General features: G+C 53.4%; 1 protein-coding gene and 1 long non-coding RNA gene across 4 annotated transcripts; both read right to left on the bottom strand.

Annotated features, from left to right (window-relative positions):
• Positions 1-13,763: 13,763 nt before the first annotated feature.
• On the bottom strand, positions 13,764-18,944 carry LOC123347267. Its single transcript, XR_006573092.1, has 3 exons — positions 18,819-18,944; positions 15,050-15,171; positions 13,764-14,112 (listed from the first exon to the last, which is right to left on the bottom strand). It is a non-coding gene; the product is annotated as an uncharacterized LOC123347267 (long non-coding RNA).
• A 28,216-nt stretch (positions 18,945-47,160) lies between these two features.
• LOC123347296 lies at positions 47,161-123,625 on the bottom strand. 3 transcript variants are annotated; one of them, XM_044984716.1, is made up of 5 exons: positions 123,248-123,625; positions 122,080-122,385; positions 120,069-120,410; positions 119,341-119,441; positions 111,426-111,476 (listed from the first exon to the last, which is right to left on the bottom strand). In XM_044984716.1, the coding sequence occupies exons 1-4, from the start codon at positions 123,279-123,281 to the stop codon at positions 119,347-119,349; spliced, it is 777 nt and encodes a 258-aa protein (XP_044840651.1). In that variant the 5' UTR covers positions 123,282-123,625; the 3' UTR covers positions 111,426-111,476; positions 119,341-119,346. The 3 variants fall into 3 exon arrangements, 2 of the variants coding, with proteins under 2 accessions (XP_044840651.1, XP_044840650.1); XR_006573098.1 differs by lacking the exons at positions 111,426-111,476; positions 119,341-119,441; positions 122,080-122,385; positions 123,248-123,625 and adding exons at positions 47,161-48,026; positions 48,961-49,082; positions 52,725-52,826 and having other exon boundaries at positions 120,069-120,129; XM_044984715.1 differs by lacking the exon at positions 111,426-111,476 and having other exon boundaries at positions 119,019-119,441.
• Positions 123,626-142,388: the final 18,763 nt, after the last annotated feature.

The raw sequence follows: 142,388 nt of genomic DNA, 5'->3' as shown, positions 1-142,388 counted from the left end.
AGCTGCAGCCTGCAGGGCTAAAGATTCACACTGGGTGCCGCTGAGAGTGCCCAGGCAGGGTCCCAGTGCTGTGAGCTTCCGAGCAGTAGTGCCCTGTAATTGCCCAGTCTTTGTTGATCAGCTGGCACCCTAAGCCCACTACAGAGTTGCTGAGATGTGTGGAGTGGGGCTGACCAAGAGACAGGGGGTGAAGCTGGGATGGGCTTCAGATCCCTAGAAACTCTCCCATCAAACAGCAGGAAAAACAGGGGCTCACCTGTCACTGTGATGGAGACGGCGCTGCTCTTCCTAGATGACATCTCTCGATTGGATTCCCACCTCCAGTACGCACAGATGTATGTCCCAGCACTTCCCTTCTGAGCTGTGAGCTCCAGCCAGTGTCTTGTATTTGATTGTTGGACTATGTGGGAGCCCCATTGCCTTTTTTGATAGAAGAATCTGTATCCCGAAGCCAGCTCATGCCCAGGAGCCGAGCACGTGAGGGTGACCCGCTCCCCTGGGAGATACACTGTGTACCCGGGGTCCTGAGAGAGCGTGGGGGCTGGCGGGGGATCTAGAACAGAGGCAGAGGGGTCAGTGCAGAGGGAGAGGCCACAATGGAATGAGGAGAAGGGAGAAGAGGGCAGAGATGAGTCCTGGACAGACATGATCACAAACCAGCCTCATCTCACTGCCCGGCCCCCACCCCCACGCTGGGAAATACACCACGGCTGAAATGAGGAAGCCAGGGTGGATGTGGGGAAGGGAGGGGGGAGTTTTTCCACCCACCACGTTTCCTCTCACTGCACCCCTGTATCTCACTGAGCCCCAGCCCTGCACTGTGCCCACATTGTTCCCAGCAGGAGGCAGGGACACTCTGTGTGGGATTCCCTGCCAGGGCTCGGTTGCCCAGTGCACAGCAGGGGTACGGGACGGGTGTCTCTGTCTCAGCTGTGAGCATCAGCCGGTCACTCCACTGGGACCAGGGACCTCTTCAGAGTCCAAATCCCTGCACTGAGAGAAGAATTTGCATCCTATGGTGCTTTCACCCCTGAATGCTGAGCACCCCAGAGTAGCACCTTCCCCTCTGGTACACGAAGGCAGCAGAGGATCCTGGCGTATTGGTGCCAGCAGGGGGTCAGGGTAACACGACAGTAACCAATCCCTCTCCTGATAGAAATCATGACTGAGGAATCCAGGCAGGTGCAGAGATGAAGATTCACAGTGGGTGGCCCGGACAGTGGCCAGCCAGGTCTCCAGCGCTGTGAGCTTCCCCCGAGCAGTGCCCACCTGGGAGCCCAGGGCTGGAGCTACCCCAGAGCAGTGACCTCTCAGTGCCCATTCTTTGCAGTCAGGTGGGACCCCCCTGCCCACCACAGAGTGTCTGAGATGCAGGGAATGGCCCTGACTAGAGGCATGGAGTAAAGATGAGCTGTTGGGGGTGTGACTATATGGTCATTTTCTATTAATAGGGTGCATGCCTCAGTTTCCCCTATGTGCTGCATGGCTAACGAGGTGGTGGGAAAAGATTGTTTCTTCTTTGCAGAGACCCAGATATCAGGTGTGGCTGATTCCTAGCGGCCTGGGGCCCCATGCCCATGAAGAGCCCAACAAGACAATGGACACTCCAATTTCCTGGACATTTGATGTCTAGTAGCTAATGACCATGAATGCCCCCCTGCCCTGCAGGATGGGAGTGGAGTGTGTCCAGCTGGAGAACAAAGGGTCAAGGAGAAGGGTCAGGTGACAAGGTTTCCCTGGTAACAAGAACAAAGGGCTGAGGAGGGGCCAGGTGGGGTTGCTCAGTGTGGGCTGCTGGCAGCAGAAGACGCACAGGGACTGGGACTACGGAGGGGCCAGAGGACTCTGGACTCCGGACTGACCCAGATGGACTTTGCTGTAACTTCCTGTTCTCGACAGTAACTAAGGACTTTCTAGGCTGGTTTAGAAATAGCCAATAAACCTCCTGCTGTTACCGCGCTAGCTGGGAGGCACCGCAGTGTAAGGAAGGTGGGGGTGCATTGCTACCTTTGCGTGTGCAGGTCTCTGTCTCGGGTGTGCAATGAGGTGCTGTCGCTGCGGGGAGCTCAGGACGTGACCCAGGGGTGCTGAAGGCTCCAAGGTTCAGTCCCAGGAGGCGCTGCTGACAAATGGCCCCTGGTGAGACTGTGACCCTGCGGGGCTGACACAGGGAAGGGGCCCTCCCAGGCACTGCACCAGAGCTGCTCTAGAGTACCGCACCTGAGACTCTGTCACAGGGTGGGCGTCAGATCCCTAGAAACTCTCCCATCAAACAGCAGGAAAACCAGGGGCTCACCTGTCACTGTGATGGAGATGGAGCTGCTGTTCCTAGATGAGATCACACGATTGGATTCCCGCCTCCAGTACGCACAGGTTTATCTCCCAGCATTTCCCTTCTCAGCTGTGAGCTCCAGCCGGGCGCCTTCATTCGGGTGTTGGATCACGCTGGGGTCCTGCTGTCCTTCTTGATAGAAGAATCTGTATCCCGAAGCCAGCTCAGTCACAGGAGCCGAACACATGAGGATGACCCGCTCCCCTGGGAGATACACTGTGTACCCGGGGTACTGAGAGAGCCTGGGGGCCGGCAGGGGATCTAGAACAGAGGCAGGGGGGTCAGTGCAGAGGGAGAGGCCATGAAGGGAGAAGGGCGCAGAGATGAGGCCTGGAAAAACATGATTTCAAACCAGCCTCATCTCACTGCCCGGCCCCCCCGCTCCCATAGACCACGGGAAATAAACCAGGGCTCGTCTCTGTCTCTCTATTTCTCGCTCTCTCTCGCTATGGGATCTTTTCATAGATCCCAAGGCCAGAAGGGACCATTGTGATCATGGAGTCCAACCTCCTGTCTCACCCAGGCCCTAGGACTTCCCTGAACTGATTCCTCTGTGACCTAGAGAAGATCTTTCAGACAAACATTCAGGCTTAATTCAGAAATCGCCAGCGCTGGAGAATCCACCACAACTCCTGGGGAATTGCCCCAGTATTGAGTTTCCCTCACAGTTTATATCTGCACCTTATTCCCAGTCTGCATTTGTCTAGCTCCAGCTCCCAGCTTTTGGGTCGTGTTTGATCTTTGCTTGGTCAACTGAAGAGCCATCGATTATCAAATTTCTCTTCCCCAGGTATGAACCTTCTCGTTGTTACGCTAAACAGCTCGAACTCCTGGAGTCTCTCACTCTTAGGCAGGTTTTGCAACAGTTTAGTCATATCCCTAACCCTGCCCTGCCCCCTCTCCAATTTATCACCAGCCTTGAAGGGTGGAGACCAGAACTGTATGCAGGATTCCAGCAGCAGTCGCCCCAGGGCCAAATCCAGGGGTAAGATGGCTCCTCTCATCCTGGCATCTTTCTATGCCACGGACATCTGTGCATGTGCCTTCACCCTGCCCCGAAAGGCCAGGAGGAGGAATTGTCCACATTCTAATGGGGGAAACTGAGCCCCAGAGTTCATCAGGTGCTTAAAAGTGTTAGGCCCCCAAGAAATTTCAATGGGATTTTGGCACCAAACACCCTTTGTCTCCTTGGAGATCCCCAAGGGAAGTGACTGGTCCAGGGTCAAGGGGAGAGTCTGTGGCAGGGCTGGGAACTGGACCCTCTCCAAGTCCCAGCGCACTGTCGAATTGTCATGGCCCATCTGGCTCAGGGCTTCCCATAATGTCTGCCCTGGCACCACCTAGCAGTATAAATTGGACCCCAACACACTGAGACCCAGTTCAGTGTCCAAACCACACAGTCAATCTGCCACCGCTGGGGTTTCTGGGTTGCCGATCGCTGCGGTGTCTGGGTGGGTGACCAGCTCCCGGCTACTCTAAGAAATAAATCGTGGTGGAGATTTTGCCAGGGAGAAGTGGCCGAGGATCAGGGATGGGGAGAGCGTTTGATGGTCTTTGTACTGCCACCATGATCTCCACATTCTCTCTCCAGCTGTAACTGGGCAGAAGGTGGAAAGCTGAGGCTGGGGGCTGGCAGGGAGTCTGGAATAGAGGCAGGGGAGAGACCCCCATGGAGTGAGGGTGTAGTGGGGTGGTCACCCAGCTCCAGACTTGAAGGGGTTGAAGCAGCCCTGGAAAGGGCAGTGGCTGGAAGAAGCTGGGCTAATTGGAGAAGCAGCCACAGCTGAGGCCACGCCCCAAACAGGCCACAGCTGGCCGTATAAGAAGGCTGAGGGCCAGAGGCTGTAGGAGAGACTCTCTCTAGAGGGAGAAGGACCTGGCTGCCTGGGAGCTCAGCAGGGTACCTAGTAGCAGGGGCGGCTCTAGACATTTTGCTGCCCCAAGCACGGTGGAATGCCGCGGGGGGCGCTCTGCCGGTTACCGGTCCCGCAGCTCTCGTGGACCTCCCACAGGCGTGACAGGCAACCGGCAGAGCGCCCCCCGCGGCATGCTGCCCCAAGCACGCGCTTGGCGTGCTGGGGCCTGGAGCCGCCCCTGGTACCTAGGCTGGATCAGTGCTGGGGAAGTGCAGAGGCAGCTGGGGAGCTCCAGCCTAGCTAAGCCCCAGGCTGCAGGCTGAGTTAAGGGCCCACAACAAGGGTACTGGAGCTGCAGAGGAGCAGCCCAGGAATAGGCAAAGGCAGCAGGTCCCACCCCCTTGCCGATGAGGAGTGGTTAACAGCCCGTCGTCTACCCCAGTGAGCGGGGGCTAGATGGAGACTGGCAGTAGCCACTGAGGCAAGGTGGGGATAGGGGGTTTGGGGTTCCCCTGTGATGGGAGTTTGTGGGTTGCTGCTGGAGGCAGAACCCTGATGTAAAGGACACTGGGGTCCGGGAGGGACGTGGGGGCCAGAGGCAGGCGAGACACCGGCCGGCAGAGGGTGCTCCAGAAGCTGAAAGAGCTCATTCCTGAGCTGACCACCAAGAGGTGCCGCAGGGCTGAATCTCACTTTGCTACAGAGAGGATGAGCAGGTGGGGGAACAAGGCCCCAGCACAGGGCCTCACCCTAGTGCCACTTGCTTATCTTGTGCCCCCGTGCCTGTGACAGACTTGATGGCAGATACACATGGGGGAGCTCTCCAGTACACTTGTGGGAACAGCCCCCCCCTCCCCAGTACCTGCTGGGCCCAGCACAGTATGGCTGGATCCTCTCCCACTGTCTGAGCTCCAACCCCCACCCACCTGGAGGGAAGGGGGAAATTGGGATGGGATCCCACCAAGGAATGAGCAGCCTCTGTTCCTTGCTAGACTCTCCCCTCCTGCCCGGTGGGTGTTGGAGTCTCAGCCAGTAACATACTCACCCCAGGGAGTTGTGGGGCTGGGCTCTCCCTACCCCACACTCTCCATGCTGGGGAAGTGAGGTGCAGAAAGAGCGTTGGGGGGGGCGGGGAGGGTTGCTGATGCAAATGGTTCAACACCAAGAGCCCCATTCCCATCAGGGTATTCACCCCACATTTTCCATGCTGGGGGCAAAGGCAGGAGAGGGGGGAGAACCCGTCAGCCGACCATGAGACCAGCCTAGCAGTAGCTAGAAAGTACTGCACGGAAATGAGGAAGCCAGGGTGGATGTGGGGAAGGGAGGGGGGAGTTTTTCCATCCACCGCGTTTCCTCTCACTGCTTCCCTGTATCTCACTGAGCCCCAACCCTGCACAGTGCCCACATGGTTCCCAGCAGGAGGCAGGGACACTCTGTGTGGGATCCCCTGGCAAGGCTGGGTTACTCAGTGAGATACAGGGGGAGATACCCTCAGCCACAAATGCCGAGCACCTCAGTGTCGCACCTTCCCCTCTGATACACGAAGGCAGCAGAGGATCCTGGCGTATTGGTGCCAGCAGGGGGTCAGGGTAACACGACAGTAACCAATCCCTCTCCTGATAGAAATCATGACTGAGGAATCCAGGCAGCTGCAGGGATGAAGATTCACAGTGGGTGGCCCGGACAGTGCCCAGCCAGGTCTCCAGCGCTGTGAGCTTCCCCCGAGCAGTGCCCACCTGGGACCCCAGGGCTGGAGCTACCCCACAGCGGTGCCCTCTCAGTGCCCATTCTTTGCAGTCAGGTGGGACCCCCCTGCCCACCACAGAGTGTCTGAGATGGGGGGAGTGGCCCTGACTAGAGGCAGGGAGTAAAGCTGAGGTGTTGGGGTGTGTCACCATATGGCAATTCTCTATTAACAGGGTGCATGCCTCAGTTTCCCCTATGTGCTGCATGGCTAACGAGGTGGTGGGAAAAGATTATTTATTCTTTGCAGAGACCCAGATATTGGGTGTTTCAGATGCCTTGTGGCCTGGTCCCCCATGCCCATGAAGAGCCCAAGAAGAAAACAGCCACTCCAATTCCCCGGACATTTGATGCCGAGCAACTAGCAACCACAGGTCTATGATCCGGTGTGTTTCTGCGTTACATAGCTCAGGGTGTGCGTGTCACTGTTACCGGAGGAAAGAATCTCTCCCGCAGCTGTGGAGAACTGGAATCCTGTAACAGTGTCATCACTGGAGGAGCCAAACACGTAAACATAACAGGCTCCCCGGAGAGGTACAGCTGAGGCATGGGGCTGCAGGGGTGTCTAGAAAAGACAACACTTCAAATATCACTGTAGGAGAAGGGGATCAGAGAGCCGGGAGGAGGAGATGCCGGGGAGAAGGTTGTTACTGGCTAACTGGAGCGAGGGGGGGATCCCACAGGAGGAATAGATGCCCTCGGCAATTCCACTGCACCCCAGTAAGACCCTGCACCACAATCTAGAATAACACCACACCCCAGTATTACACTGATATAGCACCGCCCTGCACCCCAGGATCTCACTGGAACCCAATAGGAGAGGAAGTTGCAGCCCTAGATACCTCCACACTGCATCCAGTGCAGCATTGACCTGCAACCCAATGTACCGTGTGACTTGTGTGGGATGTAGGAGATCAGGTAGGTCGGCCCCAGGGCTAAACACAGAGAGAAAGAGGCCTCAGCCAGCGCTGATATTGAGAGAGGGTCACTCTGCATGGATATGGCTTCTGCTGGAGCCTGGCGTATTGTGAGGTCACAGGAGTAGGGCCCTGGCTTGGTCTCGATTTCTACCTTGTCCCAGTGCCGGTGAAACCTGGATTTCATCCCTCGGGCAGGCCGGGGAGCCAAGCTGATGAGCATCAACCCACAGAGATACACGGTGTGTGGGGGGGCACAGAGATAGCGTGGGGGCCGGCAAGGCATGTGGAAGAGACAGTGGGGAAACCCTTAGGGAGTGAGGGGAAGAGCAGATGGGGGAACAAGGCACAGACACAGGGCTTCGACCCAGCCCCACCGTCCTACCTCCTGCCCCATGACTGTGAAATAACCCACGGCAGCTATACGTGGGGGAGCTCTCCAGTAAACCAGTGGGAACAGCGCCCCCTCCCCAGTACCTGCTGGGCCCAACACAGCATGGCTGGATCCTCTCCCAGTGGCTGAGCTCCAATCCCCACCCACCTGAACGGGAGAGGGGCCGGGGACAGCTGGGTTTGGATACCACCAAGAAATGAGCAGCCTCCGGTCCCTGCTGGACTCTCCCCTCCTTCCCGAGGGGTGTTGGTGTCTCAACCAGTAACACACTAGGGAGCCGTGGGGCTGGGTTCTCACTGCCACACATTCTCCACACTGGGGGAAGTGGGGTGCAGAGAGGGGATTGACTGGAGAAGAGTTGTTGATGGAAATGATTGAACCCGAAGACCCTCATTCCCATCAGGGTATTCACCCCACATTCTCCATCTGGGGGAACGAAGTGTGAGATGGGGGAGAACCCATCGGCCAACCTTCAGAGCTGCCTAGCAGTAGCTAGAAGGCGTGAAAGAGAAATGAGGAAGCTCAGGCGGATGTGGGGAAGGGAGGGGGGAGTTTTCAACCCACCGCGTTTCTTCTGGGGTCTCTGCAGAACCTGCTTTTAATGTCCCACTGGGCGGTGCTGGGTCTGTGCCCCCTGGCCCTGAGTCCTGTGTGGGAGCCCAGAGCTGGAGTAGAGAGAGCTCCCCCCCCACACACACAGCCCTATCCCGATAGACCCCTGTCTGGGGGGGACTCAGTGTAATGGGGAGGTGGGTGCTCTGTCTCCATGGCCCGTCCAGCCCTCACTCTCTCTGCCGAGGCTGCCAATGAGGGGCTGGGTAGCTCCCATGGGCATGGGGGCATCTTCTCCCCTATGGCCTGGGCTGGGACCCTCAAGGAGGCATCAGCTGGGGTCTCTCTTACACCTCCATGGACGTGGCTCAGGTTCCACAGGAGATGCCTGTGAATGGGGCGGCCTGACCACCCAGCCAATGACACGGGTGCACCCAGGGATCCCCCCTTCCTTTGCATTCTGCACATCACAGTGTGGAAGGAGCAGGATCCCACCCCCCACTGTCTGAGACCTCCCCACTGTGAGCATCTCAGCAAGAACAGGAGACGTCGTTACCTGCAGGCGTCACCGGCCTGGGAAGAATCAGGAGAGAGGCTGGAAGAGAAGAGAACAGAGGGGCTGAGAGCTCTGGAGAGGGGATGGGGGGTGTATGAGGGTGGAGGGACATGGGTTGGGGTATCACTGGACAGACACACAGAGGGATGGCGGCTGAGGGAGGTCACTTACCCTGCAGAGGCAGAAGGAGAGTTAGCGCCATGCTGAGCTGGTCGCTCGGGGCTGGAAACTGGGTTCTCAGCTCAGCCACCGGCTTCGTCTGGGTGCAAGCAAGGGGATGGGCCCCTCCTCTCTGATGAAGGCAGAGGAAGTCAAAGCCTCAGGCGTGGTCACTGCTCAGCTCAGGGACTGGAGAGACACTGGCACCTGGTGCATAGAGCATGCATAGGGGAGGTGGCCATTTATCAGGGCTGACAACTGGTGTGGGGGTGGAGCAGCAGCCCCAGGTTACTGACACCTCCAGGGGTGAGCCAGGGATTCAGCTCGTACAAAGAAACCTCAGATGAGTTTCACTGGCTCACACCCGCTGGGGTCTGGCCTTAGTGACTCCCACGGAGCTACGGCCCATTGACCCCAGCTGGGATCTGGCCTTATTCACTCAGTGCAGCTACGGCCCATTGACCCCAGCTGGGATCTGGCCCCATTCACTCAGTGGAGCTATGGCCCATTGACCCCAGCTGGGGATCTCGCTCATTCATAGCAAAGACTCGGAAACCAGCCCTCTGGTCCTGCTGTGGCCTTGGGGTGTGTTTTAATCTAACATTTGGAGGTGCTGCTGCAGCACAGGGAGCTTAGCACACACGGGGAGTGACGGGCTGGGGAGGGTTTCCAGTCCCCAAACCCTGACCCCGTGTGTTTGGCATTGACCCCGCACAGTCACTAAGAGGGGGAACAGGAGCTGGAGGATGGGCCCAGCCTAGCTGGAGATGGTGCCCGGCTGGGAAGTGAGCAGAAAGGGAGGCAGCCCAGACGGGATGAGGGCTGTGGGGAGAAGTTCTACCACCTCTCTGGTCACCAAGGGCGGCTCTAGCAATTTCGCTGCCCCAAGCACGGCGGCACACCGCGGGGGGCGCTCTGCCGGTTGCCGGTCCCGCGGCTCCGGTGGACCTCCTGCAGACGTGCCTGTGGATGCTCCACCCGAGCCGTGGGACCAGAGGACCCTCTGCAGGGATGCCTGCAGGAGGTCCACCAGAGCCGCCTGCCACCCTCCCGGCGACTGGCAGAGCGCCGCCACGCGGCATGCCGCCCCAAGCCCGCGCTTGGGGTGTTGGGGCCTGGAGCCGTCCCTGCTGGTCACTGAAGGCTGGAGGAAGGTCTGGAGAGAAGCAGCCGTGCAGACAGCCCAGGGAGGGGCTGGGAAAAGGGCCAGGAGGGTTTGGTACATTTGCATTCTCGGTTGGCTTGGTCCCCTCACCTTAGATGCAAATGTACTTCCCTGGTCGTATGCTTGGACTCAAGCTGCCACACTGTCCGTAGAGGCTGAGCACCATGGGTCCCTGCCTCAGGGCAGGCTGTCAAACAGGGCCGGCTCTACAGTTTTTGCCGCCCCAAGCAGCGCACCGAATTGCCGCTGGACGGTGGGGGCAGTCCCTGTGCCCTTAGGGCGGCAGGTGCATTTCCGCAGTGGCGGAAATTCGGCGGCAGCTTCTATGTATAGCTGAAGCCGCCACAGACAGCTATTCAGCACGCTGCTTGGGGGCAAAACAACAGGGACTGCTGCCCCTTGCAGATTGTCGCCCAAAGCACCAGCTTGGAATGCTGGTGCCTGGAGCCGGCCCTGCTGTCAAAACAGGGCAGATACTCTGCAGTGGGTTAGGGGTGGTCCCTCCCCCTCTGGGTCGGTGGGAAGCCACTCCGCCTCGCTGTGTCAGTGGGCACCGCCCACAGCCAGGGAGTTAGCAGGGTTTGGTGTGGGACTCCGGGGTGGAGAGGGCTCAGAGTCTTCAGCAGGTCCGAGGTTCAGGGCAGGCAGGATACAAGCAGCAAAGGCTCAGGGCTCAGGCCCTTGGGCAGGGGCTCAGCACCACACAGTCTCGGGCTCAGCCCTGACACCGGGGGGCACCGAGCACTCTAAGAACTTAGCCCTCGGGCTGGGCAGAGCAGTGACGGTTCGGGGCTCAGGCCTGGATCAGTCTGGGAGGCTCAGGCCTGGGGCAGGGCAGAGCAGTGGATTGTCTAACGTCCCGGCTCAGGCGGACGGGAGGCTAACACAGGCCTCATGGGCTACGGTGGGGAGGCTGCCCCCTCAGGGGAGGGGTTGGCAGCAGGGCATAGAGAAACCGGGGCCCACCTGACTCCACCATGTCCCAGCCTGGGCCCTAAAGGTGGTGGGGTGCACTGCCGCTGGGTCAGCGGGGAATCCAGCCCACACGCTGACTGCGCGCATGCAGCAATACAGCCAGACGGGAGTCGCTATCCCTGGGCCACTTCCTCCTCTCCCCTCGGGGTGTCCCTGGGTGACCTCTGTCTCCTCGGGGCCGGGGACGTAGCCAGCAGCAGTCGCAGCCACTTCTCAGTGTGTAACGCAGCAGGCGGCTCCAGCAGCTCTGGCCAGTCCCCAGCTCGGCGAGGCTCCTCTTCGGTCTCCAGGCTCAGGAGTGGGCAGGAGGCGTCTGTCTCCTCTGGGGGCTGCAGATCAACTGAGCTCCACGACCCGCCCTTTATACTTCCCCTTTTCCCCCCTACCTTCCCTTGCTCCCCCCAGCTCAGCCCCTCTGACCTTTGCACCCATGCGCGTGTGCCCCCTTTCAGGTGTCCCCCCCACTGTTCACAGCCCTGAAGATATTGTAGTTTCTCCCCTTCCCAGTGCAGCTGGACAAGCCAGTGTCCCTATCCCATAACTGTGCCCCCGTTATTGCCCCTGAGTCCCCCACCGCTGGCGCCTTCCTGCCCTGCTTGCAGCCTAGCAGGGAGGAGAGGTTGTTTCTTCCCTTTCCCCCGGTGCCCCCTGTAGGCCCTGGCCCATTGGCATCCTCCTTCCCTGAACACAGCCTAGAAGAGAGGAGTGGTTAACCCCACTCCCCCATCCCCTCCCACTGCCCCTGCCCAGGCTCCAGAGGACGGCCCTGGAGTCTTTCTGGCCAGGACTGCACTGGGTCTCTGCGGGGGTTCTGCATCTTCCCCTGGAGGAGGGAGGGCAGGGCCTGAAGGGCCTTCGCAGCCAGGTCCATGTCTTCCGCCTCCAAGCCCTGCAGAGACTCCTTTACGGTGCGGGTAGTCCGGGGTGGAGCAGGCTGGCACAGGCCTTCCTCCGCCGCCTCCGAGGGCACCGATATAACCAGCAGCTCTTTTTTCTCCACCCAAGAAGTCTCCATGAGACCTCTCCGAGCTGCCGGTCTTCTACCAGGACCTCCTCCAGACCTGGAAGCTCTTTTCAGTGACAAAGTTCGTTGTGACCACCGAGGGGGCTGATCTCCTCGCGGAGCCGCTGCTACACAACCCCGATGTACGTGTGCAGGTGGCGGAGTCTCCCTCGGTGAGCTCAGGCCCCGCCGAGGCCACGCTGCACCGCTGTTCAGGGATGCTCCTGGATGTGCTGAGGCTCCAGGAGAGGGGTGGAGGCGGGGTTGGGGTGGGAGCCTCACCCATTCTTTTGGGGGCCCCTGCGGAGCCCGGGGTCTGGGGCAAATTGCCCCACTTGCCCCCCCATCTGGGCGGCCCTCCTGGTGATTGGTCCTATAATTAGATTTCACCAACCCAGTAACAAATGCGGACTCCTGGATCACTAGACCAGCCTTATCATGTAGTCACAGGACAGCCCCCTTAGGGGCTCCAGTCTGTCTTGCCAGAGAGACAAACTGGAATTAATTGTAATGGTCACTTACACCAAAAATCACATCACATTCAGGTTGCTTCCAGGTTCAAGAGACCAGTCACTTACCCCAGATCAACGGGTACCTTAGATCCCACACCAAAGACAACCCCTGTAGCCAATCCTGTGCTAAACTAGCTAAAGCTTTATTAACTAGGGGGAAAAAAGAGTTATCAGCAGATTAAAGTAAGAAAACATTTACACGCCAATAAATTACCATCTAAATTGGAAGGGTGACAGATTCGTAGTGATCTGTCAATTCAAAGGGTCTTTCAGGACAGACCTAGGAGGCAGCCCCTGGGGATCTCTGGCTTCAGTTCAGAGTCTCTGGTCCCTCTGAGTTCAAAAAGCTGAAAAGATGCAATTTCTTCTCATCAGGGATTTTTATTCTCTTCCTCCAGATGTGAAGAGGACGGGACGAGTTCCCATCCACGTTTCCTCTTCATGTGTGAGGGGACACAATCAACAAAGAGCTTCATCCTCTGATGCTCCACAATGGTCTGTCAGGTCTCGATGGGCCTCCTTTAGCTGGGCAGGAAATAACCCCTCCTGTGGCAAAGTCGTATTTCACACTTGGTCGTGCTTCTCTCCACACTGTGTGGGCGTTTACCGTTACAGAGCAAACAACTATCGCCTTATACATGGGATATTGACATTATCAGTGAGATTAATGCAGCCAGCAACATACAAGCGTTTCATAGAGTCTAAACACGAAAGACATTGATAGAAGACTGTTACCTATTTAGAGCAATATGAACATACAGGTGATCTGGTCTGTCTCCAGCTACAAGGCTGTCAGTTCTTAGCTAATGCCGGCAGCCTGGCAAGAGCGGAGATCAGACTTCCCAGCATCACACAAGCCATCCTGTTTTTCTTATCTGCCAGTTTGCTTGATGCATGGAGACTCACAAGTCCACATTCCTTTGTCTAGGGCTACCTCGTTTATCAAGTATCAGAGTGGTATCTCATGCTCCAATATGTCTGTTAGTCTATAAGGTGCCACAGGACTCCTTGTTGCTTGCTTAGCAACTACACCCACAACATATTTCCAGCATAGATATGTAACTCTTTCTACACAGCCCATACATACATCATACAGTGATATTCCTGGGCAGTGGGTCCAGAGGTGAAAGTAACTTACAGGACTTACCGGTACTGCTGGAGTCCTGAGGGGGCGTGGCCTCATCCGGAAGAGGCGTGACCTCTCAAGATTTAAAGGCCCTGGGGCACCAGCTGTGACTGGGAGACCCAGGGCCTTTAAATCAACCAGGGGCTCCCAGCTGAAGAGGTGGCTGGGAGCCTCCTGGGGCTCAGGGGCAAATTAAAGGGCCCAGGGCTCCAGCCGCCATGGGGGAACCCTGAGCTTTGCAGGGCTGGGGCAGGGATTTAAAGGGCCCAGAGCTCCTGCCACTGAGGGAAGCCCCGAGCCCTTTAAATCCTGGCCCCAGCCCTGCTGCCAGAAGCGCGGCCGGAATTCAAAGGGCTCTGGGCTGCCCGCAGCCACGGGGAGCTCTGAGCCCTTTCAATCCCCGCCGTGGAAATGGGTGCGGTCTAGCACGGTGTACTGGCTCTTGCCGGTACACCGGACTGGACCGGACCGGCTTACTTTCACCTCTGAGTGGGTCACAAGTTTTTATATGATACCCAACAAGCTGCTGGTTGGCTAAATAGTCTGACAACAGTGTGTTAGGCGTGCTCTTTGCCAAGTGGCAGAAAAGGGTTCTTGAGATATAAAGGGTTAAGGATACGGATGCCTGGAGGAGGTGGAGAAGATGCAGAGAGACATAGAGGGGGTTCTTCCTCCTTATTTAGCTGCCTTCCGAGTGTGTGTTGTCACCACCTCGCTATACAGCACATGCTCAGCTTCAGCAGGCTTGGCTTTGTTTTTCGGCTGGGATGCCTGGGCCTCCAAGGCCGGGAATTCCATGAGCGCGTAGGTGACTTCAGAGTCCTGGTGGGGGAGGAAGGAGAAAGGGTGAGAGGGAGGGGTGCACGGACTGGTTGCACTGCTTGCAAGGATATTGGAGGACAGGATGAAAGTGCGCTCAAAAAATTGGACAATCGTCCTAAAATCTGTAAAATGAAATTGAGGGAATTACAAAGTACTCCAGTGAGGAAGGAAAACTGAGAGGCAGCAGTAGAAAATGGGGTGTAACCGATGTGACGGGAGTATTGCAGGAGAGATGTCCTAGTGGAGCACAAAATCCATATGAAGCAACAGCACGATGCTGCTGACAAACGGCTACCCCATGTGTAAGACATGGGAGGTAACCGTCCTGCTCTACTCAGCACTGGGGAGGTCTGATCTGGCGCGCTGTGTCCAGGTCTGGGCATCACACTTTAAGAAAGGTGGATGAACTGGAAAGAGTCCATAGAAAAGCAACAAAAATTATAAGACATTTAGAAAATACGGCCTATGCGGAAAGGGTGAAAGAATTGGGCGTCTTTAGTCTAGAGATGAGAAAGCTGAGGGGGGACATGAAAACTGTCTTCTAACATGACATTCTAAAGAGGACAGTGATCAATTGTTGTCCATGTCCACTGATGGTAGGACAAGATGTAATGGGTTTTATCTGCAGCAAGGGAGATTTAGGTTGGATATTAAGAGAAAATTTCTAATGAGATGACTCCTTGTGGTCCCTTCCCAGCACTACATTTCAGTGACTCAGGGGAGGTTTGGGGTGATGGTGAAAGGGGTGACAAATTCCCAGCTCTGCCTCCTGGATGAACAAACCCTGTGCAGCATCTTTTTGTGGCTGTTCTCTGTCTGCCCCACCCCAGACAGGCAGCTCTATCTCAGGACTGCAGGAAAGACCCAGGCTGTGCAATTTTAAGGCAGTTGGACTGTGCCTGGGTTTGAAGCTTAGCTTATAAATCCATTTTGTTACCTGTTCCACCTGCTCTGCACCAGGAACCCTGGCTTTAGATCCCTGATTATCATGAGCAGGACGCAGGTTTCTGGCACATACTCTAGGTTCAGATCCCTCGGTGCTTTTCTGAGGCTTTGAAACTAAAACAGAACCAGATAAAAATGGAGATGAAGTTTGGAGCACCATAAGGAAATGACTTGCTATAATGTGCAATCTGGAGAAAGAGGTTGCACTCATCTTTTTACCTGTTGATTTCTGTACATGTGTGATTCTGCAGCTTCTACCAGGGCACAGGGTGAAAATGAGGACAACAATTTATCTCTGTTTGTTTACGTATATAATTCCCATCCCGGAGGCATGAAAATATTTCTAAGTTTGAAATTATTTTACCCCTCACTTAACCATAATCACAACTGATGATCTTCATGCTCACATCAAACCTTAGAGCTATTGCTTAGCCACAACCCAGCCCCCTCACCACAACCGTAACAACTGACACTAACAACCTGAGAAGAAGTTTGGATATATCTCAGTGCTCTTGCCTTGGCTATGGGGAAACCAAGTTCGGACTGTCTGCTCTGCCACCCACTTCCTGTGTAATCTTGGACACCATGGGAGTTGGGCACCTCAATACCTTTAAAATTCTGGCCCATGGTGTCTCATTGTTCCGCATGTGAAATGAGGATAATTGTCTTTCTCTGTCTTTCAGCAGTATTGGGAGGATAAAGAGCTTAAAGACTGTGACATGCTCAGACACTTTGGTAATGGTGGTGATGTAAATACCTTAAAAATGAAATATGTAGCCCTTAGCCCAAACTCAGCTAATTAGTGACAGGGTTTCTTAGAATGGAAATAGAAGCCCAAATCCTGATTAAATTAATTAAGGACTGAATGTCTAATGACTCTTTGCCTCCTTTGAGAGTCACAACCTACACTTAAGATGAACCTCAGAAACCCAAAATTCAATTTGAACCCAAACCCTGAAGTATCACTGTAATGTTGACCCTAATTCTAAATCCTATTTTATGTGTGCCCTTGATCTAGGCTCTAAGGTCTGTGTTGTTGTTATGAAGACACCGACAGCTTGCATCCAACAGGGGAACTCTCTGATATTCAAACACAATAGCCAGAGTTTGCTGTTTGTAACAGTCTGTAGATTTCTGGTCTACCAGCATCGCTCACCTCCGCCTTGCAAGAGGAAGGTTGATCTTTGATCTCTGTTGCCACATCCCACTTTCTTACACAACAATGGCAGCTATTCATCCTCAGCCCCTAGCTCAAAGCAGCTGGGACCTTGGGTGTTTTTCCCCTTCCTCTGCAGCAGGGGGAACACATCACCTGCTGGGATCTTCTGAGCATGTCTCTCCCAGTCAATCCCCTGCCCTTTCAAGTGTGTCTAAGCATTGGTGGGACCTTGGTCCCTCCTGTTTTCTGCAGGTGGGCTCAGTATAGGGGTGCCTGGGTGACATTAATAGCCTGTGATATACAGGAGGGGAGCGTAGATGATCTAATGGTTCCATCTGGCCTTGAATTCTATGAATCCCTTAATTCCTAGATTTAAATTATGCCCCAGTGTGACACAGAGCCAGAAAAGGTTACACAACTTGCAGGCTAATTGATCACATTCAAACTTTATAGACAAATTAGTAGATAATGATTGTGTTTTTTTGTGTTTACATATATATTGTTAGAGGTTGACAATGTAACCAAGCAGTTCCTGTCTGTGGCTGTATTCAGTTAGTTCAGAGATCAAAAAGCGATGTTAACACTTAGATGAACTGCGAATGTAGTAATATCAGCCTTCTTATTTCTCTTTGAAGTTTGTAGTAAGCTACCCATAAATGGCTGAAGATGTGTAATTATCTTGTGCTAATCAATGTAGCTAATTACCGGTGATGCTTAGGAAATAAGAGGCCTACTTCAAAGAGACAATGCTTTGCCTGTTCACCCAAGGACTGTATGCGGTCGAGAGGCTGCAAGAGAATTACAGGATAAAAGGAACTCTTGGGTCCTGATCCTGTTATCTCAGATCTGCTTAAGCTTCATCAGGGGACATTTGAGTTCCAAGACTGAGGTCTCCAGTTCCACTCTGGATCGCCTGGACATTAGACCGTAACCTATGGAACTTATTCTGAAAGGACTTTTTGCAACTCTAAAGCTCACCAGCTCTATTATGAAACTGACCTAAGAACTCTATTCATACCTGTACGTACAATGATCTTTTAACCTATGCTCTCATTTTCTTTTTAATACACCTTAGTGAGGTCAATAAGAATTGGCTGGAAGTGTGTATTTGGGTAAGATATTCATTAACTTGGTGGGTAAGTGTCCAATCCTTGGGGATTGGTAGAGCATTTTATATGATGAACAAGTTTTTCATTCATATTTGACTTGGCTGTCTGGGTGGGAGCCCAAGGCTGGGTTGCTTTAAGGGAACAGTGTTTTCACTTCTGCATAACCAGTAAGATATAGTGGAAGCTGTTTCGTTGCTAGCTTGGTAAATCTAAGTATTAGAATAACCATCCGTTTGGGGGATCATCTGCCCCGTTCTTTGCCGTTTGCCCTGATTGAGCAATCTCAGTGTGGCCCCTCTGGAGCCCCAGTCACAACTAGTTCTATACTTTACTCTCTCCTTAACCCTAACCCTAACCCTAACCCTAACCACTAAACTAATCCCTCAGTCCCCAGCACAAAACCTGTTAATGATTTTCAACTATTTTAAATGCACTGAAAATCTGCTGATTGAAAACACAGATTACTGCCTCTCAAAAGCCTGTTTCTTTACCTGTTCATCTATGTTACTATTGGTAGTAAATATTAATCTTTTATGGTTCTCTTTTGTATATACAACTCTTGTTATTCCTAGGCCCAAAAGCTCAGAATGCTTTTAGCTAAACTCTACAACCAAAGAGTGTTTTGTTTAGACTAATGAATGTCTATAATCATAATCGACCTGTACTCAGACTGTTATCCACTCTACTTTTACCCTGACCTTTTTGTCCTACCCAGATATCCAGAAAGCAACTGCTAGTACATGACGTGTCATTGCAATAGACTAACTGGTGTAGTTTATAAGGGATGTTTAGAAATGCTCACTGTGGTTAATAAAATAGTAGTAGTTACCAACATTTACAGGGAATATTTGTAACAACACATATATTCTATAATCAGTATAACTGCAAACCATTACATAATGTATTGATTAATGTCCAAGTCATTAACAGCTAATTGTCATGATAGACAGTCCCAGTAGTGATAAACTAGTCACAGGTGTCACTGGCTTATTAATTAAAAAAAAATCAAAACACAAGAAAGGATTTTCTTTGTTTTAAACCAGTATGTAAGGTGTGAATTTGGGGGAGTGAGTTAGAAGTGAAGTAAGCTGCCAGCACTTCTCCAGACGCAGAGGGTTTGTTCATTTTCCTTTCTTTTCTCCATATGGTTCTGTATTAAGGATTGAATGACTGTCTTAAATCAAGCTTCAGCCGAGTTGGTTATTTGACAACATGTGTTATTAAAATAAATATGTACCAAGATACATTTCAAAATCCATACATATTTTTTACACCTCTATCTTCTTTTTAAACACGGCCTTATCATTGAAAGGTACGTACCTCATTTGCCAGGCATATTTTAGATTTGGTTTCCATGCCTGCACCATGGCACGCTGCTTTGTGGTTGTTAATGGTTTAAAACTATTTACGCTGATCACTGCAGAATAGTTATTGGCTACGCCATATCAAGGGAGTGGATGGGCGATCACGGTGCATCTCCCCCTTTCACTCACCTCTTTTCTTCCTCCTGCAGTAACAGATGAGAGCAGCAATGGCTCCAACCAGAAACAAGATGCCACCTGTTGTCAGCAGAACATCACGGGTATAGTGTGAGGCTGTTCACGCAGCAGAATAAAAAAAAGAGAGGGAAGGGGCATGAGCACAGCCAGACAGCCCTGAGAAAAGTTCTGAAACCCACAAAGGAATCAGATTTAGGTGCAAGGGCTTTCTGACACTGTTCACTGTGTCCCTTTCAGTCTGTGATAGCCTCGTTCCAAAGAGGGGAAGGATGGTTCAGTGGTTATGGGGTTGGTGTTGGGTATTGGATATTGGGGTTCAATTCCCTGTTCTCCCGCAGGCCCCTGTGGGACTTACCCTCTCCTTGTCTCCATTCCCCGTCTCTAAAATGGGCACCAAAGGGCTAATTCAGGGTGGGGAAAGTTTTTGGTCTGAGGGCCGCATCGGGTTTCAGAAATTGTATGGAGGGCTGGTTAGGGGAGGGGGTTGTGGCCCAGCCCCCACCCCCTATCATCCCCCCCCCAGGACCCCTGCCCCATTCACCCCCCGTCCCCTGACTGCACCTGGAACCCCTGCCCCTGACTGCCCCCCGCTGCCCCATCCAACCCCCCTCCTTCCTGACTGCCCCCCAGGACTCCTCCCCCTTCAATCCCTGTTCCCCACCCTCTGACTGCCCCGACCTCTATCCACACCCCTGCCCCCTGACCACTCCCCTGACCTCCCCTGCCCTCTATCCAACCCCCCCCCATCGCTCCCTGCCCTCTGACCGCGCAGCACAGAGTCTGGGTCAGGCCCCAGGTCCTCAGCTGCACTGCCCCAGGAACTCACAGCCCCACTGCCCAGATCATTGTGCTGGTGGCAAAGCGAGCTGAGGCTGTGGGGAAGGGGGGACAGCAGAGAAGGGGCCGGGGGTAGCCTCCCGGGGCAGGAGCTCAGGGACCGGGCAGGAGGGTCCCACGAGCCGTAGATTGCCCACCTCTGGGCTAAATCTATTAACAACATTGTGAGGGGCTCAGATAGTTGGGCCATGGAAGTGTCATAGATAGAAAGGACCTGGAGGGAGAAGGGAGATTTTCATCTCTACTTTGTTTTCTATTCCCATGTGACATCTGTCACCTCATCCAACCTCCCTTTCCCAGGAGAGCTCGTGGGGACGGTTCTCCTCCAATGGGAGCAAAACAGGAAGGTGAATTAAGAAATTAGGGAAGTCTCACCTGTCCCGGTGACATTGACAGTGACATTCACAGCCCGGCTCCTGGAGGATGGGATCCACCTCCCACCCACGTTCTCCTCGTACCCGCAGGTGAATTCCCCAGTGTTGTTGGGACCCGCCTGTGGGATGCTGAGCACAGAGACATTCGTTGAGCCGGTGCCAGGCTCTGTGGTGCTGATCTCATACCCCATGTCCCCAGGGATGATCTCGACTCTGTCCTTGTAGAAGTGAAATCTCCACTCTCTGGTGGCATCTCTGGAGACTGCGCAGATGATGAGCAGGGGGAGCCCTTCACTCACCGCTCCAGAAGGGGGATCCAGCTCCAGCACTGGCTGGGGAGGGGAATCTGTGGGGAGCAGCAAAAGGGAGGGGTCAGCTGGGACGTGGCAGTGGGGGAAGTGGAGATGGTGCCCAGAATTCAATTTATTCAGAGCTGACCTGTGTCCTCTGTCCAGAGCCTCTTGCTTCACTTCAGGATCCTGAGGGGCTCCCCACGGAAATAAGTGAGAGCTGGGCTATGGGGTGGAGATGGCCTCCTTCAGATACAATATGGGGCTGGGATGTGGGGGTCAGAAGGTGGCCAGGATGTGACTCCTTTCCTGTCACTTCTCCATTACTAATGTCCCAGCCCCTTGCATTTATGGAGCCCTTGGCAGATAGGGAGGGCTCAGGTTGTCTGGAGATCCCGCCCCCTCCGGGCAGACTGAGGGCTGGGTGGCCCTGCTGGGATTCTACCGTCCCAGAGGGTAGAGGTGCAAGGCGGCCATGTTGGATACCCAGGCCTGTGTCCAGGCTGGTGGAGAGGGGCTGGCTCTTCCCAGCTGGGATCTCCTGGCCGGATGGGCCTATCTGGTGCAGACAGGTGCATGGCCCAGAGCCCCTGGCTCTGTGATGCTCTAGGGGTGAATGAAGCTGCCCCTGGATGAGCCCCCAGCTGAGATGCTCCATCTGCCCACCATGTCGAACTGGATCTTGCAGTTTAGTGAACACCAGGGGCAGCCCAGTATGTGAGGGGAACAGGGTCTCCGGGGAGTTATTTGATGAGCTCAGGGCTCAGGGAGAGGGATGGGGCCACACTGGTGTCTGGAAAACAGGAGTCAGCTTTAGATACCGAAGAAGGGTCACACCTGGCAGGGATCACTGGAAGGCCTGGGAGGTGAGGGGCAGATGTTACCAGGTTATATTCATCTCAGGAATAAGGGGGGAGGGAAACTTCTCCATGGGAAACTCCCTGCACCCCTGTACCTCACTGATCCCCAACGCTGCACTGTGCCCATATGGAACACAGCAGGAGGCAGAGCCTTTCTGTGTGGGATCCCCTGGCTGGACTGCTTTAAGGGACAGGTGGTCTCTGTCTCAGCTGTGAGCATCAGCCAGTCACTCCATTGGGGACCAGAGATCTTTTTAGAGACCAAATCCCTACTTTGAGAGAAGACTTTGTATTGATGGCACTTTCCCCCTGGGTGCTGAGCACCTGTGGGTAGCACCTTCTCCTCCCATACACATGGGCAGGAGGGGATCCTGAGGGCATTGGTGCTGCCAGGGAGTTGGAGTAACATCAGTAACTGCTCCCGCTTGTGATAATAATCATGAATAAAGAGGCGGGGCTGGGACCTTAGAATTGGTTGCCTTGTCAGCTGGGACGACAGTGCAGTGAGCTCCTCCACAGCAGTGCCCTCTCAGTGCCGAACTTTACTGATCAGCGGGGAGCCTCTCCCTACTGCTGGGGTGCCCGACCTCCCCACAGCGTGTCTGACACCAGGGCTTGACCCTGCCACAGATGGGGGAGATTTGCGGTTTGTTTCCTTAAACATCCCCAAGTTTTCAAAACCCAAAGTCTCATCAACACTCCCCACAAAACCCACCAGAAGAACCAGAGAACCAGTGGGTGGCATGGCTCTGTCTGGAGCTGAGGGACCGGGATGTCTCTCACCCTGTGCAAGGAAGAGAGATACCCCACCAGGGGGCCATCAACAGCAGGACACAGGGGGTCTCACCTGTCAGTGCTATGGAGATGGGCTGGCTCCTCACTGATGGGATCTCTCGCCCAGACTCCCACCTCCAGTATTCACAGCTGTACGCTCCAGCGTCCAACATAACCACCCCCGACCGCCGAATCGAGTCACTGTAACTGTACCAGGGTGAGGGGGGTTCCTTGGAGTGGATTTTCTGGCCGTCCCTGAAGAACCAGACCCTGGACACAGTGGACGCCCTGGCAGCTGAGCACGTCAGGGTCACAGCTTCTCCAGTTACGTACACAGGCGGCTGCGGGTACACAGTGAGCTTGGGAGCTGGGTCGGGGTCTGGAAAAGACAAGGAGGTTGGGGGAGGCGACGGTTCCTACTTTAAAGGCTGGTGACAGAGAAGCAGAGGAAGGGCCAGTGAAGAGCAGAGGAGGGAGGGATCCTGGACACAGACCCCAGGCAGCCCCAGCTCAGTTCCCAGGGACCACGTCCCCACTGGGCCTTGCAAACACTGAGCAGCAGAGATCTCACTGCTGGGGAATCCAGTGGGACCCGCGTCCCCTCCTTGGTACCTGAGGGGGCAGCTCCTGCCCAGGGCCAGCTCAGCCTGCAGGGGCTGGGAGGGGAGGGCTTGTGCAGCTGAGGCCGGGGGTGTCGGGGAGCTGCCCCCAGCAGGCACAGACCAGGCTTCCCTGCACTAAATGCTGGTGGTAGCGACGTGCCTCACAGCCATTAGTACCCCACCCCCAGGAGCATTACAGATGCCAGCTGGAGTCTGCCCCATTGACTCCAGTGGAACTACGGCCCAGTGACCCCAGCTGAATATGCCCCATTGACTCCATGGGCAGTAGGAATTCTGCCGAACTGGTGCTGGCAGGAGGCTGGGTTATGTGATAGTAACCAATCCTTCTCCCGACAGAAATCATGACAGAGGAGTCCAGGCAGCTGCAGCCTGCAGGGCTAAAGATTCACAGTGGGTGCCGCTGAGAGTGCCCAGACAGGGTCCCAGTGCTGTGAGCTTCCATGCAGCAGTGCGCTGTAATTGCCCAGTCTTTGCTGATCAGCTGGCACCCTAAGCCCACTACAGAGTTGCTGAGATGTGTGGAGTGGGGCTGACCAGAGACAGGGGGTGAAGCTGGGATGGGCTTCAGATCCCTAGAAGCTCTCCCATCAAACAGCAGGAAAAACAGGGGCTCACCTTTCACTGTGATGGAGACGGCGCTGCTCTTCCTAGATGAGATCTCTCGATTGGATTCCCGCCTCCAGTACGCACAGGTGTACCTCCAAGCATTTCCCTTCTGAGCTGTGAGCTCCAGCCAGTGTCTTTTATTTGATTGTTGGACTATGTCGGAGCCCCATTGCCTTTTTTGATAGAAGAATCTGTATCCCGAAACCAGCTCATGCCCAGGAGCCGAGCACGTGAGGGTGACCCGCTCCCCTGGGAGATACACTGAGTACCCGGGGTTCCGAGAGAGCCTGGGGGCCGGTGGGGGATCTAGAACAGAGGCAGAGGGGTCAGTGCAGAGGGAGAGGCCATGATGGAATGAGGAGAAGGGAGAAGGGGGCAGAGATGAGTCCTGAACAGACATGATCACAAACCAGCCTCATCTCACTGGCCGGCCCCCACCCCCACGCTGGGAAATAAACCAGGGCCCGTCTCTGTCTCTCTCTTTCTCACTCTCTCTCCCTGTGGCCCGTTTCTCTCTTTCCTCACTCCGAGATCTTTTCATAGATCCCAAGGGATGGGGGAGAGGAGCTTGCAGCCCTAGATACCTCCAGACTTCACCCCAGTGCAGCATTGACCTGCCACCCAATGTACCGTGTGACTTGTGTGTGATGTAGGAGATCAGGCAGGTCGGGCCCAGGGCTAAACACAGAGAGAAAGAGGCCTCACTCAGCACGGATATTGAGAGAGGGTCACTCCGCATGGATATGGCTCTCCTGGAGCCTGGTGTATTGTGAGGTTACAGGAGTAGGGCCCCGGCTCAGCCTTGATTTCCATCTGGCCCCGGTTATTGGGGTTGGGGATTTCACCCAAGTGCTGGTAGAATCTGAATTTCATCCCTCAAACAGCCCCAGGAGCTGAGCAGATGAACGTGAGCGGCTCCCCTGGAGATACATTAGGGTGACCAGATGTCCCGATTTTATAGGGACAGTCCGATTTTTGGATCATTTTCTTATATAGGCTCCTATTACCCCCCACCGCATCCCGATTTTTCATATTTGCTGTCAAGTCACCCTAAGATACATGGTGTGTGTGGAGGTGGGAGGCACGGCACAGAGAGAGCCTGGGAGGCCGGCAGGGAGTCTAGAACAGAGGCAGGGAAGAGACCCCCAGGGAGTGAGGGGAAGAGCAGACAGGGGAACAAGGCCCCAACACAGGGACTCAGCCTAGTCCCACCACCCTGATCTCCAGTAAACCAGTGGGAACAGCGCCCCCTCCCCAGTACCTGCTGGGCCCAGCACAGTATGGCTGGATCCTCTTCCAATGTCTGAGCTCCAACCCCCACCCACCTAGAAGGAAGGGGGACAATTGGGATGGGATCCCACCAAGAAATGAGCAGCCTCCGGTCCCTGCTGGACTCTCCCCTCCTGCCCGGTGGGTGTTAGAGTCTCAGCCAGTAACAGACTCACCCCAGGGAGTTGTGGGGCTGGGCTCTCCCTACCCCGCACTCTCCATGCTGGGGAAGTGGGGTGGAGAAAGAGCGTTGGGGGTGGGGAAGGGTTGTTGATGCAAATGGTTCAACCCCAAGACCCCCATTCCCATCAGGGTATTCACCCCACATTCTCCATTCTGGGGGCAGAGGCAGGAGAGGGGGGAGAACCCATCAGCGACTATCAGACCAGCCTAGCAGGAGCTAGAAAGTACTGCACAGAAATGAGGAAGCCAGGGTGGATGTGGGGAAGTGAGGGGGAGTTTTTCCTCTCACTGCTCCCCTGTATCCCACTTAGCCCCAACCCTGCACTGTGCCCACATGGTTCCCAGCAGGAGGCAGGGACACTCTGTGTGGGATCCGCTGGCTGCACTGGGTTGCCCAGTGCACAGCAGTGGTAAGGGACGGGTGTCTCTGTCTCAGCCTTGCAAATCAGCCAGTCACTGAAATGGGACCAGGGACCTCTTCAGAGACCAAATCCCTGCTCTGAGAGAAGAATTTGCATCCTATGGTGCTTTCACCCCGAATGCCAAGCACCCCAGGGTAGCACCTTCCCCTCTGATACCCGAAGGCAGCAGAGGATCCTGGCGTATTGGTGCCAGCAGGGGGTCAGGGTAACACAACAGTAACCACTCCCTCTCCTGATAGAAATCATGACTGAGGAATCCAGGCAGCTGCAGGTATGAAGATTCACAGTGGGTGGCCCTGACAGTGCCCAGCCAGGTCTCCAGCGGTGTGAGCTTCCCCCGAGCAGTGCCCACCTGGGACACCAGGGCCGGAGCTACCCCAGAGCGGTGCCCTCTCAGTGCCCATTCTTTGCAGTCAGGTGGGACCCCCCTGCCCACCACAGAGTGTCTAAGGTGTACAGAGGCAGGGAGTAAAGCTGAGCTGTTGGGGGGTGACCATATGGCAATTCTCTATTAACAGGGTGCATGCCTCAGTTTCCCCTATGTGCTGACTGGCTAACGAGGTGGTGGGAAAAGGTTGTTTCCTCTTTGCAGAGACCCAGATAACGGGTGTGGCTGATGTCTAACGGCATGGAGCCCCATGCCCATGAAGAGTCCAAGAACACAATGGCCACTCCAATTTCCTGGACATTTGATGTCCAGCCACTAACGACCATGGATGCCCCCACCCCTGCAGGATGGCAGTGGGGTGTGACCAGCTGGAGAACAAAGGGCCAAGGAGAAGGGTCAGGTGACAACATTTCCCACTAACAAAAACAAAGGGCTGAGGAGGGGCCAGGTGGGGTTGCTCAGTGTGGGCTGCTGGCAGCAGAATACGCTCAGGGACTGGGACTAGGGAGGGGTCAGAGGACTCTGGACTCCGGACTGACCCAGATGGACTTTGCTGAACCTTCGTGTTCTCAATGGTAACTAAGGACTTTCTAGGCTGGTTTCGAAATAGCCAATAAACCCCCTGCTGTTACCGCGCTAGCTGGGAGTCACTGCAGTGTAAGGCAGGTGGGGGCGCGTTGCTCCCTTTGCGTGTGCAGGTTTCTGTCTCAGGTGTGCAATGAGGTGGTGTCGCTGCAGGGAGCTTGGGGCATGACCCAGGGGTGCTGAAGGCTCCACGGTTCAGTCCCAGGAGGTGCTGCGGCCAAATGGCCCCTAGTGAGACTGTGACCCTACGGGGCTGACACAGGGAAGGGGCCCTCCCAGGCACTGCACCAGAGCGGCTCTAGAGAACCGCACCTGAGGCTCTGTCACAGGGTGGGCATCAGATCCCTAGAGACTCTCCCATTAAACAGCAGGAAAACCAGGGGCTCACCTGTCACTCTGATAGAGATGGAGTCGCTGTTCATAGATGAGATCTCTCGATTGGATTCCCACCTCCAGTACGCACAGGTGTATGTCCCAGCATTTCCCTTCTGAGCTGTGAGCTCCAGCCGGGCGCCTTCACTCGGGTGTTGGACCACGCTGGGGTCCTGCTGCCCTTCTTGATAGAAGAACCTGTATCCCGAAGCCAGCTCACGCCCAGGAGCCGAGCACGTGAGGGTGACCTGCTCCCCTGGGAGATACACTGTGTACCTGGGGTCCTGAGAGAGCGTGGGGGCCGGCGGGGGAGCTAGAACAGAGGCAGAGGGGTCAGTGCCAGGGGAGAGGCCATGATGGAATGAGGAGAAGGTTGAGGGGGCAGAGATGAGTCCTGGACAGACATGATCATGAACCAGCCTCATCTCACTGCCTGGCCCCCACCCGCCACCCTGGGAAATATACCACAGCTGAAATGAGGAAGCCAGGGTGGATGTGGGGAAGGGAGGGGGGAGTTTTTCCACCCACCACGTTTCCTCTTACTGCTCCCTTGTATCTCACTGAGCCCCAGCCCTGCACAGTGCCCACATGGTTCCCAGCAGGAGGCAGGGACACTCTGTGTGGGATCTGCTTGCTGGACTGGGTTGCCCAGTGCACAGCAGAGGTACGGGACGGGTGTCTCTATCTCAGCTCTGAGCATCAGCCGGTCACTCCACTGGGACCAGGGACCTCTTCAGAGTCCAAATCCCTGCTTTGAGAAAATAATTTGTACCCTATGGTGCTTCCCGCCCACTGCCGAGCCCCCCAGGGTAACACTTTCCCCTCTGATACACGAAGGCAGCAGAGGATCCTGGCATATTGGTGCCGGCAGGGGGTCAGGGTAACACGACAATGACCAATCCCTCTCCTGATAGAAATCATCACAGGGATGAAGATTCACAGTGGGTGGCCCGGACAGTGTCCAGCCGGGTCTCCAGCGGTGTGAGCTTCCTCCGAGCAGTGCCCACCTGGGACCCCAGGGCTGGAGCTACCCCATAGCAGTGACTTCTCAGTGCCCATTCTTTGCTGATCAGGTGGGACCCCCCTGCCCACCACAGAGTGTCTGAGATGGGGGGAGTGGCCCTGACTAGAGGCAGGGAGTAAAGCTGAGCTCTTGGGGGGCTGACCATATGGCAATATTCAATTAATAGGATGCATGCCTCAGTTTCCCCTATGTGCTGCATGACTAACGAAGTGTTGGGAAAAGATTGTTTCCTCTTTGCAGCGACCCAGATATCGAGTGTGGCTGATGTCTAGCGGCCTGGAGCCCCATGCCCATGAAGAGCCCAAAAAGACAATGGCCACTCAGTTTCCCAGACATTTGATGTCTAGCAGCTAACGACCATGGATGCCCCCCTCTGCAGGACAGCAGTGGGGTGTGACCAGCTGGAGAACAAAGGGCTAAGGAGAAGGGTCACGTGACAAGGTTTCCCGGTAACAAGAACAAAGGCCTGAGGAGGGGCCAGGTGGGGTTGCTCAGTGTGGGCTGCAGCAGCAGAAGACGCTCAGGGATTGGGACTATGGAGGGGCCAAGGGACTCTGGACTCCGGTCTGACCCAGATGGACTTTGCTGTAACTTCCTGTTCTCGACGGTAACTAAGGACTTTCTAGGCTGGTTCCAAAATAGCCAATAAACCTCCTGCTGTTACCGCGCTAGCTGGGAGTCACTGCAGTGTAAGGAAGGTGGGGGCGCGTTGCTCCCTTGGCGTGTGCAGGTCTCTGTCTCAGGTGTGCAATGAGGTGGTGGTGCTGTGGGGAGCTCGGGGAGTGACCCAGGGGTGCTGAAGGCTCCAAGGTTCAGTCCCAGGAGGTGCTCCTGCCAAATGGCCCCTGCTGAGACTGTGACCCTACGGGGGTGACACAGAAAAGGGGCCCTGCCAGGCATTGCTCCAGAGCGACTCTAGAGAACCGCACCTGAGGCTCTGTCACAGGGTGGGCGTCAGATCCCTAGAGACTCTCCCATCAAACAGCAGGAAAACCAGGGGCTCACCTGTCACTCTGATAGAGATGGAGTTGCTGTTCCTAGACGAGATCTCTGGATTGGATTCCCGCCTCCAGTACGCACAGGTGTATGTCCCAGCATTTCCCTTCTGAGCTGTGAGCTCCAGCCGGGCGCCTTCACTCGGGTGTCGGACCACTCTGGGATCCTGCTGTCCTTTTTTATAGAAGAATCTATAACTCCAATCCAGCTCACGCTCAGGAGCCAAGCACGTGAGGGTGACCCGCTCCCCTGGGAGATACACTGGGTACCCGGGGTCCTGAGAGAGCCTGGGGGCCGGTGGGGGATCTAGAACAGAGGCAGAGGGGTCAGTGCAGAGGGAGAGGCCATGATGGAATGAGGAGAAGGGTGAAGGGGGCAGAGATGAGTCCTGGACAGACATGATCACAAACCAGCCTCATCTCACTGCCCCGCCCCCACCCCCCACGCTGGGAAATACACCACACCTGAAATGAGGAAGCCAGGGTGGATGTGGGGAAGGGAGGGGGGAGTTTTTCCACCCACTGCATTTCCTCTCACTGCTCCCCTGTATCTCACTGAGCCCCAGCCCTGCACAGTGCCCACATAGTTCCCAACAGGAGACAAGGCCTCTCTGTGTGGGATCCGCTGGCTGGACTGGGTTGCCCAGTACACAGCAGGGGTACGGGATGGGTGGTCTCAGTCTCAGCTGTGAGCATCAGCCGGTCACTCCACTGGGACCAGGGACCTCTTCAGAAACCAATTCCCTGCTTTGAGAAAATAATTTGTATCCTATGGTGCTTTCTCTCCCACTGCCGAGCCCCCCAGGGTAACACTTTCTCCTCTGATACCTGAAGGCAGCAGAGGATTCTGGCGTATTGGTGCCAGCAGGGGGTCAGGGTAACATGACAGTAACCAATCCCTCTCCTGATAGACTGAGGAATCCAGGCAGCTGCAGGGATGAAGATTCACAGTGGGTGGCCCGGACAGTGCCCAGCCAGGTCTCCAGCGGTGTGAGCTTCCCCCGAGCAGTGCCCACCTGGGACCCCAGGGCTGGAGCTACCCCACAGTGGTGCCCTCTCAGTGCCCATTCTTTGCAGTCAGGTGGGACCCCCCTGCCCACCACAGCGTGTGTGAGATGTGGGGAGTGGCCCTGAGTAGAGGCAGGGAGTAAAGCTGAGGTTTACTCAGCTGTAACTAGGCAGAAGGTGGAAAGCTGAGGCTGGGAGGATCATTAATGCAACCCTGACAGCCCCATTCCCATTGCCCTCGTTACCCCGCGCTGTCCATCTGGGGATGTTGGGGAAATCAGCTCAGCTGGAGGTGGGGGAAGGGGTTTGGGGGACTGGCATTCAGCAGAGAGCCGTGTGTGTGTGTGTCTCTTTCCCTGCTGTCCCCTGCTCTGTGTGTGCGACATGCACCTCAATGGCTGCAGGTCCTGGATTCCCCAAAGGAAATGGGGTGTCTCAAGAATGTAAAGACTCCAAGAGAAGCCGGGGACAGCTCAGAGCTCACAGGTCACATTGATGGAAACAGTGGGAGTCCACAGATTTCATCCTGCGACCTGACGGCTCTACCCAGTACACACAGGTGCATGATCCAGTGTGTTTCTGCGTTACATAGCTCAGGGTGTGCGTGTCACTGTTACCGGAGGAGATAATCTCTCCAGCAGCTCTGGAGAACTGGAATCCTGTAACAGCGTGATCACTGGGGGAGCCGAACACATGAATGTAACAGACTCCCTGGTGAGGTACAGCTGGTGTGGGGGGCTCAGGGAGAGTGTGCGGGGTGCTAGGGTGTCTGGAAAAGACAACAGGTGTGATTTCACTGCAGGAGAAGGGGCTCAGAGAGCCATGAGGGGGAGATGCGGGGGAGAAGGTTGTTACTGGCTAACTGGAGTGAGTGGGAGATACCCACAGGAGGAATAATTGCCCTCGGCAATTCCACTGCACCTCAAAATGACCCTGCACCCCAATCTAGCATCACACCACACCCCAATACTACACTGCACCTCGACATAGCAACGCACCACACCCCAGGATCTTACTGCAACCCAATAGGAGAGGAGGTTGCAGCCCTGAAAACCTCCACACTGCACCCAGTGCAGCACTGACCTGCAACCCAAAGTACCGTGTGACTTGTGTGTGATGTAGGAGATCAGGTATGTCAGCCTCAAGACTAAATGGAAAAAAAAAGAGGCCTTATTCTGCACTGATATTCAGAGAGAGTCCCTCACCATGCATATGGCCTCTGCTGGAGCCTGGCGTATTGTGTAGTCACAGGAGTAGGGCCCTGGCTCAGCCTTGATTTCCATCTGGTCATGGTTATTGGGGTTGGGGATTTCACCCAAGTGCCGGTAGAACCTGGATTTCATCCCTCGGACAGGCCTGGGAGCTGAGCAGATGAGAGTGAGCGGTTCCCCTAGGAGATACATGGTGTGTGTGGGTCGGGGGAGGGGGGCACAGAGACAGCTGGCAGGGAGTGTGGAACAGAGGCAGGGGAGAGACCCCCAGGGAGTGAGGGAAAGAGCAGACAGGGGAACAAGGCCCCAACACAGGGCCTCACCCTAGTCCCACCTCCCTTGTCCCGTACCCTAATGCCTGTGACATACTTGATAGCAGAGAGACCATGGGGGAGCTCTCTAGTAAACTTTTGGGAACAGCGGCCCCTCCCCAGTACCTGCTGGGCCCAGCACAGCATGGCTGGATCTTCTCCCACTGTCCGAGCTCCAACCCACACCCACCTGGATGGGAGAGGGGAGGGGGACAATTGGGATGGGATCCCACCAAGGGATAAGCAGCCTTCGGTCCCCGCTGGACTCTCCCCTCCTGCCCGGTGGGTGTTGGAGTCTCAGCCAGTAACACACTCACCCCAGGGAGTTGTGTGGCTGGGTTCTCCCTACCCCACAGTCTCCATGCTGGGGAAGTGAGGTGGAGAAAGAGCATGGTGGGGGGAGGAGAGTTGCTGATGCAAATGGTTCAACCCCAAGAGCCCCATTCCTACAAGGGTATTCACACCATGTTCTCCATGCTGGGGGCAGAGGCAGGAGAGGGGAGAGAACCCATCAGCTGACCATGAGACCTGCCTAGCAGGTGCTAGAAAGTACTGCACAGAAATGAGGAAGCCAGGGTGGAACTGGGGAAGGGAGCGGGAAGATTTTCCACCCACTGTGTTTCCTCTCACTGCTCCCCTGTATATCACTGAACCCCGACCCTGCACAGTGCCCACATGGTTCCCAGCAGGAGGCCGGGACACTCCGTGTAGGATCCGCTGGCTGGACTGGGTTGCCCAGTGCACAGCAGGGGTAAGGGACAGGTGATCTCTGTCTCAGCTGTGAGCAGCAGCTGGTCAATCCACTGGGACCAGGGACCTCTTCAGAGTCCAAATCCCTGCTCTGAGAGAAGAATTTGCATCCTATGGTGCTTTCACCCCCGACTGCCGAACACCTCAGGGTAGCACCTTCCCCTCTGGTACAGGAAGGTAGCAGAGGATCCTGGCATATTGGTGCCAGCAGGGGGTCAAGGCAACATGACAGTAAACGATCCCCCACCTGATAGAAATCATGACTGAGGAATCCAGGCAGCTGCAGGGATGAAGATTCACAGTGAGTGGCCCCAACAGTGCCCAGCCAGGTCTCCAGCGGTGTGAGCTTCCCCCGAGCAGTGCCCACCTGGAACCCCAGGGCTGGAGCTATCCCACAGCGGTGCCCTCTCAGTGCCCATTATTTGCAGTCAGGTGGGACCCCCCTGCTCACCACAGAGTGTCTGAGATGCAGGGAGTGGCCCTGACTAGAGGCAGGGAGTAAAGCTGAACTCTTGGGGGACTCTCCCATCAAACAGCAGGAAAACCAGGGGCTCACCTGTCACTGTGATGGAGACGGAGCTGCTGTTCCTAGACAAGATCTCTCGATTGGTTTCCCACCTCCAGTACGCACAGGTGTATGTCCCAGCATTTCCCTTCCCAGCTGTGAGCTCCAGCCGGGCGCCTTCATTCGGGTGTTGGACCACGCTGGGGTCCTGCTGCTCTTCTTGATAGAAGAATATGTATCCCGAAGCCAGCTCACGCCCAGGAGCCGAGCACGTGAGGGTGACCCGCTCCCCTGGGAGATACACTGTGTACCTGGGGTCCTGAGAGAGCCTGGGGGCCGGCGGGCGAGCTAGAACAGAGGCAGAGGGGTCAGTGCATAGGGAGAGGCCATGATGGAATGAGGAGAAGGGAGAAGGGGGAAGAGATGAGGCCTGGAGAGACATGATCACAAACCAGCCTCATCTCACTGCCCGCCCCCCACCCTCATACACCACGGGAAATAAACCAGGGCCCGTCTCTGTCTCTCTCTTTCTCACTCTCTCTCCCTGTGGTATCTTTTCATAGATCCCAAGGCCAGAAGGGACCATTGTGATCATGGAGTCCTACCCCCTGTGTCTCCCAGGCCCTAGGACTTCCCTGAACTGATTCCTCTGTGACCCAGAGCAGATCTCTGAGAGAAACATTCAGGCTTGATTCAGAAATCGACAGCGATGGAGATTCTACCACGACCCCTGGGGAATTGTCCCAGAATTGAGTTTCCCTCACAGTTAATATCTGAACCTTATTGGCAGTCTGCATTTGTCTAGCTCCAGCTCCCAGCCTTTGGGTCGTGTTTGATCTTTGTCTGTTCAATTGAAGAGCCGTAGATTATCAAACTTCTGTTCCCCAGATAAGAACCTTCCCGTTGTTACGCTAATCTGCTCGAGCTCCTGGAGTCTCTCACTCTTAGGCGGGTTTTGCAACTGTTTAATCATAACCCTAACCCTGCCCTGTCCCCTATCCAATTCATCTCCATCCTTGAATGGTGGAGACCAGAACTGGACACAGGATTCCAGCAGCGGTCACCCCAAGGCCAAAACCAGGTGTAAGATGGCTCCTCTCACCCTGGCATCTTTGTATGCCATGGACATCCATGCATGTGCCATCACCCCGCCCCGAGAGGCCAGGAGGAGGAATTATCCCCATTCTAATGGGGGAAACTGAGGCCCAGAGTTCATCAGGCGCTTAAAAGTATTAGGCCCCCAAGAAATTTCAATGGGATTTTGGCTCCAAACACCCTTTGTCTCCTTGGAGATCCCCAAGGGCAGTGACTTTTCCAAGGTCATAGGGAGAGTCTGTGGCAGGACTGGGAACTGGACCATCCCCAAGTCCCAGAGCACTGTCGAATTGTCAAGGCACATCTGGCTCAGGGGTTCCCATAATGTCTGCCATGGCACTACCTAGCAGTATAAATACCCCAACCCACTGAGACCCAGTTCAGTGTCCAAACCACACATATAATCTGCCACCGCTGGGGTTTCTGGGTTGCCAATCGCTGTGGTGTCTGGGTGGGTGACCAGCTCCCGGCTGCTCTAGGAAATAAACCCTGGTGTAGATTTTTCCAGGGAGAAGTGGCCAAGGATCAGGGATGGGGAGAGCGTTTGATGGTCCTTGTACAGCCACCAAGATCTCCACATTCTCTCTCCAGCTGTAACTGGGCAGAAGGTGGAAAGCTGAGGCTGGGGGCTGGCAGGGAGTCTGGAATAGAGGCAGGGGAGAGAACCCCATGGAGTGAGGGTGTAGTGGGGAGGTCACCCCGCTCCAGCCTTGAAGGGGTTAAAGCAGCCCTGGAGAGGGCTGTGGGTGGAAGAAGCTGGGCTGATTGGAGAAGCAGCCACAGCTGAGGCCATGCCCCTACCAGGCCACAGCTGGACCTATAAGAGGGCTGAGGGGCCAGAGGCTGCAGGAGAGACTCTCTCTAGAGGGAGAAGGACCTGGCTGCCTGGGAGCTGAGCAGGGTACCTAGTAGCAGAGGCGGCTCTAGACATTTCGCCACCACAAGCACGGCGGAATGTCGCGGGGGGCGCTCTGCTGGTCACCGGTCCCACGGCTCTGATGGACCTCCCGCAGGCATGCCTGCGGAGGGTCCGCTGGTCCACCGGAGCCGTGGGACAGGCAACCGGCAGAGCGCCCCACGCAGCATGCCGCCCCAAGCACGCACTTGGTGTGCACGGGCCTGGAGCCGCCCCTGGTACTTAGGCTGGATCAGTGCTGGGGAAGGGCAGAGGCTGCTGGGGAGCTCCAGCCTAGCTAAGCGCCAGGCTGCAGGCCGAGTTAAGGGCCCACAACAAGGTTACTGGGGCTGCAGAGGGGCAGCCCAGGAATAGGCAGAGGCAGTGGGTCCCACCCCCGTTGCCGATGAGGAGTGGTTAACAGCCCGTCATCTGCCCCAGTGAGCGGGGGCTAGATGGAGACTGGCAGTAGCCACTGAGGCAAGGTGGGGATAGGGGGTTGGGGGTTCCCCTGGGAGGGGAGTTTGTGGATTGCTGCTGGGGGCAGAACCCTGATGTAAAGGACACCAGCATCTGGGAGGGACGTGGGGGCCAGAGGCAGGCGAGACACCACCCAGCAGAGGGTGCTCCAGAGGCTGGAAGAGCTAATTCCTAAGCTGACCACCAAGAGGTGCCGCAGGGCTGAGTCTCACTTTGCTATATAGGGTAAGAGCACATGGGGGAACAAGGCCCCAACACAGGGCCTCACCCTAGTCTCACTTGCTTATCTTGTGCCCCAGGGCCTGTGACAGACTTGATGGCAGATACACATGGGGGAGCTCTCCAGTAAACTTGTGGGAACAGCCCCCCCCTCCCCAGTACCTGCTGGGCCCAGCACAGCATGGCTGGTGTTATATCCTTGGGGCAGCCGGTGTAGGAAGCAATCACTTGAGGCCAGAGAGCAGGCAGCTAACCAAAACCTCCATTTTATTTACATATCTACAGAGAGCTTCTCAGCCGGTTGAAACCGGTTGAGCTAACCCATAATAATCTAACTCAGTTGCCATAGCAACAAAACCATGACAACCAAATACACAACATATTCCTCCCCCCCTAATAAGAACATCCCCTAAATAAAACACACACTAGACTAGAGAAGGAGGGTAGACTGCCTCCATTCCCGGCTAAACCCTGGGGATTATTTTGCCCCATAACCGTGGGTTCGCCCTAGCTAAAGATCCAGCCGATGAGGAGGCCTTCTGTCTCTAGGTGGATTACGGCGAACGACTGGTGTTATTGCACCCGAAAGCACTAGGGGCTCAGGGTCCGAAGCATGAACAGGTGAGGAGGTGGTATCAGCTCGTGCTGGGCAAAGAGGTATCTCAGCCGCCGGCAGTAATGGAGGAGAACAGTCAGAAACAGGTGACTCGTGATTCGATCCCTCACCAGAAGAGGTGAAGTCAGACCCCTCAACTGCAGATGGGTCCTGAGGACTGGCATAACCTGGCAACAGCTGATCTACATGTCGCCGCCAGGTAAGATTCTCTGCAGTCCGGACTGTGTAGGAAACAGGTCCTGTTTGAGTGATGACTGTGGCCGGAACCCATTTAGCTCTGGAAGTATAATTCCGAGCCAAAACTGGCTGTCCCGGGCTAAAGGTTCGGTCTTTTGCTCTGGGTGCCCGTCTGATGACTTGATATTGCTGCTGATGTTGCACAATTTGTCGGGGTTCAGAAGGTTTCAGCAGATCAAAGCAAGTGCGCAGCTGTCGTCCCATCATTAGAAAGGCCGGAGATGCATGGGTCGTAGCATGAGGTGTGTTTCTGTAGGAAAGTAAAAAGGTATCCAGACGCTTTTGAATGGAGTGTTGTCCCCTTGCTGATTTCAAAGCGTTTTTCATTGTCTGCACAAATCTTTCAGCTAATCCGTTGGTGGACGGATGATACGGTGCTGACGTGATGTGGTGTATCCCATTTGCTTTCATAAAATTTTGAAACTCCTGAGAAACGAACTGCGGTCCGTTGTCGTTCACAAGTTGTTCTGGCAGACCAAAACGACTAAAGAGTCCTCGTAGTTTTTGGATAGTACTCTCTGCAGAAGTGGACTGCATTATAGAGACTTCTGGCCATTTAGAATGGGCATCTATTGCCACCAAGAACATGCTTCCTTCAAGGGGGCCAGCAAAGTCAACGTGAATACGTTGCCACGGGTTTTCAGGCCAGTCCCATGGGTGTAGGGGTGCCCACTGGGGTGCATTCCTCACACCCTGACATGACATACAAGCTTTTGCCTTCTCTTCAATAGCGCTGTCCAGTCCAGGCCACCAAAAATAGCTTCGTGCAATTTCCTTCATGCGCACTATTCCACAGTGACCGGAATGTAGCTGTTCTAACATCTGTGATCTCAGTGGTGGTGGAATAATGACACGTCTCCCCCACAACAAACAACCAGATTGGACCGATAACTCCGTCCACTTGGACATGTAGGGAACAAGGTCGGATGAGACCGGAGAGGTTTGTCGAGATGTTCCATGCATCACCGGGTCCATAACGTGGGACAATACTGGGTCAACGCGAGTTGCGTTCTTTATCTGAGTAGCAGTGATGGGTGTATTCTCTACCTGTTCAAAGTAGAAGATTTCCTTGTGGGCACTATCTTGGTGTTTGACCGGCAAAGGCAACCTTGAGAGGCCATCTGCATTGCCGTGTAGAGTGGATTTCCGATATTTGATTTCATATGTGTGTGCTGAAAGTAACAATGCCCAACGTTGCATACGACTAGCAGCTAATGGGGGAATGCCTGTGTAAGGTCCAAAAATTGATGTCAGAGGTCGATGGTCTGTGAGAAGAGTAAATTTTCGCCCAAACAGGTACTGATGAAACTTCCGAATTCCAAAAACAATTCCTAATGCCTCACGTTCGATTTGGGCGTAGTTAGTTTCTGCTTTGCTTAGAGTGCGTGAAGCAAAAGCAATAGGTCTCTCTTCTCCTGAAGGCATAATATGTGACACGACTGCTCCCACTCCATAAGGGGAGGCATCGCAGGCCAATTGCAGTGGTAAGGATGGATCAAAGTGCGTTAGAACTTCAGAATTTAGCAATGCATCCTTAGCTTTGTTAAACGCAACATCACAGGCTTCAGTCCACTTCCAGGCCTTGTTCTGCCCAAGAAGCTCATGAAGTGGTTTTAGCAGTGTGGCTAACTGTGAGATGAACTTTCCATAATAGTTCAGGAGTCCTAGAAACGAGCGCAGCTGGCTTACATTTCGAGGTGGGGGAGCCTCCACAATAGCTTTAACTTTTGCAGGGGCCTTATGAAGACCTGCAGAATCAATGATGTGACCCAAATATTCAACAGAGGGCTTGAAGAATTCACACTTGTCTTTGCGAACTCGTAGGCCATACTCTTCCAGTCTTTGTAGGGTAGCCTCTAAATTCTTTAAGTGATCCTCTTCATTTCTTCCAGTGACCAGGATATCATCCAGATAGCACTGAACTCCTGACAAGCCACACAAGATCTGGTCCATAGCCCTCTGGAACAGGGCGGGAGCAGATGTTATTCCGAAGGGTAGATGACAGTATTGATAAAGCCCCTTATGGGTCACAATAGTCAACAGCTCTTGGGACTTTTCATCGACGTGCATCTGTAAATATGCTTGACTCAGATCAATCTTACTGAACTTTTGTCCCCCAGCCAGGCCCGCGAAGAGGTCATCGATGCGGGGAAGCGGGTATTGCTCTGCACACAACACTGGGTTGACAGTGACTTTAAAATCACCGCAAATCCGGAGAGAGCCATCTTTCTTCACGATTGGAACGATAGGAGTGGCCCATGAGCTATGGGTAACTGGTATTAGGACTCCATTGGTGACCAGGCGCTCCAGGTCTGCTTCAACTTTTGGCCTGATGGCATATGGCACAGTTCGGGCTTTCAGATATTTTGGTGGACTGCCAGGTTTAATGTTCAATGTCACAGTGATTCCCTTCATACTTCCCAAATCATCTCCAAAAACAGCAGCATGTTTCCTTAGTATAGGGGTTAGACTGGTTTCTTCCTTAGTCAACCGGTGCACTTCTGCCCAGTTCAGTTGAATCTTCCCAAGCCAAGACCTACCCATTAAAGCTGGGTAGTTACCTCTCACCACAAACAGTGGCAATTTAGCCAACTGTCCATTGAGCTCCACCTTAACATCAATAGTGCCCAGCATAGGCACAGCTTCTCCCGTATACGTCTTCAGAACAGTTTTTGTTGCCTTAAGCGGAAGATGCTGTAGCTTTTCTTTATACACAGTCTCGGAGATCAGTGAGACGGCTGCACCGGTGTCCAGTTCCATGCGTATACGTTTGCCATCCAATAACGGGGTTACCCAGTATTCATGTGAGCCCATTGCCAAAGACAAAACATGCAGTGGCACTTCCTCTTGCGATGAGGTGTCACCTTGATCATCCTGGGTCTGCTCTAGGGTATGCAGGGTTCCTCTTTTTGTCGGCCAGACCACAGGCCTCTTTTTCTTTTGTTTACAGGCACACTCAATGTGTCCCTTTTTGCCACAGTGTCGACACACCAGGTCCTTACACCAGCATTCTGATGCCTGGTGACCCGGCTTACCACAGCGGTAACATTCTTGAATCTGCACAGTTTTGTGGGTCGGTTCTTGTGACACTTTTTGCACCCTAGGGGGTGCACCGATGTATTGTGCCTCCCTTGTAGCCAGTTCCATGGAGACAGCAATATCAACAGCCTTCTGTAAGGTAAGCTGAGCCTCTGTCAGTAGGCGCTTCCGTATAGCTTCACTGTACAGGCCACACACTAACCTGTCACGCAGGGCATCATGTAACTTTTCTTTAAATTCACAGTGTTCTGCTAGCTTTTTTAAAATGGCTACAAATTGTACAACTGTTTCATCTTCTTTTTGGTCTCTTTTGTGGAACCTATATCTTTCAGCAATTACCAGTGGTTTTGGGGAGAAATGAGACCCCAGGATTTCCACAATGTCACTGTAAGATTTAGTTGCTGGCTTAACAGGGTGTAATAAGCTGTGTAGCAGGGAGTAGGTTTTAGCCCCTACAACACTTAAGAATATTGGCACCTTCTTCGCTTCTGTAATGTCATTTGCAATAAAAAAAAGCTCAAAACGCTCAGTATACACATGCCACTGCTCTGTATTCTCATCAAAAGGCTCCAGGGGCCTGGTCAGAGTAGCCATGATTTTTAGTTTCACTTTCACAGTCAGTGCAAAGAAGCAGCTTTTTTTCTTTGTTTGGTCTTTACCTTGACTTCTACTTCCTTCTGTTACTGAAGCAGCACCAGGATCCCATCCTCGTCGCCAGTGTTATATTCTTGGGGCAGACGGTGTAGGAAGCAATCACTTGAGGCCAGAGAGCAGGCAGCTAACCAAAACCTCCATTTTATTTACATATCTACAGAGAGCTTCTCAGCCGGTTGAAACCGGTTGAGCTAACCCATAATAATCTAACTCAGTTGCCATAGCAACAAAACCATGACAACCAAATACACAACAGCTGGATCCTTTCCCACTGTCTGAGCTCCAACCCCCAACCACCCGGAGGGAAGGGGGACAAGTGGGATGGGATTCCACCAAGGGATAAGCAGCCTCTGGTCCTTGCTGGACTCTCCCCTCCTGCCTGGTGGGTGTTGGAGTCTCAGCCAGTAACACGCTCACCCCAAGGAGTTGTGGGGCTGGGCTCTCCCTACCCCAAACTCTCCATGCTGGGGAAGTGGGGTGCAGAAAGAGTGTTTGGGGGGGAGGGTTGCTGATGCAAATGGTTCAACCCCAAGAGCCCCATTCCCATCAGAGTATTCACACCATGTTCTCCATTCTGGGGGCAGAGGCAGGAGAGGGGGGAGAACCCATCAGCCAATCATCAGACCTGCCTAGCAGTAGCTAGAAAGTACTGCACAGAAATGAGGAAGCCAGGGTGGATGTGGGGAAGGGAGGGGGTAGTTTTTCCATCCACTGCATTTCCTCTCACAGCTCCCCTGTATCTCACTGAGCCCCAACCCTGCACTGTGCCCACATGGTTCCCAGCAGGAGGCAGGGACACTCTGTGTGGGATCCACTGGCTGGACAGGGTTACTCAGTGAGATACAGGGGGAGATACCCTCAGTGTGAGATTCAGCCACGAATGCCAAGCACCTCAGTGTCGCACCTACCCCTCTGATAGCCGAAGGCAGCAGAGGATCCTGTTGTATTGGTGCCAGCAGGGGGTCAGGGTAACATGACAGTAACCAATCCCTCTCCTGATAGAAATCATGACTGAGGAATCCCGGCAGCTCCAGAGATGAAGATTCACAGTGGGTGGCTCTGACAGTGCCCAGCAAGGTCTCCAGTGGTGTGAGCTTCCCCCGAGCACTGCCCGCCTGGGACCCCAGGGCTGGAGCTACCCCACAGCGGTGCCCTCTCAGTGCCCATTCTTTGCAGTCAGGTGGGACCCCGCTGCCTACCACAAAGTGTGTGAGATGCAGGGAGTGGCCCTGAGTAGAGGCAGGGAGTAAAGCTGAGGTGTTGTGGGGGTGACCATATGGCAATTTTCTATTACTAGGGTGCATGCCTTAGTTTCCCCTATGTGCTGCATAGCTAATGAGGTGGTGGGAAAAGATTATTTATTCTTTGCAGAGACCCAGATATTGGGTGTGTCAGATGCCTTTTGGCCTGGTGCCCCATGCCCATGAAGAGCCCAGGAAGAAAACGGGCGCTCCAGTTCCCCAGACATTTGATGCCAAGCAACTAGCAACCACAGGTGTATGATCCGGTGTCTGTCTGCGTTACATAGATCAGGGTGTGCGTGTCGCTGTTACCGGAGGAGATAATCTCTCCCGCAGCTCTGGTGAACTGGAATCCTGTAACAGTGTGATCACTGGGGGAGCCGAACACCTGAACATAACAGGCTCCACGGAGAGTTACAGCTGAGGCATGGGGCTGCAGGGGTGTCTAGAAAAGACAACGGGTGAAATATCACTGCAGGAGAAGGGGCTCAGAGAGCTGGGAGGAGGAGATGCTGGGGAGAAGGTTATTACTGGCTAACTGGAGCGAGGGGGGGACACCCACAAGAGGAATAGATGCCCTCGGCAATTCCACTGCACCCCAATCTGACCCTGCACCCCAATCTAGCATCACACCACACCCCAGTATTACACTGATATAGCTCTGCCCTGCACCCCAGGATCTTACTGCAACCCAATAGAAGAGGAGCTTGCAGCCCTAGATACCTCCACGCTGCACCCAGTGCAGTATTGACCTGCAACCCAATGTACCGTGTGACTTGTGTGTGATGTAGGAGATCAGGCAGGTCGGGCCCAGCGCTAAACACAAAGAGAAAGAGGCCTCACCCAGCGCTGATATTGAGAGAGGGTCGCTCCGCATGGATATGGCTCTGCTGGAGCCTGGCGTATTGTGAGGTTACAGGAGTAGGGCCCTGGCTTGGTCTCGATTTCTACGTCGTCCCAGTGCTGGTACAACCTGGATTTCGTTCCTCAGACAGGCCGGGGAACCAAGCTGATGAGCAGCTCCCCACAGAGATATACAGTGTGGGGGGGCACAGAGAGAGCGTGGGGGCTGACAGGGAGTGTGGAAGAGAGAGAGCGAGGAGACCCCTAGGGAGTGAGGGGAAGAGCAGATGGGGGAACAAGGCACAGACACAGGGCTTCAACCGAGCCCCACCGTCCTGCCTCCTGCCCCATGACTGTGAAATCACCCACGGCAGCTATACGTGGGGGAGCTCTCCAGTAAACCAGTGGGAACAGCACCCCCTCCCCAGTACCTGCTGGGCCCAGCACAGCATGGCTGGATCCTCTTCCAATGTCTGAGCTCCAATCCCCACCCACCTAGAAGGAATGGGGACAATTGGGATGGGATCTCACCAAGAAATGAGCAGCCTCCGGTCCCTGCTGGACTCTCCCTTCCTTCCCGAGGGGTCTTGGTGTCTCAACCAGTAACACGCTAGGGAGCCATGGGGCTGGGTTCTCACTGCCACACATTCTCCACACTGGGGGAAGTGGGGTGCAGAGAGGGGATTGAATGGGGCAGGGTTGTTGATGGAAATGGTTCAACCCGAAGACCCTCATTCCCACCCCATGTTCTCCATCTGGGGGAACGAAGTGCAAGGGGGGGAGAACCCATAAGCCGACCTTCAGACCTGCCTAGCAATAGCTAGAAGGCGTGAAAGAGAAATGAGGAAGCTCAAGGCGGATGTGGGGAAGGGAGGGTGGAGTTTTACACCCACCGTGTTTCTTCTGTGGTCTCTGCAGAACCTGCTTTTAATGTCCCACTGGGCGGTGCTGGGTCTGTGCCCCCTGGCACCGAGTCCACAGTGGGAGCCCAGAGCTGGGGTAGAGAGAGCTTCCCCCCCCACACACACACACAGCCCTATACCGATAGACCCCCTGTCTGGGGGGGACTCAGTGTAACTGGTAGGTGGGTGCCTAGTCTCCATGGCCCGTCCAGCCCTCGCTCTCTCTGCCGAGGCTGCCAATGAGGGGCTGAGTAGCTCCCATGGGGATGGGGGCATCTTCTCCCCTATGGTTTGGCCTGGGACCCAGCAAAGGGACCCTCAGGGAGGCATCAGCTGGGGTCTCTCTTCCATCCCCATGGACATAGCTCCTGACTGGGGTTGCTGCTGCTGGGACAGGTTCCATAGGAGATGCCTGTGAATGGGGCGGCCTGACCACCCAGAGAATGACATGGGCGCACCCAGGGCACCCCCCTTCCTTTGAATTCTGCATATCACAGTGTGGAAGGAGCAGGATCCCCCCTCCACTGTCTGAGACCTCCCCACTGTGAGCATCTCAGCAAGAACAGGAGATGTCATTACCTGCAGGGGTCACCGGCCTGGGGAGAATCAGGAGAGAGGCTGGAAGAGAAGAGAACAGAGGGGCTGAAAGCTCTGGAGAGGGGATGGGGGTGTAGGAGGATGGAGGGACATGGGTTGGGTTATCACTGAACAGACACACAAAGGGATGGGGGCTGAGGGAGGTAACTTACCCATCAGAGGCAGAAGGAGAGTTAGCGCCATGCTGAGCTGGTCGCTCTGGGCTCGGTTCTCAGCTCAGCCACTGACCCCGTCTGGGTGCAAGGAGGGTGATGGGCCCCTCCTCTCTGACGAAGGCAGAGGAAGTCAAAGCCTCAGGTGTGGTCACTGCTCAGCTCAGGGACTGGAGAGACACTGGCGCCTGGTGCATAAAGCATGCATAGGGGAGGTGGCCATTTATCAGGGCTGACAATTGGTGTGGGGGTGGGGCAGCAGCCCCAGGTTGCTGACACCCCCAGGGGTGAGCCAAGGATTCAGCTGGTGCAAAAGAGCCTCAGATGAGTTTCACTGGCTCACACCCGCTGGGGTCTGGCCTTAGTGACTCCCACGGAGCTACGGCCCGTTGACCCCAGCTGGGATCTGGCCCCATTCACTCAGTGCAGCTACGGCCCATTGACCCCAGCTGGGATCTGGCCCCATTCACTCAGTGCAGCTACGGCCCATTGACCCCAGCTGGGATCTGGCCCCATTCACTCAGTACAGCTATGGCCCATTGACCCCAGCTGGGGATCACCGCCCACAGCCAGGGAGTTAGCAGGGTTTGGTGTGGGACTCCGGGGTGGAGAGGGCTCAAAGTCATCAGCAGGTCCGAGGTTCAGGGCAGGCAGGATACAAGCAGCAAAGGCTCAGGCCCTTGGGCAGGGGCTCAGCACCACACAGTCTCGGGCTCAGCCCTGAGGCCGGGGGGCACCGAGCACTCTAAGAACTCAGCCCTCGAGCTGGGCAGAGCAGTGACAGTTCAGGGCTCAGGCCTGGATCAGTCTGGGAGGCTCAGGCCTTGGGCAGGGCAGAGCAGTGGATTGTCTAACGTCCCGGCTCCGGCGGACGGGAGCCTAAAACAGGCCTCCTGGGCTACGGTGGGGAGGCTGCCCCCTCAGGGGAGAGTTTGGCAGCAGGGCATAGAGGAACCGGGGCCCATCTGACTCCACCGTGTCCCAGCCTGGGCCCTAAAGGTGGTGGGGTGCACTGCCGCTGGGTCAGCGGGGAATCCAGCCCACACGCTGACTGCGCGCATGCAGCAATACAGCCAGCCGGGAGTCGCTATCCCTGGGCCACTTCCTCCTCTCCCCTCGGGGTGTCCCTGGGTGACCTCTGTCTCCTCGGGGACGGGGACGTAGCCAGCAGCAGTTGCAGCCACTTCTCAGTGTGTAACGCAGCAGGCGGCTCCAGCAGCTCTGGCCAGTCCCCAGCTCGGCGAGGCTCCTCTTCGGTCTCCAGGCTCAGGAGTGGGCAGGAGGCGTCTGTCTCCTGCAGGGTCTGCAGATCAACTGAGCTCCATGACCCGCCCTTTATACTTCCCCTTTTCCCCCCTACCTTCCCTTGCTCCCCCCAGCTCAGCCCCTCTTACCTTTGCACCCATGCGCGTGTGCCCCCTTTCAGGTGTCCCCCACACTGCTCACAGCCCTGAAGATATTGTAGTTTCTCCCCTTCCCAGTGCAGCTGGACAAGCCAGTGTTGCTACCCCGTAACTGTGCCCCCGTTTTTACCCCTGAGTTCCCCACCGCTGGCGCCCTCCTGCCCTGCTTGCAGCCTAGCAGGGAGGAGAGGTTGTTTCTTCCCTTTCCCCCGGTGCCCCCTGTAGTCCCTGGCCCATTGGCATCCTCCTTCCCTGAACACAGCCTAGAAGGGAGGAGTGGTTAACCCCAGTCCCTCTCCCCCATCCCCTCCCACTGCCCCTGCCCAGGCTCCAGAGGACGGCCCTGGAGTTTTTCTGGCCAGGACTGCACTGGGTCTCTGCGGGGGTTCTGCATCTTCCCCTGGAGAAGGGAGGGCAGGGCCTGAAGGGCCTTCGCAGCAAGGTCCATGTCTTCCGCCTCCAGGCCCTGCAGAGACTCCTTTACGGTGCGGGTAGTCTGGCATGGAGCACGTTGGCGGAGACCTTCCTCCAGCGCCTCCGAGGGCTCCGATATGACCAGCAGCTCTTTTTTCTCCACCCAAGAAGTCTCCATGAGACCTCTCCGAGCTGCCGGTCTTCTACCAGGACCTCTCCAGACCTGGAAGCTCTTTTCAGCGACAAGGTTCGTTGTGGCCACCGAGGGGGCGGATCTCCTCGCGGAGCCACTGCTACACAACCCCCATGTACGTGTGCAGGTGGCGGAGTCTCCCTCAGTGCGCAGGAGGTTGGTCCTGGCAGAAACCACCAGGGTTGTTGACCTCCTAGACTACGACAGGGGGGATTGGATGGATCCTCAGGTGCTCGGTCAGCGCATGGAGCTTTCCACCCTTCCGACCCCCCTGCGCGTACTCCAGGAAACGGGGCTGGCTTGTCACCCCTTTCTCTCGTCTTCCTGCGGCGAGCCCTGCGAGAAGGTGCTCCTCACCCACCCCTCACCACAGGCCCTAGGACATTTTTATCAGGACCCTGTTCTGGGAGCCCCCCAGCTTCCCCACCCCCACACTTCAAACCGGCTGCGCACCCTGTAGCCAGTTCACTTCCGAACTGCACCTAGAGACCAACTGTACACGCTTGTGCGCCACATGTTGCATTTCCTCACCCTCGTGTCCCACCCCGACACAAAATGGTGGGACTTTTTACCACCTGTGGAGGGTGAGGAGCCTTGGTGGGTCTGTGTCTATTCCGCCCTGGTCCCACGGCCCACCGGGGATATCGATTGGCGGCTCCTTCACAGAGCCATGAGCACAGGCTTCTATCTGGCATGGTTCATCCCCATTCCCAAGGCCTGCACCTTCTGTGGTGTGAGGGAGAACCTGGCGCATGCCTACCTTGAATGCGCCAGGTTGCAGCCCCTATTTCTGGTTCTGGCTGCACTTTTCCCCACACTTGTTTATTTTTGCACACCTTATCCTTGGCCCCACAAAATTGCGAGACCTCCTTGTCAACCTTCTCCTGGCCCTGGCCAAAGTCACCATCTATAACAGCAGGAGGAGGATGCCAACGAGGGGGTGCTCTGCGACTGTGGGGCCTATTTCCATTCCTCCCTGGTCTCACATCTCTGGGCAGAGTTCCACTGGGCAGCCTCTGCTGGCTCCCTTGACAGCTTTGAGGAGCAGTGAGCGCTGTCTGGTGTCCTCTGCTCGGTGTCTCCATCCGGTACCCTCGTTTTGAACCTCTGACCACCACTCCTGACCCTGTTTTCTCATTAGCTGTCCCAAGTAATCAGTTGGAATCAGTTCTAAAGGCTTGGGGGAGGGGCCTTTAGAAGTGCGCGGGCTTGTGCCTGCTCACATTCCAGGCTTTCCAATAAGCCTCACTACAAACTCCAACTGCTGATTGGTTCTATAATTAGATTTCACCAAGCCAGTAACAAATGCGGACTCCTGGATCACTAGACCAGCCTTATCATGGAGTCACAGGGCAGCCCCCTTAGGGTCTCCAGTCTATCTTGCCAGCCAGACAAACTGGAATTAGTTGTAATGGTCACTTACACCAAAAATCACAGCACATTCAGGTTGCTTCCAGGTTCAAGAGGCCAGTCACTTACCCCAGATCAACGGGTACCTTAGATCCTACACCAAAGACAACCCCTGTAGCCAATCCTGTGCTAAACTATTTAAAGCTTTATTAACTAGGGAAAAAAATAAGCGTTATCAGCAGATTAAAGTAAGAAAACATTTACACGCCAATAAATTACCATCTAAATTCAAAGAGTGACAGATTCGTAGTGATCTGTCAGTTCAAAGGGTCTTTCAGGACAGACCTAGGAGGCAGCCCCTGGGGATCTCTGGCTTCAGTTCAGAATCTCTGGCCCCTCTGAGTTCAAAAAGCCGAAAAGACGCAATTCTTCTCGTCAGGGATTTTTATTCTCTTCCCCCAGATGTGAAGAGAACGGGACAAGTTCCCATCCACGTTTCCTCTTCATGTGTGAGGGGACACAATCAACAAAGAGTTTCATCCTCTGATGCTCCACAGTGGTCTGTCAGGTCTCTATGGGCCTCCTTTTGCTGGGCAGGAAATAACCCCTCCAGTGGCAAAGTCGTATTTCACACTTGGTCGTGCTTCTCTCCAGACTGTGTGGGCGTTTACAGTTACAGAGCAAACAAATATCACCTTATAACACGGGATATTGACATTATCAGTGAGATTAATGCAGCCAGCAACATACAAGCATTTTATAGAGTCTAAACACTAAAGACATTCATAGAAGACTGTTACCTATTTAGACCAAAACGAACATACAGGTGACCTGCTCTGATCTCCAGCTATGAGGTTGTCAGTTCTTAGCTAATGCCGGCAGCCCGGCAAGGGCAGAGATCAGATTTCCCAGCATCACACAAGCCATCCTGTTTTTCTTATCTGCCAGTTTGCTTGATGCATGGAGACTCATAAGTCCACATTCCTTTGTCTAGGGCCAACTTGTTTATCAAGTATCAGAGTGGTAGCTTATGCTCCAATACATCTGTAAGGTGCCGCAGGACTCTGTCACTTGTTTAGCAACTACACCCAGCATAGATATGTAACTCTTTCTGCACAGCCCGTACATACATCATACAGTGATATTCCTGGGCAGTGGGTCACAAGTTTTTATATGATACCTGACAAGCTGCTGGTTGGCTAAATAGTCTGACAAGAGTGTGTTGGGTGTGCTCTTTGCCAAGGGGTATGAAAGGGATCTTGAGATATAAAGGGCTAAGGATACAGATGCCTGGAGGAGGTGGAGATGCAGAGAGACCGCAGAGAGGGTTTCCCCTCCTTATTTAGCTGCCTTTCAGGTGTGCATTGTCACCGCCTCGCTATACAGCACATGCTCAGCTTCAGCAGGCTTGGCTTTGTTTTTCGGCTGGGTTGCCTGGGCCTCCAAGGCCGGGAATTCCATGAGCGCGTAGGTGACTTCAGAGTTCTGGTTGGGGAGGAAGGAGAAAGGGTGAGAGGGAGGGGTGCACGGAGTGGTTGCACAGCTTGCAAGGATATTGGAGGACAGGATGAAAGGTAGCTCAAAAAATTGGAGAATTGTCCTAAAATCTGTAAAATGAAATTGAGGGAATTACAAAGTACTCCAGTGAGGAAGGAAAACTGAGAGGCAGCAGTACAAAATGGGCTATAACTGATGTGATGGGAGAATTGCAGGAGAGGTGTCCTAGTGGAGCACAAAATCCATATGAAGCAACAGCACGATGCTGCTGACAAACGGCTACCCCATGTGTAAGACGTGGAAGGTAACCATCCTGCTCTACTCAGCACTGGGGAGGTCTGATCTGGCGCGCTGTGTCCAGGTCTGGGCATCACACTTTAAGAAAGATGTGGATGAACTGGAAAGAGTCCAGAGAAAAGCAACAAAAAATATAAGACATTTAGAAAATATGGCCTATGTGGAAAGGGTGAAAGAATCGGGCGTCTTTAGTCTAGAGATGAGAAAGCTGAGGGGGAACATGATAACTTCTAACATGACATTCTAAAGGGGACAGTGATCAATTGTTGTCCATGTCCACTGATGGTAGGACAAGATGTAATGGATTTTATCTGCAGCAAGGGAGATTTAGGTTGGATATTAAGAGAAAATTTCTAATGAGATGACTCCTTGTGGTCCCTTCCCAGCCCTACATTTCAGTGATTCAGGGAGGTTTGGGGTGATGGTGAAAGGGGTGACAAATTCCCAGCCCTGCCTCCTGGATGAACAAACCCTGTGCAGCATCTTTTTGTGGCTGTTCTCTGTCTGCCCCACCCCAGACAGGCAGCTCTATCTCAGGACTGCAGGAAAGACCCAGGCTGTGCAATTTTAAGGCATTTGGACTGTGCCTGGGTTTGAAGCTTAGCTGATAAATCCATTTTGTTACCTGTTCCACCTGCTCTGCACCAGGAACCCTGGCTTTAGATCCCTGATTATCATGAGCAGGATGCAGGTTTCTGGCACATACTCTAGGTTCAGATCCTTCGGTGCTTTTCTGAGGCTTTGGAACTAAAACAGAACCAGATAAAAATGGAGATGAAGTTTGGAGCACCATGAGGAAATGACTTGCTATAATGTGCAATCTGGGGAAAGAGGTTGCACTCATCTTTTTACCTGTTGATTTCTGTACGTGTGTGATTCTGCAGCTTCTACCAGGGCACAGGGTGAAAATGGAGACAACAATTTATCTCTGTTTGTTTACGTATATAATTCCCATCCCGGAGGCATGAAAATATTTCTGTTTGAAATTATTTTACCCCTCACTTAACCATAACCACAACTGATGATCTTCATGCTCACATCTAACCTTAGAGCTATTGCTTAGCCACAACCCAGCCCCCTCACCACAACCATAACAACTGACACTAACAACCTGAGGAGAAGTTTGGACATATCTCAATGCTCTTGCCTTGGCTATGGGGAAACCAAGTTCGGACTGTCTGCTCTGCCACCCACTTCCTGTGTAATCTTGGACACCATGGGAGTTGGGCACCTCAATACCTTTAAAATTCTGGCCCATGGTGTCTCATTGTTCCGCATGTGAAATGAGGATAATTGTCTTTCTCTGTCTTTCAGCACTGTTGGGAGGATAAAGAGCTTAAAGATTGTGACGTGCTCAGACACTTTGGTAATGGTGGTGATGTAAATACCTTAAAAATGAAATATGTAGCCCTAAGCCCAAACTCAGCTAATTAGTGACAGGGTTTCTTAGAATGGAAATAGAAGCCCAAATCCTGATGAAATTAATTAAGAACTGAACGTCTAATGACTCTTTGTCTCCTTTGAGAGTCACAACCTACACTTAAGATGAACCTCAGAAGCCCAAACTTCAATTTGAACCCAAACCCTGAAGTATCACTGTAATGTTGACCCTAATTCTAAATCCTATTTTATGTGTACCCTTGATCTAGATTCTAGGCTCTAAGGTCTGTGTTGTTGTTATGAAGACACTGACAGCTTGCATCCAACAGGGGAACTCTCTGATATTCAAACACAATAGCCAGAGTTTGCTTTTTGTAACAGTCTGTAGATTTCTGGTCTACCTGCATGGCTCACCTCCGCCTTGCAAGAGGAAGGTTGATCTTTGATCTCTGTTGCCACATCCCACTTTCTTACACAACAATGGCAGCTATTCATCCTCAGCCCCTAGCTCAAAGCAGCTGGGACCTTGGGTGTTTTTCCCCGTCCTCTGCAGTGCAGGGAACACATCACCTGCTGGGATCTTCTGAGCATGTCTCTCCCAGTCAATCCCCTGCCCTTTCAAGTGTGTCCAGGCATTGGTGGGACCTTGGTCCCTCCTGTTTCTGCTGGTGGGCTCAGTATAGGGGTGCCTGGGTGACATTAATAGCCTGTGATATACAGGCGGGGAGCGTAGAGCATCTAATGGTTCCATCTGGCTTTGAATTCTATGAATCCCCTAATTCCTAGATTTAAATTATGCCCCAGTGTGACACAGGGCCAGAAAAGGTTACACAACTTGCAGGCTAATTGACCCAGATTCAACCTTTACAGACAGATTAGCAGATAATGATTGTGTTTTTGTGTGTTTACATATATATTGTTAGATGTTGACAATGTAACTGTTCCTGTCTGTGGCTGTATTCAGTTAGTTCAGAGATCAAAGAGAGATGCTAACACTTAGATGAACTGCGAATGTAGTAATATCATCCTTCTTATTTCTCTTTGAAGTTTGTAATAAACTACCCATTAATGGCTGAAGATGGGTAATTACCCTATGTTAATCAATGTAGCTAATTACCAGTGATGCCTAGAAAATAAGAGGCCTACTTCAAAGGGACAATGCTTTGCCTGTTGCTCACCCAAGGACTGTATGCGGTCGAGAGGCTGCAAGAGAATTACAGGATAAAAGGAACTCTTGGGTGCTGATCCTGTTATCTTCGATCTGCTTGAGCTTTATAAGGGGACATTTGAGTTGCAAGACTGAGGTCTCCAGTTCCACTCTGGATCGCCTGGAATTGGACTGTAACCTATGGAACTTATTCGGAAAGGACTTTTTGCAACTCTAAAGCTCACCATCTCTATAATGAAACTGACCTAAGATCTCCATTCATACCTGTACGTATAATGATCTTTTAACCTATGCTCTCATTTTCTTTTTAATACGCCTTAGTGAGGTTAATAAGAATTGGCTGGAAGCGCATATTTGGGTAAGTTATTCATTAACTTGGTGGGTAAGTGTCCAATCCTTGGAGACTGGTAGAGCATTTTATATGATGAACAAAATTTTCGTTAATATTTGACTTGGCTGTCTGGGTGGGAGCCCAAGGCTGGGTTGCTTTAAGGGAACACACCGTTTCACTTCTGGGTAACCAGTCAGGTATCGTGGAAGCTGTTTCGTTGCTAGCTTGGTAAATCTAAGTATTAGAATAACCATCAGTTTGGGGGATCATCTGCCCCGTTGTTTGCCGTTTGCCCTGATTGAGCAATCTCAGTGTGGCCCCTCTGGAGCCCCAGTCACAACTAGTTCTATACTTTACCCTCTCCTTAACCTTAACCCTAACCCTAACCCTAACCACTAAACAAATCCCTCAGTCCCCAGCACAAAACCTGTTAATGGTTTTCAACTATTTTGAATGCACTGAAAATCTGCTGATTGAAAACACAGATTACTGCCTCCCAAAAGCCTGTTTCTTTACCTGTTTCTTTATGTTACTATTAGTATTAATCTTTTATGGTTCTCTTTTGTATATACAACTCTTGTTATTCCTAGGCCCAAAAGCTTGGAATCCTTTTAGCTAAACTCTACTACCAAAGAGTGTTTTGTTTTAGACTAAAGAATGTCTATAATTTAGTCAGTCTGTACTCAGACTGTTATCCACTCTACTTTTCCCCTAACCTTTTTGACCTACCCAGATATCCAGAAAGCAACTGCTAGTAAATGACATGTCATTGCAATAGACTAACTGGTGTAGTTTATAAGGGATGCTTAGAAATGCTCACTGTGGTTAATAAAACAGTAGTAGTTACCAACATTTACAGGGAATATTTGTGACAACACATGTATTCTATAATCAGTATAACTGCAAACCATTAAATAATGTATTGATTACTGTCCAAGTCATTAATAGCTAATTGTGGTGATAGACAGTCCCAGTAGTGATAAACTAGTCACAGGTGTCACTGGCTTATTAATTAAAACGAAATCAAAACACAAGAAAGGATTTTCTTTGTTTTAAACCGGTATGTAAGGTGTGAATTTGGGGGAGTGAGTTAGAAGTGAAGTAAGCTGCCAACACTTCTCCAGGCTCAGAGGGTTTGTTCGTTTTCCTTTCTTTTCTCTATAGAGCGCTGTATTAAGGATTGATTGACTGTCTTAAATCAAGCTTCAGCCGAGTTGGTTATTTGACAACATGTGTTATTAAAATAAATACGTACTAAGATACATTTGAAAACCCATAAATATTTTTACATCTCTATCTTCTTTTTAAACACGGCCTTCTCATTGAAAGGTTCGTACCTCATTTGCCAGGCATATTTTAGATTTGGTTTCCATGCCCGCACCATGGCACGCTGCTTTGTGGTTGTTAATGGTTTAAAACTATTTACCCTGATCACTGCAGAATAGTTATTGTCTAGACCATATCAAGCGAGCAGATGGGCGATCACGGTGCATCTCCCCCTTTCACTCACCTCTTTTCTTCCTCCTGCAGTAACAGATGAGAGCAGCAATGGCTCCAACCAGAAACAAGATGCCACCTGTTGTCAGCAGAACATCACGGGTATAGTGTGAGGCTGTTCACGCAGCAGAATAAAAAAAGAGAGGGAAGGGGCATGAGCACAGCCAGACAGCCCTGAGAAAAGTTCTGAAACCCACAGAGGAATCAGATTTTGGTGCAAGGGCTTTCTGACACTGTTCACTGTGTCCCGTTCAGTCGGTGATAGCCTCATTCCAAAGAGGGGAAGGATGGTTCAGTGGTTATGGGGTTAGCGTTGGGTATTGGATATTGGGGTTCAATTCCCTGTTCTCCAGCAGGACCCTTGTGGGACTTACCCTCTCCTTGCCTCCATTCCCCGTCTCTAAAATGGGCACCGAAGGGCTAAATCAGGGGCAGGCAAACCTTTTGGCCTGAGGGCCGCATCAGGTTTCAGAAATTTTATGGAGGGCTGGTTAGGGGTGGGGGTCATGGCCCAGCCCCCACCCCCTATCCGTCCCCTGGGACTCCTGCCTCATCCAACCCCCCTGTTCCCTGACAGCCCTCCCAGGACCTCTGCCCCATCCACCCCCCCATCCCCTGACCACCCCCAGAACCCCTGCCCCTGACTGCCCCCCACCACCCCCTCCAACCCCTCCTCTCATTCTTGATGCCCCCCCAGGACTCCTTCCCCATCCAACCACCCCTTCTCCCTGTCCCCTGACCAACCCCGGAACCCCTTCCCCTGACTGCCCCCTGCCACCCCATTCAACCTCCTCTCTTTCCTGACTGCCCCCCCCAGGACCTCTGCCCCATTCAACCCCCTGTTCCCCACCCTCTGACTGCCCCGACCCCTATCCACACCCCTTTCCCCTGACCACTCCCCCAAACTCCCCTGCCCTCTATCCAACCCCTCCTGTTCCCTGCCCCCTGCCCCCTTACCGCAGAGCACAGAGACCGGGTCAGGCTGGCTCTGCAGCTGCGCTGCCCCAGGAGCTCACAGCCCCACCACCAAGAGCATTGCGCCGGCAAGTGAGCTGAGGCTGCTGGGGAGGGGGAACAGCAGGGGAGGGGCTTGGGGTAGCCTCCCAGGCCAGGAGCTCAGGGGCCAGACAGGAGGGTCCCGTGGGCCCACTATAGTTTGCCCGCCTCTGGGCTAAATCTATTAACAACATTGTGAGGGGCTCAGATACTTGGGCCATGGAAGATAGAAAGGACCTGGGGGGAGAAGGAGGATTTTCATCTCTCCTTTATTTTCTATCCCCATGTGACATCTGTCACCGCATCCGACCTCCCTTTCTTAGGAGAGCTCCTGGGGATGGTTCTCCTCGAACAGGAGCAACACAGGGAGGTGAATTAAGAAATTAGGGAAGTCTCACCTGTCCCGGTGACATTGACAGTGACGTTCACAGCCCGGCTCCTGGGGGATGGGATCCACCTCCCGCTCACGTTCTTCTCGTACCCACAGGTGAATTCCCCGGTGTTGTTGGGACCGGCCTGTGGGATGCTGAGCACAGAGACATTCATTGAGCCGGTGCCAGGCTCTGTGGTGCTGATCTCAGACCCCATGTCCCCAGGGACGATCTTGACTCCATCCTTGTAGAAGTGAAATCTCCCCTCGCTGGCATCTCTGGAGACTGCACAGGTGATGAGCAGGGAGAGTCCTTCACTCACCACTCCAGAAGGGGGATCCAGCTCCAGCACTGGCTGTGGAGGGGGATCTGTGGGGAGCAGCAAAAGGGAGGGGTCAGCTGGGACATGGCAGTGAGGAATGTGAAGATGGTGCCCAGAATTCAATTTATTCAGAGCTGACCTGTGTCCTCTGTCCAGAGCCTCTTGCTTCACCTCAGGATCCTGAGGTGCTCCCCACTGAAATAAGTGAGAGCTGGGCTATGGGGTGGGGACGGCTTCCTTCAGATACAATATGGGGCTGGGATGTGGGGATCAGAAGGTGGCCAGGATGTGACTCCTTTCCTGTCACTTCTCCATTACTAATGTCTCAGCCCCTTGCATTTATGGAGCCCTTGGCAGATAGGGAGGGCTCAGGTTGTCTGGAGATCCCGCCCCCTCCGGGCAGACTGAGAGCTGGGTGGCCCTGCTGGGATTCTACCGTCCCAGAGGGTAGAGGTATAAGGCGGCCATGTTGGATACCCAGGCCTGTGTCCAGGCTGGTGTAGAGGGGCTGGCACTTCCCAGCTGGGATCTCCCGGCCGGATGGGCCTATCTGGTGCAGACAGGTGCATGGCCCAGAGCCCCTGGCTCTGTGATGCTCTAGGGGTGAATGAAGCTGCCCCTGGATGAGCCCCCAGCTGAGATGCTCCATCTGCCCACCATGTCGAACTGGATCCTGCAATTTAGTGGACACCAGGGGCAGCCCAGCATGTGACGGGAACAGGGTCTCCGGGGAGTTATTTGGTGTGCTCAGGGCTCAGGGAGAGGGATGGAGCCACACCAGGGTCTGGAAAACAGGAGTCAGCTTTAGATATCGAAGAAGGTCACACCTGGCAGGGATCACTGGAAGGCCTGGGAGGTGAGGGACAGATGTTACCAGGTTATATTCATCTCAGGAATAAGGGGGGAGGGAAACTTCTCCATGGGAAACTCCCTGCACCCCTGTACCTCACTGATCCCCAACGCTGCACTGTGCCCGTATGGAACACAGCAGGAGACAGGGCCTTTCTGTGTGGGATCCCCTGGTGGGACTGCTTTAAGGGACAGGTGGTCTCTGTCTCAGCTGTGAGCATGAGCCAGTCACTCCACTGGGGACCAGAGATCTTTTTAGAGACCCAATCCCTACTTTGAGAGAAGACTTTGTATTGATGGCACTTTCCCCCTGGGTGCTGAGCACCTGTGGGTAGCACCTTCTCCTCCCATACACATGGGCAGCAGGGGATCCTGAGGGCATTGGCGCTGCCAGGGAGTTGGGGTAACATCAGTAACTGCTCCCGCTTGTGATAATAATCATGAATAAAGAGGAAAGGCTGGGACCTTAGAACTGGTTGCCTTGTCAGCTGGGACGACAGTGCAGCGAGCTCCTCCACAGCAGTGCCCTCTCAGTGCCGAACTTTACTGATCAGCGGGGAGCCTCTCCCTACTGCTGGGGCGCCCGACCTCCCCACAGCCTGTCTGACACCAGGGCCTGACCCCTGCCACAGATGGGGTGAGATTTGGGGTTTGTTTCCTTAAACATCCCCAAGTTTTCAAAACCCAAATTTGCACCAACAGTCCCCCAAAACCCACCAGAAGAGCCAGAGAACCAGGGAGTGACATTGACCCAGTGGGTGGCATGGCTCTGTCTGGAGCTGAGGGACTGGGATGTGTCTCACCCTGTGCAAGGAAGAGAGATACCCCACCAGGGGGCCATTAACAGCAGGACACAGGGGGTCTCACCTGTCAGTGCTATGGAGATGGGTGGTAGCGACGTGCCTCACAGCCATGGATACCCCACCGCCAGGAGCATCACACCCGCCAGTTGGAGTCTGCTCCATTGACTCCAGTGGAACTAGGGCCCAGTGACCCCAGCTGGGAATATGCCCCATTGACTCCATGGGCAGTAGGGAATTCTGCCGTACTGGTGCTGGCAGGAGACTGGGGTTATGTAATAGTAACCAATCCTTCTCCCGACAGAAATCATGACAGAGGAGTCCAGGCAGCTGCAGCCTGCAGGACTAAAGATTCACAATGGGTGCCGCTGAGAGTGCCCAGGCAGGGTCCCAGTGCTGTGAGCTTCCGTGCAGTAGTGCCCTGTAATTGCCCAGGCTTTGCTGATCAGCTGGCACCCTAAGCCCACTACAGAGTTGCTGAGATGTGTGGAGTGGGGCTGACCAGAGACAGGGGGTGAAGCTGGGATGGGCGTCAGATCCCTAGAAACTCTCCCATCAAACAGCAGGAAAAGCAGGAGCTCACTTGTCATTGTGATGGAGACGGAGTCGCTGTTCCTAGATGAGATCTCTCGATTGGATTCCCACCTCCAGTACGCACAGGTGTATGTCCCAGCATTTCCCTTCCCAGCTGTGAGCTCCAGCCAGTGTCTTGTATTTGATTGTTGGACTATGTCGGAGCCCCATTGCCATTTTTGATAGAAGAATCTGTATCCCGAAGCCAGCTCACGCCCAGGAGCCGAGCACGTGAGGTTAACCCGCTCCCCTGGGAGATACACTGTGTACCCGGGGTCCTGAGAGAGCCTGGGGGCCGGCGGGGGATCTAGAACAGAGGCACAGGGGTCAGTGCAGAGGGAGAGGCCATGATGGAATGAGGAGAAGGGAGAAGGGGGCAGAGATGAGTCCTGGACAGACATGATCACAAACCAGCCTCATCTCACTGCCCGGCCCCCACCCTCCACCCTGGGAAATAAACCACGGCCCGTTTCTCTCTTCCCCCACTTTGAGATCCTTTTATAGATCCCAAGGCCAGAAGGGACCATTGTGATCATGGAGTCCGACCTCCTGTCTCACCCAGGCCCTAGGACTTCCCTGAACTGATTCCTCTGTGACCCAGAGCAGATCTCTGAGAGAAACATTCAGGCTTGGTTCAGAAATCACCAGCAACGGAGAATCCACCATGACTCCTGGGGAATTGTCCCAGTGGTGAATTCCCCTCACTGTTAATAGCTGAGCCTCATTGCCAGTCTGCGTTTGTCTAGCTCCAGGTCCCAGCCTTTGGGTTGTGTTTGATCTTTGTCTGTTCAATTGAAGAGCCGTTGATTATCAAATTTCTGTTCCCCAGATAAGAACCTTTTCGTTGTTACACCAATCAGCTCGAGCTCCTGGAGTATCTCACTCTTAGGCAGGTTTTGCAGCTGTTTAATCATATCCCTAACCCTGCCCTGCCCCCTCTCCAATTCATCTCCATCCCTGAATGGTGGAGACCAGAACTGGACACAGGATTCCAGCAGCGGTCACCCCAGGACCAAATCCAGAGGTAAGATGGTTCCTCTCACCCTGGCATCTTTGTATGCCATGGACATCCAGGCATGTGCCATCACCCCACCCCTGAAAGGCCAGGAGGAGGAATTATCCCCATTCTAATGGGGGAAACTGAGGCCCAGATTTCATCAGGAGCTTAAAGGAGTTAGGCCGCCATCAAATTCCAGTGGGATTTTGGCACCAAACACCCTTAATCTAATTGGAGATCCCCAAGGGAAGTGAGTGGTCCAAGGTCACGGGGAGAGTCTGTGGCAGGGCTGGGAACTGGACCCTCTCCAAGTCCCAGCACACTGTCGAATTGTCAAGGCACATCTGGCTCAGGGCTTCCCATAATGTCTGTCCTGGCACTACCTAGCAGTATAAATCGGACCCAGAGCCGCTGAGACCCAGTTCAGTGTCTAAACCACACATCCAGTCTGCCACCGCTGGGGTTTCTGGGATGCCGATCGCTGCGGTGTCTGGGTGGGTGACCAGCTCCCGGCTGCTCTAGGAAATAACCCTGGTGTAGATTTTGCCAGGGAGAAGTGGCTGAGGAGCAGGGATGGGGAGGGCCTATGATTGTCTTTGTGCATCCATCAAGATCTCCACATTCTCTCTCCAGATGGAACTGGGCAGAAGGTGGAAAGCTGAGGCTGGGGGGATCATTGATGTAAGCCCGACAGCCCCACTCCCATCGTCTGTGTCACCCCATGCTGTCCATCCGGGGATGTTGTGGAAGGGAGCTCAGCTGGTGGGGGGAGGGGGGATGGAGTTTGTGGGGACTGGGATTCAGCAAAGAGCTGTGTGTGTGTGTGTGTGTGTGTGTGTGTGTGTGTGTGTGTGTGTGTGGGTAGGGGTGGGTGCTCCCTGCTTCTCCCTGCTGCAGGGAATGAGTCCTGCTCTGTGTGTGCAACATTCATCACATCGGCCACAAGTCCTGGATTCTGCAAAGGAAATGGGGTGTCTCCAAAATGCAGATACTCCAAGGGAAGCCGAGACAGCCCAGAACTCACCTGTCACAGAGATGGAGACAGTGGGACTCTCCGCAGATTTCATCCTGCGACCTGACAGCTCTACCCAGTACACACAGGTGTATGATCCTGTGTCTGTCTGCGTTACATAGCTCAGGGTGTGCCTGTCACTGTTACTGGAGGAGATAATCTTTCCAGCAGCTCTGGAGAACTGGAATCCTGTAGCAGTGTGATCACTGGGGGAGCCAAACACGTGAGCCGAACAGACTCCCTGGTGAGGTACAGCTGGTGTGGGGGGCTCAGGGAGAGTGTGGGGGGCGCTGGGGTGTCTGGAAAAGACAACAGGTGAGATTTCACTGCAGGATGAGGGGCTCAGAGAGCCAGGAGGGGGAGATGCCGGGGAGAAGGTTGTTACTGGCTAACTGGAGCGAGGGGGGGATCCCACAGGAGGAATAGTTGTCCCCGGCAATTCCACTGCACCCCAGTCTTACTCTGAATCCCAATCTAGCATCAAACCTTTCCACAGTATAACACTGCACCCTGACATAGCACCACACCGCACCCCAGGATCTTACTGCAACCCAATAGGAGAGGAGCTTGCAGCCCTAGATACCTCCACACTGCACCCAGTGCAGCATTGACCTGCCACCCAATGTACCGTGTGACTTGTGTGTGATGTAGGAGATCAGGCAGGTCGGGCCCAGGGCTAAACACAGAGAGAAAGAGGCCTCACTCAGCACGGATATTGAGAGAGGGTCACTCCGCATGGATATGGCTCTGCTGGAGCCTGGTGTATTGTGAGGTTACAGGAGTAGGGCCCTGGCTCAGCCTTGATTTCCATCTGGTCCCGGTTATTGGGGTTGGGGATTTCACCCAAGTGCTGGTAGAACCTGAATTTCATCCCTCAAACAGCACCGGGAGCTGAGCAGATGAACGTGCGGTTCCCCTGGAGATACATTAGGGTGACCAGATGTCCCGATTTCATAGGGACAGTCCTGTTTTTTCGGTCTTTTTCTTATATAGGCTCCTATTACTCCCCGCCCTGTCCCGATTGTTCATATTTGCTGTCGTGACCCTAAGATACATAGTGTGTGTGGAGGGGGACGGCACGGCACAGAGCGAGCCTGGGGGCCGGCAGGGAGTCTGGAACAGAGGCAGGGTAGAGACTTCCAGGGAGTGAGGGGAAGAGCAGACAGGGGAAACAGGCCCCAACACAGGGTCTCACCCTAGTCCCACCACCCTGTCTCGTGCCCCAGTGTCTGTGACAGACTTGATGGCAAATATACATAAGATCTCCAGTAAACCAGTGGGAACAGCGCCCCCTCCCCAGTACCTGCTGGGCCCAGCACAGCATGGCGGGATCCTCTCCCACTGTCTAGCTCCAACCCCCACCCACCTAGACGGAAGCGGGAAGGGGGCAATTGGGATGGGATCCCACCAAGAAATGAGCAGCCTCTGGTCCCTGCTGGACTCTCCACTCCTGCCCAGTGGGTGTTGGAGTCTCAGCCAATAACACGCTCACCCCAGAGAGTTGTGGGGCTGGGCTCTCCCTACCCCACACTCTCCATGCTGGGGAAGTGGGGTGCAGAAACAGCGTTGGAGGGGGGAAGTGTTGCTGATGCAAATGGTCCAACCCCAAGACCCCCCATTCCCATCAGGGTATTCACCCCACGTTCTCCATTTTAGGGGCAGAGGCAGGAAAGCGACCATCAGACCTGCCAAGCAGTAGCTAGAAAGTACTGCACAGAAATGAGGAAGCCAGGGTGGGTGTGGGGAAGGGAGGGGGGAGTTTTTCCTCTCAATGCTCCCCTGTATCCCACTGAGCCCCAACCCTGCACTGTGCCCACATGGTTCCCAGCAGGAGGCAGGGACACTCTGTGTGGGATCCGCTGGCAGGGCTGGGTTGGCTAGTGCACAGCAGGGGTACAGGACGGGTGTCTCTATCTTAGCCTTGCAAATCAGCCAGTCACTCCACTAGGACCAGGGACCTCTTCAGCGACCAAATCCCTGCTTTGAGAGAAAAAATTGCATCCTATGGTGCTTTCACCCCCGAATGCTGAGCACCCCAGGGTAGCACCTTCCTCTGATACACGAAGGCAGTAGAGGATCCTGGCGTATTGGTGCCAGCAGGGGGTCAGGGTAACACGACAGTAACCAATCCCTCTCCTGATAGAAATCATCCCTGAGGAATCCAGGCAGCTGCAGGAATGAAGATTCACAGTGGGTGGCCCGGACAGTGCCCAGTCAGGTCTCCAGCGGTGTGAGCTGCCCCCGAGCAGTGCCCACCTGGGACCCCAGGGCTGGAGCTACCCCAGAGCGGTGCCCTCTCAGTGCCCATTCTTTGCAGTCAGGTGGGACCCCCCCTGCCCACCACAGAGTGTCTAAGGTGTGGGGAGTGGCCCTGACTAGAGGCAGGGAGTAAAGTTGAGCTGTTGGGGGTGTGACCATATGTCAATTTTCTATTAACAGGGTTCATGCCTCAGTTTCCCCTATGTGCTGACTGGCTAACAAGGTGGTGGGGAAAGATTGTTTCCTCTTTGCAGAGACCCAGATATCGGGTGTGGCTGATGCCTAGTGGCTGGGGGCCTGAGGCCCATGCCCATGAAGAGTCCAGGAAGACAATGGCCACTCCAATTTCCCGGACATTTGATGCCTAGCAGCTAATGACCATGGATGCCCCCACCCCTGAAGGATGGCAGTGGAGTGTGACCAGCTGGAGAACAAAGGGCTAAGGAGAAGGGTCAGGTGACAAGGTTTCCCCGGTAACAAGAACAAAGTGCTGAGGAGGGGCCAGGTGGGGTTGCTCAGTGTGGGCTGCTGGCAGCAGAAGACGCTCAGGGACTAGGACTCCGGAGGGGCCAGAGGACTCTGGAGTCCGGACTGAGCCAGATGGACTTTGCTGTAACTTCCTGTTCTCGACGGTTTCTAAGGACTTTCTAGGTTGGTTCCGAAATAGCCAATAAACCTCCTGCTGTTACTGCGCTAGCTGAGAGTCACTGCAGTGTAAGGAAGGTGGGGGCGCGATGCTCCCTTTGCGTGTGCAGGTCTCTGTCTCAGGTGTGCAATGGGGTGCTGTCGCTGCAGGGAGCTTGAGGCGTGACCCAGGGGTGGTGAAGGCTCCAAGGTTCAGTCCCAGGAGGCGCTGCTGACAAATGGCCCCTGGTGAGACTGTGACCCTACGGGGGTGACACAGGGAAGGGGCCCTCCCAGGCACTGCTCCAGAGCGGCTCTTGAGAATCGCACCTGAGGCTCTGTCACAGGGTGGGTGTCAGATCCCTAGAGACTCTTCCATCAAACAGCAGGAAAACCAGGGGCTCACCTGTCACTGTGATGAAGACAGAGCTGCTGTTTATAGAAGAGATCTCTCGATGGGATTCCCGCCTCCAGTACGCACAGGTGTATGTCCCAGCATTTCCCTTCCCAGCTGTGAGCTCCAGCTGGGCACCTTCATTCAGGGGTTGGACTTCGCTGGGGTCCTGCTGCCCTTGATAGAAGAATCTGTATCCTGAAACCTTCTCACTCCCAGGAGCCGAGCACGTGAGGGTGACCCGCTCCACTGGGAGATACACTGTGTACCTGGGGTCCTGAGAGAGCCTTGGGGCCGGCGAGGGAGCTAGAACAGAGGCAGAGGGGTCAGTGCGGAGGGAGAGGCCACGATGGAATGAGGAGAAGGGGGCAGACATGAGTCCTGGACAGACTGTTTTTCCTTTCACTGCTCCCTTGTATCTCACTGATCCCCAGCCCTGCACTGTGCCCACATGGTTCCCAGCAGGAGGAAGGGACACTCTGGGTGGGATCCCCTGGCTGGACTGGGATGCCCAGTGCACAGCAGGGGCACAGGATGGGTGTCTCTGTCGCAGCTGTGAGCATCAGCCGGTCACTCCACTGGGACCAGGGACCTCTTCAGAGACCAATTCCCTGCTTTGACAAAATAATTTGTATCCTCTGGTGCTTTCACCCCCGAATGCCGAGCACCCCAGTGTCGCACCTTCCCCTCTGATACACGAAGGCAGCAGAGGATCCTGGTGTACTGGTGCCAGCAGAGGATCAGGGTAATATGATCATAACCAATCCCTCTCCTCATCACTGAGGAATCCAGGCAGCTGCAGGGATGAAGATTCACAGTGGGTGGCCCTGACAGTGCCCAGCCAGGTCTCCAGCGGTGTGAGCTTCCCCCGAGCAGTGCCCACCTGGGACCCCAGGGCTGGAGCTACCCCACAGCGGTGCCCTCTCAGTGCCCATTCTTTGCAGTCAGGTGGGAACCCCGTGCCCACCACAGAGTGTGTGAGATGGGGGGAGTGGCCCTGACTAGAGGCAGGGAGTAAAGCTGAAGTATTGGGATATGTGACCATATGGCAATTTTCTATTAACAGGGTGCATGCCTCAGTTTCCCCTATGTGCTGCATGGCTAACGAGCTGGTGGGAAAAGATTGTTTCCCCTTTGCAGAGACCCAGATATCGAGTGTGGCTGATGTCTAGTGGCCTAGAGCCCCATGCCCATGAAAAGCCCAAGAAGGCAATGGCCACTCCAATTTCCCGGACATTGGATGCCCAGCCACTAATGATCATGGATGCCCCCTGCCCTGCAGGACGGGAGTGGGGTGTGTCCAGCTGGAGAACAAAGGGCTAAGGTGACGGGTCAGGTGACAAGGTTTCCCCAGTAACAAGAACAAAGGGCTGAGTAGGGGCCAAGTGGGGTTGCTCAGTGTGGGCTGCTGGCAGCAGAAGATGCTCAGGGACTGGGTTTACAGAGGGGCCAGAGGACTCTGGACTCTGGACTGACCCAGATGGACTTTGCTCTAACTTCCTGTTCTCTACGGTAACTAAGGACTTTCTAGGCTGGTTCTGAAATAGCCAATAAACCTCTTGCTGTTACCGCACTAGCTGAGAGTCACTGCAGTGTAAGGCAGGTGGGGGCGCGTTGCTCCCTTTGCGTGTGCAGGTCTCTGTGGTGTGCAATGAGGTGGTGGTGCTGCGGGGAGCTCGGGGCGTGACCAAGGGGTGGTGAAGGCTCCAAGGTTCAGTCCCAGGAGCTGTTGCAGCCAAATGGCCCCTGGTGAGACTGTGACCCTACGGGGCTGACACAGGGAAGGGGCCCTCCCAGGCACTGCTCCAGAGCGGCTCTAGAGAACCGTACCTGAGGCTCTGTCACCAGGTGGGCATCAGATCCCTAGAGACTCTCCCATTAAACAGCAGGAAAACCAGGGGCTCACCTGTCACTGTGATGGAGACGGAGTTGCTGTTCTTGGATGAGATAACACGATTGGATTCCCGCCTCCAGTACACACAGGTGTATGTCCCAGACTTTCCCTTCTTTGCTGTGAGCTCCAGCTGGGCACCTTCATTCGGGGGTTGGACTATGCTGGGGTCCTGCTGTCCTTCTTGATAGAAGAATCTGTATCCCGAAGCCAGCTCAGTCCCAGGAGCCGAGCACGTGAGGGTGACCCGCTCCCCTGGGAGATACACTGTGTACCCGGGGTCCTGAGAGAGCGTGGGGGCCGGCGGGGGAGCTAGAACAGAGGCAGAGGGGTCAGTGTGGACGGAGAGGCCACGATGGAATGAGGAGAAGGGAGAAAAGGGCAGAGATGAGTCCTGGAGAGACATAATCACAAACCAGCTCATCTCACTGCCTGGCTCCCACCCCCCACGCTGGGAAATACACCACAGCTGAAATGAGGAGGCCAGGGTGGACCTGGGGAAGGGAGGGGGGAGTTTTTCCACCCACTGCATTTCCTCTCACTGCTCCCCTGTATCTCACTGAGCCCCAGCCCTGCACAGTGCCCACATGGTTCCCAGCAGGAGGCAGGGACACTCTGTGTAGGATCCACTGGCTGCACTGGGTTGCCCAGTGCACAGCAGGGGTATGGGACGGGTGGTCTCTGTCTGAGCTGTGAGCATCAGCCGGTCCCTCCACTGGGACCAGGGACCTCTTCAGAGACCAAATCCCTGCTCTGAGAGAAGAATTTGTATCCTATGGTGCTTTCACCCCCGAAGGCCGAGCACTTTCCCCTCTGATACTCGAAGGCAGCAGAGGATCCTGGCGTATTGGTGCCAGCAGGGGGTCAGGGTAACACGACAGTAACCAATCCCTCTCCTGATAGACTGAGGAATCCAGGCAGCTGGGAAGGGATGAAGATTCACAGTGGGTGGCTCGGACAGTGTCCAGCCAGGTCTCCAGCGGTGTGAGCTTCCCCCGAGCAGTGCCCACCTGGGACCCCAGGGCTGGAGCTCTGGTGCCCTCTCAGTGCCCATTCTTTGCTGATCAGGTGGGACCCTCCTGCCCACCACAGAGTGTCTGAGATGTGGGGAGTGGCCCTGACTAGAGGCAGGGAGTAAAGCTGAGGTTTACTCACTGTAACTAGGCAGAAGGTGGAAAGCTGAGGCTGGGAGAATCTTTGATGCAACCCTGACAGCCCCATTCCCATTGGCCTCGTTACCCCGGGCTGTCCATCTGGGGATGTTGGGTAAATCAGCTCAGCTGGAGGTGGGGGAAGGGGTTTGGGGACTGGCATTCAGCAGAGAGGTAGGTGTGTGTGTGTGTGTGTGTGTGTCTGCTGTCGCCCTGCTCTGTGTATGCAACATTCATCTTACTGGCTGCAGGTCCTGGATTCCCCAAAGGAGATAGGGGGGGCTCAAGAATGTACAAACTCCAAGAGAAGCCGGGGATAGCTCAGAGCTCACAGGTCACATTGATGGAAACAGTGGGAGTCCACAGATTTCATCCTGTGACATGCTGGCCCTACCTAGTAGGCACAGGTGTATGATCCGGTGTCTGTCTGCGTTACATAGCTCAGGGTGTGCATGTCACTGTTACGAGAGGAGATACTCTCCCCAGCAGTTCTGGAGAACTGGAATCCTGTAACAGTGTGATCAGTGGGGGGGAAATGAACACGTGAATGTAACAGGCTCCCCGGTGAGGTACAGCTGGTGATAGGAGCTCAGGGAGAGGGTGGGGACCACAGGGGTGTCTGGAAAAGACAAGGGGTGAGATTTCACTGCAGGAGAAGGGGCTCAGAGAGCCAGGAAGTGGAGATGCCGGGGAGAAGGTTGTTACTGGCTAACTGGAGCGAGGGGGGGATCCCACAGGAGGAATAGTTGCCCCCGGCAATTCCACTGCACCCCAAGCTGACCCTGCACCCCAACTTAGCATCGCACCTCACCCCAATACTACACTGCACCCCAACATAGCACCGCCCTGCACACCAGGATCTTACTGCAACCCAATAGGAGAGGAGGTTGCAGCCCTTGATACCTCCACACTGCACCCAGTGCAGCATTGACCTGCAACCCAATATACCAAGTGACTTGTGTGTGATGTAGAAGATCAGGTACGTCAGCCCCAGGACTAAATGGAAAAAGAAAGAGGCCTTATTCTGCACTGATATTGGGAGAGGGTCCCTCAGCATGGATTTGGCCTCTGCTGGAGCCTGGCGTATTGTGTAATCACAGGAGCAGGGCCCTGGCTCAGCCTTGATTTCCATCTGGTCCAAGTTATTGGGGATGGGGATTTCACCCAAGTGCCAGTAGAACCTGGATTTCATCCCTCAGACAGGCCCCGGGAGATGAGCATATGAGAGTGAGCAGTTCCCCTAGGAGATACATGGTGTGTGTGTGCCAGGGGTGGGGGGAAGGCAGAGAGAGCTGGCAGGGAGTCTGGAACAGAGGCAGGGAAGAGACTTCCAGGGAGTGAGGGAAAGAGCAGATGGGGGAACAAGGCCCCAACACAGGGTCTCACCCTAGTCCCACCTCGTGCCCCAGTGCCTGTGACAGACTTGATGGCAGATATACATGGGGGAGCTCTCCAGTAAACTTGTGGGACCGCAAGGACAGCAGTGGGGTGTGTCCAGCTGGAGAACAAAGGGCTAAGCAGAAGGGCCAGGTGACAAGGTTTCCCCAGTAACAAGAACAAAGGACTGAGGAGGGGCCAGATAGGGTTGCTCAGTGTGGGCTGCAGCAGCAGAAGACGCTTAGGGACTGAGGCTACAGAGGGGCCAGAGGACTCTGGACTCCGGACTGAGCCAGATGGACTTTGCTGTAACTTCCTGTTCTCAATGGTAACTAAGGACTTTGTAGGTTGGTTCCAAAATAGTCAATAAACCCCCTGCTGTTACCGCGCTAGCTGAGAGTCACTGCAGTGTAAGGCAGGTGGGGGCGCGTTGCTCCCTTTGCGTGTGCAGGTCTCTGTCTCAGGTGTGCAATGAGGTGCTGGCGCTGCGGGGAGCTCGGGGCGTGACCCAGGGGTGCTGAAGGCTCCAAGGTTCAGTCCCAGGAGGTGCTGCACCCAAATGGCCCTTGGTGAGACTGTGACCCTACGGGGCTGACACAGGGAAGGGGCCCTCCCAGGCACTGCTCCAGAGCGGCTCTAGAGAACCGCACCTGAGGCTCTGTCACATGGTGGGCGTTAGATCCCCAGAGACTCTCCCATCAAACAGCAGGAAAACCAGGGGCTCACCTGTCACTGTGATGGAGACGGTGTCGCTGTTCATAGATGAGATCTCTCGATTGGATTCCCACCTCCAGTACGCACAGGTGTATGTCCCATTATTTCCCTTCCCAGCTGTGAGCTCCAGCCGGGCGCCTTCGCTCGGATGCTGGACTTCGCTGGGGTCCTGCTGCCCTTCTTGATAGAAGAATCTGTATCCCGAAGCCAGCTCATGCCCAGGAGCTGAGCACGTGAGGTTAACCCGCTCCCCTGGGAGATACACTGTGTACCCAGGGTCCTGAGAGAGTGTGGGGGCCAGCAGGGGAGCTAGAACAGAGGCAGAGGGGTCAGTGCAGAGGGAGAGGCTACGATGGAATGAGGAGAAGGGAGAAGGGGGCAGAGATGAGTCCTGGAGAGACATGATCACAAACCAGCCTCATCTCACTGCCCGGCCCCCACCCTCACATTGGGAAATACACCACGGGAAATAAACCACGGCCCGTCTCTCTCTCTCTCTCTCTCTCTCTCTCTCTCTCTGGGATCTTTTCATAGATCCCAAGGCCAGAAGGTACCATTGCGATCATGGAGTCCGATCTCCTGTGTCACTCAGGCCCTAGGACTTCCCTGAACTGATTCCTCTGTGACCCAGAGCAGATCTCTGAGAGAAACATTCAGGCTTGGTTCAGAAATCACCAGCAACGGAGAATCCACCATGACTCCTGGGGAATTGAATTCCCCTCACAGTTAATATCTCAGCCTCATTGCCAGTCTGAATTTGTCTAGCTTCAGCTCCCAGCCTTTGGGTTGTGTTTGATCTTTGTCTGTGCAATTGATGAGCCGTCGATTATGAAATTTCTGTTCCCCAGGTAGGAACCTTCTCGTTGTTACGCTAAACAGCTCGAGCTCCTGTAGTCTCTCACTCTTAGGCAGGTTTTGCAACTGTTTAATCAGAACCCTAACCCTGCCCTGCCCCCTCTCCAATTCATCTCCATCCCTGAATGGTGGAGACCAGAACTGGATGCAAGATTCCAGCAGCGGTCGCCCCAGGGCCAAATCCAGGGGTAAGATGGCTCCTCTCACCCTGGCATCTTTTTATGCCATGGACATCCAGGCATGTGCCATCACCCCACCCCGAAAGGCCAGGAGGAGGAATTGTCCACATTGTAATGGAGGAAACTAGGGCCGAGAGTTCATCAGGTGCTTAAAGGAGTTAGGCCGCCATCAAATTCCAGTGGGATTTTGGCACCAAACACCCTTTGTCTCCTTGGAGATCCCCAAGGGAAGTGACTGGTCCAAGGTGATGGGGAGAGTCTGTGGCAGGGCTGGGAACTGGACCCTCTCCAAGTCCCAGCGCACTGTTGAATTGTCAAGGCCCATCTGGCTCAGGGCTTCCCATAATGTCTGCCCTGGCACTACCTAGCAGTATAAATTGGACCCTGATCCACTGAGACCCAGTTCAGTGTCCAAACCACACAGTCAATCTGCCAATCGCTGTGGTGTCTGGGTTGCCGATCGCTGTGGTGTCTAGGTGGGTGATCAGCTCCCAGCTACTCTAGGAAATAAACCCTGGTGGAGATTTTGCCAGGGAGAAGTGGCTGAGGATCAAGGATGGGGAGAGCGTTTGATGGTCCTTGTACAGCCACCAAGATCTCCACATTCTCTCTCCAGCTATAACTGGGCAGAAGGTGGAAAGCTGAGGCTGGGGGCCGGCAGGGAGTCTGGACTAGAGGCAGGGGAGAGACCCCCATGGAGTGAGGGTGTAGTGGGGTGGTCACCCCGCTCCAGACTTGAAGGGGTTAAAGCAGCCCTGGAGAGGGCTGTGGCTGGAAAAAGCTGGGCTGATTGGAGAAGCAGCCACAGCTGAGGCCACGCCCCAACCAGGCCACAGCTGGACCTACAGGAGGGCTGAGGGGCCAGAGGCTGCAGGAGAGACTCTCTCTAGAGAGAAGGACATGGCTGCCTGGAGCTGAGGCGGGTACCTAGGCTGGAGCAGTGCTGGGGAAGGGAGAAGGAGCAGGGGAGCTCCAGCAGAGGCAGCAGGTCCTACCCCCTTGCCGATGAGGAGTGGTTAACAGCCTGCCGTCTGCCCCAGTGAGTGGGGGCTAAATGGAGACTGGCAGTAGCCACTGAGGCAAGGTGGGGATAGGGGGTTGGGGTTCCCCTGGGTGGGGAGTTTGTGGGTTGCTGCTGGGGGCAGAACCCTGATGTAAAGGACACCGGGGTCTGGCAGAGACAGGGGGGCCAGAGGCAGGTGAGACACCAGCCGGCAGAGGGTGCTCCAAAGGCTGAAAGTGCTAATTCCTGAGCTGACCACCAAGAGGTGCCGCAGGGCTGAGTCTCACTTTGCTACAGAGAGGAAGAGCAGGTGGGGGAACAAGGCCCCAGCACAGGGCCTCACCCTAGTGCCACCTCATGCCCCAGTGCCTGTGACAGACTTGATGGCAGATACACATGGGGGAGCTCTCCAGTACACTTGTGGGAACAACGTCCCCTCCCCAGTACCTGCTGGGCCCAGGAGAGCATGGCTAGATCCTCTCCCAGTATCTGAGATCCAACCCCCACTCACCTGGAGGGAAGGGGGACAATTGGGATGGGATCCCACCAAGGAATGAGCAGCCTCTGTTCCTTGCTGGACTCTCCCCTACTGCCTGGTGGGTGCTGGAGTCTCAGCCAGTAACACGCTCACCCCAGGGAGTTGTGGGGCTGGGCTCTCCCTACCCCACACTCTCCATGCTGGGGAAGTGGGATGCAGAAGGAATGTTGGGGGGGGAGGGTTGCTGATGCAAATGGCTCAACCCCAAGAGCCCCATTCCCATCAGGGTATTCACCCCACGTTCTCCATGCTGGGGGCAGAGGCAGAAGCATGGGGAGAACCCGTCAGCGACCATCAGACCTGCCTAGCAGGAGCTAGAAAGTGCTGCACAGAAATGAGGAAGCCAGGGTGGATGTGGGGAAGGGAGGGGGTAGTTTTTCCATCCGCCGCGTTTCCTCTCACTGCTCCCCTGTATCTCACTGAGCCCCAGCCCTGCACTGTGCCCACATGGTTCCCAGCAGGAGGCAGGGACACTCTGTGTGGGATCCGCTGGCAGGGCTGAGTTGCTCAGTGAGATACAGGGGGAGATACCCACAGTGTGAGCATCAGCCACGAATGCCGAGCACCCCAGTGTCGCACCTTCCCCTCTGATACACGAAGGCAGCAGAGGGTCCTGGCGTATTGGTGCCAGCAGGGGGTCAGGGCAACATGACAGTAAACAATCCCCCTCCTGATAGAAATCATGACTGAGGAATCCAGGCAGCTGCAGGGATGAAGATTCACAGTGGGTGGCCCTGACAGTGCCCAGCCAGGTCTCCAGCGCTGTGAGCTTCCCCCGAGCAGTGCCCACCTGGGATCACCGGGCTGGAGCTACCCCACAGCGGTGCCCTCTCAGTGCCCATTCTTTGCAGTCAGGTGGGACCCCCCTGCCCACCACAGAGTGTGTGAGATGTGGGGAGTGGCCCTGACTAGAGACAGGGAGTAAAGCTGAGCTGTTGGGGGGGTGACCACATGGCAATTTTCTATTAATAGGCTGCATGCCTCGGTTTCCCCTAACTGCTGCATGGCTGTGGGGTTACATCATCCCTATGCTGCCTTGGTGGAAACTTACAGCAGCAGCACATCAAGAACAGAGGAGTTAGATAAAGTTGTTATGAGAAAGTTGAGAGCTAGCCAGAGGGAGGCAGATGCCAGGTGGCCTAGCTGGGATTGGTTTCAAGGTGATAAACAAGTCCATAAATCAGATGAGTTGCATGGGAAATGGGAAATCAGTAAACAAAGGGCCATGCGTGTGAAAAGCGTGTGTATCAGACAAAGAACCAATCAGCAGCAATATGATGTTGGTGTGTCTGACGTTTGCTAATATGGAGAAGTCTATATAATATGATGCATTGTATTTAATAAATGATTCAGCTTGCAATCATATTGGTTGTCGTGCTTTATCCGGCCCGCATGCAACGCAACAAATGGTGACCCCGACGTGATGCGATTCACACAGTTTGGATCGTTCATCGGTGCTTGAAAAGAAACGCGGGGGTTACAGCCGCGGCAGGAGGTACTGCGGTAAAGGCAGCCCCTGGACGTCCGAGAGAGGCGTGTGTGAGCTCACAGGTGAGTGGCTGTAACAAAAGTTATGAGTACCGCTGTATCAGCTGAAGAAAAGATAACACAGAAGCCTTTATTGCACATTATGAACCGACAGGGGGAAAGAATCTCCCCTGCTGCACTGACTCACTTATTAAGGAAAGTGGGGGAGCAGGAGAGGCTCCTCCTGACTGCCCTTCGGGCACAGGACGAGGAGGTGCTCCGCTGGAAGCGAGCCCTGGACGGGAAGACGTTGGAGTGCACGGCGCAGGCAGAGTCTCGTGCCGTGGCCCCGGAGGTTGTTTGGACCTACAAGCAAGTAAGTTGTTTTGGCAGGAGCCTGGAGAAGGCGTCCTACGCTGGCTGGTCTGAGCCAGGGACAGTGCCGAGAAAACCGTTATGCTTCTCCGGTATGAGTAGCAACAGCTGGGTGTTTTGACACAGGATTTACAGATTAAAAGAAGCCAAGCAGGGAAGGAAAAGGAACAGAATGAGTTAATTGAAGACAGCTCATTCTTTTTCTCGCCCCGGTCAAGGACACGCCGCTCAGCTAATGGAATGTGTTAGCTGTTTCTTCTCACAGGTATGGAAGAGCTGCCCAAAGATTTTAGCAGCCCTACCACTTCTTGCAACCAGGAGACTGACTGCCTGGACCCATGATTCTTACTGCAAAAAGACCACTTCACATCAGGAGAATTTTCCTACTGATGATTGGCCTATTTTTTTTTCCTCTCCATTGTGCTTCTAAACAGCAGGAAAAAAGGACAAGGTGACGTGCTAGCAAACCTCTCCCTTGTCCGCTGCAGCCCCCATTGTGTTATTGGATTTTTTTTTTGAAAGAAGCAAAACCATTACAAAATAATGTCCTGGTAATTTCCCCCGTAGAAGCTGAACCACGACGGTGGTGGAACAGAAGAAAAAACACTTACATCATTGACATTGCCAAAGTCCAGAAATTCCTGACTAAAAGGACATTGAGAACTGACCCTGGTGAAGAAACAAAGAATTGTACACTGGCAGGAAGAAATTTGGGACTCCTGCTGAGAAGTGTGATATTAATTGGATTTTGGGATTTATTCTACAGGCTGCGCCCTGTGTTTTGGATAAAATTTTTAGCATGTATTGCCCTCCCTAATTGGATTGTAAATGATATTGCCCTTATTTAGTTTTTTATTGGTGGAGCTCCGCTGATGGCCATTCGGAGTGATTTTAAGCACCAGGATGGCCCACTGCCCTTACAGATACATTAGGAGTACCATCTGATTTGGGGCTGTAGAGATATACCTGGACACTGTCTGGGTGGAAGTGTGAATATTTGCAGTGCTCCTCCCCAGCATGTGGACGGTTGGGTTGGGGGGTGAGGGCTCTCACGTACCGAATCCTGCCGGGTTCATGGGAGGATGAATGTGGAACTAATTACCCCAGCTTCCTAGAGCTTAATTGGTTTTTTTTGTTCTTAAAGTTTGAGAAAACTCAGCCAAAAGGTTTGTTGAGTATTCTCAAAGGGGGGAGTTGTAGGTTACTAGGTATAAATTTAGGTAATTTGGAAGAATGGCTTTGAATTTATGTGACCCTAAGTACCTTTATGTAAAGTGCTTTTGTTAACCTTGCTAGATTTTTGTAAATTTTGTGTTATGTGCTGATATTGGCAGCTGTAAGACTGCTTGATACTAGATGTAGCCTATATTAAAATAGATAGGTTGAAAGCAGATGCTGTAATTAAAGTTATTCTTGAGAATGTAGCCCCCACGGTGGGAAAGTACAGATAATTGTTTACAGAATACCAGAAGGATGGGGGATAGTTAAAAGGTACACCCTCCTAGCTAAATTGGTAGTAAAATAAGTTGGTATTCATGAAAGGAACGGTTTAGCAAGAGGAAATAAGGATCGGGCCCGGGCGGCCAGGCAATAGACGGAGAACTTGCTGAGGAAAAAAGGATCGGGCCCAGACGGGCAGGCAACAGAGAGATTGGAAAACAGGTTGAAAACTTTTGAGGATGTAGTGGAGAGAAAAAAGTAATTAAGCACAAGCATGAAGATTTCAAGTACTCAGGAGAATATTTGGAATGGTGTTTTAAATTGGTAAGTGGTTGTTGGAAGACAAGCTAGTGATTTAAGGCAGAGTAAAAAGTTAACTCCATGGTTGCTGGAGGGAACAGCAGTTGAATTTTGTAAAGATGCTAAAGAGAAAAGTTTTTGGTGTCTTTGAAATGTTTGTAAATAAATTTAGGCAAAGAAATTAGTTTGTAATTGTTTGGCTATGAATAATTTTGCTAAATTAATTAAAGAATGTATACAGTGCTATGTAATTAGAATTGTATTAGGCTTTAAGGGCACTGTAAGTGGTAATGTTTTTTTTTTTAGTGTTTAAAAGCAGAAGTTAAAGTAAAGAGCAAGCCAAAAAGCATTTGTATTAATGTTTCCCTGTTTTGCCTAAAATTAATAAAAGTATTTGTATATTTTAAGTAATGATTGATTGCCCAGTAGGGGTAGACCTGTTTTTGTTTTTTAGATAATTAAAGAAAACTAATGCCAGCTGCACAGCATTTAATATACCATGCATTTACTAACAGAGTAAAAAATTAAGTTTTGTGTTTTATGTTTTGTTTTGTGGTGTTTGTTTGTAGCCAGAATTGTTGTGTTTAATATTTTTATGAGATGGTTTGATTTGAAATTAAACTGAAGGGTTAAATTGAAATGCAGATACTGGTTCTGTTAATTTAGAATAAAAAGTGTTTGGATACATCAGAAGAAAAATGTGATATGCTAAAGTTTAATGCATTTTCTTAAGTAAGAGAGAAATTTTATTGGCCAACTCTTTTATTTTAGAATGGTTGTTAAAATTTGCATACCAATAGTTTTGGAAAGCAGGGACATGGTTGTAAGAATTTTGTAGGTATGTGTTGTATAAATTTATTTAATTATTTGCATTTTATGTATGCATTGCTTTAGCAATTGCAGGATAATATGTATAAGCTTATGTATGATTATGATCCTTTGTGGGACTGGCTTAATGGCTTTGGCTGGCCCACTTGGGTTATTTTTTTTCCCTCCATATGGGAATAAGTACGTTGGAAGTTGTTTTTTGTTTTTTATTTGCTTGCCCTGTTTTGTATGCCTTTTGCAATGAAGTTTGAAGAGATTTATTGGATGTTTTTTTTAAGAAAAGGGGGGAGATGTGGGGTTACATCATCCCTATGCTGCCTTGGTGGAAACTTACAGCAGCAGCACATCAAGAACAGAGGAGTTAGATAAAGTTGTTATGAGAAAGTTGAGAGCTAGCCAGAGGGAGGCAGATGCCAGGTGGCCTAGCTGGGATTGGTTTCAAGGTGATAAACAAGTCCATAAATCAGATGAGTTGCATGGGAAAATGGGAAATCAGTAAGCAAAGGGCCATGCGTGTGAAAAGCATGTGTATCAGACAAAGAACCAATCAGCAGCAATGTGATGTTGGTGTGTTTGACGTTTGCTAATATGGAGAAGTCTATATAATATGATGCATTGTATTTAATAAATGATTCAGCTTGCAATCATATTGGTTGTCGTGCTTTCTCCGGCCCGCATGCAACGCAACACATGGCTAACGAGGTGGTGGGAAAAGATTATTTATTCTTTGCAGAGACCCAGATATTGGGTGTGTCTGATGCCTTGTGGCCTGGGGCCCCATGCCCATGAAGAGCCCAGGAAGAAAACGGCCACTCCACTTCCCCGGCCATTTGATGCCAAGCAACTAGCAACCACAGGTGTATGATCCGGTGTCTGTCTGCGTTACATAGCTCAGGGTGTGCGTGTCACATAGGAGGAGGATAATCTCTCCCGCAGCTCTGGAGAACTGGAATCCTGTAACAGTGTGATCACTGGGGGGAGCCAAACGTGAACATAACAGGCTCCACTGAGAGGTACAGCTGAGGCATGGGGCTGCAGGGGTGTCTAGAAAAGACAACACGTGAAATATCACTGCAGGAGAAGGGGCTCAGAGAGCTGGGAGGAGGAGATACTGGGGAGAAGGTTGTTATTGGCTAACTGGGGTGAGGGGGGGACACCCACAGGAGGAATAGATGCCCTCGGCAATTCCACTGCACCCCAATCTGACCCTGCACCCCAATCTAGAATAACACCACACCCCAGTATTACACTGATATAGCACCGCCCTGCACCCCAGGATCTTACTGCAACCCAATAGGAGAGGAAGTTGCAGCCCTAGATACCTCCACACTTCACCCCAGTGCAGCATCGACCTGCAACCCAGTGTACCGTGTGACTTGTGTGTGATGTAGGGGATCAGGTAGGTCGGGCCCAGGGCCCTAAACACAAAGAGAAAAAGGCCTCAGCCAGCGCTGATATTGAGACAGGGTCGCTCAGCATGGATATGGCTCTGCTGGAGCCTGGCGTATTCTGAGGTCACAGGAGTAGGGCCCTGGCTTGGTCTCGATTTCTACCTTGTCCCAGTGCCGGTGAAACCTGGATTTCATCCCTCGGACAGGCCGGGGAGCCAAGCTGATGAGCATCAACCCACAGAGATACACGGTGTGTGGGGGGCACAGAGAGAGCGTGGGGGCCGGCAAGGAGTGTGGAAGAGACGGTGGGGAAACCCTTAGGGAGTGAGGGGAAGAGCAGATGGGGGAACAAGGCATGGACACAGGGCTTCAACCCAGCCCCACCGTCCTGCCTCCTGCCCCATGACTGTGAAATAACCCACAGCAGCTATACGTGGGGGAGCTCTCCAGTAAACCAGTGGGAACAGCACCCCCTCCCCAGTACCTGCTGGGCCCAGCACAGCATGGCTGGATCCTCTCCCAGTGCCTGAGCTCCAATCCCCACCCCACCTGAACGGGAGAGGGGCCGGGGACAGCTGGGTTTGGATACCACCAAGAAATGAGCAGCCTCCGGTCCCTGTTGGACTCTCCCCTACTTCCCGAGGGGTGTTGGTGTCTCAACCAGTAACACGCTAGGGAGCCGTTGGGGTGGGTTCTCACTGCCACACATTCCCCACACTGGGGGAAGTGGGGTGCAGAGAGGGGATTGACTGGAGAAGAGTTGTTGATGGAAATGATTGAACCCGAAGACCCTCATTCCCATCAGGGTATTCACCCCACAGTCTCCATCTGGGGGAACGAAGTGTAAGATGGGGGAGAACCCATCGGCCAACCTTCAGAGCTGCCTAGCAGTAGCTAGAAGGTGTGAAAGAGAAATGAGGAAGCTCAGGCGGATGTGGGGAAGGGAGGGGGGAGTTTTCCACCCATCATGTTTCCTCTGGGGTCTCTGCAGAACCTGCTTTTAATGTCCCACTGGGCGGTGCTGGGTCTGTGCCCCCTGGCCCTGAGTCCTGTGTGGGAGCCCAGAGCTGGGGTAGAGAGAGCTCCCCACCCCCACACACAGCCCTATCCCGATAGACCCCTGTCTGGGGGGGACTCAGTGTAACTGGGAGGTGGGTGCTCTGTCTCCATGGCCCGTCCAGCCCTCGCTCTCTCTGCCGAGGCTGCCAATGAGGGGCTGGGTAGCTCCCATGGGCATGGGGTCATCTTCTCCCCTATGGTCTGGGCTGGGACCCTCAGGGAGGCATCAGCTGGGGTCTCTCTTACACCCCCCTGGACGTGGCTCCAGACTGGAGTTGCTGCTGCTGGGACAGGTTCCACAGGAGATGCCTGTGAATGGGGCGGCCTGACCACCCAGCCAATGACACAGGCGCACCCAGGGAACCCCCCTTCCTTTGAATTCTGCACATCACAGTGTGGAAGGAAGAGGATCCCCCACCCCCACTGTCTGAGACCTCCCCACCGTGAGCATCTCAGCAAGAACAGAAGATGTCGTTACCTGCAGGGGTCACCGGCCTGGGGAGAATCAGGAGAGAGGCTGGAAGAGAAGAGAACAGAGGGGCTGAAAGCTCTGGAGAGGGGATGGGGGTTGTATGAGGATGAAGGGATGTGGGTTGGGTTATCACTGGACAGACACACAAAGGGATGGGGGCTGAGGGAGGTCACTTACCCATCAGAGGCAGAAGGAGAGTTAGCGCCATGCTGAGCTGGTCGCTCTGGGCTCGGAGCTGGGTTCTCAGCTCAGCCACCGGCCCCGTCTAGGTGCAAGGAGGGGGATGGGTCCCTCCTCTCTGACGAAGGCAGAGGAAGTCAAAGCCTCAGGCGTGGTCACTGCTCAGCTCAGGGACTGGAGAGACACTGGCGCCTGGTGCGTAGAGCATGCATAGGGGAGGTGGCCATTTATCAGGGCTGACAATTGGTGTGGGGGTGGGGCAGCAGCCCCAGGTTACTGACACCCCCAGGGGTGAGCCAAGGATTCAGCTGGTGCAAAAGAGCCTCAGATGAGTTTCACTGGCTCACACCCGCTGGGATCTAGCCTTAGTGACTCCCACGGAGCTACGGCCCATTGACCCCAGCTGGGATCTGGCCTTAGTGACTCCACTGGAGCTGCAGCCCATTGACCCCATCTGGGATCTGGCCCCATTCACTCAATGGAGCTACAGCCCATTGACCCCATCTGGGATCTGGCCCCATTCACTCAATGGAGCTACGCCCCATTGACCCCAGCTGGGATCTGGCCCCATTCACTCAGTACAGCTATGGCCCATTGACCCCAGCTGGGGATCTCGCTCATTCATAGCAAAGACTCGGAAACCAGCCCTCTGGTCCTGCTGTGCCCTTGGGGTGTGTTTTCATCTAACATTTGGAGGTGCTGCTGCAGCACAGGGAGCTTAGCACACACGGGGAGTGACTGGCTGGGGAGGGTTTCCAGTCCCCAAACCCTGACCCCGTGTGTTTGGCATTGACCCCGCACAGTCACTAAGAGGGGGAACAGGAGCTGGAGGATGGGCCCAGCCTTGTTGGAGATGGTGCCCGGCTGGGAAGGGAGCAGAAAGGGAGGCAGCCCAGATGAGATGGGGGCTGTGGGGAGAAGCTCTCCCACCTCTCTGATCACTGGACTGAATGTCTGGAGAGAAGCAGCCGCACAGACAGCCCAGGGAGGGGCTGGGGAAAAGGTCAGGAGGGAAGCCAAGATAGGAAGGAGTCCGGGAGGCAGCTGTGAGGGGTCTCAGGGAGCAGGTATTAGCTGTTCAGCACAGCGTCTTGGGTCTGGAGCCCTGGGAAACAGCGGCAGTTTTCATTCCCCTACCAGCCCCCGGGAATGGGGGCCGGGTTTCCTAGACACAAGGAGGAGAAGCACCTCTGAGGTTGGAAGAGGGTCTCCAGAGGGAAAGTCCTAGGAAGCGTCGGTCTGTGCAAGAGCCGGATGAGCCTGGGGGAGAAGTGAAGGAGCTGCGGGGGCAGGGGGAGCCTGGGGAGAGATGGAGAATTATGTTTATCTGAGTTTAGTTCACTGGACTCTTTGTTTATCCCCACGGGGGAGAGTCTTTAAAGTGACCCGGCTGGAGGGCCCCATGATGGGAGGAGAAATCACCCCAGGGCTTGAGCTGTGCCCCACCCCTGACACGGCTGCATTTCGGTGGGTGCTGGAGCATTCATAGACCCCTCTGCCGCTACTGTAGTTAGCCGGCCTTCCCCAGCAGTCTCTTGGGCTCCCTTCTGCATAGTGTACCCCCAGGGGAGCGGGTTCCCCTCAGGTGTGAGGCTCCCTGGCATGAACTGGTGTTGGGGTATTGATCCTTCCATCCAAAAAGGCAGCAGCTCCCCATCATAGTCCCAAACGCAGGAGCCCAGCTGGAGCTCACAGCAGAGAAGCGAAATTCTGGGTCATAAACCTGTGCGTACTGGAGATGGGAATCCAATGGAGAGATTGAATGTAGAGACAGTGCCCCCATCTCCACCACAGTGACAGGTGAGCCCCTGTTTTCCTGCAGTTTGATGGGAGAGTTGCCGGAAATCTGAAACCCACCGGAACATCACAGTTTCTCCCCCTCTTTCTAGTCAGTGCCAGTCCCTGCATCTCAGATACTCTATGGTGGGCTTGGGGGCCCCATCCCACCAGCAAAGACCGAGCATCCACTAGGCACTGCTGTGGGGAAGCTCACAGTGCTGGTGTTCCAGCTGGGCACTGCTGTGGGGAAGTTCACTGTGCTGATATCATAAGAACATAAGAACGGCCAGACTGGGTCAGACCAAAGGTCCAGCTAGCCCAGTATCCTGTCTTCCAACAGTGACCAATACCAGGTGCCCCAGAGGGAATGAACAGAACAGGGAATCATCAAGTGATCCATTCTCTGTCGCTCATTCCCAGCTTCTGGCAAACAGAGGCTAGGGACAACATCCCTGCCCATCCTGGCTAATAGCCATTGATAGAAGCACAGTAATAGTTTCCCGCAGACTCTACAGGACATACTACGAAGATGTGCCCCCCGACAATGGACCGGCTCAGTCAGGGGTGGGACTCTCCACTGCCCCCTAGGCCAGACAAAGACGTCCGCTCAGGGATGCATTCTTATACACAGGTACAAACAGGTTTTGCATCATTGAACGCACTGAGGTACAGCCCCTCTATGCATTATGGTGCAGATTGGTTTGAACAAATAAGTCTTTCCATCATACTGTCTATTCATCGTATTGTCCTTTCATACTGTCTATCCATTGCATTGTTCTTTCATATTGTCTATCCATCATTGTTATATCCTTGGGGGCAACAGCTTTAGGAAGAAACCACTGGAGACACAGAGAACTGTAAACCTTGGAGCAGCCATTTATTGCTACACACAGAACTAACCAACAGCCAGCCCAAACAGGCTGGGCTATCCCCTAATAATCTAACTCATTTGCCATAGCAACACAAGATTCTATTACCATGACAACCAAATACACAACATATTCCTCCCCCGTTAATAAGAATGTCCCCAAAATAAAACAAACACTAACTAGAGGGTAGACTGCCTCCATTCCCAGCTAAACCCCGGGGATTATTTTGCCCCTAACCGTGGGTTCGCTCTAGCTAAAGATCCAGCCAACGAGGAGGCCTTCTGTCTCTAGCTGGATTACGGTGGACTTCTGGTGTTGTTGCACCCGAAAGTGTCTTGGGCGCGGGCCTGACAAAGGGCTCAGGGTTCGTAGGGCGAAGAGGTGAGGATGTGGTATCAGCTCGTGCCGGGTAGAGGGATATCTCTGCCACTGGCCGTAATGGAGGGGGAAAGTCAGGAACAGGTGACTCTTGATTCGGTGTCTCACTGGAGGTGGTGAAGTCAGGCAACTCAACTGCAGATGTGTCCTGAGGACTGGTATGACCTGGCAACAGCTGATCTACATGTCGCCGCTAGGTGAGATCCTCTGCAGTCCGGACTGTGTAGGAAACAGGTCCAGTTTGAGTGATGACAGTGGCAGGGACCCATTTAGCTCCAGAAGTATAATTCCGAGCCAAAACTGGTTGTCCCGGGCTAAAGGTTCGGTCTTTTGCTCTGGGTGCAGGCCTGATGACTTGATATTGCTGCTGACATTGCACAATTTGTCTGGGTTCAGAAGGTTTCAGCAGATCAAAGCAAGTGCGCAGCTGTCGTCCAATCATTAGAAAGATCGGGGATGCCTTGGTCGTAGCATGAGGTGTGTTTCTGTAGGATAGTAAGAAGGTGTCCAAACGCTTTTGAATGGATAATTGTCCCCTTGCCAATTTCAAAGCTTATTTCATTGTCTGCACAAATCTTTCAGCTAATCTGTTGGTGGATGGATGATATGGTGCTGAAGTGATGTGGTGTATCCCATTTGCCTTCGTAAACTTTTGAAACTCCTGAGAGACGAACTGCGGTCCGTTGTCACTCACAAGTTGTTCTGGCAGACCAAAACAACTAAAGAGTCCTCGTAGTTTTTGGATAGTACACTCTGCAGTAGTGGACTGCATTATAGAGACTTCTGGCCATTTAGAATGGGATCTACCACCACCGATAACATGCTTCCTTCAAGGGGGCCAATGAAGTCAACGTGAATACGTTGCCACAGGTTTTCAGGCCAGTCCCATGGATGTAGGGGTGCCCACTGGGGTGCATTCCTCACACCCTGAGAAGACATACAAGCTCTTGCCTTCTCTTCAATAGCACTGTCCAACCCAGGCCACCAAAAATAGCTTTGTGCAATTTCCTTCATGCTCACTATTCCACAGTGACCGGAATGGAGCTGTTCTAACATCTGTGTTCTCAGTGGTGGTAGGATAATGACACGTCTCCCCCACAACAAACAACCAGATTGGATTGATAACTCCGTCCTCCTGGACATGTAGGTAACAAGGTCAGGTGAGACCAGAGAGGTTCGCCGAGATGTTCCATGCATCACCAGGTCCATAACTTGGGACAATATTGGGTCAACTCGAATTGCCTTCTTTACCTGAATAGCAGTGATAGGTGTATTCTCTACTTGTTCAAAGTAAAAGATTTCCTTCTGGGCAATATCTCGACGTTTGACTGGCAAAGGCAGCCTTGAGAGACCATCCGCATTGCCATGCAGAGTGGATTTACGATATTTGATTTCATATGTGTGCGCTGAAGGTAACAATGCCCAACATTGCATACGACTAGCGGCTAATGGAGAATATCTGTGCGGGGTCCAAAAATTGAAGTAGGGGGTCGATGGTCAGTGAGAAGAGTAAACTTCCGTCTGAACAGGTACTGATGAAACTTCTGAATCCCGAAAACAATTCCCAATGCCTCATGTTCGATTTGGGCATAGTTAGTTTCCACTTTGCTTAGAGTGCGTGAAGCAAAAGCAATAGGTTTCTCTTCTCCCAAAGGCATAATGTGTGACACGACTGCTCCCACTCCATAAGGGGATGCATCGCAGGCCAACTGTAGGAGTAAGGATGGATCAAAGTGCGTTAGAACTTCAGAATTTAGCAATGCATCCTTAGCTTTGTTAAATGCAACATCACAGCCTTCAGTCCACTTCCAGGCCTTGTTCTGCCCAAGGAGTTCGTGAAGTGATTTTAGCAGTGTGGCTAACTGTGAGATAAACTTTCCATAATAGTTCAATAGTCCTAGAAACGAGCGAAGCTGGCTAACATTTCGAGGAGGGGGAGCCTCCACAATAGCCTTAACTTTGGCAGGGGCCTTAGGAAGACCTGTAGCATCAATGATGTGTCCCAAATATTCAACAGAGGGCTGGAAGAATTCACACTTGTCTTTGCGGACTCACAGTCCATACTCTTCCAGTCTTTGTAGGGTAGCCTCTAAATTCTTTAGGTGATCCTCCTCATTCCTTCCAGTGACCAGGATGTCACTGAGATAGCACTGGACTCCTGGAAAGCCACACAAGATCTGGTCCATAGCCCTCTGGAACAGGGCGGGAGCAGATGTTATTCCGAAGGGTAGGCGACACTATCGATAAAGCCCCTTATGAGTCACAATGGTCAACAGCTCTTGGGACTTTTAATCAACGTGCATCTGTAAATACACTTCACTCAGATCAATCTTATTGAATTTTGTCCCCCCGCCAGGCCTGCGAAGAGGTCATCGATGCGGGGAAGCGGGTATTGCTCTGCACATAACACTGGGTTGACAGTGACTTTAAAATCACCGCAAATCCGGAGGGAGCCATCTTTCTTCACTATTGGAACAACAGGAGTTGCCCATGGGCTGTGGGTAACTGGTATAGAATCACTGAATCATAGAATTCAAGATCAGAAGGGACCATTATGATCATCTAGTCTGACCTCCTGCAAGATGCAGGCCACATAAGCCGATCCACCCACTCCTTAAGCAAACGACCCCTGCCCCATGCTTCGGAGGAAGGTGAAAAATCTCCAGGGCCACTGCCAATTTACCCTGGAGGAAAATTCCTTCCCGACCCCAAATATGGCGGTCAGCTGAACCCCGAGCATGCGGGCAAGACTCTCCAGCCATACCCCCTGGAAAAAGGCTAACAATATCCTATCATTGACCCATTGTACTAATTACCAGTGTGGCACTTAATTGACCTATTGACTAAGCCCGTTATCCTATCATACTATCTCCTCCATAAACTTATCTAGCTTAATCTTAAAGTCATGGAGGTCCTTCGCCCCCACTGTTTCCTTCGGAAGGCTGTTCCAGAATTGCACTCCTCTGATGGTTAGAAACCTTCGTCTAATTTCAAGCCTAAATTTCCTGACTCACAATTTATATCCGTTTGTCCTCGTGTTCACATTAGCACTGAGCTGAAATAATTCCTCTCCTTCCCTGGTATTTATCCCTCTGATATATTTAAAGAGTGCAATCATATCTCCTCTTATCCTTCTTTTGGTTAAGGAAAACAAACCGAGCTCCTCAAGTCTCCTTTCATACGACAGGCTTTCCATTCCTCGGATCATTCTAGTGGCCCTTCTTTGTACCCGTTCCAGTTTGAATTCATCCTTCTTAAACATGGGAGACCAAAACTGCACACAATACTCCAAATGAGGTCTTACCAACGCCTTATATAACGGGACTAGCACCTCCTTATCCCTACTAGAAATACCTCGCCTAATGCATCCCAAGACTGCATTAGCTTTTTTAACGGCCACATCACATTGCCTACTCATAGTCATCCTACGATCAACCAGGACTCCTAGGTCCTTCTCCTCCTCCGTTACTTCCAACTGGTGCGTCCCCAGCTTATAACTAAAGTTCTTGTTAGTCATCCCTAAATGCATAACCTTACACTTCTCACTACTGAATTTCATCCTGTTACTAATACTCCAGTTTACAAGGTCATCCAAATCTCCCTGGAGGATATCCCGATCCTTTTTCGAATTTGCAATACCTCCCAACTTGGTGTCATCCGCAAACTTTATCAGCCCACTCCTACTCTTGGTTCCCAGGTCAGCGATAAATAGATTGAATAAAATCGGACCCAAAACCGAACCTTGAGGAACTCCACTGGTAACCCCCCTCCAACCCGACAGTTCCCCCTTCAATACTACCCTCTGCAGTCTCCCCTTTAACCAACTCCTTATCCACCTCTGGATTTTCATTTCGATCCCCATCTTTTCCAATTTAACCAGTAATTCCTCATGCGGTACCGTATCAAATGCCTTACTGAAATCAAGATATATTAGATCCACCACATTTCCCTTGTCTAAAAAGTCTGTTACTTTCTCAAAGAAGGAGATCAGGTTGGTTTGGCACGATCTACCTTTCGTAAATCCATGCTGAAATTCATCCCAGTTGCCATCGGCCTCAAGGTCCGTAACCACTCTCTCCTTTAAATTTTTTTCCATGACTTTGCATACTACAGATGTTAAACTAACAGGCCTGTAGTTACCCGGGTCACTTTTTTTCCCCTTCTTGAATATAGGAACTATATTAGCTAATCTCCAGTCAAACGGCACAACCCCCGAGTTTAGAGATTTATTAAAAATCATCGCTAACGGGCTTGCAATTTCACTTGCCAATTCCCTTAATATTCTAGGATGTAGATTATCCGGGCCCCCCGATTTACTTCCGTTTAGCTGTTCAAGTTTGGCCTCCACCTCAGATACCGTAATGTCTACCCCCATATCTTCATTCCCATCAGTCCCTCTATCACTATTCCTTAGCCCTTCATTAGCCTCATTAAAGACCGAGGCAAAATATTCGTTCAGATATTGTGCCATTCCAAGATTATCCCTAATCTCCACTCCGTTTAAAGTTTTAAGCAGTCCCACTTCTTCCTTCTTGGTTTTCTTCCTATTTATATGGCTAAAAAACCTTTTGCTATTGGTTTTAATCCCCTTCGCTAGGTCCATCTCCACCCGGCTCTTTGCCTTTCTCACTGCTTCCCTACACCCTCTGACCTCAATAAGGTAGGTTTCTTTGCTGATCCCTCCCATTTTCCACTCCTTGTACGCTTTCTGTTTTTTCTTAATCACCCCTCTGAGATGCTTGCTCATCCAGCTCGGTCTAAAACTGCTACCTACGAGCTGTTTTCCCTTTCTCGGGATACATGCCTCTGACAACTCCTGCAACTTCAACCTGAAGTAACCCCAGGCGTCATCTGCCTTTAGATCCTTAAATATGTTAGTCCAATCCACTTCCCTAACTAGTCGCCTTAATTTAGTAAAGTTAGCCCTTTTGAAATTGTATACCTTAGTCTCAGATGCAATTTTGATTATCCTCCCATTTATTTTGAAACGAATTAGCTCATGATCACTCGAGCCAAGGTTGTCCCCTACAACTATTTCCTCAACAAGGTCCTCGTTACTCACCAAAATCAGATCTAAAATGGCATCCCCCCTCGTCGGTTCAGCAACTACTTGATGAAGGAATTCATCAGCTATCACGTCTAGGAAAAGCTGAGCCCTATTATTATTACTAGCATTTGTTTCCCAATCTATATCCGGGAAGTTAAAGTCCCCCATGATCAAACAGTTCCTATTAGTATTTACCTCCTTAAAAACATTAAAGAGCTCTCTATCCATATCCAGGCTAGATCCCGGCGGTCTATAGCACACCCCAATCACTATCCCAGGGGAGGCTCTAGTAGTTTTCTTCCCCAATGTGACCATTGCCCAAACAGACTCCGTATTATCCATTGCATTGCTAGTTATTTCGTTACATTTCACCTCATTATTGATATACAATGCTACTCCCCCACCTTTACCTTTGCATCGGTCTTTCCTAAACAGCACATACCCTTCCATACCTGTACTCCAGTCATGGCTACCGTTCCACCATGTTTCGGTTATTCCTACGATATCCAGTTTCAATTCCCGGACCAGGAGCTCCAGTTCCTCCATTTTGTTACCTAAGCTTCTCGCATTGGTGAACAAACATCCTAATTTTTGCTGATTGGCTCCTCTCACCCTTTTCACCCAACTCGGTAGGGACACAGTATGACCTGTCGATCTAGTATCCGTCCCCCCCCTTCCTTACACCTAACCGTCCCCCTCTGGCTATATCTGTTATTATCCTGTTGTTCTCACTCCCAATGTATAAATTTGGCGTGGAGAGCACCTGGACCTCTCCCAACCGTCTCCCCCCAGTGTCTAGTTTAAAACTCTTTTAATCAGATGAGCCAGCCTCCCTCCTAGAAGTCTACTTCCTTCCCTACTTAGGTGGAGACCATCCCGTGAGAACAGTTGTCTGTCCCCAAAAGCCTCCCAGTGCCCATACATCCCAAAGCCCTCCTTGTAACACCACTCCCTCAGCCAACTATTAATCGTCACGATCCTGTCACTCCTTTGGTGCCCTTCCCTAGGGACAGGTAGTATCCCACTGAAGATCACCTGAGCCTCAATTTCCTTGAGCGTCTTACCCAACCTGGCATAGTCTCCCTTGATCCTCTCTAGCGAGAATCTAGCCGTGTCATTCGTTCCTACATGAAGGATGATCAAAGGGTTCTTACCTGCTCCTCTCAGTATCCTTTTCAACCTCAGGTCCACATCCCATATTTTAGCGCCCGGTAGACAGCACACCCTTCTGTTCTCCGGATCGGCCCTGGTCACAGGCCTGTCCAACCTTCTCAGTATGGAGTCCCCAATCACATAGACCTGCCTTTGCCTGGGGACAGTGCGGTCCTCTAACCTATCCTCCGTCCCCCCTGGTTGCAAGCTCCTTCCATTCCTATCATTCCTTGTGGTTCTCGTTAAGCCATCCTGTATCCTCCCTGGGCCCACACTTGGTGCTGCCTCCATAGACTCCTCCCCTCTTTCTATCAGACTAGCCGCTCTTCTCTTTTTCCTTGGCCTCCCACCGTCAGCTACCACCTGCTTTACCCCTTCCTCATTCTCCAGACCTTCGAACCTGTTCCTTAGCTCTATTTCTCCCTCACTGGCTCTCCTTTTTCTCGGCCTGCTTCTCACGGTCACATGCTTCCACCGCCCATCTTCCTCATCCGGCGGTCCCCCCTCACTGGCCTTAGCCCCTGCTTCCGCCTGTACCCCTGTGCATTCCCCTTCGGTCACTGCTTGCCATTGCTCCATCAGCTGCTCAACCCCCCTTCTATGCTCTACCAGGGTTTCTACCTGCAGCTCTAGACCCTGGATCTTTTCCTCCAGCAGATCTATTAGGCGGCACTTCATGCATACATAGTACTGTTCTGGGTCCCCTGCTAGGACCATGTACATACCGCAGCTGCTGCATGCTCTCATCCTCAGTGTATCCTCCGCTGCTTGGCTCATGGCTGCTGCTGTCTCAGCCTCGCTCAGCGTTCCTACCTGGGGAACTCAGGGGACACGGCGCCGCCCCCTTCCGCCTCCCCCTGCAAACTCCCACTCAAACTCCCCTGTTAGCAGCCCTGTTGGCCGGCTCCTGGGCCGCTGCGATCAGCTGTGCCGCTGCCTGGCTGGGCGGCCGCTTTTATAGGCCCCCTCCTCCGCCTAGCTCCGCCCCCTAATCAGGGCTCAGCAGTCTGCCCTGACAGAGAGAGACACAAGCACCCCAAAGACAGATGCAAACACAAAATACCTGGCTCCTCCAATGGGAACTCCCACTCAAACTCCCCTGTTAGCAGCCCTGTTGGCCGGCTCCTGGGCCGCTGCGATCAGGAGTTGCCCATGGGCTGTGGGTAACTGGTATTAGGACTCCATTTGTGACCAGGTGCTCCAGGTACGCTTCGACCTTTGGCCTGATGGCATATGGCACAGTTCTGGCTTTCAGATATTTTGGTGGACTGTCAGGTTTAATGTTCAATGTCACAGTGATTCCCTTCTTCCTTCCCAGATCCTCTCCAAAAACAGCAGCATGTTTCCTTAGTATAGTGATCAGATCGGTTTCTTCTTTGGTCACTCGGTGCACTTCTGCCCAGTTCAGCTGAATCTTCCCAAGCCAAGACCTACCCATTAAGGCTGGGTAGTTACCTCTCACCACAAACAGTGGCAATTTAGCAGCCTGTCCATTGAGCTCCACCTTAACATCAGTAGTGCCCAACATGGGCACAGCTTCTCCCGTATATGTCTTCAGCACTGTTTTTGTTACTTTAAGTGGAAGATGCTGTAGCTTTTCTTTATACACGGTCTCTGAGACCAGCGAGACAGCTGCACCGGTATCCAGTTCCATGTGTATAGGTTTGCCATCCAACAACGGGGTTACCCAGTATTCATGTGAGCCCACTGCCATAGACAAAACATGGAGTGGCTCTTCTTCTTGTGAGGAGGTATCTCCTTGGTCATCCTGGGTCTGCTCTAGGGCATGCAGATTTCCCTTTTTGGTCAGCCAGACCACAGGCCTCTTTTTCTTTTGTTTAAAAGCACACGCAATGTGTCCCTTTTTTCCACAGTGTTGACACACCAGGTCCTTACACCAGCATTCTGATGCCTGGTGAGCCAGCTTACCACAGCGGTAACATTCCTGACTCCCCACAGTTTTGTGGGTAGGTTCTTGTGACACCTTATGCACCCTAGGGGATGCACCGATGGATTGTGCCTCCTTTGTAGCCAGTTCCATGGAGACAGCAATATCAACAGCCTTCTGTAAGTTAAGCTGAGCCTCTGTCAATAGGCGCTTCCGTATAGCATCACTGTGCAGGCCACACACTAACCTGTCACGCAGGGCATCATTTAACATTTCCTTAAATTCACAGTGTTCTGCAAGCTTTCTCAAAGTTGCTACAAATTGTACAGCTGTTTCGTCTTCTTTCTGGTCTCTTTTGTGGAACCTGTATCTTTCAGCAATTACCTGTGGTTTTGGAGAAAAATGGGACCCCAGGACTTCCACAATATCACTGTAAGAGTTGGTCTCTGGCTTAACAGGGTGTAGGAAGCTGCACACTTAAGAACATTGGCACCTTCTTCGCTTCTGTAATGTCATTTGCAGTAACAAAAAGCTCAAAACGCTCAGTATACACCGGCCATTGCACTATATTCTCCTCAAAAGGTTCCAGTGGCCCTGTAAGTGTAGCCATGATTTTAGTTTCAGTTTCACAGTCAGAGCAAACAAGCCAGTTCTCACCCCCTTCCAGCAGCAAACAAGGTTTGTTTGTTTTTGTACCTTAACTTCTACTTCCTTCTGTTGCTGGGGCAGCACAGGGATCCCACCCTCTTCGCCATGTTGGTGTATCCTCGGGGGCAACAGCTTTAGGAAGAAATCACTGGAGACACAGAGAGCTGTAAACACTGGAGCAGCCATTTATTGCTACACTCAGAACTAACCAACAGCCAGCCAAATAGTTAAACATTCAAGTTTTTTTAAAATCAGGTTTGTTTTTGTTAAAATTGTTTAACTAAAATAGTTAAATGAAATATTAAAAAATCATTAAATCGTCTATGGCAGCCAGGTCAACATGAGAAACTTAACATATTGGCTTCTGCAGCTAACTCAGTCGTCTTCACCTTCATTTTCCTGTTTGTTCATAATCTGGAAAAGAAAAAACGATTTCTCAGTTTGGAGTGAATTAGTCCAAAGGAGGAAAAATATTCTTACGATACTGGCAGAAGAAGCTACTGCTGTTAAAAGTGAGATTATCACTTCAGCATCTCTGAATACAAGTGCTTAAGTGACTTTCATCAGTTCACTGGTGTAACTTTCTTTAAAACATCATCAGCAAACATATTTCTTGAACAATTCACCCTTAGCTCTGAAGTTTATTATAGTTGGCATTACGGAGGGATGGTTGCTGGATGTCCATGTCATAGCCAGCTCCTCTTCTTCCGCAGTTAAGATTTGACCCTAGTACTGAGTATTGAGAATATTTGCAAGAAAATGAGCTGGAGATAGTGCTTGTCCCATTCATTTTTTTAATGCTTGTAATTTAACTCTGTCACTGCAAATGTCTCTTTTTAAGATCTCATTCAGTTCCTTCCAAATTTCAACAGCGTCAGCAATAAAACAGTTCTTTCCCTGCATTTTGTTCAAGGCTACAGAAATAGGCTTCAGGGTACTCAGCATGCGTTCAACATTTCTCTTAAGCCCAATGTTGAGAACTTTGGCTGTGACAGTGCCATCTATTTTTTCACGATTTTGTTCACAAACTGTCATCAGATTAGGCCAATTCTTGATGTAATGCTCAAAACAGTCCACTACTGAGTCCCATCGCACGTCTTGTGGGCGAGTTAGCTTGGTTCCGCCCACTTTTTTTCAGAGCAGCTGCCGCAAAGTGGTTGTTACAGAAGTATTTTGCAATTTCAACAACATTAGCCTTTATTTCTGGAACACTGAAGTCTTTGGCTAGGAGACCCATCAAATGAGCACTGCAACTGTATGTTATTAGCTAGGGACTCTTCACTCTTTTCTAAATTTCTTCTCATCTTGGATACATTTGCAGCATTGTCCATGACCAAGCTGCGTACTAGACATTGATTTTTTCCCCCACAGTTTGTTATAGCTTTTATTACTACTTCTTGTAAGTGTTGCCTGATTTAGGAGACTAATAATACTGATTTGGATAGTACAGGTTTTAGGCTCGCCAGTCTGTTTGATCAGAAGATAAAGTTCTTGTCCCGAATCAGGCCCCACAGAATTTACAAAGGACCCTCGGGAGTATGACAGGAAGCTCACACTGAGACAGATATAGCCGTAAAGACTTATTAAAATGAAGTAATAATTAAATGGTAAAATAATTAGAGTTACAACATTACAGTTGTATGACTGCTATTCAGAAGGTACATATGGTATTATATGCTACAAAGCTTTGGTTAATATACTCAGCCCTTCCTTGATAACCTGGTTCTGAGAGACATAGGACCAGCCTCACCTCTGGCGGTTCAGGTTCCTCAATTCTTGAGTGAGAGGTGCAACACTTAGAAGAAGCTAGAGCTAAGAGCTATCGAAGCTAACTTAGAGTTTACTTAATTAACTTAAAATTAAAACCTAATAAACAAAACGGTTGAGGTCTGTTATTTCTCACCTCTATACATTATTTATTCATTTTAAAACATTTTTGCTGTTAACAAGCATGTTATCTCTGGAGACACAAATCCACAGTTTGAGAACTGCAAAACTAAGCATCTCTGATGGTATCTTCTAGACTGAGCACTGAGCCCCAGTGGGTAGATAGAAAGATTAACCTAAATAATCTATACAGAAGCCCCTGAAACCCTATAAGAAAACTTTTCTTAAATATTACATGAATATATTCTCATACTCTAGAATTAGAATTTATCATCCCTATTCTATGATGAGATATCTTTGAGCTATAATGTATCTTAATTAAAATGCCCTCAAAAAGCATTTTATCGAAAAAATCCGATTTAAATTAAAAAAGCAATGATTTTTATCCACCCTGATCACTGGTCGCTGAATGTGCAAAAGTTGCTATTCCAAGAGGAGGGGAGCTGCATGGAAGTGTTGGGTGTCACGTTGTGGTTTCATCCGAAACCACCTGCCCTGTAACCCTGCGTGCCTTGAAATGCTCGGCTGCTGCTGCTGCCTTTCTGCACCGTGTACTGAGTGTCTGTGTGATCAACAGCCAACTCCAACCCAGCAGCCTACTCGGTAAACCCCCGCCACACTCTGGTCTCCTCCAGCCTTGGTCATTACTAGCTAAGGGACTCCAACACCCCCAGCCCAAATTTTCCTGAACCATCTGCACGGAAATGTCCAGCCCTCTTCGGGAGCATCCAGAGAAATAATAAGGGCAGCTTGTTCCTTTAAAGAGACAGTCCACAGCTGCTGGCCACGTTCACTGGAGTTACCAGTGACTTGAATTTCAACCCAGCCCTGGGTTGGTTTTGATCGAAATAACCCAAGTTCAGTAACAAAGGCCATGGGTTAAGTGGTGCCAAGAGAAAAGAGTCCAAGCCAGAGACGGTTACAAGTCAATCGAAGTGAAAACATGCAGCTGAGAGGCGAGTACTCGCTGTAGCAAGGACTGGTCTGTGTTCGAGATGGTTTCGGTCTGCGATTCCTCTCGGTCCAGCCTGGCTGACTGTGTCTCAGGCAGGACCTTCCACTGAAGTAAAAGGTGCTTGTTTCTCTTCTCATCTTAGGGGAAGGGAACTTAGGGGTTCACTGCCTCTCTCTCTATTGTCCAGGACAGCATGTCTCTTTAAGTTCATTGATCCTGGTTCAAGAAGCAGGAAGGTCTCCTGGGGATACCATCTCTGGCCCCAGTCGATAAAGGAGACATCACCTCCTCTCCTTGGTGACTTGATGGCTTTGTTTACTGCACATGTACATCCTAATTCTCTTGTCACTGGTCACCCGGCCTCATTTGTATTCAAGCCCTGGACAGACCTGGTTCCCCTTTGTTCAAATACACCTCTACCCCGATATAACATGACCCAATATAACACAAATTCGGATATAACGCGGTAAAGCAGTGCTCCGGGCGGGCCCGGCTGCGCAGTCCGGTGGATCAAAGCAATTTCGATATAACACGGTTTCACCTATAACACGGTAATATCTCTGCAAAGGTTATGATCTACTGAATATATTTTTCCTCTTTGTATGCATGTGTCATTGTTTTATTTGAAGTTATTAATATTGGCTGTATACGTGTTTGATTTTAAATAATCTTAGTAAGGCATTTGGTCAGCTTCTTTAGAAAGGAATTTGCAAGTTAAGTGCCCAATCAAGAAACACTTAACAGACAATGGATCTTGAAAGGATCCAATCCACATAAGAAGTCTACTTGAGGATGTTCAAGGTAGCATGTGAACCATGGCTGCTACCTGTAAGTTCTGAGTCATGCATGGACATGTGACTTGCACATGTGACTCCAAAACTCCATCTTGTAGCTGGATTCTACACAGGAGGAGGGAGGGGTATCCACCCACAAGAGAAAGACTATTTAAACCCCTGGGAGACCCCTCTCAGCCTCTCCACCCCCAAGGATACCTGAAAGACACTGGAACAAAGGACAGTAACTACAGGGGGTGTGAGTGATTGCTGAACCCAGACTAGGAGGAGACTGGTCTGTAAAAGGGAGCTTACTGGAACTCCTCTGAGGGTATGTCTACACTACAAGAGTAGTTCGATTTAACTTAGGTCGAATTTGTGGATTCGACCTGATGAATTCGAATTTGTGTATCCACACTAAGGACACTAATTCGACTTTGTGAGTCCACACTAACGGGGCAAGCGTCGACATTGGAAGCGGTGCATTCTGGGCAGCTATCCCACAGTTCCCGCAGTCCCCGCTTCCCATTGGAATGCTGGGTAGAGCCCCCAATGCCTTCTGGGGGAAAAATGTGTCGAGGGTGGTTTTGGGTAACTGTCGTCATTCAACCGTCACTCCCGCCGTCTCTCCTTGAAAGCGCCGGCGGCAACTCTGTTCGCGCACTTTTCTGGTCAGTGACAGCGCGGACGCCACACCACTGCGAGCATGGAGCCCGCTGCGATCATCGCTGCACTTATGGCCATTGTCAACTCCTCGCACCTTATCGAACACCTCTTCCAAAGTCAGCTGCTGAGAAATCGGGCGAGGAGGCTCCGGCAGCACGGTGAGGACGTGAAGTGTGAGAGTGGCACAGACCTCTCACAAAGCACGGTACGCCGCGCCGTGGAGATTATGGTGGCAATGGGTCACGTTCATGCTATGGGACGGCGATTCTGGGCCGGGGAAACAAGCACGGACTGGTGGGACCGCATAGTGCTGCAGGTCTGGGATGAATCACAGTGGCTGCGAAACTTCAGGATGCGTAAGGGCACTTTCCTTGAACTGTGTGACTTGCTGGCCCCTGCCCTGAAGCGCCAGGACACCCAGATGCAAGCAGCCCTGAGTGTGCAGAAGCGAGTGGCCATAGCCCTCTGGAAACTTGCAACGCCAGACAGCTACCGGTCAGTAGCGAACCACTTTGGCGTGGGCAAATCTACCGTGGGGGTTGCTGTGATGCAAGTAGCCCACGCAATCGTTGACCTACTGCTCTCAAAGGTGGTGACCCTGGGAAACGTCCAGGTCATCATAGATGGCTTCGCCGCGATGGGATTCCCAATCTGCGGTGGGGCTATAGATGGCACTCACATCCCTATCCTGGGACCGGCCCACCAGGCCAGCCAGTATATTAACCGAAAGGGCTACTTTTCAATGGTGCTGCAAGCACTGGTGGACCATAGGGGACGTTTTACCAACATCTACGTCGGGTGGCCGGGCAAGGTTCATGACGCGCGTGTGTTCAGGAACTCTGGTCTGTTTAGACGCCTGCAGGAAGGTAGTTTCTTCCCGGACCACAAAGTAAGTGTTGGGGATGTGGAGATGCCTACAGTGATCCTCGGGGACCCAGCCTACCCGCTAATGCCCTGGCTCATGAAGCCCTATACAGGTGCCCTGGACAGTGACAAGGAGCTCTTCAACTACCGGCTGAGCAAGTGCAGAATGGTGGTGGAGTGTGCTTTCGGACGTCTCAAGGGGAGATGGAGGAGCTTACTGACTCGCTCGGATCTCAGCGAAACCAATATCCCCATTGTTATTGCAGCTTGCTGTGTGCTCCACAATCTCTGTGAGAGCAAGGGGGAGACCTTTATGGCGGGATGGGAGGTTGAGGCAAATCGCCTGGCTGCTGATTACGCTCAGCCAGACACCCGTGCGATTAGAAGAGCCCAGCGGGAAGCGCTGTGCATCCGGGAGGCTTTGAAAGCTAGGTTCCTCAGAGAGCAGGGTAACCTATGACTGTCCAGTCTCTTTACAGAGAAGCTGAACCTGCCCCTGTTTCAGTTACTATTGACTTTTTTCAGCGGTTACATACCCCGTTCACCAGGTTTCCCCCCTTCCAACAGACGTGTAAAAATAAAGTTATTGGAACATTTTTAATTAACAAAGTTTTCTTTACTAACGAATTCTCGTTCAAGGGTTCCAACAAGGACGCAGACTGTGGTGGGTACGGTGTGCAGTGATGTACAGACCGCTTCTACACTCGAGGACTGACAGGCTCCTGCTCCTACAGCGGTCTCTGGGGGGAGGACGGTTACCGGAGGGTGTGCAGGAAGGGGTGGGTTTGCAGGAAGGGGTGAGGGGTGTGTGGGAAGGGTGAGTAGGTGTGGGGGGATGATGGCTCTGGCTGGGGCTCAGGGCATCAGAGAGGTTCATGGCTAGGGTGGAAGGGCATGGTAAGGGCAGCCTGCCTTGCCATTTGTGGATGCCAGGTGCTTGGACCCTGGGGCAACATACACCTCCCAGACTGACCTGGGGCAGCAGACACCTCGCAGAGTGACCCGGGTGCCTAGTGACTGCACTCTGTGTGTGACCTGCTGTTGATCCTGCCCCCATGTCTGTACCCTGTTAATGGTGGCTGTCCTATGCAATTAACAAACCCCTCCCCCCCCCTTCACACAAAGTCTTCTTCAAAGAAACATGACGGAAACAGTAATGAACAGCAAACTATTTTTAATACTCAACTACACAGTTGGGGGATGAAACTGGGATTTTGGATTGGGTGAGCCAGGAAGGCAAGCAATTCTCATACTTTAGGGAATGAGAGCTGTTTGGTACATGAGCGCTCTGCTGGGGTGGAGTGACAGTTTTCACGGCCCCTAGCGCCCCTCCTTCTTGTGATTTTGGGTGAGGGGGGGACAGGACTTTGTGGCGGGGGAGGGCGGTTGCAGATACAGTTCAGGGGGGCTCTCTGCTCCTGCCTGCGGTCCTGCAGAACATCCACAAGGCGCCGGAGCGTGTCCGTTTGCTCCCTCATTAGTCCAAGCAGCGTTTGAGTCTCCTGCTGGTCTTCCTGCCGCCACCTGTCCTCCCGTTCGCTGTGTGAGCGCTGCTGCTGAGAGAGGGTCTCCCTCCACTGTCTCTGCTGGGCCGCCTCGGCTCTGGAGCAGGCCATCAGTTCAGCGAACATCTCGTCCCGAGTCTTTTTCTTTCGCCGCCTAATCTGCGCCAGCCTCTGTGAGGGGGATGCCGGGGCAGTTCGGGAAACAGCCGCAGCTGTGTGATGTGAAAAAGGAAGTGATTTCCTTGCAAAGATACATGTTTGCAAACACTGAACACAGTCTACTCAGTTTCTGTGAACAAGACCATACAGGGCACCTCATGTGCTCTCAGGACAAGTTCGAATTTTCGGCATTCGCTTTCATTGCCTGGGGTCTTGCACTGGAGATCGGACAAGCGGGGCAGGACAGCAGAATCCGTGTAGCAGCCAGGCCTGGTAAGCCGTAAACTTTAGGCTGCTTAACAGTTAATGGATAGCAGTGCCCTCCTGCTGCAGGCAATCTGGAAAGCATAAAGTCTGACCCTGTTCCAGCCCCTCGCGGCTGTCCCCGTGAAAGATCCCTGTATGCTTTTCCTCTGCAGCCTACAACACGTGGCTGTTAAACGACGGTCATTGTTATGCAAAGGAAAAGTCAAGCATTCACAATAGTAACATTAAAGTAATTCCCCTAATTAGATGCAGCAGTCGCCGAGCGAGATCACCCTGAGGCGGGTCTCCAGGAGAAACAGAGAGCGCATGCTGCGTGAATCCCTGCACAGACCAGGGCCCTATGCTGCCATGCTGGTCGAGGCGATGCTCCCATTATACCTCCTGATGGCCTGGCGCGGAAGAGTGTGCTTCCACGGAGCACCCAACAAGGCACCTCTCCCCAGGAACCTCCTGCGGAGGCTTTTCGAGTACCTCTCAGAGAGCTTCGTTGAACTGTCCCAAGAGGATTTTTGTTCGATCCCTATATGCATTGACCTTCTTTTTATATAGTTTTTATTCCTGTTTTGTTAAGAAATAAATGTTTACATGTTTATAGCACTTACTGACTGATCCTTCCCCTGATTCGGAGTCCGGGTTAACGGCCGGGGAGGGTTGGTAGGGGATCTCTGTGAGGGTGATGAAGAGATCCTGGCTGTCGGGGAAAGCAGTATTGTAACCGCTGTCACCTGCCTCGTCCTCCACAAACCCTTCCTCATCTTCCCCATCGGCGAACATCGCCGAGAAACTGCCCCTCGATACTATCCCATCCTCAGAGTCCACGGTCACTTGTGGGGCAGTGGTGGCAGACCCACCGAGAATGGCATGCAGTGCCTTGTAGAAGCGGCATGTCTGGGGCTGGGCTCCGGAGCGTCCGTTTGCCGCTTTGATTTTTTGGTAGCCTTGTCTCAGGTCCTTGATTTTCACGCGGCACTGCGTTGCATCCCGGCTGTATCCTCTGAGTGCCATGGCTTTGGAGACCTTCTCGTAGGTCTTTGCATTCCGTTTTTTGGAGCGCAGCTCCGAAAGCACAGACTCATCGCCCCACACAGCGATCAGATCCAAGACTTCCCGGTCAGTCCATGCTGGGGCCCTCTTTCTACTCTGAGATTGCATGGACTCCTCTGCTAGAGAGCTCTGCATCGCTGCCAGTGCTGCTGAGCTCGCCACGACGTCCACACAGGAAATGAGATTCAAACTGGCCAGACAGGAAAAGGAATTCAAATTTTCCTGGTGCTTTTCCTGTATGGCTGATCAGAACATCTGAGTTCGGACTGCTGTCCAGAGCGTCAACAGAGTGGTGCAGTGTGGGATAGCTCCCGGAGCTAGTAAGTTCGATTTGCATCCACACCTAGCCTAATTCGACATAGCCATGTCGAATTTAGCGCTACTCCCCTCGTCGGGGTGGAGTACCGAATTCGAAATAAAGAGCCCTCTAGGTTGAATTAAATGGCTTCCTGGTGTGGACGGGTGCACGGTTAATTCGAATTAACGCTGCTAAATTCGAATTAAAGTCCTAGTGTGGACCAGGCCTGAGAGTGAGGTTTTATCGGTATTCAGTTTTCTTACTGTATTAGGCTTAGACTTGCGTGTTCTATTTTATTTTACTTGGTAATTCACTTTGTTCTGTCTGTTACTACTTGGAACCACATCAATCCTACTTTCTGTATTTAATAAAATCACTTTTTACTTATTAATTAAGCTTTATACAGGGTAAAACGGATTTATTTGGGTTTTAGACCCCATTGGGAGTTGGGAATTTGGGTGTTAAAGACAGGAACACTTCTTAAGCTGCTTTCAGTCAAGCCTGCAGCTGTTAGGAGACGTGGTTCAGACCTGGGTCTGGGTTTGCAGCAGGCTAGCGGGTCTGGCTCAAACCAGGCAGGGCACTGAAGTCCCAAGCAGGCAGTGCAGGGCGGGAAAGCAGGGGCAGAAGTAGTCTTGGCACATCAGTTGGCAGCCCCAAGGGGGTTGCTGTGATCCAACCCGTCACAACATCATTGCAGTCATGTGTAGGGAGTGAATGCAGGGCTTTCCGGGTTCACACTGGGCAAGCAAACACTGTGCACGAGCAGCCCAGCTTGAGCAGCTGTGAAACAGTGACCAAGCCCCACCCAGATGCAGCTGCATTTCAGTCGGTTACTGCAGTCTTCATGGCACCTAAAACCCTTTTCAGATCCTGCAGAGGTTTCTCAGATCTCACTCTAGGAGTTTCCACCAGAACCTCCCCCCAACATGCTGGAATTCAAGGGGAGCAATTGCAACCCAAGTGGGTCTCTTTGTGGAGAGAATCCAAGACACAGAATGAAGGGCCCCCTTCACAGAGCAAGCCAGTTACCTGGGTCTAAAAGCAGCAGTGGGAAACGAGGAAGATGAGACTGTTGATGAGGAAGAAGGAGCCACCCACTGCCAGCTCCCAGACCCAGAGGAAGCTGCGAGCTGCAGAGAGAGGAGAAGCTCAAATGGAACCAGCAGGTTAACATTACTGCTGAGCGTGATGCACATGATGTCCATGTGCCTGTGCCTCTAGAATTTGTGACAAACTGCTCTGGATCTCAGGAGTCATCAAGCTGAAATGTGAAACCACCCCAGCCCTTCTCTCTTAGGGTACGTCTACACTACGGGACTATTCCGAAATTGCATAAACCGGTTTTGTAAAACAGATTTTATAAAATCGAGTGCGCGCGGCCACACTAAACACATTAAATCGGTAGTGTGCGTCCATGGTCCCAGGCTAGCGTCGATTTCTGGAGCGTTGCACTGTGGGTAGCTATCCCGTAGCTATCCCATAGTTCCCGCAGCCTCCCCCGCCCCTTGGCATTTCCGGGTTGAGATCCCAGTGCCTGATGGGGCAAAAATCATTATCGCGTGTGGTTCTGGGTACAGCCTCACCCCTCCCTCCCTGAGCAGCAGACAACCGTTTCGCGCCTTTTTTTGCTTGGTGAACTGTGCAGACGCCATAGCACAGCAAGCATGGACCCTGCTCAGCTCCATACCGTAATCGTGAATGTTTTAAACACCTCGCGCACTCTCGTGCAGTCTATGGTGAACCAGGACCTTCAGAATGCTGTCCAGAGCGGTCACTGGTGCACTGTGGGATAGCTCCCGGAGGCCAATGCCGTCGATCAGCGTCCACACTAACCCTAATCCGATATTTTAATACCGATACTAGCGTTACTCCTCTCGTTAGGGAGGAGTACAGAAACCGGTTTAAAGAGCCATTAAAATCGATATATGGTGCCTCCTAGTGTGGACGGTTGTGGCGTTAAATCGGTTTTGCGCTCCTAAAACCGGTTTAAACGACTAGTGTAGACCAGGCCTCAGACAGGTGAACACCTACCTCTAATTCTTCCCATCTGTCTCCCTGTCCTCCAACACCCCTGTGACCTGCCCTGTCCTTGCTTGGCTGTCAGGGGCATTGGTTGTTCCCCTGGGAAGTGTGTGTGTGGGGGGGTTAGGACGGTGAATTTATCGGGGAGATGTTAGCAGCTATGGGAGGTCTCACCTGTCACTGTGAAGCTTCCGGTGACGTTCATGGCCTGGCTCCTGGTAGACCAGATCCACCTCTCATCACATTCGCCTTGTATCTGCATGTGAATTCCCCAGTGTTGTTGGCTCCAGCCTGCAGGATGCTAGGCATAGAGACATTCGAAGAACCAGTGCCAGGCTCCGCGGTGCTGATCTCAGACCCCGCTTCCTCAGGGACAATCTCAGCTCCGTCCTTGTAGAAGTGAAAACTCTGCTCACCAGCAGGTGATGTGGGGTGCAGAGGTGATGTGGGGTCCAGAGGTGGCCTGGGTCACCAGGATGTGACTAATTTTCTGTCACCCTTCTGTTACTAATGCCCCAGCCCCTGATATTTATGGAGGCTGTATAGATAGGGAGGGCCCCAGGCATGTAGCGATCCCGCTCCCTCCAGGCAGACTGAGAGCTGGATGGCCCTGCTGGGATCCTACCATCTCAGAGGGTAGAGGTGCGAGGTGGCCATGTTGGATGCCCAGGTCTTTGTCCAGGCTGGTGGAGAGGGGCTGGTTCTTCCCTGCTTGAATCTCCTGGCCAGATGGGCCTATCTGGTGCAGACAGGTGCATGGCCCAGAGTCCCCTGGCCCTGTGATGCTCAAGGAGAGACTGGAGCTGCCCCTGGATGAGCCCCCAGCTGACATGTTGCATCGCCCCACCATGTCGAATCAGAATACAGAAATGTTGGGACCCCAGGGACAGCCCAGCATGTGCGTGGAACAGGCTCTCTAGGGCGGTACCCAAGGAGATCAGGGCTCAGGGAGAGGGACGGGGCCACAGCGGGGTCTGGAAAACAAGGGTCAGAGTTAGATACAGAAGAAGGGTCACACCCGGCAGGAATCTCTGGAAGGGCCTGAGATTTAACTTACCCCATACTAAACCAGCCTTGGGTGAAAGGTAGGGATTTTACCACTACAATTAAGGGGGAAATGCTTCACTGATGCTAAGGTGCCCCCACCTCAGCAATGCCCCTAACAGGAGGTATAACACCAACGATTGTAAAGTAGAGACACCCAGGTGCTTGGGAAACAAAACATCCCCCAAAATTGGTAAAATAAATAAAATAAGCTTTGACCAGTGAATTTATGCTGACCGTCTGCACAAACACAGAAGAGTTGAGCAGGGAGGAGAAAATACAGTGCATGATTCTTTAAATTTTGTTACCGAGGGGTACTGAATAATGTGATAGGTTTAGTATAGTTAAAGGAGGTAGCTGGTTTTACCTATATAATGTAACAAAAAACCAATGCTCTTTGGGAACCATCTCTGGACTGGAATTTACCATCAAGCTGCTAGAACTCTGACCTCTCTGCAGGACCATGATGTGCAAAGGCATCACCGTAACCCCCAGACGAGACAATCCTGACTGGCCACTGCGTGAATTTTGTCTGTATATTGGAAGTGGTGAGCATGAGAAATTTGCTTGGTATCTGTATTCCATGTGTGCTGCTAATAAATAAATGTTTAGAGTGCAGCTGTGTAAGGATCTCACTGAAAAAAAGGTTCTGCAGACCCGTAAAGCCCTAATCCCCAAGGAAAAGGGCGGGTACTTTAATTGACCAGGTTTCTTCCAGAGCCCCATAGATAAGAATAGGTGCCCTATATCCTGAGCACTCGGAAGGAAAAGGGTGGGGGTTCCTAAATTGATCGGGTCACGCCTTGAGCCCTTGGTAAGGTATAGGTGGGATGCATCCAATTTTATTTATTTATTTATTCATTGCGGCTAATACTGGGAGGTGAGGGGCAGATGTTACCATGTAAAATTCATCTTGGGAACTACAGTGGGATGGAGGATTTACAGTGAGAAACTCCCTGCACCTCACTGAACCCCAGCCCTGCACTCTGCTCATATACTAACCATCAGGCGACAAGGTCCTCTCTGTGTGGCATCCACTGGCTGCCGGTTCCACTTGTGATTCTCCTCTCTTCTGCAGCTCGCAGCTTCCTCTGGGTACAGAAGCTGGTGGTGGGTGGCTCCTTCTGCCTCATCAACGGCCTCATCTTCCTCATCTCCTGCTTCTGCTTCTAGATCCAGGTAACGGGCATGTTCTGGGAATGAAGGGGGCCCTTCATTCTGTGCCTTGGATTCTCTCCACAAGGTGACCCATTTGTGCTGCAATCGCTCCCCTTGAATTTCAGCCTCCCTGGAGGGGGAATCTCTGGTGGAAGGTCCAAGAGTGAGATCTGAGAAACCTCCACAGGATGTGAAAGGGTGTTAGGTTGCTGGAGCGTTCATGGTTCCTATCAAAACGCAACCCTGTTGGGCAGGGCCAGTTCCAGACCCCAGCGTGCCAAGCGCGTGCTTGGGACAGCGTCCCACAGCAGGGCAGCAGGTGGCTCCGGTGGACCTCCCGCAGACGTGCCTGCGGAGGGTCTGCTGGTCCCGCGGCTTCGGTGGGGCATCCGCAGGTGTGCCTGCAGGAGGTCCACTGGAGCCGCGGGACCGGCGACCGCCAGAGCACCCCCCGCGGCGTGCCGCCCTGCTTGGGGTGGCGGAAATCCTTGAGCCGCCCCTGATCAAAACGCAACCCTGTTGGGGGTGGGGCACGACCAACATTTCACAGCTCAAGCCTAGCAGTGATTTCCCTCTCAAGATGGAGCCTTCCAGCAACATCACTTTAAAGATGCTCCCGTGTGGGGATAAATGAAAAAGGCAGTAAACTAAACTCGTATAAACATAATTCTCCATCTCTCCCCAGGCTCCCCCACTCCTGCAGCCCCTTCATCCCTCCCTGGGCTCTGCAGAGCGAAGCCTCCTAGGACTTTCCTGCTGCAGACCTTCTCCCAGACTGCTCTCTGTGTCAGGGGATCCCTTCCCCAATTCCTGGGAGCAAGGAGGGGAACCCAAACCCTGCCGCTCTTCTCTGGGCTCTCGACCCAAGACCTGGGGTGAGCAGTCAAAATCTGCTTCCTCAGATGCCTCACAGGTGCCTCCCAGACCCCTTCCTACCTTGGCTTTCCTTGAGCCCCTTTCCCCAGCCCCTCCCTGGGCTGTCTGCACAGCTGCTTCTCTCCAGCCCTTCCCTCCACTCTCCAGTGACCAGAGAGAGACGGGAGACCTTCTGCTCACAGCCCCCATATCTCCTGGGCTGCCTCCCTTTCTGTTCACCAGCCAGCCTTTCCCCAGCTGGGCTCCATTTCCAAGCTCCTCCAAGCTCCAGCTCCTCTTACCTCTCCTAATGACAGTGCGGCTGTACCCATCACACGGGATCAGGGTTTGGGGATTGGAAACTCTCCCCAGCCCAGTTAATCCCTATCTCTGCAAAAGCTCCCTGTCATGCAGCAGAACCGCCAAATGGTTTAAAACACACCCTAAGTCCATAGCAGGACCAGGGGCCTGGCTTCAGGACCATCACTGTGAATGAGCAGGATCCCCAGCTGGGGTCAATGGGCTGTAGCTCCCCAGTGGGTGTAAACCAGTGTAACTAATGGAAGGTTCCTTTACACCACCTGAGACCCTGGGCCCCCCTGTAAGATCCAGCCCCCTGGGGCTGCTGCTCTGGCCCCCCCATGAGCACTGTATTGAAGTAAAAAGACAGAGCAAACATCAGAGAAGGTGGCAGGAAGTGGTCAGCTGCCCTCAGCCCCTCCTTGCCTGAGATGCTGCTGCCTGTCAACACGCCCAGCTGAGCAGTGACTGCAAATGAGGCTGTGGCTTCCTCTGCCTCCATGAGAGGGGAGGGGCCCATCCCCCTCCTTGCACCCAGACTCGGCCAGTGGCTGAGCTGAGAAACCAGTTCCCACCCCAGAGCGACCGGCTCAGCATGGCGCTAACTCTGCTTCTGCCTCTGCTGGGTAAGTGACCTCCCTCGGCCCACAACCCTCTGTGTGTCTTTCTGTCAGGAGACTCCTCCCCCACTCTGCCCCACATCCCCCATCCAGAGCTCTCAGCCCCTCTTCTCTTCTCTTCTCTTCTCTTCCAGGATCTCTCCAGATTCTCCCCATGCCGGTGTCCCCTGTAGGTAACAGCATCTCTTGTCCTTGCTGAGATGCTCGTGATGGTGGTGGGGGTGTCTCAGGAGTGGGGGTGGGGATCCCCCATCTCCCACACTATGATGTTTGGAATTGCAAGGAAGGGGGGAACCCTGGGTGCCCCTGTGTCATCCGCTGCGTGGGTCAGGCCACCCCATTCACAGGCGTCTCCCATGGAAGCTACCCCAGCAGCAGCAATTCCAGTCCAGAGCCACGTTCCTGGAGGCAGAAGAGTGACCCCAGCTGATGCCTCCCTGCAGGTCCCTTTGGTGGGTCTCAGCCCAGGCCACAGGGGAGAAGGTGCCCCCGTCTCCATGGGCGCTACTCAGCCCCTCAGTGGTGGCCTCAGCAGAGAGAATGAGAGATCGACGGGCCGTGGAGACTGAGAACCCACCTTCCCATTACACTGAGTCCCCCTGGTCAGAGGCCCATCGGGGTGGGGTTGTGTGTGGAGGCGGGGGAGCTCTCCCTACCCAGATCTGGGCTCCCACAGTGGACTCAGGGCAGAGGGCACAGATACAGCAGCACATTAAAAGCAGGTTTTGCTCAGACTCCAGAGGAAACACGTTGAGTGGGAAAACTCCCCCCTCCCTTTACCACATCCGACCAAGCTTCCTCATTTCTCTTGAATGCCTTCTAGCTACTGACAGGCAGGTCTGATGGTCGGCTGACGGATTCTCCTCCCTCTTCTGCCTCTACCCCCAGATGGAGAACGCGGGGTGAATACCCTGATGGGAATGAGGATCTTGGGGTTGAACCAATTGCATCAACAACCCTCCCCCCTTTTTGCACCCCACTTCCACTGGATGCAGAGTGTGGTGATCATGGGGTGTGCCAGGTTGATGAAGGACCCTCCCACACTCAACATGTCCTCACCCGCTCCCCTGGATGGACAGAGAGGGTATGCTGGGGCTACCCAGGCACATAAGGGACCCTTCCCACCCCAGCTCTTCTCCTGATGCCTCTAATCCCCGGTGGGAAAGGCAGCTTCTCTCCAGGGCTCCTGCCCTTGTCCCCAGCCCTGAGTAGCACCTCGGCACAGTCTGGGTCCTACCCACCCCGCTATCTCCTCAGTGCACGGGAGCGGGAAACAGCAGATTGCGGGTCAGTGGGGGGTTATCTGGGGGGAGCAGGCTGTAGGATGGGGGCTGTGATGGTGCACAGATGAGAGGCTGGAATTTCCCCAGCTGCATAGAGGGTGGCTTCATCTTATAATGAGAAACTCCAGGAGCTGGAGGTGTTTAGTGGAACAAAGAGAAGGTTAAGGGGGGAGTTGATCACAGTCTAGCAGTTCCTACATGAGGAACAAATTTGATAATCCACCATTCTTCAGTTTAACAGAGAAAGCTCTAACAGGATCAAATGCCTGGGAGATGGAGCTAGATAAATTCAGACTGGAATTAAGGCGCAGATTTTAACAGTGAGGGGAATTAACTACTGGGACAGTTCCCCGGGGGTTGTGGTGGATTCTCCAGCGCTGGCGATTTCTCAATCAAGCCTCAATGCTTCTCTTAGAGATCTGCTCTAGGTCACATGGGAATTAGTTCAGGGAAGTCCTTGGGCCTGAGTGACACAGGAGGTCGGACTCCATGATCACAATGGTCCCTTCTGGCCTTGGGATCTATGAAAAGATCCCAGAGGGAGAAAGAGAGACAGTGACAGGCTGTGGTTTATGTGCCCTGGTGTATTTCCCAGCGTGGGGGTGGGTGCCAGTAGTGAGATGAGGCTGGTTTGTGATCATATCTCTCCATGACTCATCTCTGCCCCCTACTCTTTATTCTATTGTGCCCTCCCTCTGCACTGACCCCTCTGCCTCTGTTCTAGCTCGAGCGCCGGCCCCCACGCTCTCTCAGGACCCCGGGTACACAGCGTATCTCCCAGGGGAGCGGGTTAACCTCACGTGCTCGGCTCCTGGGGGTGAGCTGGTTTTGGGATACAGATTCTTCTGTCCAAAAGCAGCAGGACCCCAGCGCAGTCCAACACTCGAATGGAGGAGCCCAGCTGGAGCTCACAGCTGAAAAAGGAAATGCTGGGACATACACCTGTGTGTACTGGAGATGTCACCTGGCCTCCTCGTTAGTGCTTTGTTCTCCTGTTTCTCATGGTGGCCCATGCCCAGCAGTGAGGCATCAGTCACACCTGGATCTCTGGGTCTCTGCAAAGAGTAAACAACCTTTTCCCACCACCTAATTAGCCATGCAGCACGTAGGGGAACCTGGGGCATGCACAGTCTGCATAGAAAATATTATGGAAAATTCTCACCTGGTCACATACCCCAACACTTAACTTTACACCCTCTCTCTGGTCAGGGCCACTCCCTGCCTCTCAGATTCTCCATGGTGGGCGTGGGGGTCCCACTTGATCAGCAAAGAGCAGGCACTGCTGTGGGGAAGCTCATAGCACTGAGGACCTGGCTAGGCACTGTCAGGACCACCCTGCAGCCGCCTAGATTCCTCGGTCATGGTTTCTATCGGAAGCAGGTTTGGTTTCTATCATTTTACAACACCCCCCTGCTGGCACCAATATGCCAGGATGCCCTGCTGCCCATTTGTATCGGAGAGCAACGTGCTACCCTGATGTGCCAAGCACCTGGCAGCAAAAGCACCACAGGATACAAATTCCTCTATCAAGTCAGGGATTTGCTCTCTAAAGAGGTTCCTTGTCTAAGTGGAGTGACCACCCGTCCCTTATCTCTGCTGTGGACTGGGCGATCCAGTGCAGCCGGTGAATCCCAGACAGAGCGGCCCTGCCTTCTACTGGGTAACATGTGAGCACAGTGCAGGGTTGGGGTTCGGGGAGGTACTGGGGTGCAGGAAGTTTCCCCCACAGAAGTCTCAATTCCCCCCAATTCCTAAGATGAAAGTTACCTGGTAACATCTGCCCCTCACCACCTAGCTCCTTCCAGGGATCCCTGCTGGGTGTGACCTTCTTCTGTATCCATGGGCGGCTCCAGGCACCAGCGCTCCAAGTGCGTGCCTGGGGCGGCAAGCCACGGGGGGCGCTCTGCTGGTCGCTGCTAGGGAGGCAGTCAGGGTGCCTTCGGCGGCGTGCCTGCGGGAGGTCCACCGAAGCCGCGGGACCAGCGGACCCTCCCTGCTTGGGGCGGCAAAATGTCTAGAGCCGCCTCTGTCTGTATCTAACACTGACCCCTGTTTTCCACAGCCCCTGTGGCCCCCTCCTTCTCCATGATCACTCTGGATACCTCCCCAGAGAGTCTGTTCCCCTCACAGGCTGGGCTGCCCCTGGGGTCACAAACTTGAAGAATTCCGATCTGAAAGCTCTCCAGCTCCTGTTACCCCTCTTAGTGCCAGTGCGGGGTCAATACCCATCACACGGGGTCAAGGTTTGGGGATTGGAAACCCTCCCCAGCCCTGTCACTCCCTGTCTGTGCAAACGCTCCCTGCGATGCAGCAGAACCTCCAAACATTAGCTTAAAACACACCCAAGGGCCCTGGGGGCTGGTTTCGGTGTCATCACCGTGAATGAGCGAGATCCCAGCTCATGAGATTCAGTGATTAGAGCTAGATGAGTGTAAATGAGCCGTAGCTCCATTGCAGTCAATGGCGCCAGGTCCCTCACTGACCTCTGTGATACCTCTAGCAAAAAGACATTTTTCTTTTACCTTAATTATACTACCTTAGGGGCCCACTATACAATATTACCAAGGTTCAATACTGCTGTTTCGGTGGGGCAGTGCTGTTTGTTTCCGCAGGGCGGGTGGTGCCTGGGGGGGGAGTATTTTGGGGGGCTGGGCAGCAATGGGGGGTGTTGTGTTTGGGGGGGCTTGGCGGCGCTGCAGGGGGGGGGGTTCGGCGGGGCCGGGGGGGTTGGCCCTCAGCTGTTTTCTTTGGAGTAATATGGCCCTCGCTGCTTTACGAGTTGTGCAGGCCTGATTTAGCCTGTTCTTCTCTCTTCCGACAGTGGCCAATGCCAGGTGCCCCAGAGGGAATGAATAGAACAGGTCATCATCAGGTGATCCATCCCCTGTCGCCCATTCCCAGCTTCTGGCAAACAGAGGCCAGGAAACCTGCAACCCAACCATCTCTGTCAGAAAGCCTGGATCCTGCACTTCTCTTCAGTATTGTGTTGTGTGTTATGAACGCAAGGCTAAAAGAGGAGCCCAGTGAGGGGGCTATTGGGCTGAGGGATGCCTTGAAGGAGCATATTAACCCTGAACCACAGTAATGTGAGTTGCTGTCGTGTGCTGAACCCGGCATTGTTGATTTGCACCATGCTAAGAGCCTTGTAACGATTGCTGTGTGTGCCCAAAAGTAACACATTTTAAATCACCTTTTAAAGTAGCGCTCAGTAATATGACCAGCTGACATTCCTGATCACTAACACAAGAAGCCCACAGCAGTGTGTGTGTGTGTGTGTGCGTGTGTGTGAGTGAGAGAGAGAGAGAGTGTGAGCTGGGGGAGAGTGAGTGTGACCGCACGCTGTCTCTTTTAGTTCAGACAGCAGCCAGAAGCAACCAATCCTGAGGCAGAAGCTGATGCACAGACAGCTGGTGTCCCCCTGCCCCCCAACCCCAGCTCAGCAGATACTGGTAGATCAGCATGGGGAGGGGGACACCCCAACTTCAGCCTCCACCTTCCTCCTAGGGCTGGGCAGAGTAGGATTCCCCCATAATGTTTTGATTCCATGATTCCCTCCGAGTGCTACCACAGCCTCCTCTCCCCACAGACCCAGGAGATCCACCCCCTACCCTGTAGTCAAGGCAGGAGTGTGTTTGCTGCAGAGCCATCCAGCTGGGCAGTAGCAGTGGGAGCTCTCCAGGCTGAGCAGTTACAAAACTTCCTAGGGCTTTGAAAGGGATGAGGCGTGTGCCTCTATAGCTGGATGCAGAGCAGCGGAGTTCAAGACTGAGCAGAGCAGTCATGGTGGGCATTGTGGGATACCTCCTGGAGGCCAGTTACAGCGACATAATGAATGCAGTGTCCACACTGACGCTTTGTCAAGCTGACTTTGATGCAAAAAGCTCTACAGCTCTCATCGAGGTGCTTTTATTTTGTCAGCAAAGCAGGAGAGTATTGTTGGTGGGAAGTACCCTGTAGTGTGTACACCGTGACCTCCATTGTTTTGTTGATAAAAGCTGCCTTTTGCCAACAAAATTGTGTAGTGTATACAAGGCCTTGGACTTACAAGAATGTTTTTAGTGTTTAGACTCTATGAAATGCTTGTATGATGCTTCCTGAATTAATCTCACTGATGTGGAAGTAGAGAAATAACTGATAGGGATTTGTAGGGGATCTTAATGCAAGACAGTCTGTTAGCAAGAGTCAGGCTAGCTGTAACCCTAATAACGTGAGATTTGTAGAAGCGAGGATTGTGTGAGGTGAGTGGAAAAGAACTGTGTGAGAAGTTGTTGCGATCTTGTGTAGATAATACGAAATGTGGACTGGAGTCTCAGAAGTGAGAAAAACAAGATATCAGGATGACCTATGTATAAACAAAATGCAGCTGTTGCTTATTAATGTCTGTAACAAAAGTATAAATGCTTCTGTAATTGTTTACCTGTTGAGAGACCTGTCTAGGAAGGGGAGAACCTATGTCCTAGTGCACTCTCTCCCTGCTGTAGCTGCTAAACAGAATAAAGTATCTGACTTTATTGGGTCAGAATAAAGTATCTGACCCAAACAGAAAGTGAGAACTGAGTTTTTCTCCGACACTGATAATGTGAATACCCCATGTTATAAGGTGATATTTAAGTGTTTTCTCTGAAATGGTAAACACCCACAGGCCAGAGACAAGCATGAACAAGTGTGAAATACGAGTTTGCCACAGGAGGTGTTATTTCCTGCCCAGCAAAAGAAGGCCCCTAGACACCAGACAAACCATTGTGGAACAGCAGAGGACAAAACACTTTGTTGCTCTCGTCCCCGCACCCATAAAGAAGAGACATGCATATGAACACATCCAACCCTCCTGAAATCTGGGGGAAGAAAATGAAAAACCCTGAGGGTATGTCTACACTACAAGACTATTTCGAATCAACTTAAGTCGAATTTGTGGAATCGACCTTATAAAGTCGAATTTGTGTATCCACAGTAAATACACTAATTCGACAGTGTGAGTCCACAGTAACGGGCGAAGCGTCGACTTTGGAAGCGGTGCACTGTGGGAAGCTATCCCACAGTTCCCGCACTCCCCGCTGCCCATTGAAATGCTGGGATTTCCCACCAGTGCATGCTGGGGGGGGGGAAATTGTGTGGAGGGTGGTTTTGGGTAACTGTCATCATTGAACCGTCAATCACGCCCTCCCTCCCTCCCTCCCTCCCTGAAAGCGCCTGCGGGCAATCTGTTCGTGCACTTTTCTGCTCAGTGACAGCGCGGGCGCCACATCACTGCGAGCACGGAGCCCGCTGCAGTTATGGCCGTTGACAACTTCTCGCACCTTATCGTCCACCTCTTCCACAGTCAGCTGCTGAGAAATCGGGCTACTTTTCAATGGTGCTGCGAGCACTGGTGAACCATGGGTGACATTGTACCAACATCAACGTCGGGTGGCCAGGCAAAGTTCATGATGCGCGTGTTTTCAGGACCTCTGGTCTGTTTAGACGCCTGCAGGAAGGTAGTTTCTTCCCGGACCACAAAATAACTCTTGGGGATGTGCAGATGCCTATAGTGATCCTCGGGGACCCAGCCTACCCGCTAATGCCCTGCCTCGTGAAGCCCTATGCAGGCGCCTTGCACAGCGACAAGGAACTCAATTACCACCGAGCAGCGTGACCTGTGACTGTTCAGTTTCTTTACAGAGAAGCTGAACCTGCCCCTGTTTCTTTACCAAGTTACTGTTGACTAGCATCTGCAGTTACATACCCCGTCCACCCCGCTTCCCCCACTTCAAACACACGTTTAAAAATAAAATACATGTTCCACTGTAACTTTACAAAGGTTTCTTTATTGATGACTTTGCATTAAAGGGTTGAAACTGGGACGCAGGCTGTGCTGGGTAGGGTGTGCGGTGATGTAAAGACCACCTCTAAATTCGAGGAATGACAGGCTCCTGCTCCCAGAGCGGTCTGCAGTGCCGGACTGGTTGTTTCAACGGAGCCTGCCATCCCTCCTTTTTGGGACTCTGTGTGCGGGGGCTATGTGGCCTTCTGGTGGGGGAGGACGGATACAGATTCCTCTGCTGCGTGGCTCTGTGGTCCAGGACAGGGACCATTGCATGAGATCTGTAACCCCCCTCCCCCATTACAAAGTCACGTACCCCCCCACCCACACAGAACCTGCAAACCACCTCCCATACCAACCAGGGTGCCTACTGACTGCACTGTGTGTATGACCTGCTGCTGATCCTGCCCCCGTCTCTGTACCCTGCTAAAGGTGACTGTCCTATGCAAAGTCCCTACCCCCTTCCCCACCCACCCACCCCTTCAAATGCAGCGTTCTGTAAAAAAGCATGACGGAAACAGTAATTAACAGCAAAGTATTTTTAATAATTAACCAGACAGTCAGGGGATGAAACTGGGATTGGGGCTAGGGTGAGTCAGGAAGGGAAGGAATTCTCAAAAATTAGGGTATGAGAGCTTTTGGGTACTTGAGCACTCTGCTGGGGTGCAGTGACAGTTTTCACGGCCCCTGGCGCCACTCCTTCTGGTTACTTTGGGTGACGGGAGGTATGGGACCTTGTGGCAAGGGAGGGCGGTTGCAGATACACTGCGGGGGTCTCTGTCCTCCTGGCTGCGGTCCTGCAGAACATCCACAAGGTGATGGAGCGTTTCCGTTTGCTCCCTCATTAGTCCAAGCAGCGTTTGAGTCGCCTGCTTGTCTTCCTCACGCCGCCTCTCCTCCCGTTCGCTGTGTGAGTGCTGGTACAGAGAAAGGGTTTCCCTCCACTGGCTCTGAGGGTCCGCCTCGGCTCGGGAGCACCCCATAACTTCAGCGATCATCTCGTCCCGTGTATTTCTCTTTCACCGCCTAATCTTTGCCAGCCTCTGTGAGGGGGATGCTGTGGCAGGTCTCGAGACAGTCAAAGCTGTGTGATAGGAAAAAGGGAGTGAATTCCTTGCAAAGATACATTTTTGCGAACAATGAACACAGTCTAGTCTGTGTCTGTGAACAACACCATGCACAGCACCTATCTCGTCCGCACTCCTGCAGCAGGCAATCCTGAAAGCATAAACTCTGCCCCTGTTCCACCCCCTCACAGTGTCCCCTGACCCTTGCACTTCTGGGTTGAGATCCCAGTGCCTGATGGTGCAAATTTCATTGTCGTGGGTGGTTCTGGGTAAATGGAGTCAGTTATTCCTTCCTCCGGGAAAGCAACGCCAGACAATCATTTCGAGCCCGTTTTCCCTGAATTGCCCTGGCATATGCCATAGTGTGGCAACCATGGAGCCTGTTTTGCCTTTTGTCACTGTCACCGTATGTGTACTAGATGCCGCGGACAGAGGCGATTCAGCAGCGCTACACAGCAGCATTCATTTGCTTTTGCATGACAGCAGAGATGGTTACCAGCCATATTGCACCATCAACCACGCCAATGTAAATTGGCAAGGTGATGACGGGTAGCTGTCCTATTGCACTACACCTTCTGCTGCTGTCATAGGTGCCCCTGGCCGAGATCAGCCAGGGGTGCAAAAGACAAAACTGGGAATGACTCCCTGAGTCAATCCCTCCTTTATGGTATCTAAAAATAGAAACAGTCCCGCCTAGAATATGGGGCAACTGTACTAGGGTTGCAGTGTATCAGAGAACTACAGAGCACAGACGCTCTGTGTCAGATCCCGCAGGAATGACGAGCTGCATGCCATTCACTGGGGGTGCCCCTGCAACAACCCTACCTGTTGCTTCCCTCCTCCTCCAGCCCTCCTGGGCTACCGTTGTAGTGTCCCCCCATTTGTATGCTGAACTAATAAGGAATGCAGGAATAAGAAACAGTGACTTGTTAGGGAAATGAAATGAGGGTAAGGCAGCCTCCAGCTGCTATGATAGTCCAGGCAGTACAGAATCTTTTCTTTACACATGAAGGGCGGGGGCTGATGGAGCTCAGCCCCCAGTTGCTATGATGAAGACGGTTAGCAGGCCGTCTACTTATGGGCTGATGACGAGGACAGGTAGCAGTCCTATTGCACTACACCATCTACCGCAAGGCTGATGATGAGGACGGGTACCAGTCATTTTGCACCGTCAGTCACCCATGAGGCGGGGGAGGGGGGGCGAGGATGTTACCGTAGCGTGCCGCAGCATGGCGTCTACCAGCAGCATTCAGTACACATAGGGTGACATTTACAAGAGTCAAGAGACGATTTCTTTCCTTTTTCCTTCTGGGGGTGGGGGGTGGCTGTACATTGACGAGCTATGCCCTGAACCACCGCGTATCCTGTGTTTGACCCTAGAAGCATTTGGAGCTCAGCAAAGAATGCAAATGATTTTCGGACACAGCGGGAACTGTGGGATAGCTTGCGTCCTCAGTCCCCCCGCCGTCCCTCCATGAGCGTCCATTTGATTCTTTGGCTTTCCGTTACGCTTGTCACGCAGCAGCGTGCTGACTCTCTGCTACGCCGTCTGTCCGGAGATTTTTTAAAAATACTTTGGACCAGGCGTAACATTACGGTAATTTTCCTAATTAGATGCAGGAGTCGCCGAGCGAGATCACCCTGAGGAGGGTCACTGAAGGAGATAGAGAGCGCATGCTGCGTGAAAGCCAGCACAAACCAGGGGCCTATGCAGCCGTGCTCGGGGAGGCAATGCTCCCTGAGTACCTCATGAAAGCCTGGCGCGGAAAAGTGTGCTACCACGGAGCACCCAATAAGGCAGCTCTCCCCAGGAACCTCCTGCAGAGGCTTTTCGATTACCTCCAGGAGAGCTTCGTGGAGATCTCCCAGGAGGATTTTGTTCTATCCCCATATATATAGACCTCCTTTTCATATAGTTCAGATTCCTGTTCCATTAATAATAAAAGTTTACATGTTTAAAGCACTTACCAACTGATCCTTCCCCTGATTCAGGGTCTGGGTTAATGGCCGGGGAGGGTTGGTAGGGGCTCTCCGTGAGGGTGATGAAGAGATCCTGGCTGTCGGGGAAACCAGCGTTGTAAGTGCTGTCGCCTGCCTCGTCCTCCACAAACCCTTCCTCATCTTCCCCGTCTGCGAACATCGCCGAGGAACTGGCCGTCGACACTGTCCCATCGTCAGAGTCCATGGTCACTGGTGGCAGGCTCCGTAGCGTCCGTTTGCCGCTTTGATTTTTTGGTAGCCTTGTCTGGGGTCCTTGATTTTCACGCGGTGCTGCGTTGCATCCCGCCTGTATCCTCTGTCTCTCATGGCTTTGGAGACCTTCCCGTAGGTCTTTGCATTCCGTTTGTTGGAGCGCAGCTCCGAAAGCACAGACTCCTCGCTCCACACACCGATCAGATCCAAGAGTTCCCGGTCAGTCTATGCTGGGTCCCTCTTTCTATTCAGAGATTACATAGAATCATAGAATCATAGAATCATAGAATTCAAGATCAGAAGGGACCATTATGATCATCTAGTCTGACCTCCTGCAAGATGCAGGCCACATTAGCCGATCTACCCACTCTTTTAGCAAGCGACCCCTGCCCCATGCTTCGGAGGAAGGCGAAAAACCTCCAGGGACACTGCCAATCTGCCCTGGAGGAAAATTCCTTCCCGACCCCAAATATGGCGGTCAGCTGAACCCCGAGCATGCGGGCAAGACTCTCCAGCCATACCCTCTGAAAGAGGTTAAGAATATCATATCATTGACCCAATTTGACCCAATTAAGTACCAGTTTGGCACTTAATTGACCTATTGACTAAGCCCGTTATCCTATTATACCATCTCCTCCATAAACTTATCTAGCTTGATCTTAAAGTCATGGAGGTCCTTCGCCCCTACTGTTTCCCTCGGTAGGCTGTTCCAGTATTGCACTCCCCTGATGGTTAGAAACCTTCGTCTAATTTCAAGCCTAAATTTCCTGACTGACACTTTATATCCGTTTGTCCTCGTGTCTACATTAGCACTGAGCTGAAATAATTCCTCTCCTTCCCTGGTATTTATCCCTCTGATATATTTAAAGAGTGCAATCATATCTCCCCTTATCCTTCTTTTGGTTAAGGAAAACAAACCGAGCTCCTCAAGTCTCCTGTCGTACGACAGGCCTTCCATTCCCCGGATCATTCTAGTGGCCCTTCTTTGTACCCGTTCCAGTTTTATCTCATCCTTCTTAAACATGGGAGACCAAAACTGCACACAATACTCCAAATGAGGTCTCACCAACGCCTTATATAACGGGACTAGCACTTCCTTATCCCTACTAGAAATACCCCGCCTAATGCAACCCAAGACCGCATTAGCTTTTTTAACGGCCACATCACATTGCCTACTCATAGTCATCCTACGATCAACCAGGACTCCCAGGTCCTTCTCCTCCTCCGTTACTTCCAACTGGTGCGTCCCTAGCTTATAACTAAAATTCTTGTTAGTCATCCCTAAATGCATAACCTTACACTTCTCACTATTGAATTTCATCCTGTTACTAATACTCCAGTTTACAAGGTCATCCAAATCTCCCTGGAGGATATCCCGATCCTTCTCCGAATTGGCAATACCTCCCAACTTGGTGTCGTCCGCAAACTTTATCAGCCCACTCCTACTCTTGGTTCCCAGGTCAGCAATAAATAGATTGAATAAAATAGGACCCAAAACCGAACCTTGAGGAACTCCACTGGTAACCCCCCTCCAACCCGACAGTTCCCCTTTCAGTACTACCCTCTGCAGTCTCCCCTTTAACCAACTCCTTATCCACCTCTGGATTTTCATTTCGATCCCCATCTTTTCCAATTTAACCAATAATTCCTCATGCGGTACCGTATCAAACGCCTTGCTGAAATCCAGATATATTAGATCCACCGCATTTCCCTTGTCTAAAAAATCTGTTACTTTCTCAAAGAAGGAGATCAGATTGGTTTGGCACGATCTACCTTTCGTAAATCCATGCTGTAATCTATCCCAGTTGTCATCGGCCTCCTGCTCCTTAACCACTCTCTCTTTCAAAATTTTTTCCATTACTTTGCATACTACAGATGTTAAACTAACAGGCCTGTAGTTACCCGGGTCACTTTTTTTCCCCTTCTTGAATATAGGAACTACATTAGCTAATCTCCAGTCCAACGGTACAATCCCTGAATTTAGAGATTTATTAAAAATCATCGCTAACGGGCTAGCAATATCACTCGCCAATTCCCTTAATATTCTAGGATGAAGATTATCCGGGCCCCCCGATTTACTTCCGTTAAGCTGTTCAAGTTTGGCCTCCACCTCAGATACCGTAATGTCTACCCCCATATCTTCATTCCCATCGGTCCCTCTATCACTATTCCTTAGCCCTTCATTAGCCTCATTAAAGACCGTGGCAAAATATTCATTCAGATATTGTGCCATTCCAAGATTATCCCTAATCTCCACTCCGTTTAAAGTTTTAAGCGGTCCCACTTCTTCCTTTTTGGTTTTCTTCCTATTTATATGGCTAAAAAACCTTTTGCTATTGGTTTTAATCCCCTTCGCTAGGTCCATCTCCACCCGTCGCTTTGCCTTTCTCACTGCATCCCTACACCCTCTGACCTCAATAAGGTAGGTTTCTTTGCTGATCCCTCCCATTTTCCACTCCCGGTACGCTTTCTGTTTTTTCTTAATGACCCCTCTAAGACGCTTGGTCATCCAGCTCGGTCTAAAACCGCTACCTACGAGCCGTTTTCCCTTTCTCGGGATACATGCCTCTGACAACTCCTGCAATTTCATCCTGAAGTAACCCCAGGCGTCATCTACCTTTAGATTCCTAAATATGTTGGTCCAGTCCACTTCCCTAACTAGTTGTCTTAATTTAGTAAAGTTAGCCCTTTTGAAATCGTAAACCCTAGTCTCAGATGCAATATTGATTATTCTCTCATTAATTTTGAAACGAATTAGCTCGTGATCACTCGAGCCAAGGTTGTCCCTTACAACTATTTCCTCAACAAGGTCCTCATTACTCACCAAAATCAGATCTAAAATGGCATCCCCCCTCGTTGGTTCAGCAACCACTTGATGGAGGAATTCATCAGCTATCACGTCTAGGAAAAGCTGAGCCCTATTGTTATTACTAGCATTTGTTTCCCAATCTATATCTGGGAACTCCTCTGCTGGAGAGCTCTGCATCGTTGCCGGTGCTGCTGAGCTCGCCCCGATGTCCAACCAGGACATAAGATTCAAACTGGCCAGACAGGAAAAGGAATTCAAATTTTCCCGGGGCTTTTCCTGTGTGGCTGGTCAGAACATCCAAGCTCGGACTGCTGTCCAGAGCGTCAGCAGAGTAGTGCACTGTGGGATAGCTCCCGGAGCTACTAAGTTCGATTTGCATCCACACCTAGCCTAATTCGACATAGCCATGTCGAATTTAGCGCTACTCCCCTCGTCGGGGAGGAGTACAGAATTCGAACTAAAGAGCCCTCTATGTCGAATTAAATGGCTTCCTGGTGTGGACGGGTGCACGGTTAATTTGAATTAACGCTGCTAAATTCGAATTAAAGTCCTAGTGTAGACCAGGCCTGACAAGAAGAAATGACATCTTTTGGGCTATTTGAACTCAGAAGGGCCAGAGACTCTTAACTGAAACCAGAGATCCCCAGAGGCTTTGGATAGACAGTTTGGACACTTTGGATAGAGATCACTACAAATCTGTCATTCTTCTGGTTTAGATGGTAACTCATTGGCGTGTAAATGTTTTCTTGCTTTAACCTGCAGAGAACTCTTATTCCTTTTTCCTGATTAATAAACCTTTAGATAGTTGATTCCAGGATTGGCTACAGGGGTTGTCTTTGGTGTAGGATCTAGGGTACCAATTGTTCTGGGGCAGTGAGTGGTCTCTTGGTTCAGGAAGCAACCTGAATGTGATGTGATTTTTGGTGTAAGTGACCATTACCAATAAGTCCAGTGTGCAAGACAGATTGGAGAACCTAAGGGGTCTGTCTGTCACTCCATGGTAAGGCTGTTACAGTGATCCAGGAGTTCACATTTGTTATTGGCTTGGTGACATCGAATAATAGGACTCACCACCAGCTTGGGGTGTCTGCCCTGTTTTTAACAGTATGCCCTGAGGTAGGGATCTACCATCATAAGCCACTCTAGACAGTGTGACAGCTTGACTCCAGGCAAAGGACCACAGCAGAACATTTGCATCTAACGTATAGTAGAACTTTAGACTCACAAACACCTCAGGGAAAGTTGGTTGTTCGTAACTCTGAAATGTTCGTAACTCTGAACAAAATGTTGTGGTTGGTCTATCAAAAGTTTAAAACTGACCATTGACTTAATACAGCTTTACTCTGCAGAAGAAAAACGTTGCTTTCCTTTTTTTAAAGCAGTTTACGTTCAACACGGTACCTTACTGTATTTTTTTTTGTCTCCGCTGCTGCCTGATTGCGTAATTCCAGTTGCAAGTGAGGTGTGTGGCTCACTGGTCAGTTCATAGCCCTGGTGTTCACAACACTGAGGTTCTACTGGAAAGGGACCCAGTCAATCAAGAAAGCAAATGGACCTAGGGATGCAGGGGGCGTGAATCCTGAAGAACAAGCAGCAGGAGAAGAGGAACTTTGTCTGGATTTACTTTCCAAAGAATACATTTCAAAGTCAACCTCTGTAACTCCTGCACTGTGAGCTTCCCACAGCAGTGACCAACTGGGGCCCAATCTTTGATGAGTAGCTTGGACCCCCCCACACCAAGCCCACCATGGCGTATCTGAGACACAGGGAGTAGCACTCCCTAGAGACAAGGGGTGAAGCTGGGGTATTGGGGTGGGCTTCAGATTCCCAGTTACCCTCCCACCAAGCAGCAGGAAAACAGGGACTCACCTGTCACTGTGATGGAGACGGTGGCACTGGCTCTAGTTAAGATCTCTCAACAGGATTCCATCTCCATTATGCATAGGTGTATGACCCAGCATTTCCCTTTGCAACGTTTGGGTTTTGATCGAAATCCACCTGCCCTGTAAGCCTGGATACCCTGAAATGCTCGGCTGCTGCAGCTCTCTGTCTGGATGCTCCCGGCCAGGAGACAAGCTGGTACTGAGTGTCTGTGTGATCAACAGGCCTGGTGTAGAAACTCTGACTCCAGCAGCCTGCTTGGTACTTCCTGTCATGCTCTGGTCTCTCCCAGGCTTGGTTACAGCTATCCAAGGGACCTCAACACCCCCGAGGCCCAAATTTTCCCCAGACCGTCTGCCCTGAAATGTCCAGCCCATTCCTGGACCATCCACATAAATAACAAGAGTTGCTTGCTCCTTTAAAGAGACAATCCTAAGCTGCTCGCCACATTAACTGGAGTTACCAGTGACTTAAATTCAAGCCCAGCCCAGGGTTGGATTAGATTAAAATGAACCAAGTTTATTAACAACAGGCCATGGGTTAAGGGATGCCAAGTGGAAAAAAAACACGTTAGAGACGGTTACAAGCAAATCCAAATGAAAACACACAGCTGAAAAGCTCAAACTCAGACTGCATTGAAGGTGGTTTCACTCTGTGATTACGCTTGGTCCAGCCTGTGTAGGATGAGAATACAGGGATTCCTAGGTTAACACCGAGCAAGCAAACTCTGTGCACAAGGGTTGTGCAGCTGTGAAACAGTGGCCATGCCCCACCCCAGACACAGCTGTATTTTAGTTGGTTGCTAAAGCGTTCATGGTGCCTAAAGGCCTTTCAGATCCTGTGGAGGTTTCTCAGATCTCACTCTTGGACTTTCCACCAGAACCTCCCTCCCCCCAGGCTGAAATTCAAGAGGAGTGATTGCAGTCCAAATCAGTCACTTTGTGGAGAGAATGCAAGGCAGAGAATGAAGGGCCCCTTTCACAGAACACACCAGTTACCTGGATCTAGAAGCAGCAGTGGGAGACGAGGAAGATGAGGCCATTGATGAGGAAGAAGGAGCCACCCACCACCAGCTCCTGGACCCAGAGGAAGCTGGGAGCTGAAGAGAGAGGAAAATCATGAAGGGAACTGGCAGGTTAACATCACTGCTGAGCGTGATGCACATGATGTCCCTGTATCTGTGCCTCTAGGACTAGTGATGAATTCCTCTGGATCTCTGGAGCCATAAAGCTTCTCTTTCACTGGTAGACACCGAACCCTGATTCTTCTCGTCTCTGTGTCTGTCCCTCTCCTGTCGGCCTGTCCTCCAACAGCCCTGTAACCTGCCCTGTCCTCACTTGACTGTCAAGAGAGCTGGGTATGCGTGTGTGGGGTTAAGAGGGTGAATTTGTCTGGGGAGAAGTTAGCAGCCAAGAGCCGCCTCACCTGTCCTGGTGACACTGTCAGTGACGTTCACAGCCCGGCTTCTGGGGGATGGGATCCACCCCCCGCATACATTCTTCTCGTACCCGCAGCTGAATTCCCCGGTGTTGTTGGGACCAGATCGCAGGATGCTGAGCACAGAGAAGTTCATAAAGCCGGTATAAAGTTCTCTACTTTGTTTTCTATCCCCATGTGACATCTGTCACCTCATCCGACCTCCCTTTCCCAGCAGAGCTCCTGGGGATGGTTCTCCTCCAATGGGAGCAACACAGGGAGGTGAATTAAGAAATTAGGGAAGTCTCACCTGTCCCGGTGACATTCACAGTGACGTTCACAGCCCAGCTCCTGGGGGATGGGATCCACCTCCCGCCCACATTCTCCTCGTACCCACAGGTGAATTCCCCGGTGTTGTTGGGACCGGCCTGTGGGATGCTGAGCACAGAGACATTCATTGAGCCGGTGCCAGGCTCTGTGGTGCTGATCTCAGACCCCATGTCCCCAGGGATGATCTCGACTCTGTCCTTGTAGAAGTGAAATCTCCCCTCGCTGGCATCTCTGGAGACTGCACAGGTGATGAGCAGGGGAAGCCCTTCACTCACTGCTCCAGAAGGGGGATCCAGCTCCAGCACTGGCTGTGGAGGGGGATCTGTGGGGAGCAGCAAAAGGGAGGGGTCAGCTGGGACATAGCAGTGAGGAATGTGAAGATGGTGCCCAGAATTCAATTTATTCAGAGCTGACCTGTGTCCTCTGTCCAGAGCCTCTTGCTTCACCTCAGGATCCTGAGGGGCTCCCCACTGAAATAAGTGAGAGCTGGGCTAGGGGGTGGAGATGGCCTCCTTCAGATACAATATGGGGCTGGGATTTGGGGGTCAGAAGGTGGCCAGGATGTGACTCATTTCCTGTCACTTCTCCATTACTAATGTTTCAGCCCCTTGCATTTATGGAGCCCTTGGCAGATAGGGAGGGCTCAGGTTGTCTGGAGATCCTGCCCCCTCCGGGCAGACTGAGAGCTGGATGCCCTGCTGGGATTCTACCGTCCCAGAGGGTAGAGGTGCAAGGCGGCCATGTTGGATACCCAGGTCTGTGTCCAGGCTGGTGGAGAGGGGCTGGCACTTCCCAGCTGGGACCTCCTGGCCGGATGGGCCTATCTGGTGCAGACAGGTGCATGGCCCAGAGCCCCTGGCTCTGTGATGCTCTAGGGGTGAATGAAGCTGCCCCTGGATGAGCCCCCAGCTGAGATGCTCCATCTGCCCACCATGTCGAACTGGATCCTGCAGTTTAGTGAACACCAGGGGCAGCCCAGCATGTGAGGGGAACAGGCTCTCCGGGGAGTTATTTGGTGTGCTCAGGGCTCAGGGAGAGGGATGGGGCCACACTGGGGTCTGGAAAACAGGCGTCAGCTTTAGATACCGAAGAAGGGTCACACCTGGCAGGGATCACTGGAAGGCCTGGGAGGTGAGGGACAGATGTTACCAGGTTATATTCATCTCAGGAATAAGGGGGGAGGGAAACTTCTCCATGGGAAACTCCCTGCACCCCTGTACCTCACTGATCCCCAACGCTGCACTGTGCCCATATGGAACACAGCAGGAGGCAGGGCCTTTCTGTGTGGGATCCCCTGGCGGGATTGCTTTAAGGGACAGGTGGTCTCTGTCTCAGCTGTGAGCATCAGCCAGTCACTCCACTGGGGACCAGAGATCTTTTTAGAGACCCAATCCCTACTTTGAGAGAAGACTTTGTATTGATGGCACTTTCCCCCTGGGTGCTGAGCACCTGTGGGTAGCACCTTCTCCTCCCATACACATGGGCAGCAGGGGATCCTGAGGGCATTGGCGCTGCCAGGGAGTTGGGGTAACATCAGTAACTGCTCCCGCTTGTGATAATAATCATGAATAAAGAGGCGGGGCTGGGACCTTAGAATTGGTTGCCTTGTCAGCTGGGACGACAGTTCAGCGAGCTCCTCCACAGCAGTGCCCTCTCAGTGCCGAACTTTACTGATCAGCGGGAAGTCTCTCCCTACTGCTGGGGTGCCTGACCTCCCCACAGCATGTCTGACACCAGGGCCTGACCCCTGCCACAGATGGGGGGAGATTTGGGGTTTGTTTCCTTAAACATCCCCAAGTTTTCAAAACCCAAATTTGCACCAACACTCCCCCAAAACCCACCAGAAGAGCCAGAGAACCAGGGAGTGACATTGACCCAGTGGGTGGCATGGCTCTGTCTGGAGCTGAGGGACCGGGATGTGTCTCACCCTGTGCAAGGAAGAGAGATACCCCACCAGGGGGCCATCAACAGCAGGACACAGGGGGTCTCACCTGTCAGTGCTATGGAGATGGGCTGGCTCCTCACCGATGGGATTTCTCGCCCAGACACTGTCTTCCAGGATTCACAGCTGTACACTCCGGCTTGCAATCCAGACCCCCCTGACAGTCGAAAAGACTCAATGTAACTGTACCGGGGTGAGGGGAGTTCCTTGGAGTGGATTTTCTGGTGGTCTCTGAAGAAACGGACCCCGGACACAGTGGACGCCCTGGCAGCTGAGCACGTCAAGGTCACAGCTTCTCCAGTTATGTAGACAGGCTGCTGCGGGGACACGGAGAGCTGGGGAGCCAGGTCGGGGTCTGGAAAAGACAAGGGCGTTGGGGGAGGAGATGGTTCCTACTCGGGAGGCTGGTGACACAGAAGCAGAGGAAGAGCCAGTGAAGAGCAGAAGAGGGAGGGATCCTGGACACAGACCCCAGCCAGCCCCAGCTCAGTGCCCAGGGACCACATCACCGCTGGGCCATGCAAACACTGAGCAGCAGAGATCTCACTGCCGGTGAACCTCTTGAGACCATCGTCCCCTCCTTGGTACCTGAGGGGGGCAGCTCCTGCCCAGGGCCAGCTCAGCCTGCAGGGGCTGGGAGGGGAGGGCTTGTGCGGCTGAGGCCGGGGGTGTTGGGGAGCTGCCCCCAGCAGGCACAGACCAGGCTTCCCTGCACTAAGGGCAGGTGGTAGCGACGTGCCTCACAGCCATGGATACCCCACCGCCAGGAGCATCACACCCGCCAGCTGGAGTCTGCTCCATTGACTCCAGTGGAACTAGGGCCCAGTGACCCCAGCTGGGAATATGCCCCATTGACTCCATGGGCAGTAGGGATTCTGCCATACTGGTGCTGGCAGGAGGCTGGGTTATGTGATAGTAACCAATCCTTCTCCCGACAGAAATCATGACAGAGGAGTCCAGGCAGCTGCAGCCTGCAGGGCTAAAGATTCACAGTGGGTGCCGCTGAGAGTGCCCAGGCAGGGTCCCAGTGCTGTGAGCTTCCGTGCAGTAGTGCCCTGTAATTGCCCAGTCTTTGCTGATCAGCTGGCACCCTAAGCCCACTACAGAGTTGCTGAGATGTGTGGAGTGGGGCTGACCAGAGACAGGGGGTGAAGCTGGGATGGGCGTCAGATCCCTAGAAACTCTCCCATCAAACAGCAGGAAAAACAGGGGCTCACCTGTCACTGTGATGGAGATGGAGCTGCTGTTCATAGACGAGATCTCTCGATTGGATTCCCACCTCCAGTACGCACAGGTGTATGTCCCAGCATTTCCCTTCTGAGCTGTGAGCTCCAGACAGTGTCTTGTATTTGATTCTCGGACTATGTGGGAGCCCCGTTGCTTTTTTTGATAGAAGAATCTGTATCCCGAAGCCAGCTCACGCCCAGGAGCCGAGCACGTGAGGGTGACCCGCTCCCCTGGGAGATACACTGTGTACCTGGGGTCCTGAGAGAGCGTGGGGGCCGGCGGGGGATCTAGAACAGAGGCAGAGGGGTCAGTGCAGAGGGAGAGGCCATGATGGAATGAGGAGAAGGGAGCAGGGGGCAGAGATGAGTCCTGGACAGACATGATCACAAACCAGCCTCATCTCACTGCCCAGCCCCCACCCTCACATTGGGAAATACACCACGGGAAATAAACCACGGCCCATTTCTCTCTTCCCCCACTCCAAGATCTTTTTATGGATCTCAAGGCCAGAAGGGACCATTGTGATCATGGAGTCCGACCTCCTGTCTCACCCAGGCCCTAGGACTTCCCTGAACTGATTCCTCTGTGACCCAGAGCAGATCTCTGAGAGAAACATTCAGGCTTGGTTCAGAAATCACCAGCAATGGTGAATCCAACATGACTCCTGGGGAATTGTCCCAGTGGTGAATTCCCCTCACTGTTAATATCTGAGCCTCATTTCCAGTCTGCGTTTGTCTAGCTCCAGGTCCCAGCCTTTGGGTTGTGTTTGATATTTGCTTGGTCAATTGAAGAGCCGGCAATTATCAAACTTCTGTTCCCCAGATAGGAACCTTCTCGTTGTTACGCTAAACAACTCGAGCTCCTGGAGTCTCTCACTCTAAGGCAGGTTTTGCAACAGTTTAATCATATCCCTAACCCTGCCCTGCCCCCTCTCCAATTCATCTCCATCCCTGAATGGTGGAGACCAGAACTGGACACAGGATTCCAGCAGCGGTTGCCCCAGGACCAAATCCAGAGGTAAGATGGTTCCTCTCACCCTGGCATCTTTGTATGCCATGGACATCCAGGCATGTGCCATCACCCCACCCCTGAAAGGCCAGGAAGAGGAATTATCCACATTCTAATGGGGGAAACTGAGGCCCAGAGTTCATCAGGAGCTTAAAGGAGTTAGGCCGCCATCAAATTCCAGTGGGATTTTGGCACGAAACACCCTTAATCTCCTTGGAGATCCCCAAGGGAAGTGACTGGTCCAAGGTGACGGGGAGAGTCTGTGGCAAGGCTGGGAACTGGACCCTCTCCAAGTCCCCGCGCACTGTCGAATTGTCATGGCCCATCTGGCTCAGGGCTTCCCATAATGTCTGCCATGGCACTACCTGGCAGTATAAATTGGACCCCGACACACTGAGACCCAGTTCAGTGTCCTAACCACACATCCAGTCTGCCACCGCTGGGCTCTCTGGGATGCCGATCGCTGCGGTGTCTGGGTGGGTGACCAGCTCCTGGCTGCTCTTGGAAATAACCGTGGTGTAGATTTTGCCAGGGAGAAGTGGCTGAGGACCAGGGATGGGGAGGGCCTATGATTGTCTTTGTGCATCCATCGAGATCTCCACATTCTCTCTCCAGATGGAACTGGGCAGAAGGTGGAAAGCTGAGGCTGGGGGGATCATTGATGTAAGCCCAACAGCCCCACTCCCATCGTCTGTGTCACCCCACGCTGTCCATCTGGGGATGTTGTGGAAGGGAGCTCAGCTGGTGCGGGGGGGATGGAGTTTGGGGGACTGAGATTCAGCAAAGAGCTGTGTGTGTGTGTGTGTGTGTGTGTGTGTGTGTGTGTGTGTGTGTGTGTGTGTGCACGTGGGTGAGGGGGGTGGGTGCTCCCTGCTGCTCCCTCCTGCAGGGAATGAGTCCTGCTCTGTGTGTGCAACATTCATCACATCGGCAACAAGTCCTGGATTCTGCAAAGGAAATGGGGTGTCTCTGAAATGCAGATACTCCAAGGGAAGCCGAGACAGCCCAGAACTCACCTGTCACAGAGATGGAGACAGCGGGACACTCCGCAGATTTCATTCTGCGACCTGACAGCTTTACCCAGTATGCACAGGTGTATGATCCGATGTCTGTCTGCGTTACATAGCTCAGGGTGTGCGTGCTACTGTTAGCGGAGGAGATAATCTTTCCAGCAGCTCTGGAGAACTGGAATCCTGTAGCAGTGTGATCACTGGGGGGAGCCAAACACGTGAGCCGAACAGACTCCCCGGTGAGGTACAGCTGGTGTGGGGGGCTCAGGGAGAGTGTGGGGGGCGCTGGGGTGTCTGGAAAAGACAACAGGTGAGATTTCACTGCAGGAGGAGGGGCTCAGAGAGCCAGGAGGGGGAGATGCCGGGGAGAAGGTTGTTACTGGCTAACTGGAGCGAGGGAGGGATCCCAAAGGAGGAATAGTTGCTCCCGGCAATTCCACTGCACCCCAGTCTGACCCTGAATCCCAATCTAGCATCAAACCACTCCACAGTATAACACTGCACCCTGACATAGCACCGCCCTGCACCCCAGGATCTTACTGCAACCCAATAGGAGAGGAGCTTGCAGCCCTCGATACCGTCACACTGCACCCAGTGCAGCATTGACCTGCAACCCAATGTACCGTGTGACTTGTGTGTGATGTAGGAGATCAGGTAGGTCGGCCCCAGGGCTAAACACAGAGAGAAAGAGGCCTCACCCAGCACCAATATTGAGAGAGGGTCTCTCCTCATGGATATGGCTCTCCTGGAGCCTGGTGTATTGTGAGGTTACAGGAGTAGGGCCCTGGATCAGCCTTGATTTCCATCTGGTCCCGGTTATGGGGGTTGGGATTTCACCCAAGTGCTGGTAGAACCTGAATTTCATCCCTCAAACAGCCCCGGGAGCTGAGCAGATGAACGTGCGGCTCCCCTGGAGATACATTAGGGTGACCAGATGTCCCGATTTTATAGGGACAGTCCCGATTTTTGGGTCTTTTTCTTATATAGGCTCCTATTACTCCCCACCCCATCCCGATTTTTTCATATTTGCTGTCGTGACCCTAAGATACATGGAGGGGAGACGGCACGGCACAGAGAGAGCCTGGGGGCCAGCAGGGAGTCTGGAACAGAGGCAGGGGAGAGACCCCCATGGAGTGAGGGGAAGAGCAGACAGGGGAACCAGGCCCCGACACAGGGTCTCAGCCTAGTCCCACCACCCTGTCTCGTGCCCCAGTGCCTGTGACAGACTTGATGGCAGATATACATAAGATCTCCAGTAAACCAGTGGGAACAGCGTCCCCTCCCCAGTACCTGCTGGGCCCAGCACAGCATGGCGGGATCCTCTCCCACTGTCTGAGCTCCAATCCCCACCCACCTAGACGGAAGCGGGAAGGGGGCAATTGGGATGGGATCCCACCAAGAAATGAGCAGCCTCTGGTCCCTGCTGGACTCTCCCCTCCTGCCCGGTGGGTGTTGGAGTCTCAGCCAGTAACACGCTCACCCCAAAGAGTTGTGGGGCTGGGCTCTCCCTACCCCACACTCTCCATGCTGGGGAAGTGGGGTGCAGAAACAGCGTTGGAGGGGGGAAGTGTTGCTGATGCAAATGGTCCAACCCCAAGACCCCCCATTCCCATCAGGGTATTCACCCCACGTTCTCCATTCTGGGGGCAGAGGCAGGAAAGCGACCATCAGACCTGCCTAGCAGTAGCTAGAAAGTACTGCACAGAAATGAGGAAGCCAGGGTGGATGTGGGGAACGGAGGGGGGAGTTTTTCCTCTCACTGCTCCCCTGTATCCCACTGAGCCCCAGCCCTGCACAGTGCCCGCATGGTTCCCAGCAGGAGTCAGGGACACTCTGTGTGGGATCCGCTGGCTGCGCTGGGTTGCCTAGTGCACAGCAGGGGTACAGGACGGGTGTCTCTATCTTAGCCTTGCAAATCAGCCAGTCACTCCACTGGGACCATGGACCTCTTCAGAGACCAATTCCCTGCTTTGAGAGATCCTATGGTGCTTTCACCCCCGAATGCTGAGCACCCCAGGGTAGCACCTTCCCCTCTGATACACGAAGGCAGCAGAGGATCCTGGCGTATTGGTGCCAGCAGGGGGTCAGGGTAACACGACAGTAACCAATCGCTCTCCTGATAGAAATCATCCCTGAGGAATCCAGGCAGCTGCAGGGATGAAGATTCACAGTGGGTGGCCCAGACAGTGCCCAGCCGGGTCTCCAGCGGTGTGAGCTTCCCCCGAGCAGTGCCCACCTGGGACACCAGGGCCGGAGCTACCCCAGAGCGGTGCCCTCTCAGTGCCCATTCTTTGCAGTCAGGTGGGACCCCCCTGCCCACCACAGAGTGTCTAAGGTGTGGGGAGTGGCCCTGACTAGAGGCAGGGAGTAAAGCTGAGCTGTTGGGGGTGTGTCACCATATGGCAATTCTCTATTAACAGGGTGCATGCCTCAGTTTCCCCTATGTGCTGCATGGCTAACGAGGTGGTGGGAAAAGATTGTTTCCTCTTTGCAGAGACCCAGATATCGGGTGTGGCTGATGCCTAGTGGCTGGGGGCATGGGGACCATGCCCATGAAGAGCCCAAGAAGACAATGGCCACTCCAATTTCCCGGACTTTTGATGTCTAGTAGCTAACGAACATGGACGTCCCACCCTCTGCAGGACAGCAGTGGAGTGTGACCACCTGGAGAACAAAGGGCTAAGGAGAAGGGTCAGGTGACAAGGTTTCCCCGGTAACAAGAACAAAGTGCTGAGGAGGGGCCAGGTGGGGTTGCTCAGTGTGGGCTGCTGGAAGGAGAAGACGCTCAGGGACTGGGACTACGGAGGGGCCAGAGGACTCTGGACTGACCCAGATGGACTTTGCTGTAACTTCCTGTTCTCGACAGTAACTAAGGACTTTCTAGGCTGGTTCCGAAATAGCCAATAAACCCCCTGCTGTTACCACGCTAGCTGAGAGTTACTGCAGTGTAAGGCAGGTGGGGGCGCGTTGCTCCCTTTGCGTGTGCAGGTGTCTGTCTCAGATGTGCAATGAGGTGGTGGCGCTGCGGGGAGCTCGGGGCGTGACCCAGGGGTGCTGAAGGCTCCAAGGTTCAGTCCCAGGAGGCGCTGCAGCCAAATGGCCCCTGGTGAGACTGTGACCCTACGGGGGTGACACAGGGAAGGGGCCCTCCCAGGCACTGCTCCAGAGCGGCTCTAGAGAACCGCACCTGAGGCTCTGTCACCGGGTGGGCATCAGATCCCTAGAGACTCTCCCATTAAACAGCAGGAAAACCAGGGGCTCACCTGTCACTGTGAAGGAGACTGAGTCGCTGTTCTTAGATGAGATCTCTCGATTGGATTCCCATCTCCAGTACGCACAGGTGTATGTCCCAGCATTTCCCTTCCCAGCTGTGAGCTCCAGCTGGGCACCTTCATTCGGGGGTTGGACTACGCTGGGGTCCTGCTGCCCTTCTTGATAGAAGAATCTGTATCCCGAAGCCAGCTCACCCCCAGGAGCCGAGCACGTGAGGGTGACCCGCTCCCCTGGGAGATACACTGTGTACCCGGGGTCCTGAGAGAGCCTGGGGGCCGGCGGGGGAGCTAGAACAGAGGCAGAGGGGTCAGTGCGGAGGGAGAGGCCACGATGGAATGAGGAGAAGGGAGAAGGGGGCAGAGATGAGTCCTGGACAGACATGATCACAAACCAGCCTCATCTCACTGCCCAGCCCCCACCCCCCACGCTGGGAAATACACCACAGCTGAAATGAGGAAGCCAGGGTGGATGTGGGGAAGGGAGGGGGGAGTTTTTCCACCCACTGCATTTCCTCTCACGGCACCCCTGTATCTCACTGAGCCCCAGCCCTGCACAGTGCCCACATGGTTCCCAGCAGGAGGCAGGGACACTCTGTGTGGGATCCGCTGGCAGGGCTGGGTTGCCCAGTGCACAGCAGGGGTACGGGACGGGTGGTCTCTGTCTCAGCTGTGAGCATCAGCCGGTCCCTCCACTGGGACCAGGGACCTCTTCAGAGACCAAATCCCTGCTCTGAGAGAAGAATTTGTATCCTATGGTGCTTTCACCCCCGAAGGCCGAGCACCTTCCCCTCTGATACCCGAAGGCAGCAGAGGATCCTGGCGTATTGGTGCCAGCAGGGGGTCAGGGTAACACGACAGTAACCAATCCCTCTCCTGATAGACTGAGGAAGCCAGGCAGCTGCAGGGATGAAGATTCACAGTGGGTGGCCCGGACAGTGTCCAGCCAGGTCTCCAGCGGTGTGAGCTTCCCCCGAGCAGTGCCCACCTGGGACCCCAGGGCTGGAGCTACCCCACAGCGGTGCCCTCTCAGTGCCCATTCTTTGCTGATCAGGTGGGACCCTCCTGCCCACCACAGAGTGTCTGAGATGTGGGGAGTGGCCCTGACTAGAGGCAGGGAGTAGAGCAGAGGTTTACTCACTGTAACTAGGCAGAAGGTGGTAAGCTGAGGCTGGGAGAATCTTTGATGCAACCCTGACAGCCCCATTCCCATTGGCCTCGTCACCCCGCGCTGTCCATCTGGGGATGTTAGGTAAATCAGCTCAGCTGGAGGTGGGGAAGGGGTTTGGGGACTGGCATTCAGCAGAGAGGTAGGGGTGTGTGTGTGTGTCTCTGCTGTTGCCCTGCTCTGTGTATGCAACATTCATCTTACTGGCTGCAGGTCCTGGATTTCCCAAAGGAGATGGGGTGTCTCAAGAATGTACAAACTCCAAGAGAAGCTGGGGACAGCTCAGAGCTCACAGGTCACATTGATGGAAACAGTGGGAGTCCACAGATTTCATCCTGTGACATGCTGGCCCTACCTAGTAGGCACAGGTGTATGATCCGGTGTCTGTCTGCGTTACATAGCTCAGGGTGTGCATGTCACTGTTACCGGAGGAGATAATCTCTCCAGCAGTTCTGGAGAACTGGAATCCTGTAACAGTGTGATCACTGGGGGGAGCTGAACACGTGAATGTAACAGGCTCCCCGGTGAGGTACAGCTGGCGACAGGAGCTCAGGGAGAGGGTGGGGGCTGCAGGGTGTCTGGAAAAGACAAGGGGTGAGATTTCACTGCAGGAGAAGGGGCTCAGAGAGCCAGGAAGTGGAGATGCCGGGGAGAAGGTTGTTACTGGCTAACTGGAGCGAGGGGGGGATCCCACAGGAGGAATAGTTGCCCCCGGCAATTCCACTGCACCCCAACTTAGCATCACACCTCACCCCAATACTACACTGCACCCCAACATAGCACCGCCCTGCACACCAGGATCTTACTGCAACCCAATAGGAGAGGAGGTTGCAGCCCTTGATACCTCCACACTGCACCCAGTGCAGCATTGACCTGCAACCCAATATACCAAGTGACTTGTGTGTGATGTAGAAGATCAGGTACGTCAGCCCCAGGACTAAATGGAAAAAGAAAGAGGCCTTATTCTGCACTGATATTGAGAGAGGGTCCCTCAGCATGGATATGGCCTCTGCTGGAGCCTGGCGTATTGTGTAATCACAGGAGCAGGGCCCTGGCTCAGCCTTGATTTCCATCTGGTCCAAGTTATTGGGGATGGGGATTTCACCCAAGTGCCAGTAGAACCTGGATTTCATCCCTCAGACAGGCCCCGGGAGATGAGCATATGAGAGTGAGCAGTTCCCCTAGGAGATACATGGTGTGTGTGTGCCAGGGGTGGGGGGAAGGCAGAGAGAGCTGGCAGGGAGTCTGGAACAGAGGCAGGGAAGAGACTTCCAGGGAGTGAGGGAAAGAGCAGATGGGGGAACAAGGCCCCAACACAGGGTCTCACCCTAGTCCCACCTCGTGCCCCAGTGCCTGTGACAGACTTGATGGCAGATATACATGGGGGAGCTCTCCAGTAAACTTGTGGGACCGCAAGGACAGCAGTGGGGTGTGTCCAGCTGGAGAACAAAGGGCTAAGCAGAAGGGCCAGGTGATAAGGTTTCCCCAGTAACAAGAACAAAGGACTGAGGAGGGGCCAGGTGGGGTTGCTCAGTGTGGGCTGCAGCAGCAGAAGACGCTCAGGGACTGAGGCTACAGAGGGGCCAGAGGACTCTGGACTCCGGACTGACCCAGATGGACTTTGCTGTAACTTCCTGTTCTCAATGGTAACTAAGGACTTTCTAGGTTGGTTCCAAAATAGTCAATAAACCCCCTGCTATTACCGCGCTAGCTGGGAGTCACTGCAGTGTAAGGCAGGTGGGGGCGCGTTGCTCCCTTTGCGTGTGCAGGTCTCTGTCTCAGGTGTGCAATGAGGTGGTGGCGCTGCGGGGAGCTCGGGGCGTGACCCAGGGGTGCTGAAGGCTCCAAGGTTCAGTCCCAGGAGGTGCTGCACCCAAATGGCCCTTGGTGAGACTGTGACCCTACGGGGCTGACACAGGGAAGGGGCCCTCCCAGGCACTGCTCCAGAGCGGCTCTAGAGAACCGCACCTGAGGCTCTGTCACAGGGTGGGCGTCAGATCCCTAGAGACTCTCCCATCAAACAGCAGGAAAACCAGGGGCTCACCTGTCACTGTGATGGAGATGGAGCTGCTGTTCATAGATGAGATCTCTCGATTGGATTCCCGCCTCCAGTACGCACAGGTGTATGTCCCAGTATTTCCCTTCCCAGCTGTGAGCTCCAGCCGGGCGCCTTCGCTCGGATGCTGGACTTCGCTGGGGTCCTGCTGCCCTTCTTGATAGAAGAATCTGTATCCCGAAGCCAGCTCAGTCCCAGGAGCCGAGCACGTGAGGTTAACCCGCTCCCCTGGGAGATACACTGTGTACCCAGGGTCCTGAGAGAGCGTGGGGGCCGGCGGGGGATCTAGAACAGAGGCAGAGGGGTCAGTGCAGAGGGAGAGGCTACGATGGAATGAGGAGAAGGGAGAAGGGGGCAGAGATGAGTCCTGGAGAGACATGATCACAAACCAGCCTCATCTCACTGCCCAGCCCCCACCCTCACATTGGGAAATACACCACGGGAAATAAACCACGGCCCATCTCTCTCTCTCTCTCTCTCTCTCTCTGGGATCTTTTCATAGATCCCAAGGCCAGAAGGGACCATTGTGATCATGGAGTCCGACCTCCTGTCTCACCCAGGCCCTAGGACTTCCCTGAACTGATTCCTCTGTGACCCAGAGCAGATCTCTGAGAGAAACATTCAGGCTTGGTTCAGAAATTGCCAGCAACGGAGAATCCACCACGACCACTGGGGAATGTTCCCAGTATTGAATTCCCCTCACAGTTAATATCTGAGCCTCATTGCCAGTCTGAATTTGTCTAGCTTCAGCTCCCAGCCTTTGGGTTGTGTTTGATCTTTGTCTGTGCAATTGATGAGCCGTCGATTATGAAATTTCTGTTCCCCAGGTAGGAACCTTCTCGTTGTTACTCTAAACAGCTCGAGCTCCTGTAGTCTCTCACTCTTAGGCAGGTTTTGCAACTGTTTAATCAGAACCCTAACCCTGCCCTGCCCCCTCTCCAATTCATCTCCATCCCTGAATGGTGGAGACCAGAACTGGATGCAAGATTCCAGCAGCGGTCGCCCCAGGGCCAAATCCAGGGGTAAGATGGCTCCTCTCACCCTGGCATCTTTTTATGCCATGGACATCCAGGCATGTGCCATCACCCCACCCCGAAAGGCCAGGAGGAGGAATTGTCCACATTCTAATGGAGGAAACTAGGGCCGAGAGTTCATCAGGAGCTTAAAGGAGTTAGGCCGCCATCAAATTCCAGTGGGATTTTGGCACCAAACACCCTTTGTCTCCTTGGAGATCCCCAAGGGAAGTGACTGGTCCAAGGTGACGGGGAGAGTCTGTGGCAGGTCTGGGAACTGGACCCTCTCCAAGTCCCCGCGCACTGTCGAATTGTCAAGGCCCATCTGGCTCAGGGCTTCCCATAATGTCTGCCCTGGCACTACCTAGCAGTATAAATTGGACCCTGATCCACTGAGACCCAGTTCAGTGTCCAAACCACACAGTCAATCTGCCAATCGCTGTGGTGTCCGGGTTGCCGATCGCTGTGGTGTCTGGGTGAGTGACCAGCTCCCGGCTGCTCTAGGAAATAAACCCTGGTGGAGATTTTGCCAGGGAGAAGTGGCTGAGGATCAAGGATGGGGAGAGCATTTGATGGTCCTTGTACAGCCACCAAGATCTCCACATTCTCTCTCCAGCTATAACTGGGCAGAAGGTGGAAAGCTGAGGCTGGGGGCCGGCAGGGAGTCTGGACTAGAGGCAGGGGAGACACCCCCCATGGAGTGAGGGTGTAGCGGGGTGGTCACCCAGCTCCAGCCCTGAAGGGGTTAAAGCAGCCCTGGAGAGGGCTGTGGCTGGAAAAAGCTGGGCTGATTGGAGAAGCAGCCACAGCTGAGGCCACGCCCCAACCAGGCCACAGCTGGCCCTACAAGAGGGCTGAGGGGCCAGAGGCTGCAGGAGAGACTCTCTCTAGAGAGAAGGACCTGGCTGCCTGGGAGCTGAGGCGGGTACCTAGGCTGGAGCAGTGCTGGGGAAGGGCAGAAGGAGCAGGGGAGCTCCAGCAGAGGCAGCGGGTCCCACCCCCTTGCCGATGAGGAGTGGTTAACAGCCTGCCGTCTGCCCCAGTGAGTGGGGGCTAAATGGAGACTGGCAGTAGCCACTGAGGCAAGGTGGGGATAGGGGGTTGGGGTTCCCCTGGGTGGGGAGTTTGTGGGTTGCTGCTGGGGGCAGAACCCTGATGTAAAGGACACCGGGGTCTGGCAGAGACAGGGGGGCCAGCAGCAGGTGAGACACCAACCAGCAGAGGGTGCTCCAGAGGCTGAAAGAGCTAATTCCTGAGCGGACCACCAAGAGGTGCCGCAGGGCTGAGTCTCACTTTGCTACAGAGGGGAAGAGCAGGTGGGGGAAGAAGGCCCCAGCACAGGGCCTCACCCTAGTGCCACTTCGTGCCCCAGTGCCTGTGACAGACTTGATGGCAGATACACATGGGGGAGCTCTCCAGTACACTTGTTGGAACAACGTCCCCACCCCAGTACCTGCTGGGCCCAGGAGAGCATGGCTAGATCCTCTCCCAGTATCTGAGATCCAACCCCCACTCACCTGGAGGGAAGGGGGACAATTGGGATGGGATCCCACCAAGGAATGAGCAGCCTCTGGTCCCTGCTGGACTCTCCCCTCCTGCCTGTTGGGTGCTGGAGTCTCAGCCAGTAACACGCTCACCCCAGGGAGTTGTGGGGCTGGGCTCTCCCTACCCCACACTCTCCATGCTGGGGAAGTGAGGTGCAGAAAGAGCGTTGGGGGGGGAGGGTTGCTGATGCAAATGGTTCAACACCAAGAGCCCCATTCCCATCAGGGTATTCACCCCACGTTCTCCATTCTGGGGGCAGAGGCAGGAGAGGGGGGAGAACCCATCAGCCGACCTTCAGACCTGCCTAGCAGTAGCTAGAAAGTACTGCACGGAAATGAGGAAGCCAGGGTGGGTGTGGGGAAGGGAGGGGGGAGTTTTTCACACACCACATTTCCTCTCACTGCTCCCCTGTATCTCACTGAGCCCCAAATCTGCACCATGCCCATATGGTTCCCAGCAGGAGGCAGAGACACTCTGTGTGGGATCTGCTGACTGCACTGGGTTCCTCAGTGAGATACTGGGGGAGATACACACAGTGTGAGCATCAGCCGCGAATGCCGAGCACCCCAGTGTCGCACCTTCCCCTCTGGTACAGGAAGGCAGCAGAGGATCCTGGCGTATTGGTGCCAGCAGGGGGTCAGGGTAACACGACAGTAACCAATCCCTCTCCTGATAGAAATCATCCCTGAGGAATCCAGGCAGCTGCAGGGATGAAGATTCACAGTGGGTGGCCCGGACAGTGCCCAGCCAGGTCTCCAGCGCTGTGAGCTTCCCCCGAGCAGTGCCCACCTGGGACCCCAGGGCTGGAGCTACCCCACAGCGGTGCCCTCTCAGTGCCCATTCTTTGCAGTCAGGTGGGACCCCCCCTGCCCACCACAGCGTGTGTGAGACGCAGGGAATGGTCCTGACTAGAGGCAGGGAGTAAAGCTGAGGTGTTGGGGGTGTGACCATATGGCAATTTTCTATTAATAGGGTGCATGCCTCGGTTTCCCCTATGTGCTGCATGGCTAATGAGGTGGTGGGAAAAGATTATTTATTCTTTGCAGAGACCCAGATATTGGGTGTTTCAGATGCCTTGTGGCCTGGTGCCCCATGCCCATGAAGAACCCAGAAGGAAAACAGCCACTCCAATTCCCCGGACATTTGATGCCGAGCAACTAGCAACCACAGGTGTATGATCCGGTGTCTGTCTGCGTTACATAGCTCAGGGTGTGCGTGTCACTGTTACCGGAGGAGATAATCTCTCCCGCATCTCTGGAGAACTGGAATCCTGTAACAGTGTGATCACTGGGGGAGCCGAACATGTGAACATAACAAGCTCCCCAGAGAGGTACAGCTGAGGCATGGGGCTGCAGGGGTGTCTAGAAAAGACAACACGCGAAATATCACTGCAGGAGAAGGGGCTCAGAGAGCTGGGAGGAGGAGATGCCGGGGAGAAGGTTGTTACTGGCTAACTGGAGCGAGGGGGGGATCCCACAGGAGGAATAGATGCCCTCGGCAATTCCACTGCACCCCAATCTGACCCTGCACCCCAATCTAGAATAACACCACACCCCAGTATTACACTGATATAGCACCGCCCTGCACCCCAGGATCTTACTGCAACCCAATAGGAGAGGAGCTTGCAGCCCTAGATACCTCCACACTGCACCCAGTGCAGCATTGACCTGCCACCCAATGTACCGTGTGACTTGTGTGTGATGTAGGAGATCAGGTAGGTCGGGCCCAGGGCTAAACACAAAGAGAAAGAGGCCTCACCCAGCGCTGATATTGAGAGAGGGTCGCTCAGCATGGATATGGCTCTGCTGGAGCCTGGCGTATTGTGAGGTTACAGGAGTAGGGCCCTGGCTTGGTCTCGATTTCTGCCCTGTCCCAGTGCCGGTGAAACCTGGATTTCGTCCCTCAGACAGGCCGGGGAGCCAAGCTGATGAGCAGCTCCCCATAGAGATACACGGTGTGTCGGGGGGCACAGAGAGAGCGTGGGGGCCGACAGGGAGTGTGGAAGAGAGAGTGCGAGGAGACACCTAGGGAGTGAGGGGAAGAACAGATGGGGGAACAAGGCATGGACACAGGGCTTCAACCCAGCCCCACCGTCCTGCCTCCTGCCCCATGACTGTGAAATAACCCACAGCAGCTATATGTGGGGGAGCGCTCCAGTAAACCAGAGGGAACAGCGCCCCCTCCCCAGTACCTGCTGGGCCCAGCACAGCATGGCTGGATCCTCTCCCAGTGGCTGAGCCCTACACCCACCCCACCTGGACAGGAGAGGGGCCGGGGACAGCTGGTATTGGATACCACCAAGAAATGAGCAGCCTCCGGTCCCTGTTGGACTCTCCCCTACTTCCCGAGGGGTGTTGGTGTCTCAACCAGTAACACGCTAGGGAGCCGTGGGGCTGGGTTCTCACTGCCACACATTCCCCACACTGGGGGAAGTGGGGTGCAGAGAGGGGATTGAATGGGGCAGGGTTGTTGATGGAAATGGTTCAACCCGAAGACCCTCATTCCCACCCCATGTTCTCCATCTGGGGGAACGAAGTGCAAGGGGGGAGAACCATCAGCCGACCTTCAGACCTGCCTAGCAGTAGCTAGAAGGCGTGAAAGAGAAATGAGGAAGCTCAGGCGGATGTGGGGAAGGGAGGGGGGAGTTTTCCACCCACCATGTTTCTTCTGGGGTCTCTGCAGAACCTGCTTTTAATGTCCCATTGGGTGGTGCTGGGTCTGTGCCCCCTGGCCCTGAGTCCACTGTGGGAGCCCAGAGCTGGGGTAGAGAGAGCTCCCCCCCCCCACACACACAGCCCCACTCCGATAGACCCCTGTCTGGGGGGGACTCACTGTAACTGGGAGGTGGGTGCTCAGTCTCCATGGCACATCCAGTCCTCGCTCTCTCTGTTGAGGCTGCCAGTGAGGGGCTGAGTAGCTCCCATGGGGATGGGGGCATCATCTCCCCTATGGTTTGGCCTGGGACCCAGCAAAGGTCCCCTCTTCCATCCCCATGGACATAGCTCAGGACTGGAGTTGCTGCTGCTGGGACAGGTTCCACAGGAGATGCCTGTGAATGGGGCGGCCTGACCACCCAGCCAATGTCACGGGCGCACCCAGGGATCCCCCCTTCCTTTGAATTCTGCACATCACAGTGTGGAAGGAGTAGGATCCCCCCCCCGCCACTATCTGAGACCTCCCCACTGTGAGCATCTCAGCAAGAACAGGAGACGTCATTACCTGCAGGGGTCACCGGCCTGGGGAGAATCAGGAGAGAGGCTGGAAGAGAAGAGAACAGAGGGGCTGAAAGCTCTGGAGAGGGTATGGGGGTGTAGGAGGATGGAGGGACGTGGGTTGGGTTATCACTGAACAGACACACAAAGGGATGGGGGCTGAGGGAGGTCACTTACCCATCAGAGGCAGAAGGAGAGTTAGCGCCATGCTGAGCTGGTCGCTCTGGGCTCGGAGCTGGGTTCTCAGCTCAGCCACTGGCCCCGTCTGGGTGCAAGGAGGGGGATGGGCCCCTCCTCTCTGACGAAGGCAGAGGAAGTCAAAGCCTCAGGTGTGGTCGCTACTCAGCTCAGGGACTGGAGAGACACTGGCGCCTGGTGCATAGAGCATGCATAGGGGAGGTGGCCATTTATCAGGGCTGACAATTGGTGTGGGGGTGGGGCAGCAGCCCCAGATTGCTGACACCCCCAGGGGTGAGCCAAGGATTCAGCTGGTGCAAAAGAGCCTCAGATGAGTGTCACTGGCTCACACCCGCTGGGATCTGGCCTTAGTGACTCCCACGGAGCTACGGCCCATTGACCCCAGCTGGGATCTGGCCCCATTCACTCAGTGCAGCTACGGCCCATTGACCCCAGCTGGGATCTGGCCCCATTCACTCAGTGCAGCTATGGCCCATTGACCCCAGCTGGGGATCTCGCTCATTCACAGCAAAGACTCGGAAACCAGCCCTCTGGTCCTGCTGTGGCCTTGGGGTGTGTTTTAATCTAACATTTGGAGGTGCTGCTGCAGCACAGGGAGCTTAGCACACACGGGGAGTGACGGGCTGGGGAGGGTTTCCAGTCCCCAAACCCTGACTCCATGTGTTTGGCATTGACCCCGCACAGTTACTAAGAGGGGGAACAGGAGCTGGAGGATGGGCCCAGCCTAGCTGGAGATGGTGCCCGGCTGGGAAGTGAGCAGAAAAGGAGGCAGCCCAGATGAGATGAGGGCTGTGGGGAGAAGCTCTCCCACCTCTCTGGTCACTGGACTGAGTGTCTGGAGAGAAGCAGCTGCACAGACAGCCCAGGGAGGGGCTGGGGAAAGGGCCAGGAGGGAAGCCAAGGTAGGAAGGAGTCCGAGAGGCACCTGTGAGGGGTCTCAGGGAGCAGGTATTAGCTGTTCAGCACAGTGTCTTGGGTCTGGAGCCCCGGGAAAGAGCGGCAGTTTTCATTCCCCTACCAACCCCCGGGAATGGGGGCCGGGATTCCTAGACACAAGGAGGAGAAGCACCTCTGAGGTTGGAAGAGGGTCTCCAGAGGGAAAGTCCTAGGAAGCGTCGGTCTGTGCAAGAGCCAGATGAGCCTGGGGGAGGAGTGAAGGGGCTGCAGGGGCAGAGGGAGCCTGGGGAGAGATGGAGAATTATGTTTATCTGAGTTTATCCCCACAGGGGAGAGTCTTTAAAGTGACCCGGCTGGAGTACCCCATGATGGGAGGAGAAATCATCCCAGGGCTTGAGCTGTGCCACACCCCTGACACGGCTGCATTTCGATGGGTGCTGGAGCATTCACAGACCCCTCTGCTGCTATTGTAGTTAGTCGGCCTTCCCCAGCAGTCTCTTGGGGTCCCTTCTGCATAGTGTACCCCCAGGGGAGCGGGTTCCCCTCAGGTGTGAGGCTCCCTGGCATGAACTGGTGTTGGGGCACACATCCTTCCATCCAAAAAGGCAGCAGCTCCCCAACACAGTCCCAAACGCAGGAGCCCGGCTGAAGCTCATGGCGGAGAAGCGAAACGCTGGGTCGTGAACCTGTGCGTACTGGAGATGGGAATCCAATAGAAAGATCCTATCTAGAGACAGTGCCCCCATCTCCATCACAGTGACAGGTGAGCCCGTTTTCCTGCAGTTTGATGGGAGAGTTGCTGGAAATCTGAAGCCCACCTGAACATCCCAGTTTCTCCCCCTGTTTCTAGTCAGTGCCAGTCCCTGCATCTCAGATACTCTGTGGTGGGCTTGGGGGCCCCATCCCACCAACAAAGACTGGGCAATCACTAGGCACTTCTGTGGGGAAGTTCACAGCGCTTGTGTCCCAGCTGGGCACTGCTGCAGGGAAGCTCACAGCGCAGGTGTCCCGGCTGGGCACTGCTGTGGGGAAGCTCACAGCGCAGGTGTCCCGGCTGGGCACTGCTGTGAGGAAGGTCACAGCATTGGTACATCAGCTGGGCACTGCTGTGGGGAAGCTCACAGCACTGGTGTCCCGGCTGGGCACTGCTGCGGGGAAGCTCACAGCACAGGAGTTCCACAGACTGACTTTAAAATATATTCTTTAGAAAGTAAACCCAGGCAGAGTTCTCCCTCTCCTCCTGGTTTGGTACATTTGCGCTCTCGGTTGGCTTGGTCCCTTCATCATAGATACAAATGTATTTCCCTGGTCGTATGCTTGGATTCAAGCAGCCGCGCTGTCCGGAGGGGCTGAGCATCATGGGTCCCTGCCTCAGGGCAGTCTGTCAAACAGGGCAGATACTCTGCAGTGGGTTAGGGGTGGTCCCTCCCGCTCTGGGTCGGTGGGAAGTCACTCCGCCTCGCTGTGTCAGTGGGCACCGCCCACAGCCAGGGAGTTAGCAGGGTTTGGTGTGGGACTCCGGGGTGGAGAGGGCTCAGAGTCTTCAGCAGGTCCGAGGTTCAGGGCAGGCAGGATACAAGCAGCAAAGGCTCAGGGCTCAGGCCCTTGGGCAGGGGCTCAGCACCACACAGTCTCGGGCTCAGCCCTGAGGCCGGGGGGCACCGAGCACTCTAAGAACTCAGGCCTCGGGCCGGGCAGAGCAGTGACGGTTCGGGGCTCAGGCCTGGATCAGTCTGGGAGGCTCAGGCCTTGGGCAGGGCAGAGCAGTGACGGTTCGGGGCTCAGGCCTGGATCAGTCTGGGAGGCTCAGGCCTTGGGCAGGGCAGAGCAGTGGATTGTCTAACGTCCCGGCTCCGGCAGACGGGAGGCTAACACAGGCCTCCTGGGCTACGGTGGGGAGGCTGCCCCCTCAGGGGAGGGGTTGGCAGCAGGGCATAGAGGAACCGGGGCCCATCTGACTCCACCGTGTCCCAGCCTGGGCCCTAAAGGTGGTGGGGTGCACTGCTGCTGGGTCAGCGGGGAATCCAGCCCACACGCTGACTGCGCGCATGCAGCAATACAGCCAGCCGGGAGTCGCTATTCCTGGGCCGCTTCCTCCTCTCCCCTTGGGGTGTCCCTGGGTGACCTCTGTCTCCTCGGGCCGGGGACGTAGCCAGCAGCAGTCGCAGCCACTTCTCAGTGTGTAACGCAGCAGGCGGCTCCAGCAGCTCTGGCCAGTCCCCAGCTCGGCGAGGCTCCTCTTCGGTCTCCAGGCTCAGGAGTGGGCAGGAGGCGTCTGTCTCCTGCAGGGGCTGCAGATCAACTGAGCTCCACGACCCGCCCTTTATACTTCCCCTTTTCCCCCCTACCTTCCCTTGCTCCCCCCAGCTCAGCCCCTCTTACCTTTGCACCCATGCGCGTGTGCCCCCTTTCAGGTGTGTCCCCCACTGTTCACAGCCCTGAAGATATTGTAGTTTCTCCCCTTCCCAGTGCAGCTGGACAAGCCAGTGTCCCTACCCCGTAACTGTGCCCCCGTTTTTGCCCCTGAGTCCCCCACCGCTGGCGCCCTCCTGCCCTGCTTGCAGCCTAGCGGGAAGGAGAGGTTGTTTCTTCCCTTTCCCCCGGTGCCCCCTGCAGTCCCTGGCCCACTGGCATCCTCCTTCCCTGAACACAGCCTAGAAGGGAGGAGTGGTTAACCCCAGTCCCTGCCCCCCAGTCCCTCCCACTGCCCCTGCCCAGGCTCCAGAGGACGGCCCTGGAGTTTTTCTGGCCAGGACTGCACTGGGTCTCTGCGGGGGTTCTGCATCTTCCCCTGGAGGAGGGAGGGCAGGGCCTGAAGGGCCTTCGCAGCCAGGTCCATGTCTTCCGCCTCCAGGCCCTGCAGAGACTCCTTTACGGTGCGGGTAGTCTGGCATGGAGCACGTTGGCGGAGACCTTCCTCCGCCACCTCTGACGGCTCCAATATGACCAGCAGCAATTTTTTCTCCACCCAAGGAGTCTCCATGAGATCTCTCAGAGCTGCCGGTCTTCTACCAGGACCTCTCCAGACCTGGAAGCTCTTTTCAGTGACAAAGTTCATTGTGGCCACCGAGGGGGCTGATCCCCTCACGGAGCCGCTGCTACACAACCCCGATGTACGTGTGCAGGTGGCGGAGTCTCCCTCGGTGTGCAGGAGGCTGGTCCTGGCAGAAACCACCAAGGCTGTTGATCTCCTAGACTACGACACGGGGGACTGGATGGATCCCCGGGTGCTTGGTCAGTGCATGGAGCTTTCCACCCTTCCGACCCCCCTGCGCATACTCCAGGAAAGGGGGCTGGCTTGTCACCCCTTTCTCTCGTCTTCCTGCGGCGGGCCCTGCGAGAAGGTGCTCCTCACCCACCCCTCACCAAGGGCCCTAGGACATTTTTATCCGGACCCTGTTCTGGGAGCCCCCCAGCTTCCCCACCCCAATACTTCAAACCGGCTGTGCACCCTGTAGCCAGTTTGTTTCCGAACTGCACCTAGAGACCAACTGTACACGCTTGTGTGCCACATGCTGCATTTCCTCACCCTCGTGTCCCACCCCAACACGAAGTGGTGGGACTTTTTACCACCTGTGGAGGGTGAGGAGCCCCGGTGGGCCTGTGTCTATTCTGCCCTGGTCCCACAGCCCACGGGGATATCGGTTGGCGGCTCCTTCACGGAGCCATGAGCACAGGCTTCTATCTGGCATGGTTCATCCCCATTCCCAAGGCCTGCACCTTCTGCGGTGTGAGGGAGAATCTGGCGCATGCCT

Source organism: Mauremys mutica, chromosome 13, assembly GCF_020497125.1.
Source record: "Mauremys mutica isolate MM-2020 ecotype Southern chromosome 13, ASM2049712v1, whole genome shotgun sequence".
NCBI classification, from domain to species: domain Eukaryota; kingdom Metazoa; phylum Chordata; order Testudines; family Geoemydidae; genus Mauremys; species Mauremys mutica.
Note: the sequence above shows the minus strand (reverse complement) of the source record. Positions and strands in the feature narration are given on the sequence as shown.

Coding starts and splice junctions, on each gene's coding strand:
- LOC123347296 (XM_044984716.1), bottom strand. CDS start 123,281: ATGAACAGCAGCTCCATCTCCATCACAGTGACAG. Junction 122,386..123,247: donor CATCTCCATCACAGTGACAG/GTGAGCCCCTGT, acceptor TGTCTTTTCCAG/ACCCCGACCTGGCTCCCCAG. Junction 119,442..120,068: donor TGTGAATGTCACCGGGACAG/GTGAGACTTCCC, acceptor CTCTCTCTTCAG/CTCCCAGCTTCCTCTGGGTC.